The sequence below is a fragment of the Varroa destructor genome, unplaced genomic scaffold, assembly GCF_002443255.2.
Source record: "Varroa destructor unplaced genomic scaffold, Vdes_3.0 BEIS01000001.1, whole genome shotgun sequence".
NCBI lineage: Eukaryota > Metazoa > Arthropoda > Arachnida > Mesostigmata > Varroidae > Varroa > Varroa destructor.
Window position 1 is genome coordinate 23,854,483 of NW_019211454.1, and position 144,179 is coordinate 23,998,661.

General features: G+C 39.4%; 4 protein-coding genes and 2 long non-coding RNA genes across 36 annotated transcripts; 4 read left to right on the plus strand and 2 right to left on the minus strand.

The window, feature by feature from the left end:
- Positions 1-11,191: 11,191 nt before the first annotated feature.
- LOC111251360 (uncharacterized) lies at positions 11,192-45,407 on the minus strand. 8 transcript variants are annotated; one of them, XR_015328496.1, is made up of 6 exons: positions 44,657-45,407; positions 23,790-24,074; positions 22,513-22,693; positions 20,756-21,067; positions 18,259-18,395; positions 11,192-17,960 (listed from the first exon to the last, which is right to left on the minus strand). It is a non-coding gene; the product is annotated as an uncharacterized LOC111251360 (long non-coding RNA). The 8 variants fall into 8 exon arrangements; XR_002670185.2 differs by having other exon boundaries at positions 11,193-17,960; positions 24,036-24,074; XR_015329335.1 differs by lacking the exons at positions 20,756-21,067; positions 22,513-22,693 and having other exon boundaries at positions 24,036-24,074.
- Positions 27,178-70,811, plus strand: LOC111251327 (juvenile hormone esterase-like). Of its 15 annotated transcripts, none has more exons than XM_086982943.1 (21): positions 27,237-27,421; positions 27,694-27,851; positions 28,075-28,150; positions 28,788-29,427; positions 31,716-32,309; positions 32,544-32,814; positions 43,671-43,732; positions 44,299-44,454; positions 48,718-48,858; positions 49,205-49,433; positions 50,569-50,694; positions 55,224-55,387; positions 56,272-56,399; positions 56,847-57,017; positions 57,388-57,445; positions 58,854-58,990; positions 59,598-59,658; positions 59,921-60,015; positions 69,071-69,211; positions 69,571-69,616; positions 70,185-70,811. In XM_086982943.1, exons 6-21 carry the CDS (start codon positions 32,694-32,696, stop codon positions 70,392-70,394), a joined length of 2,046 nt encoding a protein of 681 aa, XP_086839069.1. In that variant the 5' UTR covers positions 27,237-27,421; positions 27,694-27,851; positions 28,075-28,150; positions 28,788-29,427; positions 31,716-32,309; positions 32,544-32,693; the 3' UTR covers positions 70,395-70,811. The 15 variants fall into 15 exon arrangements, with proteins under 15 accessions (XP_086841379.1, XP_086840618.1, XP_022663542.1 ...); XM_086982518.1 differs by lacking the exon at positions 28,075-28,150 and adding an exon at positions 28,232-28,314; XM_086981416.1 differs by having other exon boundaries at positions 27,694-29,003; positions 29,292-29,427.
- Positions 70,812-72,819: 2,008 nt separating this feature from the next.
- Positions 72,820-77,008, minus strand: PpV (Protein phosphatase V). 6 transcript variants are annotated; one of them, XM_022796979.2, is made up of 6 exons: positions 76,812-77,008; positions 76,296-76,409; positions 75,664-75,893; positions 75,020-75,239; positions 74,561-74,826; positions 72,820-74,373 (listed from the first exon to the last, which is right to left on the minus strand). In XM_022796979.2, exons 2-6 carry the CDS (start codon positions 76,374-76,376, stop codon positions 74,247-74,249), a joined length of 924 nt encoding a protein of 307 aa, XP_022652714.1. In that variant the 5' UTR covers positions 76,377-76,409; positions 76,812-77,008; the 3' UTR covers positions 72,820-74,246. The 6 variants fall into 6 exon arrangements, with proteins under 6 accessions (XP_022652714.1, XP_022652698.1, XP_086842683.1 ...); XM_022796963.2 differs by having other exon boundaries at positions 76,296-76,414; XM_086986557.1 differs by having other exon boundaries at positions 76,296-76,414; positions 76,734-76,812.
- A 333-nt stretch (positions 77,009-77,341) lies between these two features.
- On the plus strand, positions 77,342-82,960 carry LOC111246801 (uncharacterized). Of its 4 annotated transcripts, none has more exons than XM_086988807.1 (6): positions 77,342-77,793; positions 78,297-78,428; positions 78,829-78,963; positions 79,727-80,625; positions 81,311-81,828; positions 82,797-82,960. In XM_086988807.1, exons 1-4 carry the CDS (start codon positions 77,687-77,689, stop codon positions 80,202-80,204), a joined length of 852 nt encoding a protein of 283 aa, XP_086844933.1. In that variant the 5' UTR covers positions 77,342-77,686; the 3' UTR covers positions 80,205-80,625; positions 81,311-81,828; positions 82,797-82,960. The 4 variants fall into 4 exon arrangements, with proteins under 4 accessions (XP_086844933.1, XP_086845334.1, XP_022652758.1 ...); XM_086989208.1 differs by having other exon boundaries at positions 81,311-81,758; XM_022797023.2 differs by having other exon boundaries at positions 81,311-81,511.
- A 4,005-nt stretch (positions 82,961-86,965) lies between these two features.
- Positions 86,966-91,135, plus strand: LOC147758412 (uncharacterized). The gene is made up of 2 exons (XR_015329776.1): positions 86,966-88,838; positions 90,455-91,135. It is a non-coding gene; the product is annotated as an uncharacterized LOC147758412 (long non-coding RNA).
- A 43,746-nt stretch (positions 91,136-134,881) lies between these two features.
- On the plus strand, positions 134,882-143,170 carry LOC111243208 (uncharacterized). Of its 2 annotated transcripts, XM_022788427.2 has the most exons (5): positions 134,882-135,001; positions 135,098-135,222; positions 138,837-139,347; positions 140,143-140,381; positions 141,335-143,170. In XM_022788427.2, exons 3-5 carry the CDS (start codon positions 139,032-139,034, stop codon positions 142,787-142,789), a joined length of 2,010 nt encoding a protein of 669 aa, XP_022644162.1. In that variant the 5' UTR covers positions 134,882-135,001; positions 135,098-135,222; positions 138,837-139,031; the 3' UTR covers positions 142,790-143,170. The 2 variants fall into 2 exon arrangements, with proteins under 2 accessions (XP_022644162.1, XP_086833096.1); XM_086976970.1 differs by lacking the exons at positions 134,882-135,001; positions 135,098-135,222 and having other exon boundaries at positions 139,205-139,476.
- The last annotated feature ends 1,009 nt before the right edge of the window (positions 143,171-144,179 follow it).

Consider the following 144,179-nt stretch of genomic DNA (forward strand, 5'->3'; position numbering starts at 1 on the left):
GTTTTCGGACTCCCTTATCAAATAGTAATGGACAAAATAAAGAAACGATCACCACCAATGCTCCCAGACACAGCGATGAAAGCGGTCTGCTACCCCTGTTCATATTCATAGGCAGGAGATAGGGTCCGACGCACAACACCTAAAATTAACAGACGTACAGGGAGTACGGTCTCCCTCGAGACCTAGAGTTTCTGGTCAAGAGGAAAGCCAGAATGGAGGATGGACTGGAATGGCTCAAAGGGAAGGATGATGAAATGACCGTTCCTGCAAGTCATGGTTTCGAAGTGATATCAAACAGATCCCGAACCATGACCCAAGCTGATAAAGGGGTCCAGGGTTTAGTGGGTGAGAGTTCCACAGTAAGTCCCACAGTACCGGACAAAACACAATTCAGTGATGTCCGGTCTGCATAATGCATTTGCCCTTAACCTTAAAAAAAAGATGAAAAAAAAATTTAAAAAAAAGGTCACTAGTAGTAAGGGCTTAGACCACTGGACAGATACGGCGCCCTTTTGTAGGCACTTAGCGCCACCAAGAGGCTCGGATAAAGACGTTATTCAGGTGTTTGTTCTTTATCTGATCCAGGCCTGCTTCACTAAGAAGCCAGCCTCGACAATGTCTCTCTTTAACTGGTTATCTACTCCCAGGGGGCCAAGATCGCGCGGAAGCTTCTCGATATTGAATGGTCTAATTTAAGCATGGCACCAAAGTGTTAATTAGACTCGACGAGCTGATCAAACATAAGGGCGAGGTTCCCTGGGAAAGCCATTTGTATGGCCGACGCTCAGCTTCCCGAGCCAGATTTAACTTTTGGTGTTTAAGATGCGTTGTTGCGAGGTGTATTGTTAATGGCCACTAGCACAGTTCATATCGGCGGTGTCCTCGATGCTAACTTGATATACGGTTTCGTTCATCTGATCTCCGTCCTGAGTGGGGTGGCCCCATGCACCCCCGCCTCCAAATCAAACTTGTATTTTGTTTCAAAACACAATGAACAAGAGACGTTACGTAACCCATTATTTTACACTACAGAAAATTGGCATCAAAACATTTTACAGGACGCTTTAGGGGTTAGTCCTTCATTGAGACACTGTATCCGCGATACACCTATCTGGTAATAGGTTTGACAGTTGAGACCGTTTCATCGGCTAATTTACATGATAGATAACAGGTCTAGGCGCAATCGTCATACGGTAGATGAGGTCTCTGTAATGGTGCATTAAATCGGCCACAACAAGAATAACGTTTGCATTATTTCGGTCACGATGAGATCCGTGCAGGAAACTGCTGTAGCAGCTTTCGTCGACTTAGAACCTGGGGAGAGCTTTCCGTAGGCACCTATTATGCGCCATGGGTCTATGACAAGGTTTTCGGATCCGGAGCCCGCCATCCTTTGCACTTAGAGAACCTTAACCTACTGATTTTTGAGAACAATAATTTAAAGAGTATTTTTTCTGTACTCTCCACCTTTTAAACGTCTAATATACTACGGCTAGTGCTGCCAAAGGTGAACTCTTTGAGGGAAAATCGGAAGTTCGCATTTTAACCTTCTAATCGGGGTAATGAATGTTTTGTTTTACTGGGAGAGACGCGATCGTCTTGTGGAAAGCTCATCTCCGTCCAGCCAAACACTACATTTGTTCGTAACTGCTAGTAAGCAGCATCTAGCCGTTTTACGTACTTCCTTTTGGGTACTTCTAGATTAGAGATCAGTAGACTATTGACGTCAACCGAGATGCTTATATCAGGAAAACAGGGCTTAATGTTTTCGCTAGGCTTACTTGCAGACGACACACTTGTGCTTCAGACTATATTATTAAAAGCTTTCTCGACTACTACTATATATGGTAGTCAAAGTGCCGTAACTGTCAAATGAGGATGATATAAAATGCGTTGCTAAGGTACGCTGTATACCATTAGTAAATATCACAATATTCTGTGGATATCATTCCTTGGAACGAAGAAAAAATAAACGCGTTTTGTTCTGTTCTGTGTGTTTTTTTTACATTCTATTACTCTAATAACAAATAATTCTCGACTTAATCAGAAAAAGTCTTCTTTACACGAACAGACAAGATTGCAGAGTCCTTGTGGTACACGAAGTGAGCTCGAAGTTCAGATAAGATGCTTCCTGGACCTTTTGTTGAATTCAGCCCCTTGATCGCCTAGATTTATACAATAGCTTCAAAAAATATGCCCTCATCGTATTGTCTTACACATTAAACTGCGATAACGTATCAGTTTACAGGGTATCACACATCACGAAATTTAATTATGTATGGCCTGCTCTCGCTTAGCTGAATGTCATGAAAGCAGTTCCTAATCAGATCATCGAGTGAACCAAGGCCCACTCAACGGCAAACCTAGACACAACCTTCGCGTTGAAATCCTACTATGCACGTACGCGATTGAACTTTTGTAGACAAAACAGGAAGGCTCCTAAAATATATATTCTCAAATGACGTGGCGTGAAAGCTGGGAGATGGCCGCAGAACCTCCTTCTGGAACGGCAGTGATAGCTTTTGTGAGCGACACGACGTCTATGAGAAAAATATTTTCAGTCTTACATCGGGTACTACTGTTCAACATTATTGTAGAAGACGTAGAACAACCCTGTAGTTGGATTACGTGTCGAACCGAAGGTGATTTTCCGGACCGAAGGTGACATGGCCATAGGCAACAAGTACCGAATACTGCAACATCGATTAGTATAGCCAACCTTGTGTTGCAGAACTAGCTAGTTTTCGTAAACGTTTCCTTTGTTGATACATCATTCACTATGCATCAATTTTGGAGATTTTTTCTGGGTATTTCGGTTCTTCAAATATTTTTTATCGTGCATACTTCGCTTTAAATCATGGGAATTACATATGAGGTATGAACATCCAAAACTCAGCCATGGCCATGGTACACGCCTATCAGCGTTCGTATTCCGCATGGCGAGACATTTTGCAACTGTAGGCTATAACGACAGTACACAAAATGCTACCATGGTACTGAAAGCGGCTTATATAGAATAGCTTGCAGTGTATATCTTGATTATGGTGCATTAAATGTAGTAAAAAATTCCAGAAATCAACATTTTTCTCTACGTCTAGATAATTTGGCTCAATCAATAGGCAATACGTGCTCGCAATTTAGCCAATGACTACATAAAAATATATCTACAACTCGTAACATTGCTACAGATGTTGCTAGACAATATTAGGGGCGGAAGGTGGAGAAATAGTTTAACTAGAGAAAGCAATTTACGAAAAACATCTTTGAAATTTTTCCGTGCTTCATCTCCCTTGTCTTTTACTTCACGCTTGGTTTTTCTTGTTTGACACTTATTAATAATGAGTTCCCATCCATTACTGGAGTGTCGTCATCAGATACTTTGTAATTTTTGTTTCGTTAATTTTACTATCGAGACCAAGCATCAAAACGATCTATCGATAGACCCATAGTTTCCTGAACATTGGCTTGAAACTCTATAACAGTTTAGTAGACGTGACGCCTACCCACTTGGCGTCTCGCAGGAGGCCTGCTTTAGACCAACTCATTTCTATCTTGAACGAAAAGGACATGATATTTCTCTATAAGACACAAATTGATGTGCGGACGATTTTGAATTAAACGGTATTTCTTTTGCCCCCTGAGAAACAATCTACATTACGAATGGCGACGTAAAATGTATCTCTATAGTGTGAACAAAATGATATGACTATTATTATTTGTTTTGCTACGTTTCGTTGCTTCGACACTAAATATTTTGAGTTCTATATCGATCTTTTTAAAAGTTTAGCTATATCAAAATCTGCACACTACCCTGTAATCTGCGATTTTATCTGAAACGGCACGTCGAACGTGTAAAACCCACATCCATTGGGTGTTTAGCACGAGGATGTATTATCAATTCGGCGATCATAGCTTTTACTCTTATTTCATTGGTTCATCACTGACTACATCGGAAGGTCTAGTCGTGTTCTAAAGGGATTAATTCATTCAGAGACAAATCCCTGACAATAACAACTGTTGAAACAGCTGAAAACAAACACGAACAAATAGGTGGCAGGCCATTAACGAAGCTAGGCTGAATACATTTGCTGCAGAGACCATTAGGTCTTTTACGTTAAATTTGCGCATGATAATTGTCTCCCTTTCAACAGAATACAGGTACCCTAACTCGACTATATACAGAGGGCTTCGTTGCTTGATGCCTGTTAATTCGTACCGACAATCGCTTCCGCAAACGTTAGGATATTGGTAAGTTACGGATGCAGTGACTGAGCGAAACATCTATCTGAAAAAGGCAAGTTGTTCTCCCACCTCTCGGTGGGAAGGCGAAGTTAATAAATCATGTACGAGACCATCTTCACTTCGGTGTTTGCATTAACAGGATGTATCATCATGTATTTGGCGATATACCAAGTCGAAACGTTATCAAAAGATCGGGATCTATGCTTTGTATTTGTTCTCTTGAGGTAATTTGAAATTTGCTTAGAAATCGTGTAAGTCTGCATTCATTAATCCGTTATATTTTTTTTATTTATGAGTTCTATACGATGAAGATTTATGAGTAATATACGACCTTACGTTTCAATCGATCATTAAACGATTTCCGCTAACTCAAGTTTCAATTGGCAATGTGTGCCGAAGTTTAACTGCGGATACCCTTACCAACTTTTCTTATTTTTCTATAAAACATTTACATTCGCTAGCAATAGCTTTTTAACATTCGAGCATGAGAGTCGATTAAAATGGACTCAGGGATCGAACTATATGTTTTTGTGCCATCAGCTGAGAGCCCTAAATATGCCAAAGAGCTTCGACAATGTCACAGGTATAAAGAACGACAGCTTCCTGCAGCTGTGTTTCAGACTAGTTACGAACAATTACATTGCGGTAAAGTACCTAATGATCAAGTATATACTCGTATACCGATAATGGAGCTTTGCAATTAAAATCAATCATTTTAAAGCAACTGTTCTCGATGTTAACTTTATTGGAGTCTGCCGTATACTTGAATTAGAAGCTCTATTATAATTCCAACAATACAAAAAGGGCCTGATCTTTTTTAACTAGACTTTCAGTGCATGCTTATGTTAGTTCACCTGAGAACCCGTATTGGCCTTACAAACTTCACACGTCACTAAGCTAACACCTATGACAATGTTGATTTCGTAAAAGGCTACTTCCTCAAGAAGGTTCTATACTCAAGCTATTGGGTCGTGTTTAATAGTCAGTAGCATCTCGTTGCTTTCCGCTACCTTGTACGCCTCGAATCAGAACATCCAGTTGGACATTATCTCTATTCAGTACGCAAGCCGTCTAATGGAAAAAAAAAACGATACGACGCATAAATGCCCTCTGGCGGTGAGCGACTGTAAGCTGAAGCAACGACTGATTTAAACAGAAATCGACCGTTTACAACTTCGAAATTGATGTCATCGTTACTGCGTGTCCAGGACCTTAGCAAAAGCGAAGATGCATATGCCTCGTTGTTCCGTTTTGACTCTACTCAATACAATGGACCATCGTTTGAAATAGACCCACGTTGAAGTCGATGAGAAACGGAGTCTAAAACCTTGCACCGAGTGTGTACTATGAATGCTTCTAAGCAAAGGAGACACAACTCCACTCTGATCGCTCGCGTGCAAGTAGCGTAGGAGACACTTACTGATTAAGATTCGATACTCAACAACAAGGCTTTTACCTTGCCAGTATATATTAAGGAAATTTGTTTCGAGATCGATATAAGATGACAGAGACAATCATCGAATGGGTTTACCTATTTCTAATCTGGCAACTCTAGGTCCGGTACGACTGGCCTTTTCATAGCAATTGCCAAGCTTAATCAACTTGGCCTGAAATGCTTTCGTTTACCGACTCGCTTTATTTATCTTTTACTGGTTTGATGCTAATTAAGCTTAATGCAAAACCTGGACGATACCTGTTGCGTCCATTTGGTGCAGAAGATCTTCCGTATATTCTGTCATAGCTTAAAGCAACGACTTCCACACTTTAAGCGAGCCATCGGTATTGATTAGATAAGACCTGAATAGAATTCAAACAGAATTGATAATGTTCTTTTGTCAACAGTAAATCCGCACGAAAATAATTATTGTCGAGTCCGAAAATGCCGTTTATGTTGCGTTGAGATGCTTATTGACTTGCAATGAGCCTCTCGTTTCTTTATCTGTGTGAATAACTGGGTAATTTGCTGAAACTAGAGACCAGCCGCTGCCCACTTTTCTCTATCCGATTTTTCTCTTCGGCTGCAAAATTAAGTCGGGATTTCGTTAACACCGAGCAAATTCTCGAGTCATACAGATAAATATAATATATTTCCGTCTCGTAGCTTTGGTTTCATTTGATATTCATCGAATGTTTCATTCCCGGTCGTATACTCTTTAGTGTACACAGTGTATGACAAGTTCATTTCATTTGTCATTAGTGACTAATAGTTAATAACTTAATACGTACGGGTCGAAGATATGCTAACAGCCGAGTGAATATATAAAGTTATTAAAAACCATTTCAATTATACATGTCTCATTAGGTTTCTAAAACTAATTTAAAGCATTTGTCAGATGTCCTAGAAATGGTATCAGGGGGGCGACGAGCAGCTTGACATTTATCACAGTATTTCTAGCATATCAAACATCGATATGTACTACCGCCAAGTAGTTGAAATCCGGTATCCTGCGATGTCTGTGGTGAAACCATGCACTACAAAACGAATACGATTCGTTTGTTCAGCCTATTTGTTTTTTCGCGTTTGTTATTCCTCATTGCACTCGAAAAAAACAAAGTCCCATCGATCTCGTCTAAAATTTGCTCCCAGTTCCTGGAGTTGATCTTAAAAGCTTCCGCTGCTGACGGCTTAGGTTTTCGGACAGCAGTAACGAGTCGGCTAAAGGATTTTAGGTTGCTATGTATGTGCCAGTGCTCTTTTGAAAAAGGAGGTTTTGAGGCATTTCGATTGTTCGGATCTCTTCGGATTTCGGAAACGATCGGAGCTATCTTGATAGCTCGAGGTCGAATAGGCTGAAAGCGGCTATGAGGGACAAGCGATGACGCTACTCGACCGCTCATGCAGTTAACACTGCCCTCTTGCATGTTTTGGTGACGTGCGCAATGAAACTTCTGTGCCATTCGTGAAAAGGAAGTACGGAAACTGGTTAAAATAGGCTAGAGGCTGTCGGACGAGATGCAAGGTATCAGTCGTTACTGTGTTGTTTCGCCTTCTAAACTTCAACGCTTCCACTTTAGCTTAAACGCAGTCCTGTATCTAGCGCATGCAGCTGGGTCGCGGTTTGCTGCACTTGCGACTTGTTGGACCTGTATGTCACTGCGTCATTCAGAGACAAGACGGCTTTGGCTTGTTTCTTCGATCGCTTTTTTCATCAGAGAGGCCGTTTCGCAAACTAAAGAGCGATGGTGGGCCGAGATTGCCCCTTTGAGCCAAGCCAGTTGTTTAAGGTAATAATCAATAATTATTCGATTCTTCTATAGAATTGCAAGGGAATATTGAGCACCTCAATAGAGGCCTTTATCCTAAGCGTCGAGTCAAATACGGCCTTAAAGTTGATGAACACAGCGGATTTCGCAGCCTCTCTTGGCGTCAGACGCCAGCGCGCCACTTCCGTGGAGCGTTTTCTTCAAAAGCCATATTGCTGTTGTATTAAAATGGCGTGTATGCTTTTGAAGTGGCAGTTTGGTCTCTCAGTTAATAGACTGATTGTGTCGCGTAGGTTGAAAAATTTCACTGCAGTGAAGACGAGCATCGCGCGATGTGTCGTAGAGTCCTTTCCTTCGGCGCAAACATCTCCGAAACAGTATTAAAGCGTGTCATATTTAGAGGAAGAGAATGAATTACATAGCATGGAACTGCTAGGTACAGGTTACTTGCTATTACGATGAGATTTCGATGACCCTATCATCAGTTGATCACCAACGCTAGGTAGGTTGCAATATATGAACACAATCTTTAAGTTATAGAATGATGAGTCTGATTAGCCTTGTATTTACACGGTAGGCGTTTAAGTTAGCACAGGTACAACGATGCCATATGTTAAATAGTAAATCTTGTCGTCTTTTTCATAATCCAAAGAGTCGTAAATGAATTTTTGAAGAGATTAATGAATCTGAGGTACCTGCTACTATAATCATTGTGGATCCACTCCATTCAAGCTGGAAGTCCGAAGCAGTAAAAGCTCTTTTACAGATCTAGGTTTACAGAACAGGGCACTTAATAACCTAAAGACATTTAGATATAGAACTTCAGGAGATAGTGGAGACTGTACAAAATGATCCAACTGTGAGGAACGGATCTAAACTGGCATATACGTAAGCTCCACGTTATCTGACTGGAAAAAGAAGATAACAACTAACTCCTGTATCTGAATGCCCTCTAATTGGAAATGTTAAGTAGAAAAGTAAATAAGAGACGGCGAACAACATTTTCAAGAATTTACTCAAATGAAGTATTACACTGTCTTTTTTTTGCAAACTGATTTAGACAAAGACATGCCCAATTAGGGTTTGTTTCCCTTTATGTTATTCTTATCAAGCAAAGCTTTGATATTGTATTTGCAAATCGATAAAGCCGCATTGAATCTATCTATTGCAACCTTCACCATTTGCTACATAAAAGTACTAGTGACAGGTAGATATATATATCATGGCTACAAGCACAGCAGTTTTCAACAGATTCATTATACTGTCGCAAAAACGACGGAGAAAGAGCCTGAGGTCAGAAGGGTCCCAGTCGATATGTCTCCTGTACAACGTTTTGAAGTAAAGCATATTACATTGTTATCCTCTATGTAGCTCAGGATATATAGTTCCATTGACAGCTTACTTCGAAAAAGCTAGATATATTATCCTCAAAAATAACCAGATATAACACACGCGACACGAATGGTCACCAGGAAGAGTCTATCATAGTTTTTGGCTACAGCCAGAGGAATCAATATATTTTACAATGCCGCATTTAATGTTTGTATTTACTGGTACCGCTCCGTCATTTAGAAACCATAGATCGACCTGTACGTAGACTGGCTATGTTGAATGCAATGGCTCCACGAAGTGTGAAAAGCTGTTTTATGAAGAGATGCAGCGGCTCACGGAATATCAAAGAACTCTAAAGCTGGTGTTACAAAGACTTTAAGCACTTAGAACTCAGAAGGGACATACAGAATGTGGAATAGCGGTACAGTTCCGTTCTTAGTAGAAGCGAAAAAACAGTATACGATATGTTATTATAGGTTATTTAGAGGAGAAAATACCTTAACGCTTTCGTAAAGGTGTAAACGTATTCCGCATGTGTTATAAACAGGTTGGAGGGCACAAAAAACTACAGCGAAACAAAATACGAAGGACTATCAGTAAAAGGAGAATAGTCTAGTTTACAAAAAAAATTGTGTTATCGATGTAAACAAGTGAATTATTATATCGTTTCAAAAAAAGAAATGCCATCGAACGTAAATTGTGGTATTGTTGAAGAGTATATGTTATCTGACAATGGACAAATGTAGCCTTTACATATGACGTAGTAATTAATTATAAATTAGTTAAAAAATGTACTGTTAGGCTGTTACAAGCGAATCCGGCGGACTTTGAAATTAATTAAGTAACTTTTGGAACTAGTTAAATCAGAATGGTAGTTTTTTTAATTTGTATTAGAGCTTCTATCCTTCATTTTTACGCACTTATTCCAGCAGTCTGGTAATTTCTGAACCGCCATGTACCCGCCAATCGCGCTCCCATACAATGTAATTACTCCACCTAGGGCTTCTCGAAGAATGTCGGTAATGAAATATGCTTGCTCACCGGTGGTCCTTTTTAGGGTATGGAAAGCCCCGTAATTACATGGGCTCAGATCACGAGAATAAGCAGCTTAAAGCCAATATTGCATATTTCTTTGCTTAGTACGTGTTAGAGATTCTCTCATTTCTTTTTTATACGCTTGTCCTAGTCTTCCGAAAACTTTTAGACAGCCATTCGCGTACCTATCTGCAATTTCTCTGTCTGTTGCTTTCCGTGAATCGATGGTGGAATTTGCTTGTTTTCCAGTTACTCTTTTTGGAGAACGGAAAGGCCCGGAATCACACGGATTTAAATCGAGAAAATAAGCGGATTGAAGCTAACGTTGCATACTCCTTTGTTCAATCCAGAAAGTAATAGGAAAAAATTCGCAGTCTGGCGTCTTCGTGAAGTAACCAAAGTGCGCGTTCTCGATTGCCATGCCAACGGTCCGTGTGTCCCTCGAGGAATATGAGATAACAGGTTGCATTCGTTATTTCATTTTAAGTATCTCATAGTGGCCTTGTTGGCGTTCAACACTAATTTTTGTTTCTGAAACGTTTATACCATCCACGTTTTGTGCTTCTCTTAATCTTAGATGAATGCCTGCAGCTTTATAGCCTTCGAAGGATAAAAACTTGAAAACTGAGCATTGATTTTTGAGGCTAAAAAGTGATTTTCTTCCTGAACTCCTTTGTCCTGAAATGAGCTTTCATGCACAAGTTTCGCGAGGACTGGACTATTTATAAGACAGGTTTCGTTTTCTATATAATACGTTCATACGTTATTCAATTTCAGGACCCGCTAAATTCGCCTCAAACGACCTAGTAAATTAATGATGATATAGCCTAATTTACGGACTTGATGTAGATTTACGGCTCTCCCACGCTGTAGTACTAGCACTATTGCGTTGGATGATCTTTTTGTAATGTTTGATCATCTTCTGGGCGTGACGGCTACAAACTACTGGCAACCTGTGGAGTGATCAACTTTTATACATTAGAGCTAACTGGTTGATTTGCAGGTCTTATTTGGGAAGAGATTAGAAGCCAAACATATACCTATTCTCTTTTTCCTTTATTTAGAATTAGTGTCACATGCATTAACAGAGACTACATCATACGCATCTATACCCATCATATTAAGATAGTAGTTTTTACACATTTCTCTAAACTGTGCCTGTCCAAGAAACGAACGTATTACTTACATACAAATTACAGTAACAAAACAACACCCGGATGGCTCTGCTTTGCATTTATAGAGAAAACGTTGGTGTTTCTTTCATATATTACGTTGTCATCTCTCATATAGTGACCATCAATCCTGGAACCTCGAAGATGACACTTTTACGCGCCGAGGCGTATTTATATATGCGGCACGTCGCCTGCTCTGAAACCAAATATTAATGTAATAAATTCTTATTTTCGAGTTACTTTGCCCCTAAGAAACGTTGCAATCCAATCTGCGATTCCGAACATACTATCCAAACGATAGTGCCACTTCTGGTTCGATGACATACTCCTTCTGCCTTTTCGCACAAATCCACCCTATATTGATTAAGGCTATGGTTTTTACACCTTTTTCTTAATTACGTCGCTCCTATGTTACTCATACATAGATTACGGCTCACATATGGACTACACACATATACAAGGTCGCTTTCTCATGTAAAAATTAGAATTATGTGTGCAGTTTGGTTTATTAGTAAAACGGTGCTAGTAATAGTCGCAACTTGCTAATTTTACCAGGCATAATCTATATATAGCACCATACAACAAAAGACATCGGGATGCAGAAGGCTAGCTAAAAGAAATTTATAGTATCTACAATATTTTTTACGAAGAGTTAAAACAACTAGACCATCGAGTGTCAGCCGTCATAAGAGTACTGATATAACGGTACTCAATATGCATCCTCCACATACTTGTATTATGACTCGTTCTATAAGAAAAAAAGCTTTTAAGTGAAAGTGTTTTCTCAAGTAAGTATATTTTCCAGATTTAGGATTAAATATGGTAACTAGATCTTGTAGTTAGTGCTATTTGGCTGCTGTATTGTACCTTATATATAGACAGGAAGACAATGAAAATATTAGGCTCTATCAACGACCCTAGCGGACTTTGAAACTGAATAACTTTTGAATTAGTTGGGCTAGAATGATCATTCCTAATGTATATTAGAGGCTAGCTGCTTTATTTCTACACCTTATCCCAGCGGCCTGGCAACTTCTCCAGAGCCGTGTGCCTGGCATTCGTGTTCCTATATGTAATTACTCTACCTAAGGCTTCTCGAAGTAAGTACATAATGAAATATGGTTGCCAACCGGTGGCCCTTTGTCGAGTATGGAAAGCTCCGTAGCCACACGGACTTAAATCAGTAGAATAGGCAGCTTAAAGCCAACATTGGATATTCCTTTGCTCGATCCAGAAGGTAACTGAGATCTGATGATGAGGTTCGACATTGTCATCAACGCGACCAATGTATGTGCTTTCAATTATCGTGGTAGTGGTGGACGAGTCTCTTGAGAACTCGAGATAACGGCCGCATTCATTGGTTCATTTTCGGTCAGTATTGTAGCCAATAGCCCTAATGTCCGTTGCAAAAACTTTCCTTACTTTACTACTCGACAATTCCATCGGACTGAATTTCCTCCCCGGGACGGTGCCATTTTCTTGCCTGGCCCCTCTCCTCTAGCCGAAGAAATTGAACCGTTCTTTATGACGACCGTGTGCTCCAGGTGGGTTCTTTACTGAAGTCTCACAAATTGCACGTGGAGCACACTACACGTATTTCCCTGAAGTCAATTTACAAGGAACCAATATTTATTTAGCTTTTTCACTATTTGTGTTATGATCTTGTGCCAGTTTTGGTTGACATTACCCCCGATACCTGCGCATCTCTTCGCTGGTTTTCAACATTCCAGTCTGCCACCGTGAAATATCTGCATTATTTACGCTTAAGGACTTTCGTCTAATGTTTTCCACCAATCTTCGATAAGGTTTCTGCATCGCTATAGCCTTCGAAAGACAAAGAACTGACCACTAAGCGTTAATTTTCAAACCTAAGAAAAGTGATGCTTCTGAGTTCATTTCTTCTGGGTTAAACCAGTACCCATCTATGAGTTTCAATAATGAGACTGGAGTATTTGCCAGCCAACCTGTCTATTAGCGGCGCTTTGTTTAAAGGTTATTCTATTCCAAAATCCGTCGCGTTTGCCCATGACAGCCTAATAATATTATTTTTTATTAGTTTTAGATTTCAACCTAAAACCCGAAATGTGCATTTTAAGAAATACAGCCCCGATAAACGTCTCCTAGACTAGCCACAACGTGTCTAGCAGCGATGCACCACTTGTTCTGTTGCCCTTCTTCAAGATTAGGTTTGTGGGCTAAATGGGGGCCGCATGTAGCACATTTAGTCACTCAAGACTGTTCACTTGACGTTAGGACCATCATTGCCAAGTATGCATATATTTGTTTCCCTGTCCTTGCAGTACTTTGTCCTACAGCAACAACAATAACGTCGTCGTCTTTCTGGTGATGAGATCCATACGAAGAGCAATTAAGCGACGGGCTGAAACGTCTCAACGACCGCACTACCTTCTTCGTATAGCAGATGAACTGAATAATGGCCGCTGAATTTCCACAGTGCATAACGTTATAATGGGTTTCCCAGTCTCCTTCGACTTGAAACTTAGCTTATTCAATTTGAATGCGCCGTTTTCGTCCGTATTTACGTTCCTTTGCATCTTCCCTGATAAAATAATCCTTGCACTCTACTTTGGAAAGCTCCCATGCTCCACAGATAATAGAACCACAGAATAGCTTTAGGCTACGAGCCAACTTGGACAACGCACCGGGTCGCACCGGAACTTCAAACTATGATCTTATAGATCTTTAAAATATTTACTATACGGTTATTATTGAAGCATGTACAAATATTAGTTATCGAATTTTTAAACCAGCTTCGTAAAAAGATATTCTCCATTCTAATCACACTGGCGAAATCATTAAAAGATATGTACGAAGTGATATTCGGACCCATTTATTAAGTGACAAATAAAATCGGTCGTTCTGGATATTTGACGGAATTTAACTCATGTATTAACAGAACCGTCTGAGCTGTACCTTTATCGCTAGGTTTTTAAATCATACATCTGAGGTGCAATGTTCGCTTGCAATTAGGCTACGCGTATTGCGACATTTGTCCTTTGTATTTGAAGCTATCGCGTCTCAGCAATAAGATCCATAGGAAGATTTTGTACATGATACCATTGTCCTCGTAGCAATCTGCGATGTGAAAACTTCATTAGAACTTTAATTTTTATGTTGAATCCCTTCGAATTTATCAAAGCGCGTAACACTGTGAGTGGGAACGACATCAGTAAAAAGCGGGATTCTGCGAAAACTTAGAGCTACCAAACATTGTTTACGCTTCTACTGCAACATTGAATGGGTAATAGTTATCACCGGTAACATTATAGTATTGTTTTTGTCCTTTTGCGAGCGATCAGATAGCTCTCTCATCGTCTCTGGGTTATTATAAGGTGACAGATTTTTTTTTAGTCAGAAGCCCGTGGCAGTTATCGGTGAACTGGGAAGACAGCTGTTTATTTTTCAGTAATCGAAACCGAAATGGGCTAGGTGTAGAAAGTGGCACTTGTTCGACTTGCAAAATATAACTTGCAAAGTATAACTATGAGCATATTATATTATGACTAGCTTTTAGTATTTAGTAGGAAAGTTATTATAATATGATAAACATAACTTACGATGATCTGGTACTCAATATAACAGGGTAATGCGAAGAATATTGATATACGTAAGACCAGATCAAACGATCCTTTATTATTCCATATGTCCAATGGATTCGATTTGTACTCTGATGGCAAGACAGCAGAGAGCGATGGACTATATAGCAGGCGTTCTATGTGTGTGAGACAGGGCGGCGTCGCACTATTAATTACAATGATAACAATCACAGTGAGTTCACAGATGTTCCAAACTATCTATACATTCTGAACATTGTACGAACTATAATCGGTTATAACTACGTTGCATGACTTTAATGGGTCAACTTGCAGTAGCTTTATAAACTCGCTGACTCATTGACAGTGGGCTGTCATTGCAAAAACTGACAATGAATATGGATGGCGTCCTGTAGATTTCATCTGACGGTGCCATCAACAACGGCGACTTCTGCTACCGACCTTTTAAGTAGCAATAGTTGCATACATGTTGGATGGCAATTACAGAGCCTATATAAAGATGCACGCACAAGCTGTCAGTATTGCACTGGCCTAACTTTAGGATATCGGCTAAGGCTGTTCGGGCTTCTCTGGTCGGCTGATGTTGTACGACTCCGATTTACGTTCAATCGAAGTAACTATAAAATAAATTTAAAGGTGTACGATGTTCTATTGAATGCTTTTTTGGGACACCCACCTTTTCCCACAGAAGAGTATATTAGCTTTTCGCCTAAAAATATAATACAAAGAAACCAGGCCTAGGTTAGAAGAGGACATAAGTCTACAGCTGGAAAATACCGTTGTTTACGAGGAGGAAACAAATAAACATATGGTTGAAGCATGATAGCCGCGCTGTTCTTAATTGGAAGCCTATTTGTTACTAGTTTTTAATCTGCCGGATTACATATATATATATATATATTAGCCCATACCCAACTGTGGCCTGTGTTTCTCCTAAACTATATATGAAGAAAGTCAGGATAGGAATCGTTTTTCATCAATTATCATTAACTGTAAGCCCATTATATATGACCTTGAACCGGAAAAATATCTTTCAAGGATGTTTGAGGCAACACTGTACCTCGCTGACTAGCTATCTGTTCCTCATCCTTGCCCCCTGCCGAGTATTCAAAGGCAGATTGTAATTACACCTAGATACAAATGTAATAATATGGTGTGGTAAACTAATAACAGATTGGTGTTTCAACTTTAGAAGCAAGCCCAGTCCCGGTCTATGCAGGCTCTTTGTCATTTCCGTATCGCGTTTGAGATAGCGTGGAAGTGAGTATGAGGCGATAACTCGTAATACTCACAACGCTTATGCGTCTTACATATTCTATTCCTTGTTGTTGGTAGAAACTGTTCAGGCCAGCCAGGCCTTACCAGGGAGACTTTGTATTACAGATGCCTTTCTCGAAATAATGCTGTCCTGTTTTCGCATATTATTCTCATTTATTCGATAATTATTGCGTCAGTATTCCAATAATAAATATATACATTGGCGTCATTATTATAACCAACAAAGGTGGCAATTTTAGACTAATATAATCACTTAGCATTTTCCCGCTGCAGCTCCAGTGGGGAGGAAGCCGTATGGTAAGGCTTTACCGTAACCTGAAAAAATCTATTCCTTGCGAACTTAACTGCTCCTTTGCGAGATGAAACCGATTAATTACGAATGCAAATGTCGCTTAACACCAAGCCCCTGTTTATACGTTTGCTCATGGTACAAATACAATAGCATCCTAAATTTCAGGACACTTCTAAAAACCAGTCTTGAAATTTTAGAAAAAACAATATGCACTTGATTAATTCTATGACATGATTTCTTCTATGCATCATGATCTCCTTGTTGGAAATTAGTCACTCTAAAACGGCAGTATTTTCAGAAAATTTTTCCCCGAAGGAAGCCAAAAACAAGCGGCTTCTATAAAAGTGCCGCATGGACAGTTGCGCTTATAAAGCATGCTATCGCTAGGGCCTCCTCTCACGTTCTTTTTACTGAATGCGCTTAAGTGCGTCGTGACCGTTATCCTAGATGTAGTGAGCATAAAATCTTCCCCAGAACGAACGATTCCTAAGCCATCATAATTATTCGATTGTAGTTACAGCATGTATAAAAGTCGGCTTCAATTGGAGAAGTAACAGTAGCATATGAACTCGAACAATTAAGTATTTAATTAATTTCAGAATGCAGTCCTTCGGTCTGTGTCTCAGGTACAGGTATCTGTTCCAAAACACAAGCATTTTGTCCAGCCAAGCTAAACTATGTAAAAGATCTAATACGATGTATTCGTGTACCGATTTGTGTTGGTACGGTCGGTACCTTGAGAACAGTAACACGAACGGTAGTCCAGGTTCGGAACCAGATGTGATGCTCCCTCGTTGTCACGGAGCGGAAATTCAATAATCGTAGCAAAGCGTTATAGGGTATAATATTGAGGATACCGCTCGAAACGGTTGGTGAGCTAAGCCAAATTCCATATACACGATACCTTAATTCATTCCTTTAGGACACAAACAAGGCAGTATTGTTGCTTTTCGTGCCATACAGATGTATGCGTGCAGAGCATAAGCGTATTAATATTTACGTGTATAGGCCGTTCGTTAATTTCCTTTTTCCTAACTAGATCAGAACCAATCGGCACCTGACGCTGGCGGACTTACATTGCACAAGGCGGCCTAGACTTTACCGAGCGATAGAAACTCCATTAAACACCTATTCGTTTAATGCCGAATCATGTGGTACGTACCAACGGCCCAGACCTAATCTTTAACGCCAAATTTCAAAAGAACATTCTCTATTAAACATACGCTTGCTCACTCACTTATTATGAAATACCGTTATAATTGTCCGAGTTTTGTAATGTTAAGCTGTAAGATTTATTTTCCCGTTTTCATTGCTCTCACAGAGAAAAATAAGTACCTCTTCGTTTTCCTTGCTACCAGAGGCACACATTTTTGATTTTGCCTTCGCAAGGCAGTTAAGGCCATAATTCTTAGCCGAGATTACACTTAATTTCTAATCAATAGAATAGATCACTGATGCATTTTCGGGTGGATTCGCTCCTGATCCTCCAGACAACAGTATATACCATAAATCCGAATAGAAATGTGTTGGCATGTTAGGACACTATATTTAGAAAGAAACAATTTGTCCATCAGGATGAGGCTTGGCCTTCATGCTTTGGTACTTTTTGTTGAACACTCAAAAAAAAATATGGCGGCTAAATGCGTTTCATCCTGAATTGTCCAGACTGTCTCGAAGATTTTGAAGGAAAAACCATCATCCTAAGTTTTTCTTCTTCCTTCTAGTTCTCAAGTTCGTTTCGTCAACGTTTCTCTCAGCAACTATGACAAATAGTTTCTTATGCATTTGCTTTGCTTCACATGGAGTCCCGTTGATCGATTAAAGCTCACCCTGAAACAATTCGTAATGGTCATCCTGAACATAAATCTCAGAACATCCGTTTAGCTGACTGGAATAAGTTACATGTACTTGTGTTACAACAAAAAAAAAGACTATGTACCGATATTAAGCCATTATAACAGGGCACGTTTCCTTTCTGTGTTTGGCTTGAAACATTCGCCTGTTGGGCATTGGTTTGGTGGCTTAATTCGTTCGAAGTCTGACTCAACTCTCATTATGCATTCAGAATGGCTCGTTGTAAATAAAACTAAATTGTCGTATCCGTAATTAGCACGACAAAGTTACGTACCGTACGATGACCAGGTAATGATCGTGACAAAATTTCATTCAGCTGAAAGGTGGCGAACGCGCCTAATCGGCGTATTGAAGTACTGTTTCAGTTCGACTTCCATTGACGTTGCACGCTAAAGCGATAATTTTCTGCTTCTATATAAAATATACGATAGCGGATTTCAAACATGCAATAAAACAAAATCATGGAAAGCAAATTACTGACTTTTCTTGCAGATGCTGATCTTTTGGAACAGACCGTAAGTTGTTACGGTATTTTTTTAAATCGACAAAATATTTATTTCAGTCTGAAATTAATAACAAAATTTCGTTTAATCCGTTAATTTTAGGAGCTACGTGAGTCATTAGGCTATCGATAAAAACATATGATTGTGTTTGCAATTTACTCTTTTAGTGAAGTTAATTGTGCAGTTGTCACGCAGACAAAACAGTTAAGAAAAATACTTCTTTCTGTATTTGAAAGAAACAGCAATTCTGCCCGGTGCCTATTGTTATGCATTGTATATGAGCGTATGTCATAATCCAGCAGCTTTCAACGATACTGAATCAGTGGCCAATGGTGCGCTAATATAGGGACAACCTAAATTGTTTTTATAGCATTTGTGATTATAGATTATTCCCCTAGAAACAGCCGTGTGCCTACAGATTTACTATTTATTTTTATCGTACAGTTCGACATCTCACTTTAGTACGTTTCATGTCAAATAATGGATTTCTGACCTTCTTATTTAGCCTGTGATTTTGTGGACCTGACTACATCCTGATTTTTCGCGAATAACGTAAACAGCAAGCAGACGAAAATCGGCTACCACAGAACTAATGATGCTGGCAGAAGGCGGCACAAGTTCTTCTGTATAATATAAAAGTATTTCGCAATTGCATTTTTATTAAATAGAATCGTGTAAGTAGAAATTACTAATCCTGCTAAAAGAGAAATGATTGATAAGGAGAGGACAACTTTAAAACTTATAGCATAATATCATAGAGCGTTTTCTGCGAATACTTAAGCCCACCTACGGCAGGCAGAAGACCAAACCGGTTCAAAGCTGCGAAATCTACCAAGTAAGCTCTGAGAAACATAGAAAGATGGCTATGTCATCACATCTATGAAGCTACTAAAAAGCGGATGAAGCAGTACAGTAAACTAGAACCGGAATAAGCTCCTTTTAGGCAACCCCAATAGGACCTGTTAGCAATCACGCGAGAAAAATTGGGAAGACGTATTTTTGGAGATACGTGTTTCATATTCCTTCATTGCAACGCCGTGGCCGTACAAATCATTATAAACATAATTTTTTTTACCTGTATTTGTCGACATATTCCTAATTTGCGATCCACATTTGACAAGTGCGTACGGTCTGGTCAAACCGTTTCCAATGCCCGACAAAAATATATGTATAGACATATATATCAGGAGTGCGTTCTGCTATACTTATTATAACAACAGTCGAAAATATCGACTGCTTCTCGCAGCAGCAAACGGGGTTTTCTTTCTCTCTTGATATTCAACGCTTAATTTGGAGACGAAGTTTTCTTAGAAACCACAGCTAAACGTAAAAAAACAAGCTATATCGGTAATGCTTGCGCAGCTCTGAAGATAAATAGCGATGCACTTTGGCCCTTACTACAATGGTGTGTGAAAATCCCTTGTGTTGGTGAAAAGTTGTTGCAGTTCTTTTCGGTAGTTCGAAGCGCACGAAGGCGTTCGGGTTTGGCATCAAACGAACTCTATAAAAAAAAATGATAGGTGAGAACTTTCAACGGCACAAACTGCTAGGTGATAGCTATAACATATAGTACTGCGACATATAACCGTTAATTTTTCCGAATTTTCTGAATAGGTGCTATACATAGTTGTTTATGTTGGTGTCACAACGTATTGGTATGACTTCGTATGTTTGCTCTCCGTACCCCTAATAGGGATGTGTGCCCATGAAAAAGTTATTTTTTCCAGGACTTGAGCTTTATTTCAGGTTAATGCATGTCGCAAACACGTCAACAACCAAGCTGCTGGCGTACCCCTTAAACATCGATACCGAGTTTAGATTATGTCATTCAGCTGGACACCTTAATATTTTGTGTTATATATATTTATTGTAGCACAGACTCTGCAATAAACAATAATATGACTTTCACCGGACAATTTTAATTAGACACAGTACCACCCCGAAGTGGTTTGTGCTCGTAGTTGACTAAATCAGGATTGTGTAATACGCTGATTGATAAAATATTGTTTACAATGGAAAAACAAAAAGCAGTCGTTTGTAGATACGACGAGCAGTCACACTCCAAAAATATGGAGCGATCATTTGTTGTTTTAGAACACAAAAGCGACTCCAGTTGTGTGACTACTCTTTCGAATTAAGCAATTCACGACCGAAAAATCGTGAAGATCAGGTGAGCTAGTGGTCCATGTTTCGGCCAGCATAAATGTATCGACACCCTTAAACTGTAGGTGCGAGAAGCGCTAAGGTTTTAGAGCCCTATAGACCCACCTCGAGCGTTCCACTGGGGTTCGGTCCTGTAAGGTATTCTGCGATCGATCCGTGACGTAACTGTAACGCCCTTGATGTAAGCTGCCATCTCCCCGGGGGGGTCGTCGTAGCGGTCACCATTACGATTATTTGACTCACAAATACTTTGACGTTCGGAGCACGTAAAGAAGAAAACAACTATTCGGGGCCATTGACAAGTCGATGGGTCGCATGGATAGCATACCGAGTTAGGACATGCGCAGCCGCACGTCGCACATTCGAATGCTACATGGACGCATGGCTGATAACGATGGCTGAGTGTTACTCTCAGGCCTGTAAAAATAGACAACCGCTAGTTCGAGCGCGGCTAAGGCATATGCAATCAGTACTGTTCCTTGCAAAAAACAGTACTGATTATGCAGTATATAATAATAATAATAATGCAGTAAATCATATAACGACCATAGTACCGGGTTTACAAAAATGATGGTGGCTTGCATGAAGCTCGAAGGCTGACTCCCATCTCATGCCCCGCAAAAGGCATAATGATAGCTTCTAGTACACAACAAAGATTTGTTATACACGTATTATGAGTCCTCGCGCACAACCGATACAGTGCGGAAGCAAGCTACCCGAAATATTGGACACGTATTTTAAGTCGTCCTACTGCTGCCGTATGTCCTATGTGAAGCACGAGCTCATGCACCTAAGATAATACATATCTTCCAGGCTTCCATAAGGAGGTCATCTTTAGAGGTCAGTTTGCTGTGTTATGGGTACATAGACTCTTAGAAAATTGCTATCTAGATAAATAAAGTGTAAGTAAAATATCGCATCGTTTGCCCAAGAGCGTACTAGTCAATAAAGCCCAATGTATTTTGGAGAAGCAAGTGTTTTCGCGCGCTTTTCTATTTACCGATACGAGGTAAACACCTGGTAAGCTGCTAATTTGATCTCTTGGAAGTTCGAATCGCGATGTGGAAGATCTCTGATAATCCTAACCGTCGTAAACATGTTACCTCACAAAGGTAAACTATGTCACATTCTAGTAACATATATTCCATTGTTTGTGGTTGAATGTCGCGCTAGAAAAGGTATACTTGTATGGCAGTTTTAGAGCGACAGCAATCGCTTGTGTGTAACACCCCCACAGGTACCGGTGCCAGAATGCCAACAGTCAGCTTTTTCTGTCGTTGCTACAAATGCGCGCTGCACTCCTTGTCGGCTTTCCGTTATTGTCATATCTGGCCAAATTTTCTGTTTCTTCGTACTGTCTAACCATCTTCGATGTTTGCCGCTCGACGTTTATTCAGTACCGGTTTATACGTGGTTCTTTCTCAACAGCATTTGTATTGTTTTACGCTAATCCTCTTTAAAAGTCCACCTGGCTATTATTATTACTGTCACCTTATAAACTGCGCTTAATTGTTTCTTAATAATAACATAATGATGGTAAAAATTCAAATATTTCAGTAAACTTGACACTTAATGTACATTGTCGTATGATATAATAGCTGTTCCTAACCAAGTGTTTTGTCTTCTTTTAATTAGTTTTAAATATATGTATTTCTTCATTCAGTGTATCATTTGTATGTATTGACTTGAATATTATAGCGGAAAACCGACCGGTGTCTCTAGCTGGCCAGAAAGAAGCTTATTATTTGGGAACGCTTTGTTAAAGTGCAGCTTGATAACGACTGCCCAAACAGATGTCGAACAGAATTTCGATCAGGACATTATCATACACTGTGATTGAACCCTTTCTAAGAAAGACTCACGTCGAAACCAGTGTCCGTTTTAACGAAAGTGAACGGTTGAAGCTAGTATCAATGAGCACGGAAAAAAAGCTTCCTTCATCGGTCCTGGAAATCAGCGAAGTGTCGTCCTGTTTGTTAACATATCCAATCAAAAATGCCTAACCATTTTACCAGACGTGGGCGCCATCTTCATCCTGGTTATCTGTAGGGTGCACAGAAGTCGCATCTTGAAATTTTGTGCTTAAATGTCGGTTTTAGGCTTATATTCACAATGATTTGTTCACCAGATAGTAGTCAAGACTATTTTATACTTGAATGTTTACTATATTTGCTGTGTTTTCGAATTTCATTTAGGCAATTTATAGTTTGTTATCTAGACTGCGAACAGCTAACAAAACCTTCACAAATTAATTTTATATCGCTCATGTAAATAGTCCCGGTGAAATATAAACAGGAGTAATATATTCGATGTAACCAGACATAGCCGCTCAGTTGCTAAAATAGCCGGTAAGTGGCAATTATGGTTTAAAGGGCTGCTAAAAATCGTATTTTTTTCAATTTTACTGCCAAATTCTACTAATAGCCCAGTCTAGGTAATACGCGATATAGCTGTTCATTATCTTACTGCTATGCTGTGTAAAATAAGATTGTTAGCGAAGAGTGTTATTGAGCCGGCATGTAAAAAGTAAAAAAATCAAAGGTACAGAACGAGCAAACGCGGACAAAACGCGAAAGGTAGTGCAACAAAAGTCAACGTGTCTCAAGCTTAGAGTGACATTGGCTCAATTCGCTAGGAAGCCTCATCTCGATAGCGAGTCCAAAGATATTCCGACTCAAACGCTTGTATATATATAACGCTTGTATAGAACAAAAAAATACTTAGATTAAAATACTCGAACGAAGCAACCGAAAAAATCATTAGAATCACTAATGCAACCATTGTAGGCAAGTTTCTTCCCGGTAATAGTTCCGACCCGAAGAAACATTATCCTGACACTTTTTGGATCTTCATCTACTAGAGCAAAGCACGTATCAGAGACATTTCTAATTCACTGAGACAATCCACCATGTTGTATTAGATCCGACCAGATTTTCTGACAAGGTTGAATCAATATCTTCCTAAGGCATGTTTATCAATTTAATTACGTACCTAATACAAAATCAATTTCTTTTTATCTCAAAACGATTGCTTTTGTATTTACGGCAGCTACTCAGAGTAGAAGTATATTTTGTTGTTTTTTCATCTACGGTCGTTTTAAGTGTTATTGTATTGGGTACAAACAATGCCGTGCTATTACCTGTTTTTTTTTATTGCGAGAGGCCGCCGAAAAGCTCCATTGTCACCTTCGTTAAGTTATTTAGCTGCTATGCGATTGCCAGTTGCAGTTACGATTGGCATCGAGATACAGGGACATTCCTAAAGGGGCTTTCTGTGACGTACCCAATGCTAACATTTGTTCATTACTTACGTGATATAGCTCGAATTACGATACCGGCGAAGCTAAACGGCCGATAATTTATAAAATACAAGTATAATCCCATACCTGTTCACAGAGATAGTTTTTTTCCGTCCTTGTTAATTCCTAGAAAGACAAATGGAGTTACAGGTTAAAGTAGATCAAGTTGATCTACCAGACTGACAACGTAGCTTGCCTATAACAGTCTGCTCGTCGAAGTATTTTGTTAGCTTTGCAAATGTTAGTTCGAATATGGGCTTTCCTCATCATACCGAGCAACATTTGTTGGCATAACCCATTCTATACATTTTATATAAACCCAGTCTGTATAAGATGTGTTGGGCAGTACATATGACAAAGCTATGCGATCTGGCATTTCCATGGAAACAACTACCCTTAGACCTGATTTAGATTGTAATAGGCTGTATCCAGTAATTATACAAGAGCCACCATCGATCCGAACTACTATTATAATAATACAATATAAATAATTTAACAGCAATATTGTAAAATTTCACACTGTGCACGCTTTCTCCGTATCCAAAAGTCAATCGATAATGTAGCAAAATAATTCTCTGCATTTAAAGAGTTCACTTACGATAGATGCTCACATGATGATTCAGGGACAACAACAGCAAAGGCACCGATAAGAACAAATGTAGAAAACGATATAGATTTCGTCTACAACAGATGATACAAGCGCTATCTGTTGTAGACGAAACAAGCACGGTCTCTTTGTAAGGGGTTCGAGGATCGAGTGGAACGTGTGCTCGTCAATCGAAAACACCATCACATGCTCCTGGCATTGTGTATATATATAGCCGATATCGATCAAATACGTTGTTCATAAACAAAGGTCTCAAAACATACCATAAAAGGACAGCACCACGTTCAGGACAAGGAAAAATGGCAACAAGATCCTTGCCTTCTTTTACGAGTTTGTAATTGTTCCTACTTTATCCCAACTCTCCTATAAATAACGTTTGTCACAAGAGACGACAGCAAGCCTGATTACGAGTGGCATTTAACAATAGAAAAATAACAATCTGTGTTGTTTCGAAGTCAAAGAGGCGCATTTTTTACCTTATTTTGTATTTTGCATCGTCTTTCCTAACTTCCATAGTGTTAGCACATGCCCATATGGTAATGCCGTTCTGGACGTACACTTAACAGATGATAAGAACACATTACTCGACGTTACTATACAGCATTTTCCATTAATAGGTCTGATAAGTATAGCAAAACCTACGCCGGCCAGATCCTTTAGTGAAAACAGGTCTTTGATGTAATTTCACAGAAACGATTTTGCAGACCTGTTTGCACAGGAAAAAATAGCCAAAAGCATTGAAAAATTCGAACCTAAATGTAAATGATTTCGGCCTTGCTGTACTCGTCCTTTCTTTCGCTGAATCTATAGTTCTGAAGCTGAGACCTAGTGTAAGGCATTAGCGATACTGATTTACTCAGTAAAATACATTCAAGGATGCTGTTCTTTATCCCAAGGATCAGCTCATTCAACGAATGCATTATTCGGCACTTACTTTCTCGAGTCCATCTGCTTCTTGCCATTATCGTTTCATCAATGCTGTTTACCGAGAATTGACAAGACTTTGTAGTATGGGAAAAGAACGTCCCCGTATGTGTGGTGTTAAGAGATTTTTTCACTATGCCAATAGGTAACATTAAAGGTGAATGATCCTATCTGTGACCGCTCGGTTTCCTGTATCCAGTAAACTGCGGCTCTCGGAATCTGTATCTCGAATCTTCCCCTTTCTATCTTTCAAAAAACTACGAACCTATTGAACGGTGGTTCCAGCCGAAAAGGCTAAGGTTGGGCAAAGCTCAAGCAAATAAGTAAAGCTCGGTTTACGTCGTTGAAGTATACGCTATGTAGCTAGTTGTTTTGACCGTAAAAAACGGGACCGTTCAACCGAAGTCAACGACGATAACGCAGGTACACGAAATATTTTACTGTGGCGGATATTTTCTTATGTACCACATATTAAGATCACTTTCGTGCCTCCGATAAGGTGTCTCACAGCATCCTCCACGGGAAAATAGTTGCCTTCAGAATAGGGCATTGCGTCTGCGCCAGGTGCTGGGTCCATTTTTCCGATAGCACAGTTAGTGCTTAAGTTGGCGACGGTTTGTCCAGTCTGAGTCACCGCCCTTCTAAAGTCCCTTAATACTACTTGGGTCACTTAGTGCATTTCAAATCCAGCGCCAAACATCGGACTTCGATTACGTTAGCTAGAACACGGTCTATGTTTCATGCTATACAATGAGACAAGGAACCTTGAATGCACGAAACTCTTCTCTCATCTTAGAAGCAGGATAAACAGAAAATATTTACCTTCTAAGTACACCGCTCTATACCTGTTTTCAAAGATACAATCTCATGTATTAGATCGTTAAATAACTCCAGAAGTGACCTGGATGAGGAAGTCATCATTAGGCACGACTCACCTATATATTTCACTGAGTGAACCATCACTTATTTTCGGGTGACGACCGGTCTCAGTTCTATCAAAGATATGTATATTTTACTCCAATAACGCGCCCAAAGCCGTTTCATCAAGGTGTCCTACTGCGCTGTAATACTGTTAAAATATTCTCTCGTACTTATCAGTGCTGAGGTGTAGCAACGTAGAAATCATATCTCAGCATTTCGGCATATGACCGCAGATCCGATTTGCTGTGATTCGAGCACTGTAGAAGGTGACTGATTATGTCTGCGAGATTTACAGCAATTGTCCTTTATTCTGTATAATTTACTGCAAATAAGTTTCGCGTATGCATAGATTGCAATTACCTATTTCAATTATTTTTTAAACTAAACGAGATGTCATATCATGTACGAGTTGTAAACACTTCGGTAATTACATAGCCCCGAACGATCCGCATCAATACGACAGAGCGACACCTGGCGTAGTCGACTCTCGATATGCATGTAACGTTTCGTATTCGTATCACACGTCGTTCTTGTGCATGTCGTGAATGACGATTTATCAATACAGAGCATTATGCCGAAAATTATAGAAGAATAACAAGTAGCTTAACGTCTAAGCGTTTGCCATTGACTACTTAGCTCGTCACTTATGCTACGGAATTTGACATAGGAAAACGTGCACGTACGAGAAAATCTGACAGAGATTTATTTAAGTAGATCAAATTATGCGATCGGTAATATGCGATAAATGTAAACCTGTTTCCTACCACTTAGATCGACGAGGAATACTTTCGAATATTTACGTTCGACGTTCTTTGCTGGTATTTAAACGAACCTAGAAAGAAGCTGTTTGTGCTCTTGTGTGTCCCTGATCGAGTCAGGCGTGTCACCTCGCTGAACGTGCACCTGAACCACAATCTGATCTCGTAACAAACAAAGTTTGAAAATGTTCATGTTGATCGAGTTCCATTCCAGTGTGTTTTCATCGGCAAATGTAATGCAATTGTTAATAGTTATTTTTAAGGTTTGTCTGATTCTACTGATTGTATTTGCATAGGGAGCTTAATTAATCGAATCCCATATAAAATTTCCAAAAAAAACTAAGTCTGTATTAAGTCCGTGTTGGCAAGATATGATGAGCCCTGACCAAGTTGTATTACATTCTACTTTTTACGAATCATTTGTCACGTCCCTAATCCGTTGAACAATTGTAATCGACTGATAAAGCACCGATTTCGGCCATTTCGAATACAGCGTGATTCGTCTAATCGAACTTTACTCATTATCTCCCTTCAGGTTGCCCTCTGGAGGACTATCCCTGATCAACTTAAACAAAGGACGTATTGAATTTTATCGCTGGAAGTTGAGTTTCGTCACCTAGCAAAGACAACTTCGACGAACTTTTGCCTGTCTGGGGGGGGGGCATGGCCACAGTGCGAGAACTAACTTAAAAGGTTTGTTACCCTATGGTAGTTTCGCGATTTTATGTTATGTATTGAACACTTATTTTTTTCAAGTCATTTTTAGATTTATTATCGTACAGTGTGACACATAGGCAAATAAAGAGGTAATTATGCAGCATTGTTAAGTTTTGACGCAAATATAACCTGGAAGATCATAACATACTGGACTAAGTGTCATTTTGTCTATGTTGATTTTGTAAAACTGACGCTGAAGAAGCCTTTGAGGCTACGTACTCTAGTGTACATTCCCACAGTGTATAGCGTATGTCGGTCAGCCACTGCATATAAAGGTACGTAGAACGGATCCAATGTAACGTTATAGCATTTTGTTTTGATGATTGTTTGGCCGCTATCCTACACATTCTTGTCAGCCGAGGTTTATTGCTTACGATGAGTTGTGCATAGGCCTGACAGCTCATGATACATAGAAGATTGTCGAGTACAACTGATAAAGGTAAGCAAATGTCAAGCTAACTTTTACGAAGAGATCTTTTCGAGCGTGCATTTCTTATTCTAAAAAAATCTCTTTACAGTAGATACAGGCACGGATGCCTCCACAACGGTCGACATCTGTGCTACCGATTGCATAGCTAGCTGAATAGTGCTTAAATATGTATAACATGGAAAAATTAATCAAACAATTAAATATCAACAACTAATATATATGAAGAAAAGGAAAATATTCCAGTGCGAAAATAATTTTCATTTATATAACGCGAGTGCTGCACGACTTACAGTCGTCGATTTTATGAGGCCATGACTTGTGACGCTGTCATATTAAAATGCACATTACTAATTCAGTTCGATCTGTAATCTTATTGTCTTACATTTTACTAAGTTATTTCATATAATAAAAGGCCCAAAATTTTACCTTATTCTTTTTTAATTCAACTTGGTTTTGTTTAAATTAAATTTCTGTACTGACAGTCTAGCTGTAGTACCTAGAAGAACACGTCGAAACTGCTGGGAAGGTTCAGAGAACGATTTTACGTAGAATCGCACTGCGTAGTATAAGCTCGACACAGTAAAGCCCTCCAGGGGCTCTGATTGGCAAATGTGGGCAAATTTTAGCATGCGTAACCGACCAGACTAGACGCGACAGGTTCGTCGATGCCAAAGAACGACACGTAACTCAAGAGATAAGTGTATCTACGTTTCAATTACTAGCTAGACAATTTGGAGGGTATATTGGGTCTTCATATAAGTTTAACACTATTGGCATATCTTATTTATTTTAGCAATTCTATATACTTTGGACAAGCTAGCCTTCTAAGCTCCTTATCTAGAATTCTTTATGCGTTCATCTGCCACATATAATGTATATCAGCCGATTTTAGTCTACATTGCGATCACAGAATACCGTCAACAACGCACTGCATAACACTGTAACATCCTTATGTATTGTTAATATTCCTATAAATATAAACATAGGAATCAACACAGAGTGGCCCTTTTTGCGAACGGCACGAGTTTCACTGCGTATGGCATCCAAAGATGCAGGAAGGCAACGCAGGCCGCAAGGACGACCAAATCGTCTTATCACTCGCCCTTTCAACTTGCTCGACCTGTAAGTAGCTCTGGTAGCAATGTATGCGACACTCATCATTTAAGGAGGTTTTACAGGGGAGAACTTCGAAGAACTAAGTCGCGTTGAAACGTCTCAGCCTTAAAAGGATACTGAACTACACATAGTGATCCGAAATCGCCTTGCATATCTCCTAGCTGACTTGCCACTGTTGTCCTAGAACGCAAGTTATCGCTCTGAGCTTAGATACAATGAGGAGCAACGAGTGTAAAACCAAGTCAGCCAAATAGACATGTTGTCAGTCGCTGCGCCGTACATCGGTCTCATCATTGACTTTCCAAAAAACTAGAGCCCAACGATATATGATATGAAGAAAATTGTAATAGATATCATATCGCTCGTTACCTCCTAGTGCAACCTTTAGGACATCTGGCAAGTCTCTCAAATTCGTTATATAAATTAATGACTTACATGACTCTTGATGAACTTATATGACTCATGATTTTATATGCTCGGTCTGATATTGGTGTAGTATGATACTGATTTGCATATATTAGGCTCTTGACAACTATTGGTAAAGGTGAGCAAAATTTGATAATATTAATACGAAAACGTATGTGCACTCTTTTGGCAGAATAAAAATAAATATTTGATTTGAAGAGGCTTATTAGGCAAATTATATGGAGCAGTGACATATTTCGGAGATGACAAGTGTAACCAGAAAAATCATATCTTTCCTTAAGATAACTGAAATTAGACATTAAAATATCTAAATAGAAAACATTTGCGCACCTTACGGAATAACTATTTTCTTAATCGCAAAATCGTGCAGAAGTTGTTATTAAAAAAAGGACAAGCTTCCAAAGCTATCAGCTCTATTTCAGTTCGAGTTTCGTGCTTATATTGAAAAGGGTTTACAGTTCGCCTTCTAATGATTACGTATCGATGAAGAACCAAAATGCCAGCTCGCGAGTATGACTTACATTGGCTTTTTATGTTTTTAATTACCACATCATAAAAAAATATTTAAGAACAAATGTAGAAAACAAAGCCCTTGCAGGAAGTTTTGTCACTTTTCAGTGAAGATATATCTGATCGAAACGAACGTACTTCACAGTTCAAAAGCGAGGTTTTAACGTGAAACCCATGTCTCTGATCGTTTCCTGTTTTTCTGAACATGATGTCAGAAAGTGCACGCTGGCCGATATGGAAAACTGAGATCACGGTGGACAACTGTGGGTCTGATCCTTTTTTCATGGGCTGTTGCTTTTCCCGTTCAGCATCTTAAGGAAGCTAGAACCCATTTAATTTATAACGCGTTCAGTTTGTTTCTGAGCGGTCATTTATCGTCGATGACCTCAGTGATTATCGCACAAGCTGATATAATTAATTGAGCGATACGCATTGATGTTTTTCGTATATATATATATATATATATATATACTGTACAAGATAACAAAGTCAAAGATTAATTTAAAACATTAATGTATTTTATTATCTTAGAGCTACTGTACTGCCTTATACACACTTTGATTCGTGTTGCGTCTCGCGGATTGTTGAATCTTTAAGCGTACTGCGACGAGCTGAGGAATTAGAGTGGTATCTCGGTCGGTCATTCTGAAGGAATATGTTACAGGATCTATGACTAGTTTTGAGACGAGCTCTTTGTGACTCCTTTCTGACGTACACATAGCATCATATATGCTAGCCATCCGTGAATCATAAGTGGCTTGCATTGGAACCCACAGAACGATTGAAGGCTTGTTATAAAGCAAACTTAGGATACAGAGTATGTCCTGACCGTTTTAAACGGCAACTAACTCCATAAAGTTGCCTCTATTGTAAGTTAGACACGCCAAATAACATTGCCGCGAGCAGTTCGGCTAACGACTACAGCGTGTACGTTGTGATATTGTCGTACGTAAAAGCGCCTAACACGACCTTCAGAAGCTACAAACTCTCTCTATAGGAAACAGATATATATTTTCTACTAAGGTGCTTACGTGCCGGCAGGAAACCGTTGTTGCAACATAAGCATGTTTTAACGGAGTTACAAGATTATAGGTAGAATTTTGAACACAACATGATACCGATACATCATATACATTTGCACATTAAAAAGAGGCGGTAAATATATAACGACTAATAGTAGTATCGTTCGTAATAGCAGTTACTATAGTAGGAAAGTTCGTCTCTTCGCGGACAAATGACACACCCATAATGAGATTAGCTGCTATTAGGATTACTACCATTGTAGTAATCGCAAATAAACAGATTCGTAATCTATTCATATAGTGGGACAATCATCCACCTGCTCTCTGTTGAATTAGGCATCTTTTACCGAGCGTTGTGACAGCAGCCGTATGAAGCAAAGGGCTCCGTTAGTTTTGGCAAGGCACTGTGCCATCAGCATGGTGCAGAAGGCTTACCGTTTCTATGGCCCATGGCAGCTCTCGGTTGTTACTACCGTCCACGCCTACGTCGTCGTCGAGGAGAGCAAGCGATCCACGCAGAGAGCTGGCGCTATGAACATCGGCGCAGCAGAAGGTTTGAACAAAGCAGACCGGAAGGAAAGGGAAGTTTCGACCAGAGCTCCCCCGTATCCGCGCGTCACCAGCAGCCAACGTTGGAGTGTCCTGCCGTAACGCTGGAACGACAGCTATGACGACAAATTACATCGGTACCACTGTAAGAGCTTGAAAAGTAAGCCCGCGCGCCTGCTTGCATTAATTTGTCGTTGGCAGTGCTTACGAACAAACGAACGACTGGTGCTGCAACTGTTTTAAATCATAGCTTCGCTCCCAATTCAGCACCTCTAGGTCATGCAAGCCACAATGCAAGGATGCCCGCATTTATAAACAGAATGTGTATTTGTAGGCAAGAGAAGAAAGCAGACTGAATAACGTGAACTGATACGCATTTCGGTAATTTTAACCTGAATAATTAGTATTGTTTATTTCTGGGTTCATGTATGGACGCCGTTCAAAAACTCAGAATGTAGCACATAGCCTATGATTTGAGAACTAGTAGACTGACAATGCAAAAAAAATTAAGACACAACGTAACCTACGTATAATGATGGACAGTGCTACGTAGAAATTTTCACAGGTAGAAAACTGTTTGTAACTGGGCACATTCATTGTGATTTATACCCACAGGCGAAATTTATTCATGTTGATGAATACGTGCGTAAAAAACATGGAAACTGACACAGGTGTACTAATGGATAGAGTTGTCGTTGTGCCCTAACTCTACGGAAAAATTGTAAACTTTTCTATGTTTAACGTGTTCGTTTCCCTGTTACCAATATGCCTAGAGAAATCCCACTGAGGCTGTGTTCGGCAAGCATTCTTTCCTTATGGACAGTAGTGCTATGGTCGGTGCAAGTGTGCGCCCAGTTATCGCCCCAACCCAGCTCCATCCTATTTAGTAAGTGTTAAGTAATTATATTACATATTTGTCTAACTTTAGTTGCTTTATACAACATCCACTTACATGTAAGGTATCATATGAAAACTTGCAGTATCATTTTAGCTATCGTATTCTAATCGGTAGACGGATCGAGTTCCAGGTAGAAGTTTTTGGATGTTCACAGTTTCAGACACTGACATTTTGCAAAGTTCCATCAGGTTTGAGTGCTAGAGCGGTACTCGACAATATATGGTGACAGGGTGCAAACAAGTGCCTTACGGATGTACATTAAGAACAACTAGATAATAGAAATGTTTTCTTTTAGATTCAATGTCATACAGATTGACAGGAATCAACTGATCAATAAAGGAGAATGAAAAACAAGAAACAAAGTAAACACTTTAACACGTATTTTTTTTTCCTTTTCGCTTCGAGATATTCACCAATTGGTAATTCAGCTGAATTCGTGAATAATCTGTTCTGATTTGTTTGGCTAAAGCAAGACATTCCGTGTTTACTCTTGTACAGCATCAAATAAATATAATAAGTGACGTATCAGACTCATTGATAAGAAAGTCCAAAGGCTTCGTCGCTAGAAAATTGAATCAGTTGGACGTTTCAATATGCTTAGCTCTATCAAATGCTAATTGAGGCATGACGACTTTGCTCGTAACAGTTTAAGACATCAAATTTTTGGTTCATATCACAATTTTCACAAAAAAAAATGTGTATTTTTAAACGAAAATTGGGGACAAAAACCATGATAAAAAAAAAAAAAAAAAAAAGGTAACATATGTCTAAAGTTCAACTAGCAGTTCGAGATTCTAACGATAGTTTGATGATTTCTACACGCTAGATCATCTAAATGTGCACAAAATATAACATATATGAAGGTATTAGATCCTGATCAACCTATTAGAGGATTCTTTTAGCTTATGAATACTCTGTACTGCACTTTGGATACAAAGTACTAGATGCCATTATTGTAAACTCGATAGATCGATCTTTTCCAGTAAAGAGAGCTTTAAAACTTTCTTATCTTAAAAAGAACTGCAATAGACTTAGTAGGTTTTTTAGGTTGCCCTCTAAAGTAGTGCGAGTTATTGATCAACTTGCGCTACGACTTTGTCTTTTCCAAAGCTGTTGAAGACGACATTGCTATATAATTGCAAAACTGGCGCAATAGGGGGATGGCTACATCCATCTGCATCCAGATTCGATTGCCGCCTCAGGATTCTAAAGATATTTATGCCATCCGTATAAGTTCACTGTGTACATGTTTTAACAGTGTAAGTATCATCGTATTCTTCTTTCGTGATAAGCCGATGAGATGACCAAATCACACATTAAAAAGAAAAAAAAAAACGTGACCTACCTGCTTTAAAAAGGTAACTTACTATCGCTCTTTCAAGCTAAGGGCCGTTTGTCGTGCTTGTCTGTCACTTAAGGCTTATCAGACCCATAGCTAAAAGGGCGTAGATGCTTAATAATTACATCTTATAGAAACAATACTGTTTCATCTACTGTTGGTCGATCAAAATGGAACATACTTATTAATATTAAAGAAAAGCGGCTTCCAAGGGTAATTACTGAACCCCGTTGAGGCCAAAAGCATTTCGTGAATGAAGTCGATATTTCTACTAGCTTTAAAATATTATCTATATGTTTAAAAGCGTTTTTGATCGTATAGATGAAAAATATTATTGCTACAAAGGTGGACGATTTTTAGTAAACGTAACTATTGTTCATGGGGCCTGCAAAGGTCGATCATTGAGCAATTGTACTATTTCTAAAAAGTGGTTATTTGCAAGGCGTAGATGTTAGGTCTAGAAGAGGTTTAAAACGCTGCAGCACAAAGGTTGTTCATAGCAGTATGGAAATGAATTAACAAAGTCCCATAAATTATACCAAACTAGAACCAATTCAACTCGAACAGAATGCATAGAAAGTAACGCATATCATAATAGCAGTTTTAAACGCGGGACGGCTATTGTACTGAAATGGAAATTCAGTTAATTTTAGCTTTGGCATTGCAGTATCTATTACGGTTAATATGGGTACCTTGTACGTCGCGCCATATTTCTTCTGGCCGTGCCCAATACTCCAACGTTGTAGTTCATATCTTTACTACTAGAATTTTGTAGTATTGCATGACTTTTCGAGTACAGCGTAAATCTCTGAAAACTATTTAAATTATTCTCCAAATTATATAAAAAGTGCCAAAAATACAATTCATCCCATCGACGGATCCACAAATACAAAGCTGCCAGGCTGTAGCTTATCGTCAGTTGCCTGATGCAACCCTGCGAGACATGGAAAATTCTATTTACCTGAATTATAAGGTAAATCTGTTAAGCTATAATTTCAGGACACGTTACTCCGTATTTTCAGTGAATAGTGTGCATTTCTTATTGTATTGCTATAATATTGTCAACGTCGTTCTACATTGTGCGCCTTATCATGTACAGATACTTATCTATAACTTTCGTTGGTGAAAAAATCCCTTCGAGCCGAACGCATGTTCGGCTCAAAGGTTTGTACTAGTTTATATAATAACGATATGTCGGCAACAGTTACGTAGTAACGAGGATGACAGACGCAGGTGACGCTGAAGACATGATCAGGTCTGCTCCAGCTGGAAGATTCAGTTCTGTGTTGTGACGACCAACATATTGCTTTACGTAGTCGCTCTGTTAGCCTTGGCAACTCGGCTAGCGTTATTTGTGTCCCAGACCATATATCTATTGTATAGATTGCCTTTAGCATTTCAAACCTCAGAAGCGTAATCATGCTAGATTCAGGCGACCGTGATTCACCTACATCGATATATTTGTATATCTTTACTGTTTGCCTAATACCGGTTTGAGAAATGTCATTCAGAGTGCGTGCAAGGCACGCAACACTGGTTGTACATTCTCACAACGTGCATTTGATCTTGTGCCTTCATCATGTGGCGCAGTAACGAAGAGGTAAAATGCACATGTAAATCATAATATTAATAATGTATGTAAACTTAAACAATGAATACCAATTAAGTGAGATTTCTTCAACAAGGTTTACATGATAATCACTCTAACTTGTATGAGTATAATTACTGCCACAGTGAGATCCTATGCATTAATTAAGCAGTTCACTTGATGACTCAGAATTTTATAAACACTCCCAGTTGCAAACCTTTGACTTTAGACACCAGACATACTCAGACTGTTCACATACAACTACTTCTGTAAAGTTTCTTTCTCTATATAACCTTTCTATATAATCTTTCTATAACCGTATTTAAGCTAGTTTAAAAACAAAATCTTGGCAATCTAACTAATTTAAGGATTCCGTCCATCCAAGCGTCATCAACAGCTAAAATTACTAAGAGCGCAACGTATGAAACTTTGAGAAAACGTTGAAGCCTTACTCAAAACTAATGTGGGCATGAGCAATTCAGTCAATGTGTGGATTATCACTTGCATGGGTCTTTATGTAAGGAAGACTTTTCAACTTTCTGCCAACCTCAACTTTTTACTTTAATATCTTAAAAAAAAAAAAAGCAGAAACCGTAAGAAGTACGTTTGCTGAGCCTTCGATAGTCAGAGATCGTTTGTTGCAATATCTGTGAATTTACATTGAACTGTTTTATTCGCCTAACTCGAAGAATCTTTAAGGACTACAATAATGGCCATCATATAATGAAAGGATAAACAGTTGCGTGTTTTTACAATTTCAATAAACGTGTTACGTATCAAGTGATAAAAAAAAATTGGGCTTTACTTTTTAAATCAAGCACAAACGTGATTATCATTGCCAAAAAAAGTAAATTAATTTTCCAGATGGTAAGGTTTATCGTCTCGATCACTGCTCGATAGATTTGATTCTTATCAATAGATTCAAGCAGTTCTTGCCTGCACTGATAATGACAAGACACCTCTAGAAACTTCCCCATTAATCATACCATAGCAGTTTTTGCCGATACCGAAAAATGGATCGTTTCTAGCGTTATGGCTGATAGTCGTCATTTTTGTGCCTGAAAACATGGGACAATTTGTAATCGCTATTGTTGACGTTTTTTTGGGTATCATCAACATCGTGAGTATAAGCTGTTTCGCCAACTTTACTTTTTTCTTAAATCATAAGTCTGTAACACTGGAAAGCGCTTTGATGACCTGCCTCTAGCCATGCACTACTAACTACGACAACGAAACAAAGTTTTTTCAGTCTGATTTTTTAGGATTATATTTTGGACAAAAATATAATCATAGCTTTAATGTAACGTAATTCGTTCGTAAACGAAATATCAGCGTTGTCCGATAGGTGGCTCCATAGTGATTTTTTTTTTTTATAAAGCATTTCTTCTATGTGGTCGCTTCCATTGCCAATGTCACTGGAATCATTTCTCTAGAGAATCGTGCAGCTCACAGGCCTCAACTTGATCAGCGCACGCAGTTGGTAGACCGCTATTGTATTGCCTCATTGTGTTAACTACAATTACGCAGCTATTCGATCCTAGTTTATATTTCCATTTGCTCGTATTTATGTATTTTATGGGACGATGAGCCGCATCACCCAGAATCATCAAGAGAGCGATTTAAAAAATCGATATGAAAATCCACGAACCCATCATCTGTTTCCAATATTCTCTATCTTAGCATTCTTCGTCATGTGTTTTTGCAGAATAATAGGCACACACGAGAAGCTAGAAACGTTTTTGAGATACTCCATTGCCTAGGAGATGTGATAAAGCTTCCTTATTTCTAAATAACGATCCCATAGTTTACTTTATTAGTTGTCAAGCTGCACGTTGCTTAAGAAAAACATTTAAATCTACACGTGCTAGATATAAGGGACAATTATCTAGCAAGGGATGCGGCTAAAAAGATGCCGCATACGAACTTTCGATACTTTTCCCTCTCATGCGTTAAGTCGCTTGCAATAAACATATATAGCCAGAAAATGTAATGGCACGGTGAATGTACTCATCGCTATATGTATATATAACTATTACTACAGAACGTGACAAACTATGCTTTGGGCAAATCAGATTTTGATTTCTCAGATTTTTCATACTGACGCGTGTGCACCCAACGTTGAGCGCAAAACATATCTACCACTTGGCCTTCGTTAAGTGAGTTTTGCTATTAAGCTACATTTAAAGCTTAGGACTTCATTCAAACTGAATAAGTTTTGCTCAGCACGCCGCTTGATGAAAATGTTGAAAGGAATTTTGTTCCCCAGGAAGACATTTAGAATCTTCTGCCAGCCGAAACTTGTTCTTTCAAAAAGAAATTGATACGCGCTGCCCTATTTACAATGGTATGGAATCATCTTGCTCTCTTGCCTTTCAGTTTGCTAAATACACTGCTAAGCGCTTGCCCACAGCTCTCCTGGTCTGTACAATATGGGAATTTGCACTGGATTTTCTTCTCGATGTTGCAAGTCTCGTGCTCGGCTCTCTTTCGTATTGACCTTGAACACTAACGTGCTTCGTTATATTATTATTAGGCTTAATATATAATATTAACATTCTAAAACCGTTAGTCTCGTTTTTTAGTCTTTGACTATAAGAGGCAGTGACGGTACGCCATGTAGGCTTACTACCGTACCGGCAAAACCACGTCCTATATTGAACCTTATGAAAACCCTAAACAGCAGGAGTTTAATTCTTTCGTCTGGCGCTTGCTACACTTGACCAACAACTCTCAGTATCGATAACCTTTTTAAAAATGCTTGAATGACTGATTTCAACTTATAGAACATAAAAAGTCCCCGATTGCCCTAGGCTTACATTTGTGAACTACACACAAATTGCTCAGTATTGAAACCCAATACTTCTTTTGCTTGCCTATATAGCATGCCTCGATGTTCTGCCATCATGTCTGCGGCAATCTTCAACAACATTTTCATGAAAGACTTCCGTTCTGCTTTCATAGACAGAACTGCGACCTATGTATCTATTTACTAAGCCATACAATTAGCTTATTCGTATTTTTCAGATTCTAGAACTCACTTCGCTCCTAACAGTTTTCTTCTAAAATTTAGTTTATAAAAAATATTCTATCGTTTCCGATGTACTGTAACTCGGTGATATATTTTTACAGAGAAGAATCTCCTAGCCTCTGAATTTGACAATCCCCGATAGGCAGTTGGTCGCTGTGCCTATTACGTAGCTCAACTGCCCTGATTGACACCACTATGTGCTAAAGCCGGTGCATTTCTTAATGAAACGTTTTCTTTGTCGTTCTTGTCTAGTTTCGTATTGTAACTAGAACACATGAGGGGTTCTCAGCAAACTGACATGCCGCGTTGTAACGTCCATTAGACTTTGACACTACGCCAGCTTGCATGGTGCTACGGTTTTCACGAGAAAAGTCGATAGATAATAGATATAGTTCTTTAGCATTGGCACCGACAACTCTGTTCTGTTCGAAGCAGTGCCTAATATCATGTATCCTTGTGCTACAGACCCTTCGTTTCATCCCTATCTTGGAATTTCCTCGGAGCGTGTTACCGAGTGTAAAGAGATAGCGTTTTTCGTATAGCTCAATTTATAATTATAGCCCTTTCTGAACAGTATGTTGAATTTAGAAAAGCTACCTTATCTGACTCTGTCACTGATATAAATGATTACTACAATTGACGACCTTTATGGGGGACTACGACCTCCTTTGTTTTAAATAATAAACATCACCCTCAATGCGGACACTAACGATTCACTCATACTAACAAGCAAATCCTTGATGCTAAAATTTATTTAGTACCTTCATTTTAGCAAGGCCCAAAATTTTTCCGCAGGACTTCCTGAGTTCAGCATTTGGCTGCTGTGCCTTAGGTGTATAAATTGCTGTCTCTCCTATTTACTCACTAACGTTTGTTAGAAAGTAACTAACTAACGTTTGTTAAAAAGATTTTGTTTCGAACAAAAAATGCCACACGATTTAATCGGTTTTTGAAGATATTGAAGAGTAGAGTAGCACCAGTTTCAGCATCAGCTAAATAATACGGCGGTCTGATATTAGGACAGTGGTGCATGGATATGTGTTTGTGTAGCGAGCTTTTACAGCATATTACAGAACAAGAGGTACCGAGGGCATGAACGTCGTCCTGACATCAACAAAACGACCCAATTCGACCTGTGAATTAAGATTAAAGCAAAAAAAAAAAATGGTAAAATGAATTTTCAATAGCTTAAGATCTATCGAGAAACTCTCTATAGGAAGAAATGTTTGCATCCTTAAAAATAGAATATTTTGAAACATGTAAACAAAACCCGAAATCCGTTTGGGCATTATGCAACGACGTCCTCAACGTGTGAACGAGATGCTTTGAACAACGAAACTTTTCATTGAAAAAGCTTAAAGCTAAGCGTTAAGCGTTCCTTTAGACGTATGGTTTTTTGCTCGAAACCTAATGTGTCTAAGCTAGCATGAGCCTTTAAGTAGACAAACACGCTACAGAAGTTGTTGACAGAGTCTAGAAGTACTTGGTTGCCATCGACAGCGCGGAACTGCTAATGTAATAAATTACTAATAACGTAATCTAGGAACCTACGTACTGTTAACTGGTTATTTACGTCCTTTCATTTCGTAGTACAATATTAAAAATAAGTAAGTGTTAGAAAAATAAAATAATTAGAAACGAATCTTGTGAATTGAAATCAATTATGCATATTTATCAGGTATCTAAGCAAGTTACATCGCCATCTTCCAATCAACGGGGTACAGCAGATCTTCAGCGCACAGAATAACAAACCTTACAAGATTGGAATGATAGTAGCTATGGTTATTATCAATGTATAATAGTTACCCTAACTTGATGTACTGATCTCTGGTGGTTCTACTAATTAAATGTTCCCAAAACGAGACTATCAAAAAAGCTGGCTTCGTGCTTTCAGAGACGAAAGTTAAAATATACTTGGCGTCCGTTCGTAGAAGGCCTCCACCGCCTGTTAGAGTCGTTCGAAATAGCCTTCCTTGTTAGAATTGTCAAGCCACGCTATGTGTCAAGTCGTTGACTGAAACCGATTGTGAGCTGAAAAGGACGATAATATATATTTTTTGCAAAGTAGTATTATTTTGCTAGTAGGAGAGTCGGCAGATATCCACTAAAAAGACACACAGCTATCAGATAAAAAGAACAGCTTACAAAAAATATAACGGCAACAGATTTCGTCCGATTCGCCTTGGAAGTCTATGACGGAAGAGTGAACCGTGTTCACATTGTTATCTTATCCTTTTTTCTAAATGGGACAAAATGATACCGAACAGATAATCGTTAAGCTCTACGAATGGATGCCAGCACACAGGTGATTGGAGTCCAAAGCGACAATCATATAGACCCTTCTTCCGACCAAACCAAGGAGTCATTATCTCTGCCTTACTTAGCCTATTAGGGAATTTCTTGGCTGGAGATGTACTGAGCCTACCGCAAAAACTGCCGAGTCTGCTCCTTCGTAGTTTATGATTTCGTTGTTGTTACATGACATCTTTGCTGTTTAACTGTTACGTTGCTGAATATACATTTTTTTAGAAGTACAGGAATCAAATCTGTGATACTGCCGGATATTTACAAGTTGATGATGTACGATGCCACTTCGTAAGTTGGACGTTCACGTTTTTCCTGAAGGAGAACTACAATCCTACGGAGATAATGCAAACTCTAGTAATAGGTTCTTTTCAATACCGCGGCAAAATTTTCTCCACATTTGAAAAGTCCAATGATTTTCTCTGAAAAGCCAGCAAACTGACTTTACATATATTATTGACATCTTGCTGTCGAATGTTCGTGAGACGGTTTTGCTTCACTAAAGGTAAGGGCGGACCTAAAAGGGTAAGAGCAAATCTGACCACACAGAAAGGCCAAAGATCATCGTAACGTCAGTGTGTAGCAGTTATTGCAACGTAGCAACGCTAAACTTAAACTTAAGTTTTATTTAGCTGGGGGTTTATGAACATGTTCGGTTCCGGAAGATGATGTGTACTTTTACAAGGTACATGGAATCAGCATGTAAAATCAATGCAATAGTCAGATGTGTGCAGTACAAAGCTTGAGGGATTGGAAGTGGGATCATAGCGTGTGCTTAAAATGGTTAAGCTTAATAGCCAACGATGCCCTGTCTCTACGGCTTCGTTAAACAAGCTAAGCGTAAAAATAAAGGTTTTCACGGTTTTGGCTCATATGTAAGCAACACAAAAGCACAACATGTAGCATGCAACCGAGTGGGTTTCTAGGGAAAATACGCTTGCTGTGATAAGCTTACGGTACGTCCGCTTCCCCTACGACGTACGTTTTGAGACACAAGGTAGTTTCTCTACTAGAAGAGGTATACGAACACTGGGATCCATACAGCTGCGCTAAAAATAATATCTAGTAAATCAGACAAGCCTGTACTGTGTACAGGGAAAAGGGAGGATAAAAGAACTTGATAATACAGATCTAAATAAGTCAAGCAAGTCTTTATCACGAGGAAAATAAAACCAACAATCGTTTTATGAAGCATTATCTCAATGTCCTCGGTTCTCAACACTTTTATCTAATAGCGTCTATTATAGTAGTAGATTGTAGCGGTTCATTTGTGGAGATAGGAATTCATGGATCAAAATATATAAAAAAAAAAAAAACGAAGAATAACTGTAAGAGCCGCGACACGCGCTAAACTGGGCAACCTGTAGTGAGGGTCCTCTTCCCCCCTGTTCTGCAGACTTTGCGCACAGTCAGGTAGACAGATTGCTTTCGGTAAGACGTCGATATAAATAAACCCTTTGATCCAAAAATTGGGTATAAATGGACAGCTAAAAGTACGACAATGAACGGTATTATAAATCATAGCCATATATAAATATTATTTGTTGTGCCAGTGAGCAACAACGCAATAGACATACCTTTAAGCCCTAGGTTGATTGCAGGCCTAAAGTTTGGTAACTTGTCTAGATTTAACCAACGTGGTACTTAAACATTAGCAACAACGTAGCACACGTTGGTATTATATTAACCTAACAAAATTCGTTGCGGGAAACGATGTGCTGCGGTAGATTTTCGATAATGTCATTCTGAAACAGAAACCTATTTCTAAATATAAGACATTTTTATCGTTAGTCAGTGTCCTGAATAGGTCAAATTAACACGTGTGCACAAAAGTAACGCGATGCTTTTGAATGAAAGTGCTTAGATTAAAAAAACAGACATATTTCTACTGTAACATATTCACTTGCCTTTAAGTTTACTTACTGATTTACTCTCAGTAAATTGCCTACACATTAAACATTTTTCCCAAATACGAAACGTATTCACGTAGGCCTTACTGTATAATTGAGAACTTACTACTTAGAAGTTACTCCAGACGACTCAACATACGCAAAAAAGGCTTTGCCTTGATGGTGACTAGGCCCTTTAAAAATATGCTATGTGTTTTATCGCAAAGCGAATATCGAGGTATGTGACGGCTGTGGTCGCTTTAATTTTTATTTTGGGTTTTAAAAAACTTCGGGTATCATTGTTTAGACGGAAAATACTATTGTGATTGCGTCCATGATTTAGAGATTGCTCGTGTTCCACAGTCATGCTAGTGGTCCTCAGAAATTACCTTGCGCCCATACGATAGTTTTCTTACAACTTTTTGATTAATTATTCAGAAATGAGGAGGAGTGACAAGTGGTATTAGAATAAAGGGCAACTGGAGTGAACGAAGATGCATCCGGTAACAATTAAATTTCCGGGCGCTTTTCGAGGCTTCCAAACTTGCCTAATGACATACATTAGCATCGATTTATGATGGTATAAAACAAAACTTGAGATGATGGATTGGCGTCGTGATGCATCGAGGGTACAGGACATTACAAAAGCAAGAAAACATATACATATACTGATTAGTGTATCATTTCTTTTTATAGGACTGCAAGATATACCACGGATTCCATTTCCTCCACCGGGTAACGCAGCCCAGTCTATACAGGTACATTAGTGTCCATAAGCCGTCTTGTAGAATAAGTGTTAGGCATACTTTACATTGACGCAAATTCTAAAAGTAGCCGATTCTATGTTAACGTTATCATATTAAACAGAACTGATTGATAAAATGGTTCTTTAAGGCTTCCACTAATGACGGTATGTTACAACCATAGAGGTTAAGCGTTTGTATTTGTCTGCCAAGCTCTTCTGTATTTAAAAGCAGAGTAGTCGTTTAATTAGCGTATATATTTATGTATGAACTCGTAAATAAAACGCATTGTATTTTATACGTGAGAAAACCGCATATTATTCGCTTGATTAATAGGCCACCTATCCAGTGATTCGTTTGCTGGTCTTTTAAGTGACGCTTCATTTTCTTGTATATTTCACGCAACGTTGGCGTTTGCTTTCAAACGACGTAATTTCTTACTACCTTCTTTATTACGCTACAGGTACAGCCAGGGTAAGTACCATCGTATTTAACTTAATATTTCTATTTTAGGCGCGGCGAGCTTCTCTCGTCACTTCGACGAAGATCAGCTTTCCAGTTGTAATATAATTGCATTACAGGTATCTCCGGATATTGCCCGTACGTCAACTACCCGTGTTGTCCTTGACCAGGGAGCTATTAGAGGAAAACTGGTCGAAACTCCGTCGCAACGGGGCCTGATTGCCTTTCTCGGAATACCTTACGCAGCCCCGCCGGTCGCCAGTATGAGATTTAAGGTGTGATAAGTCCATTCGTGTACTGCACAAATAGTATCACCATGCAACATGTTGTATTATAAACATCTAATCAGTATCTTGTATAGTAGTACTAACATGTCGAATACGAAAAATTCTTGGTAGTTGCAGTATATCAGGTTTGTAGGATTTATAATATAATTTGCTATATATTTGAGTAATTGAATATTTTAATGCTTCTTACCTCGAGTATAAGAAAATTTTTCTATTCGGCTTGGTCATAGCGGACAACCGCAGTTGATCTTATAAGAGAAGCTGTGTAGACACCGCACAAGATGAACTGTAACGTCTGCCACAACGTCCGAGTAAACAGTCTCGCTGTAAGCTATTAAATAGAATAATAGACCATGTATAGACCGTATTGTTTTTTGAAAACGACCAACATTTTCAGTAGCACCACTCTGGTAATAATGCCTAGCTTCACTACATAAGATCCATGCATGCATCAAACATCGAATTATCATCGATCTACTACCGAAACATTCGTTAAGTTAAAAAGGCTACGGGGCCTTTGTCACGGCTAACATACACGTCATCAAAAACTACCCTCGTACTCAACAAATTTTTTTGCTCGTTTTCAGTTGAAAGCAATATTGTTGAGGAAAACGCCGTCGGGAGTCCGCTAGCTGTTTAATTAAGACAGAAAAGCCGAATCTTGAACGAATGCATTCATTCGATTGAAAATGTTGATTTTGATCTATTCCACCACACTTAAGAAGCGCCACATCAAGCGTTGACTTGTTTTTATATACTGTGACGCTGCAGGAAATGTCTTCCGTCCTCATCTGTCACAGTCTCACAGGCGATAGTAACTAACATAAGAAAGGTTTTATGTGTTGACAAAACAATGATAATTATAGTACGACTACTAATGATGATGATGACTACAGGCGAGAGCAGCTCCTGTGTTGGTCACATAGTACTGCTGTGCAAAGCCAATCACGACGCTGCGTATTTCGTCAGCAGGATACCTGGTATATAGGACACGAATGCAATATTTTCGACTATAGCTATTTAAGTCTTAGAGGCTTAGAAGTCTTAATTGGCTTAAGTGTTCCCTAAACTCAGCTCGTTCGTCATACGATGAGGGCATTTCCTAAATAGGGTCAGGCACCATTATGTTTATGATACAGGTAATCGAGTTTCAAACATTTATGAAACGAAACAAATCATGAGTAAACAGTTAGGTACCTTATGCATGCGCATGGCCATATCAAGAGATTGTTGTGTTATTAGGTTGTGTTAATAGGGATGAATACTTTTTTAACGAAGTTCGGAATCATTTCTTCTTAAATCTACTTTCTCCTAATACAAATCAAGTACCGGATAGCACTAAGCTCACCGCTACCAGTCAATTTGATTGGTCCGGGACTTTTTGCAACGTCTCGTCGTGTACCTCACTTAAGCAGTATTTTCATCTACGATTTGAAACGAAATCAAAATTAATGTGTTTCCTATTTTGTGGAAATTGTTTGTCTACTAATTTATTTAACAATAATTTGGCTGAGAGCGATGCTTAATTATGAAAACCAAACAAAAATTTTTTAGGGATTCATCATCGTGATCCTTATCATTATGATATCTAGTAGGAATAGACATGCACAGGGTGTCGGTAGACTAGACTTGATAAATAAATCAATTACAATTTTCTTTATTTGGCGTCCAAATGTTATAGGCAAAATGCTGCTCTGATGAGCGGAATACAATTTCAATGCGAAAAATCATCTAGAAAGTAACTTTTTAACTGGTGGCAGCAGAATTCGAAAAGATAGTGCCATCTAATTTGATTTTATTGGAATCATAAAAAAAGTTTCAGAATACCGTTCGCTTAAGATCCGACTTGAAAGAGGAAAGATGCTACAGTAAAAAGCTAGTACGAAAAACGTATTTCCCAATGGAAAAAAGACCATGTCCTCAGAAGACGTCCACCAGTGCAATGAAGTTGTCTAGAGATGGATGAAACCTCTATGTTTCGACATTTGAAAAAACAACCCATCTATTAGCAATTTGTCTTGGATATCTTATAATGCCATAGTCAAAAGCCCACAATGCGCGCCTTAATATCGATTACCAAATATAGTACTTATTACTATAAACATTTCCTCTATTCTGTTAAGCTAATCCCTGTAACGATCCGCGTAGTCTTTCCGAGCAGCAGTGTATATCCGCGTCCACCACAAAGCTAAACAGAAAGCATGGTCATTAGTGCGACGGTACGTTTACGCTACAGTATACGCTCCGCGTATAGATGACGCTTCTGAGAGTCCTATATCTCTAACTGTTGAATGAATTATGTTCTATACGGATAAGGATGCAAATTTTGCTTGAAGATCGCTTTTTGTCTTGGCACGACGTCGTATCGAGGCCATTGGGTCGGCACCTACACGACTTGGTACTGCAGGGGTGTTAAAACCTGTTCGTCCGCTTTGTTATTCCCCTAACCACACCTTACACGCGAGCGAACCAGTCTCCCCAAAGCTCTTGATCAATCGCCTCCGTCAACAAGAAATGTCGCCCGTGTTCTGTGCGGCAGTTGTCAAGTGTCGTCGTAATCGATTCCCTATTTCAATAGTAGGTTCTTGCAAAAAAAAAGCGGACGCTACACCAAATCATAGCGCTTTACCCTTGTTATCCGCAAGCATTGCTGTGTTGTCCGAGCGATAGTTCATTAGCAATTGCTTGCTCACAAATACACCCTACGTACATTAACAGATTACATATTCACGGTAACCCTTTTTTTTGGCTCTTTTCTTCACAATACCTAGGTCGTCCAGTAAATGAGCAAGAGTAATTGCTATCATGAGAAAATCTGCATTAAATTTTTGCTGCAGGTAACCCATATATAAAGCATATTTCCATATGTATTTAGGGGTTGACATAGAACGTATTATATAGCGACATTTCAAAACGTTTTCATGTCTAACTTAGATTTCGTCATGCATTTACGCATTTTCTTCTGGCAAAAATTTAGTCATCAAAGGAGCACGATATAAAGTAACGCCCGGGTGACGGAAGTGAGGTACCGTCATATCAATAACAGTAACAGACGTCTTTGTTTTCCGCTAGCAAAATGACTGTTTTTCCTTTTAGCTTCTGGTTCCCCATCTCTCCTGATTGACGTCTCGTACCTCCCTCAGACTCTTCCACTGAATCAACAGTCAATTACTTCTCGCGACTTCGCCCATCAAATAAGATGTGTACATTGTGTTTGAGAAAGAGATGACGCCGCAAAACCATTCGTGCTGTTGGCAATTCCGATATTTCCTAGGCCATACGAAAATGCCAAGAAGTGATAGAAAAGCACGACTGTATTATCCGGGAGGTCCTCATTTCCGGTATTAACCTCAATTTCTTCGTCTGCTATGCTGTCCGCAGTAAACAAACGGGTGAATGAGGAACGCATAATCAAGCAGGTACTCCGACGCATTCATGAATATTGGAAGCGACATTTTTGGCGAATAAAAGATATTGCTAAAGCAGTCGAGCAACAACTCAATCGAAGTGCTCTAAAATATTATATTTCTTTTAACTATACGAAACTGTATGCAAAATGTCTTGGCCATAATTGGTGGTCATATCACTAAAATTACGTTGATTAGAAACGCAGTCTGATTTTTTTAAAAATATATTATTAAATACAACAGGATAAACATTTCTATTTAAAAAAAGATTGAGGCGGCAGAAGAAAGTTAAACGGGACCGTTTCGCTTTCGGCTGAAATGACGCATATTTGCACATCTTCGGGGTGAAACCTATTTCATTTGGGAGCATCCTAATAATTTTCGAACACCCTGTTGAAATGGCGGTTCCCCTCTAGAAGAGTTTTAGGGGTTATCTGAGGGTCATCCGAATCACCAGTAGTTCACAAGATTGTCTAACAATCATCTGAAAGTCATTGTAGTAAATTATAATTTTAGGTGAGCAAAAATTGTCAGGAAAAAATTAATAGTTACCTGCCAGACAATAGAAACCGCTACATGAATGCGTAGAATAGCGGATAAGGGCCGTTGCGTCCTTAAGAAATCCTGAAAATTGTCTTTGCTGACAAACAGCACATTACAACCGCAGATTTTGAGAAAGTTTATGTCGGTATTTACCACGCAGTCAAAGATTGCAGTTTCATTGCTTTAACAATGTATGCGACTAGTACAATATAGATACGCGTATCAATTTACTATTTACTTTTTATGAATTAAAATTAGTAAATAGTAACTGAGACCCAGGATGGGGTGTTCTGCATTTTAGCCTCCACTAGCTCATCTTGGCTGGAGTTCGGTATGGGACGCCACTGACTGGCGGGAAGTTTGCCCGCAGCTCGATTATCGTGGCAGACCTATAGGCTCTGAGGACTGCCTGTTCCTTAACGTCTTCACCCCCGGAATTAAGGTAGCAGTCTCAGCGAGTTGTATTCCTGATATATATAATAACACGTGACAATGTACGGGTTATACATTATCACATGGTATTTGTCATTTTATTTTCATATTAAAAGTCTCTGTTATTTACATTTGTTCTGCCGTTAAAGATATCTCGTTATAATTTGGGTATAGCTTTTGAAAGGGAATGGCTAGAACGATATTTGCACTATCGGCGTTCATTAAAAAATAATGTTTTAATTGAATAAGTGCGATTACGCCTGTGTTTCAGAACATTTTTCATAATTTATACTGTGATTAATATGACAGAAAAATTTCTTTTCTTTCGTTTTCTCATTGGACGGTCCGGAGAGCAGAAAGGAAATACTTTTCCCGTAGTAGTCTTTGTGCACGGGGGTAATTTCGACTCGGGAAGTGGTAACTTGTTTGGACCTCAAGCGTTGGTTGACCAAAACTTAGTTGTCGTGACGCTTAACTACCGTCTCGGAATGCTTGGTTTCGCTTCTACTGAGGATGACGCCCTCCCAGGAAATCTTGGACTTCGAGATCAGCTGTTAGCCCTGCAATGGGTTCGTGATAATATCGGTAAGAAACAATATACATCCATGAACAAATAATACTTATCCTGCCTCTCCGACCACCAATAGTAATTATTATCTCGCAATTACGCACACCTTAGCGTAGAATATCTCGATATTCCAGCATATTGTTCAGTTTTTATCTAAATCAGTCCATGAGGTCAATAAGATAATCGTCCCGTACTATTGCACATAGTCTCGTCGTGAATAAATATATAGTTTGTTAATCATTGGGTCATATCATAAATAGAAGTATTACCTATGTACCCAGACATTTGTATTCGTAAAACCAGCTCTGATGCAAACATTCGTCGCGATTTACATGAAATAAAACTTCGAAATGGGGACGCGATATCGGGGCAAAGAATCAGAAAATTCAGAACGTAACCAATGAAATAGACGGAAACTCGAGCGTTCGAGGAAGTAAGCTATGATAATGAATAGGCAGGTACAGGGTTGCTGCTCCCTTTCCCGTTCATGATCTGTGCTTTTCTCTGCGTGGTCAAATTTGGAGCCACACTTGCGCTCATCTTTAGCTGTCAGTGATTCTATTACACCGAATACAGTTACGCATTCGGCCTTTACATTCGGCCATGTTTTGCCTTAACGAACAACATTAGACTCATGTTATCGTTAGTTATGATGATTTCGACTGAACTTAACACTGGTGACGCCGTTTTAAACACAACAACGTTTGCACGAGAATGGTTCTCTAAAACCAAATCACCTGGTTGGATTACTAATGTTTTAATGAATCAGTTACGGAAACCGATCGTTGAATGTTCTATAATTGGTTCCAGTTCAAGACATGTTGAATAGGAAAAAGTGTCGTTACTGATCGTTTTCATAGGTGGCAAGAATTAAATCACCCGAAAATGAAGAAAAAATCTCAAAGCAATTTTCTTGCGATTGCAGTGGAACGGGTGTCATTTGCTAAAAAAAGACGTTTTATAAGAAAGTATGATGTAATCTTAATATTATTAACATATACGTAAATGATTTTATATAGAAAGGTTCAGTGTGAATAGAACACAGAATTCTAGAAATTTCGAAATAGACGAGAGAACTGACCTGGAGCGCACTAGGAAGGTACAAGTGTTATTTCGAATTTTTGTGACTCTATTTAACGATTTTACTTTCAGCTGTATTTGGCGGGCAGCCGGATCGAGTTACTCTTCAGGGTCAGGGTTCAGGAGCCGTCTGTGTCCTTCTCCATGTCGTATCTCCGCAAAGCAAGGGACTTTTTCATCGTGCAATGGTACAATCGGGTGAGTGTCGATTGGGTTTTGCACGAGACAGATCATTATACAAATATAGCACGACCGAGAAATTCATTCTACTATAATCTTTCCGAGTGTCTACAGAGTAAGTAAGAATCAACTGATCCAGCCGATGGCATCAACGAAATTTTGCCAATCGACAGGAAACTCGAAGTTTTCCCCTTTGAAAAATAGAAAAAACATTTTATTGTAGAATATTTCATGCTAAGATGCCTAGCTCAAGTGAGTTTCACATTATATACATATATGTATATATAAAACATTAGCTTTATACATTACGACAAGGTAATTCGTGCTCAAGCTTAAAGGCAGTGTAACAACTGTAATCAACATTACATTGTTTCTTGTTTAGTTTCTATGCATCGCCTGGCAGCAAATATTTAAACGTACCTCCTACTATGCTAAGTGTGAAAAAGATGTAGCTGCTTTCTATATTTTTCGTGAAAACGTATTAAGGTAAGGAAATGGTAATAATAAGAGATAATTAATGCATGTAAAACGAATGCCCTTAGAAACAAGTACCACCTGGGTATGTCAAAGCTATATACGTAACTTTATCCTGCAACGTAATTATCTCTCGATATATTTAGCAGCCTTGTGGATGGATGACCTAACAGAAATATTAGACGGGAAGGAAATACAAACTTGCGCTTTGTGTGCAACGGAGTAGCCAGAACGGACTCGGTCGTATGGAGTGCTGAGTGCTCTCTGCCCTACCTATACTCATTGCTTGAGGAAAACCTCTACCCCTGTTTCCGCTGTGCTACAACTCAAAGGCTAGCGATGCTTACCAGATATTTACATATGTCGCCTTATTTATGTTACGATGTCAGTCATTAAACTGCTAGCCTATGTAACCTCTATCAGAAATCCACACGTATCTACTCCCATTATATCATGGAAAAACACTAAAACGTCTCTTTTTGTACTAAATTATATGCAGATCATTAGAGGAACATAGGTATTCGCGCCGAAAATCTGACTAAGGTTACTTTGTTCATAATAGCTATTGTGCTTGACTCGTATTCGGTGGCCACTAAGCGATAATATAGCTTGCCGGCACGCTAAAATCTATCTGACTGCAAGAACGAATACTTATACTGCAAGACAATACTAAAATTTCCTTTCCATCCAATTTCCGTAGACCCACGTGAGTAAATAATCATCCTTTTACCATATCTCTTACAGTGTATCCACACCAAACAGGTAAACGTCTCCTATTAAATCACGTTGGCCCAGTAACTAATAGCCAGCAATAATTTAACAGGGGCCCAAGTTATTCGTAATTGAAGTTTAATTTACTTTACTTTACTTTACTCTCGTGGCTTAAGTACATCAATTTGATCGTATATGAATAACGGCCAATGCAGCTTCTGTTTCCCCTTTGGCTTCCTGGGTCGTTTCTTTCTATTGCATTTTGGTTAATAATATGACAGTTTTATAATTTGTTTTTGTTGTTGGCCCAGTCGATCAACCTCTGACCTTCGTGTGATCGAACCATACGCCTTGCGCACAAGTTTGTTTTCAACAGTATCTAGATTAGGAACAAGCTATGGAACATATTTTATTTCTCAAAATAAACCCCTTTACCGGCACTCTCCTTGCTAGCGCTCAGCATTATTAAATCGTATCAGTAACGAACGTATTTCAATATCACCTTATTGGCTATAAAAAACGTTTCGGTGTGTGTATATATGTATTTGTGTCGTCTTGTTTGGTGTTATCGCTTGTCGAAAATCTGGCAAATCAAATGACACAGTTATTTTTTTATCGCTCTCAAGTTATTACTCGAAACAGATATTTCTGGATGACGAACCAAAAGACAGTGCGTTCACAGGATGTTAGCGGACGGGCAGCACAGCGGCGGAAATTCCCGCTGCTCAGACACCCCCGGTTACAGAAATTGTCTGAACAATGCTAGCAATTAGCATCGGCATGTTCATATCACGTTGGTTTGCCGTAGCCATTTCCGGATATGGTCGATGGTCTCCTGTATGCGTTTGACCATCCGTGAATTCGTGCTTACGGAAGCTGTTACTCCGTAATGATAGCCTTGACTACCTCCGTCTACAACAAAAAGCGAGAAGTCGATTTTGACGAATCCGCCTTTCGTGTTCTCTCATCAAGCTAATCAAGGTTCTCTTTCTAGTACAAGATAAGGTAAACGAGACGCCAACGACAAAGTATTATTCTGGAAAGCAAGGCCCTTTGAATAATGGAAGCTCTTGCAACGTTCAATATAGCGACGACTACGTTCACGATAGCATTTCAACGCTTTCTAGCTTACCTCGTTAGCAGATGTACGGCATCGGCACTTAGACAGCGGGTAAAACGTGTGAAAACACTAACGTTCGATACGTCAAAACAAAGCCCCATTTCTAACATAGACTCCATTTCTGATAAGTTATTTGAATAGAAGAAAAATTGATTTACACGTTACCGCCTACAAGCCGCCGTGCCGTCTGGAAAAACGGCATTTCTTTTCAAGGCTGGTAACGGCGAAACCTTTCAAAGGCACTTGTTTGCGTCGGTTTCGGCTATTTTTTTAGCTTAGTTATGTCCTAACGAGAAAAGCACTGGTCATCAAAATGCTTTTTCATCGAGACAGAGCGAAAAATATTACTAGGAAAAATATGTTCTATACTAGAAAAATACGAAAACCTTTTCTATGGACTGGAATGACTCCCCCTTCAAATTTTTATATCGTTTTCAAAGTTTAAGTCAACTTCACTAATCAAAAAAGAATTACGGGTCAACGTTAACGTGCCGACTAAATCACATTGCGAGCGCGGGCTATTTTGGACGAGCGTTTTTTGACACCTTCTTCAGGGTAATAGGATAACTAAGACACCATATTGAAATATCTGAATCAGGGTAGCTGAACCTTTGAAGTTGGATAAGCTACTCACGGGCACAATGTTGTCAGATTGTGTAACAGAATAAGGCAGCATACGGAGTTTACAAAATAGAGGGGTCAGAGAACGACGTAGGTAAAATTAAAATGGAAAAGTAAAGCTAACAAGATAATTACAAGCGTAGTCAGATTATAGATTGAACTATAAAAAGCGATAGGGTATAGTATTGTGCGATAACTATTGCGCAAATGAGATCCGCTCAGTAGTTAACACACTGCTTTTGTATGACCGCTCGCCAGCTTTACTAGCGTCACCCTTCTTAGAATGCTTATTTACCATTCTCGGATACGTGTGGTTTATACAAATTTAATGATTCCTTTAGATAGATTCTATAATATTTAGATGTACCGCCGGCTCTAAATTGCAATCGATTTCGACAACTTTTTCTCCTAAAGTTGTTCTTATATACGTTTTTATGTTTGTGCCATTCAAATAACATACTGATAGGTATGCTCTCATCGTACAGCACAATAAGTACAAACAGTCCATCTGTGTATTACATTTATGACCAGACTCGCCCAATATTGATGCATACTTACGAAGACTGAAGGATTCGCAGAGTTTTTTAAAATTCATTTTACATCTAACCCTTTATTCATTATTTGACCTTTAGCTTTTTCAAATTCGCATATAAGAATTTTTGGTTTATCTAGAAAACTTTTGAAAATTGAATGGATATTATTATCCGGGAACATTCAATCGGAAAGTTTCTCACTGGAAACATAGCCGTGGTAAAAGAGGCAACATTTTTTTTTAAATAAAGCCCACGTTCATATTGACTTGTCGGACAAATTGTGTGTTCCTGACGGTACACTAACATAGTTTTTACTTTCTAACGTCCTTGCCGCGATTTCTAAAAATTTAAGAGGACAATGAATTTTTGTCTAAAATTCAAATATCTTGGAACTCTGGTTTGGCCAGTCAAGTTCAATAATATTTCGATCCCTACGCCAGATACTGCCATAAACAACTGGCTTAAACGGCTGACTCTTTTCCCTAATGCGAAACAAAGTATATTTTTGATCTCTTATCGTATAAGAATATTAATCGTACCACATTGGAAGGTACAAAAGGACACCTAATAGCGTAAATAGCCACGCACATATATGGAAATCGGGATTCGGCTACTTAATATAACACTTATAAAATTCAACAGCAGACTCAAACAGGTTTCAACGTACTATCGTCAACTTGTCAGCTTGGATAATCATTTCAATAATAATTGATAATTGATTTTTTAGCATTTTTGTTTTAGATTTCTAATAGTTATTGTTTGACACAGATATTTATAAAGTGCTATTTTTTTTTGAAATACTCGATCTAAAACGGTCCGTTATCGGAACGTATATACAAACTATAATTATTATGTTCATTACGTCAAATGGGCCATTAGACTTCTAATAGACGGCGTTCTCTATGCAGATTCCATTTTAGCCAGGAACAACATCCGTGGATGTCATAAGAGACAATTACTGATCATTTCACGTTAAACTTTTTTATTTAAACATTCATATAAATACGGCGATAGAAAAGAGATGAGATGCCTTCGATGCACTCCTGCGTGAGACAACATCAATAGCAGTGCATTATCTATCCTTACAGGTACTCCCCTTTCGGAGGGGTCGCTTCACATGTCTGTCCGAGAAGCAACCCAATCGGCGGCCCTAAGCCTGGGATGTTCGTCAGTGATTTCGAGCCATGACGTGCGGGACTGTTTATACAATATACCAGTTCACGAATTGCTACGTACACAGCAGGAAGGCAAGGTAGACAGAAACATTAAGATTTTTCCAAATAGGTCCTTAAAGAAACTTATAGCTGCTTAAAATGGCATGGTACTTTAAAAAAGTTGTTTTTTTTTTGTAACAAATTGACATCAAGCATTTCTGAATGGGCACATATTTAATAAAAGAATAAAGCCATTGTCAGTCATTAATTACGTAGTTCTTTCGGAAAACTGTTCTACACGCAGCTATGTGAACCCGTGATTTTCCGTTATATATATATAACGGTATATTTGCCATCTGCCGCAAAGAGCTCAATGGCTATATTTTCCGCGTCAATCAAATTATGCCGAGCATAAATTATTAGATTATTACTAATTAAAAGAAATTATGGTAAATTATTTTACAATTTTAAATCTAGGGCAAAGAAATGCATTTTCAAGCTAAGCCTTGTTCATTGTACATTGTACCTAATATTTACAGTGAGACTACTGTGTTGACCTTAACAAACATTCTCAACTAACTGACATCAGCGAAGGCTACGCGTCCTGCCGACGCACAAGTTTAGCCAGCAAACTAACGCGGGGTACGCTTGTTTAATAGAGCATACGACAATGGCCGCGAAAAAGTAGTTGCCAAGAAGACTTTCTTATGTATTAGTAAATATATTATATAGGATGAGGACACAAGAGGATTACTGACTTATGATGTTTTGTAAAACGTACCGCATTCTCCGAATTTTTAAAAACCCATTATTTTTCATATTTTTTAATTGCGCTCAGCATTTGACTGTGCATACATAGTATTAAACTTTTCTTTGTCTCCATCGGGTACATGTAGGCGGATTCGTGTGCGTTCTACTGAGTGGAAAATGCGTTACCTGATGTTATTGAGAAATACTGATTTCGTGCCCCTCTACTCCACAGATACTTGGCGACTACCCGTTGAAATTTACTCCGCGCATCGACCCCGACTCTCATGAGCCCATGCTCCCCACCAGCCCAACAGCGCTTCTTGCTTCGGGAAACTTTGCCAAGGTGCCCATAATAATTGGGTACGTTCCTTATATACTTGGACTATGTCTCACGTCTACGGGGAATCATCATAGAAATCCAATTGATGGAAAAGCAATGAACCCTAACGTTTTTCTACAAGCCGTTCTCAATAGCACACACGTTTCTGAAACACGCAGTGCTGCAAACGACGCTTGCCGTCGCAAATAAACCGAAGTGTCCGCTCCGACAGTTTAGTCAACTCAGAGATCATATATGCAGGCATCGAAGCAATTGATACGGGCATGCCTGGAAAAAATAAAGAAGAAATTTTGCATACAAAAATGTCTTCAAGAAACTATCTATCGTTAAACTAGGGAACCGTAATGCATTAAACCGTTGACAGTCATGATCTTTGAGGGTTTAGAAAGAAAGACGGAAATTATGATTGTTATGTAGTTGTATATAAAGTGATCATACCATCTGTTCTGCTATCTATGTGTTTATAGTTATAACAGAGATGAGACAGCGGTATTGTATCCTGAACTTCTAGCTTTACTTCGAAGTGAACTCGGGGATGACCAAGATTATGTAAGAAATATCCTCCTGCCAAAATTTTTCCGGACAGCGCTCAATATTCGCGATTTCTCTAAGGAGACACTCGATGACGTTTATGAAAAGTGAGTATGATGAAAACACTTTGTTATACTGTCATAGAAGTGAAGCGATGCTGGTTAATCTCTTAAACGAGTTGATAGTAGTTGCAAGAAAAGCGTCCATTGACTAGCATTTGATATATAAAACAAATATTACCGCTACAAATACATAGATGTATGTAGTTACGCACAGGTCGCCGCACTAATGTGAAATAATTCATACTTCCAACGACATAAACCGAAAAAAGCCTGTGTTAGCGTGTAACAAAGAACAGCTCATAGTGAATCAGCTACTAGTAGTAACAACTGTTGCGTGACTCCATTTTTACATTGTTAATAAATACAAACACGATTTCATGTAACTGAAATATATTTTCGTAAATATTTGTTTCAGCTACTTTTCTGGGACCAACTATAAGGATCATGATGGTATCATTCAGGCGTTTGTGAATGTAAGCTTTGTGCCTGCAGATGGCCATTTAGGTATTGAATCTAACTTAAAATAACAATAAAAATCGCTTTTCTATTTGTTTATTAATGCTATGATTTGTTTTGGGAAGGGAAATCTTTAGCAGTGAGGAAATCGACTTAAGTTTAGGTTTCGGTCAAACAACGAGGGAATGACTACAGGTCTGTCAATCGGCACGCCATCAGGCACCCTCTAGACACACTGAGGATATTTGCTTAAAATCAAATTCCACTAATTTTGCTAGTTTCGCTCTCCCGAGGTTTCGGTTTCTTGTCAGCCGTCGTAAAATCATAGTACTACACCTACAGTCTACCAAAATCGATATTATTCGGACTATGGATATTACCAGTGGTAAGGGAAATCGATGAGGTAATGCCTCCATCAATAGGAAATACTGCTCTGATTTATCTTATATTAAGGCTTCAAGCTATCTAATCTAATAAGCGCGATGTCGATCTGAAACTTATTGGCATAAAAAATTAATATATATCTGAATGGTTCCCTTTGTTCCGTCTACAGCGTCCCTTGCAGCATTTGGTGACGCAGGTTTTATAGATAAACTACGGTAGCGCACCTCGCGAATGTGCAAGTTCTACTGTAGTTCTGGGTGAAAAGAACATCTCATGAGACCCCTGGCATGAAGCATGTTTAAACGAATAACGTATTTCCCGTAAAGAAAACATTTTCCACACAACAATGTTTTCTCTATCGGATGTATGCCCTTTCGAAGTAACCACTGCCGACTGTAGGTACTTGGTTTTGTACAGCTTTGTACAGCGGGGTCACGATACGCCAGATGAAGAACGGCGCAAAGTTCAGCGCTGAAATAGAGGGGTAACAACGTCATAGCTACAGTTACTGGTCCCGATCGTTTTAAGCACCCAAGTTGTTTACTAGTTACCGTGAAGCCTGAGATGCTGCGTGGGAATAGCCACATAAATTCTCTCCTGGTCTCATTATTGACCTATAGCTGTTTGCCAAGCAAATCTTCCAGAACAGTGGGATTAAGGGACAAGCCTTAGGAATGTGTTGTATTCATCTAAGAGGCCCTATTATACGGTCCACTGGCGTGATTGTCTGTAACGCTAATCCCGTAATGATTAGCGAGATATCTAGTGTCTAAATTTCTAAAGTGCCCTAGTGCTAGGCCTGCGTTGGTTCTGGATACCGAGAACTCGACATATTGAGATAAGAGAACTCCGCACCGAAAATTAGGTTCCCCCCTTAGAACTTTGTCATACAAATAACGATGACTCATATATGACAACGGGCAAGATATAGTTACATAATGGGAAAATACAAAATAAAACTTCGGCTAAAGGCATGTGATACAGAAATATGAACCATATTTGGCAGAATTATACAGTTTCCAAGCATTTTCATATTTGCAGATGTCAACATCAGCGCTCTTTGTTGTTCCCATCCTTGAGACGGTTGTGCTGCTGGCCAGATCATCTCCTTCGACATTTGTCTACTCCTTTTCGTATCGTGGCGACATCAGTATGCTTGACTCAAAGCTAGGCCAAAGGTGGACAAACACGTTTTCTTTACTAAGTTGTTTTGCTACATAAATATGTAGTATGTAGTGGTATAGCACATAGGAATAACTTTGTCATGTCGTTATGCTGATTCGTAAAGTACTCGCTAAGGATAACATGTTAATTTTAGGCCGAAATATATCATTGAAACTATCTACTGGATAGCACCACACAGACTCGCACATTTGCGTCAGATTCCAGTAATCATTATCGGGTACAGTCCAGACCGCATTAGTGATGAAGAATATTTATGAAAAAAAAAAAAGAACCAGTATAAAAAAACATCTATTGCGTTTCTTCTTTGGCTGTTTCAGCATAGCAAATGCGGAGTCTCCATTCTTTTTGGGCACAACACAAACTAAATATCTTCTCCTTTCTACTGACAATCTCATAAAAATTCCATCTTACTATCTATCTATACTGCAATGGCCGGGCTCTCAACATGCATTCACGTATATATCAAGTTCAGACGGTCGTTGAGGGCAACGGCAATGAAGGGAAAAGAGGTGAAACAACAGTTGCGAATGAAATAATAAATTTTTACAAAACTGATTAGTATATTACTTATACTATAATATTTTTTTACAAATTTTGCAGTGCTTCCCGTCGAGTAAATTTAGGGCCCGCTCATGGAGACGAGCTCCTCTATCTGTTCCAGGTACGTCTGAGTCCTTATAGTAGCTCTTATAGCAAAGAAACTTCTGTTCCCCAATGGCGAAGCAGTTTTTTTTCTATCTGATTCGGATTCTTCAAATAATTTATTTCAGTACATTTTTCTGAAACGTGTTTTCCTATCCATTTATAATCTTGCTGTTTTCCTCGAGGCGCTGACGTTTAGCTCTTCCAAATACGTATGTTTACGTTAACTCGTATAGTGTAGCACTCGCGTTTGTTGGCTTCACTTAAATATTCCTCATTAGGTGATCGGAAGCGGTCTTCGGCCCTCGACGAACCTTGTTGATGAAATGGTTTCACGACGGATGATAAAAATGTGGAGTGATTTTTCCCGAGTGGGGTGAGTTGAGAATAAATTTTTAAGCAAAATTAAAAATTGGCAGTTGCTGATTCCTGTTGTAATGAATGTATTTCTAGGCTCACCACATTAACCAGTCTCTGTGAAATGATCCAAAGTGAATACTGCTTCACGCTGTTACTAGATCGACTATATAGTTAAGAAAACAACATTATCGTGTTTCTATAATTATATGTCGGCAATGACATAGGAAATAAGTGAGTTAACAATAAAAGTGAGCATATTAAGTTTGCGGAGCTATATAAAGATGGAACGGATGATGTAGCTCTAACACGATTCAGCCGAAGTATATGCATACTGCGTATTTACATGTATAATTTTTTATGCTACACTTTTTTTGCTTTGGATTACTATGTGGTGACGATATTACCAAGTTTCATAATGCTGTACACAAGCTGAGCTAAGTTCCAATGCAAACTAACGCTTGTCTTAAATATGTTCACGCACCTTTCAACGCTGTGACAATGGCAGTGGCTGCATGCCATCTTCGCGTATAGTGATTACAGCGCAACAACAATAACAATCGGATAGGACTGCCGTTATTAGCAATGACAATGATAATAAACGACACAAAAACAATGACGCTGTCATAATTTTCTAGTCTGTGATTTTCCTGTTACATTGGGGAGCTGCAGGAGATCCTGCATGGGCAATGGAATACTTTAGTCAAGAGATGCATCTTACTGTGCTAGAAATAATCGTCTTCATCGGGATGCGCGTTGAGCGAGACCACCTGTGTTTAACTCTCCTTATGTCTGTAATTTCGGTTATAGATGATTTTAGCAGTGTCTAGGAGATTTTTTTCAAGATCAAACAAAAGTCTTCCTCAATTTGAACTTAAACGAAGCGTGACCTTACTTAGTTCCAAGACCTATACTGTTTTTACATATTTAGCTGAGAGGAAATGCTGCGAGACGAAGAAATAAAAAGAATCATGCGTACTATTTGTACGGATCACCAACAGTGTGCGATCTAATGCAATATCTGTGCCCTCTGACAGGTAGGGTTATGGCGTCGATGCATATTTCAATTTCAGTAGTTGTTACTCTACCAAACACTGTTAATGCCCTGAAGCTTGTCTGTGTGCAGTGCAAGTATTTCAAATGGTGTCACAAATAGTCTCAGACGAGCGTACCTTTGCTGTTCATCAGAGTATGTAGGATTGTTCCTAGTACTTTACCACTGCCCATAAGGAAGTCGCAATCCTAAAATTAAAACAGCAGTACTTACTTTCGTAATGCTTGATTATCCTGATCTAACTGCCGACCTACCGGCCTCGCTGCTAATTAAATTACCTAATTAAATTAATTATTCGCACGTACACGGAAAATTATCGGGTAAATTCCCGATAACTAAAATTTTATTGTATATATTCATACTGTATACAAGATTGGCGCAGCAAAGTAAATGTATACGCCTGAAACATTTTCTTAATATTATCAACCACAATAGCTATCTAACCGTACGATAGTACATATGTAAACATGGAAGACGATAACGATTCAGCTCTAAAAGTATACATTGATTGAAAAGCCCAGGCCCCGGCTACTCACTCAAGTGGTAATAATAATAATAATGTTGCCTATAACACCTAACCTTGTCGCTTAACAAGTGCGCTCACAAGAATCTGCCATTATAAACTAATAGCCCCTTGCACTCTTAGCGTCAGATTCGTCAGAGAAAAGAAAGCTAGAACAGAAACGACCTGTAATAAACTATCTGCCTGTATAGCAATGAAAATAACCTACATTCGCGGAATATACAGTGTTTTCTTCAAATTGTGTTCTATCCATATGGTTTACTTTCATGCGATGCTAAGTCGACATCTTATCTCAGTTTGAAACCCCCTTAAAAGTACATACGAATAGAAAATTAAATAAATTCACACCAATCAAGAGAAAGTGCAGTCTGCGAGCAAATATTCTGTAAACATCTGTATAAAGGGCCACTGCAGTGACAATGAAAAGACGCCTCATTTTTCCCCATAGTAACATCTAAACATGATAAAATAGATGCGGCAAACGCTATATATAAATCTCTATTAGAAGTTCATAGAAATCATAAGGACAGCATACGCCCAGTATGCCTATCTTAAAATAAGCATATCGAGGACTTCCATGTAGCGAGGACTTCGAAGCTACGAGCGTCCCAGCGCATGATCACATCCCTTCGCACTGCTACCGCATATACACACCAAAATTCAATTAAAGGCCTAATAAGGTCAACTAAAGATAGAATAAGTATCCCTTGTTTTCACTGACGTGTGAAAAATCTGGCTGACTATTTATTAGGTGACATAAAGTCTGATATATAGATGAAATATAGTGAATTTTACGATCATCGTTTATCACCAACGTATAAAACCTCGAAAACTTAGTGACTAGAAGGTAACAGAATTTCAAGCATGTAGCGGTACCAACTAGACATACGTACGTATGTCAGGTCCCGTTGCAATTCATGCAGCTCTAATTTATCAGATCATAATTATATCGGGTCAACGAATAAGGCTGGAATGCTTGTTGTAATTGTCAGTGGTGTAGCCTAAAGCTAGGTCGATTTTTGCGGGGGTAGCTCTTCCTAGTTGGATCGCGTTCCACCGTTATACATCAGCTTATACAACGGAACCGAATTCAATCGGTGATTAAATTATATTTTGATTTTACAATCGAAATGCTTCATTCTATTTTGGAAGTGACCGCATTCACTTAAGCGGATAACGTGCAGAAAAATTTTCGATCGGAAGACTAACAGAAACGATTGATACGCCTTAGCACTACTGCAGATGTAGTACTAGTCGGCCTTTAAAGCAGAAAACCGAGATTAGTCGATCTTGTACTTTGTGCTTGCAGTGCAGCAATAAACTTTAATTTCTGTCCAAGCAATGAATATACGCACCATACATAAAAGTAGAAGAAGAACTGTACCATATAGATTTTTTCCCCCATGAGGCTATCCATATTCCCAGCTAGTTGGTCCATCAATGAGAGCTCCATCTCAGCCTAAAGATAGTTAAAACTCATAAAAGTAAGATAAACGAGTATCCCCGGTTGCCGAACTCATAAAAATCTACGTCTTCATCACAAAGCTATTCTCGGTGCGGCGAGCAGACCGCGTGTCAGGTCAGAACCCACGTATCATCGTGTAGAGCATCTTTTCGCATATATGATGCAAGCAGACGTACTGCCCAGTTTTTAATTCAGTTGCAGTTACACGATGGCTTTAATTATATTCATGTATATTTTGGGAACATTGTAAAAGACGACATCATGCCGCTACACTAAACTTTCGCAACATAATCGATCAAACATATCATATTTATATTTTCATTAGCATAACACCATTAAGAAGATATCATCGTTGTCAACCCTGCCAGACGATAAGCCGGAAGGGGAATATAGAAGAAAAAAATTGGTTACGTAAACCAATTTCATTTAATAACAGTCAGCTTAATTCCTCTTTCAATCAGTAACGTGTTCATCGTTTGTTTTCGCTCTTGTCTCAGAGTTTTCCATATTCACCTATTTGCCCTTTTTTTCCTTTCTTCCGTTTTCTCTCCACTTTTTTTCAATGTGCAAACGCGTCAATGGCAAGCGTTTGTGCAGCCTCCGTCGAATTCGTCTCGGTGACCCTTTCAAGGTTTCTTTAACGGTTACCTGGAAGGATCCATCGGCTGCTTCGTCGGTTCGTCCCCGGCGTCGTATATGTTCAACCCGATCCCCTTTTGCTGCGCCTTCAATAACCCCACTGTTGCCGGCCTTGCCGCTTCAGCCGTTGTATTTTATTACCAGTTGTGCATTTCTCGTCCAGTAGCCACCGTTCTGCATTCACTTCTCTGTCCTTCCGTACCTATGGCTTCTACTACTATTATAATACGCTTGTTACCGTTAAGACTCGTTTCTCTTGCAGACACAAATATTGCCAGATAGCGTAACACTCTGAGGGCTCAGATAGGTCTGCGTAATTCATCCATTTCAACCTCCATGAAGGCCTATCCGATGTCGATGGAATATGTACGAAACATATAAAAGCGCCACATGTATGTCGGCAAACAGTATTATACCATACACAGGGGATGATTAATTCGAAGTACTTCAAAGTTTCCGTGTAATTTTGAAAACACTGGACGTTTGCATAAGTCTGCAGTACATCGAGTAAATATGCTAGCTTTTATGAGTTGCTTTCGATTCTTGTTAAATACATATACAACTGATAAACACATCGATGAATAAGCCAAAATCAGTACGATTATTTTTAGCCTATCCTATTTAAAAACGAACTCTCTATTTTCCTTTGGCCTAGAATACATAGGCTATTTTCACTTATAACATGATGTCCATTGAACAAGAGCTAAACACTTTCACTGGATTACTAGAAAAAATGCGGAAAGAGCGTTTGCTATTCTAGAAACGCATTCACAATAAGCCCTTTCCATAACGATTGCTTTATGAGCTTAACAATAAAGTTATAGACAACTTATGTTCTAATGTATTATTATCTTTCACATTGTATTTTTCATTGGATTTTCATTGTTGTTCACAAATCAGCTTTTTTTTTTAAATTTTATCCTATCAATTTGTCATGTTCAGTTAAGCATGCCAAGCTGAGCTGAGCTATGTAAACCAAAAGATGCTTTTTTACGTCTGGTACTTTAGGGGTTTTGTCTTGATAGCTGACTCTGATTAGGAACCATTCGAACATGGACCACCAAATGTTTTTAAATTAACACACTAGATACTGCGTTCTCATAAGAACAGCACGCCACAGATCAAAAATTATTTAACGTGCATGTTAAGGACTACTGTCGCTAAAAGAAAGATGTACGTATTTTCTTTGCCCAATGTTTTCCGACCCTGTAACCCTAAGGTAGCAAAAGTAAAAAAATCTGGGTTTAGGCCGTATCGCCCTACCGTCGACAAGTCACATAGGCCAACAGTGATTCACGAGCCACTAACAATTTTGTGCAAATAAGTCTATAAATTGCAGGAAAAATTCTTGTTTTTGACCCTGGTTAGGGAAAGCGGTGTTTTAATTACTTTATCCATGCTAGCAAAGCACCATGATTCGTCTATTTTAGGTATTCGTGGTAATATAGTGGCCATAAGTTACCTACATTGTGCACAAGTTAGCGTACGTAAGGTAGGTAAGGATACAGTGCTGGAGTATTGTGGATCCTTATAAACATTTAAGAGGCAATGTCTGGTTTTAAATTGCTCTCCATAAAAATACTAGCATCTCCACAGGTTGTATTTTGTACGAAAAGTACAGGCACATCGAAGTAATGCGTGCGCCACTTTCCAAAGCCATTTCAATCCTACGCTGCGTTACAAAGCCGCAGACTGAAGCCCGCGCAGCCGAGTCTTAGTTAATCCTCATTATGGTATTATACAATTGCCCATAATTAAATATGGTTCATAATAAAGATCGCCTCAAACGTAGGGTGTTTGTCAGCAATACCGGTTAGTCTTGACAATATAGCCGAAGTCTTCATAGTTTGTTTCAAAAACCAACGTAGACATGGGCAGAGCAGGCACGAGTACACGATTAATTAATATAGAAAGCGGCCCCAAAGTCCTTACAGGACTTTGTCCCTCTTTTCGGTGTTTGCAATACACCTTGGAACACCGTTCGGTTTTCGTAAAAATTACGTATAGAATTGAGAAATCCATTACTCTACACAGTGCAATGCAGAGCACTCCTTTATTGATGGGGTAACACTGAGGCGAGCGATCAAAGGATATGAAAAGGGTAGTATAGCTAAACTGAGGCCAGGCAAATGAAATCTGTCGTGGATACCGATCCAAGGACTTCAATGCGACCTCGTGCTCCTCATATAGTCCATCGAAGGGGAAACGCATTTAAGGCAAAACTTGCATCTCCATCCTCAAAGGATACAATGGATTCAACAATTACAGACTCAAGACCGTCCTGTGTGTGTAGTTTGTGAAGCGGACGCGTTATTAGGCTTTTTTCGTTCGAATATGACGATGGAATGGCCGTGGTGACACATGGATGGCAAGAGCCATGGTGGAATGTTGCGAACTTTCCTACGGATCGTAGTTATCGGTCCTTTGGTATCGAAAAACTAGGGCAATTTGTCGCACCGAGAGGAAATAAGCAATCTCCTTGGAATTACGTTTCCAAATCGGCTAGCCTAGGAGCGAAATAATAACACAGAACGACCACTCCGCGCCAATAATCTAATTCCTTTCCATTTTTTGTGTCGAAAGTAATTCAGGATCTGAGAGACTCCTTATCCTGGATAAAAACATAGTCGTATCCCCCAATAAAAATCCTAGTAATAGTAAAGACGATAATCTGCAATATTGCGTTCATGAAGTACTCGATAAAATCGGTTGCAAAATATGCAAAGCCATGTTGCGTGAAACAAATGAGGTCATGCCAACGGTCCCTAGGGGGAGGTTTGGCTGACGTTGCTTTCCGTGCGTAGTGAAGATCAAAGGTGCGGGTTGAGATGAAACGAGAATAAGGACACGCACAAACATTCGCTTTTGCCTTGTATTCCGAGGCATTGAATTTCTGACGCAGACTTTTGGACCAATAAAGTGTTCATGTGTATGCGCTAACTAGGTTGCATTGTTTTTGAGGCAGGTTTGTTGTTTAATGTTTCGATCAAATAAGCAACCTACGACATCCTGTTTTATACAATGGCCTATATAATTTTATCTCACCCTTATATATATTGCTTCCAGGATAGTCAAGCAATATATTGCAGTAACTTACATACCCCTTCAGTGTGGAATAGACAAGACTGTGGAAATTAGCCAGTTTACTTTTTTTGTAGTTTCATAGAAGATGATACCTAGTTGAGGTAAGTGGTCCCATTTTTTGAAACTTAGTCACAGATAACCTCAGCTGCATCAGCTTTTTAAACCATACATATTTCAAGAATGGTGATAACTTGATAATACCTATTTTTGAAACCACGATCTTTTAGTCGGAGAAATGTAGTGATTCATTAGATTTTTTCCTCTGTTTTTCATGTCGGAAAAAACAATAAACAAGTGTCACAAACTAAAAGTTCAAATAAACTAAAGTGTCAAATAAACTAAAAGTTATTGATTTTTAACGACAGGAATATAAGTATCAACCTCATGTGAGTAATCAGGATACGTACGGCGATCACACGTAAAATAGTCAATGCCAAATAAGTTATAAAAGCTTCGGTATAAAAGTTAAAGTATATATATTCGGTATAAAAGGTGCACAACATACAGTATTATGAAATACAGTAAGACGTATTAGTTTTATTGTTCTCGTACTGTCTCTGAGTTTCGTTTACGTCGTATTCTCAGACTCGTTTCATTATAATCTATTTATAAACATAATGCAGAGATATAAAGTTGTCAGTGAAATAACAAATAATGATTATAGGCTACTTTTTTGCATGAAATTAGATTAGCACAAAAGTATCGGCGGTGATAAATCTATATAAGAGGCACACTCTCTGTAATCCATGTCGATTATAACAGAGAAGCCTTCGTTTCAATTGAAACTTAAAGCTTTCAAAAAGTGGTAGGAAACTACTAAATCCAGATTTTTCACTCATTAGATTGTTCATGTATGCCCTACGCAGTTAACTGAATATTTTCATAAATCTCTAACAACTTGCCCCTGTATCAACAGGACAGGGTTTATGCATCCATCATCTATTTACAAAAAAAGCGATACATTAAACGCTGCTACTAGTCCTTTTGGGTGGAGTAGACAACAAAAATCGGTGAAACGGTAAAAGTTAAGAAAACTAAGCGAAAGTGACCGATACAACCTGAAGGAAGCATCTATGGGAATTACGCAGACTTTTGATATAGACAGGTCGGAAGCTCATCCAAGAGTGTAATACTGGTTTACTAATAAAAGGCAAGGGCGACAGCGAATGACATTGTGGGCGACCGTGTAATGTAACGCGTCGTATTGGAGAAATCAGTGCTTGTGCTGAAGTACGTAGCTATTACGATTGATCCGTCTTAATATTGTGAGCCTTATAGATTTTTATTATCGATACTCTGGAAAATTGTAATGATGCTTCTATTAATTGTGACTCGATACGGTCATATGTATTACCTGGACTCGATAACCGGCAATATTCAGTTGTTTTTGTGATGAATCATCCGAAGAGACTACTTCTCAAAGCTTTTCCTTAAACGAATAACAAGTAAACCATTACAGACATTACCCATCTTACAGTTTAGCGAGCAACAGACACCAGGCCAGTTCATCCGCCAAAGATGAGAGCCCATACACAACCTGTGTAATGGTTTGTGCACAAGTATTCACACGGAGCTGTATCGACATGTATGAAAACGTTTTTATAAGTAAGACTGTAAATTTCGCACGTCCTCCGAAGTGCGATGTGGCGATACGTTTGCTTTCGAGCTTGAGAACAGAGCACGCCGCGTATCTTTTGTATTCTGAGGGTAACTACTTTTTGGAACATTGTTTACCCTGCATCTCATATGCTATAGTAGACGCTGGCGAATATTGTCTCGGATTAGACATGAATATAGGTGGATACACAGATTTTCAACTGATCAGAAGACAGCTTAATGACAGATTCTATGTGATGTACATATTGCTGTAAGTAATGCTATGTTATTATCTCTCACGGGCGTACACGTCTACTCTAAAGCAGTCCTTAATGAGCAGTTAACATTTTAACGAATTTTCTATTATTGTTTTTTCAAATATTGAATTTGTCACTCGCAACGCTCGAGTGTCGCTCATAAAACCTAATGTGAATGAGTCATTTGAATTTATTTCTCACGCGCAAAAACAGTTTACTTAGATGAGATGATTTTTCTAAATGTGGCGTAAAGGCATCGTGTGATTACCTGTATGCTCAGCCTTTCATAACACCACTTATAAACATGTTTTAAATGTAAATTGTTTTAAATGTTTTAAATGTTAAAGCTGCCTGTTAAAGCTTACACTGATTTAAAAAATACCGAATAGACTAAATATTTTAAACAGCTCTTACCTAATCTGCGACTAACCTTGTATGAATCTTTGGCAATAATAGGGCTCCAGTACCGTCCCCCGACCGGGAATACTTACCCTGGTCACCTTCCAGCCCTTCAAATATTACCATTTATCAACTGGGCCGATCTCTTCGACCTCACTTTATCGAACCCCAGGAGGCCGACACAGTAGCTTTGTGGAGGTTGGTTAAACAACACATAGGAAAGTATGGTGTCCTAGGTTGGGCTTTCTGAATGACATTCTCATTAATTACGCTCATGTTATGCAACACGATTGTTTGCTATGTATGCGTAATCACTGAATTTGTGCTTCAAAGTTAAAGCTTTTAAACCAAATAGTATTTAATCTTATATTTTTCTCAAAAAGAATAGTATCAAAAATTGTTTAGTTCATTCGTATCATTCGTGTAACCGTATTTTGTGTCATTCCTCTGGTTTATCTTGTTGCTACACCTATGCGTTACAAAAACGATAAATCTCTAATTTAGATTCTTTGCCTATAAATCTCTAAAGCGAATAAAACACCTTACGCTGTCTTCAGGTCAGTGCTTCCCCAGATGACGGACAACACTAAACAAGTTGAACAGGTGAGTTGGAATCAAACGTAGAGTGATTCTTCATGTCTGTTTATTTGCTGTATGTCCCACTAACATTCTGTTCGTCTATGTTACTAGGTACACACGTTCTTCCTCAGCTTCCAGCGTATTGCGCTTATGTACACCTTTTTTTTAAGTTGAATAGTTAGTTTCGAATATAGAAAAAATAATAGTCAAATGTCATATTTATTATATGTGCAACCATACCGTTGTATTGAATCAACGTATACAGAAAATGACATGCAAACGACCCAGAAATAATGATAATTATTCGAAGATTATTACTATTACAGATATACTTCGGTGTGCATTTTATACAAATATAAATCCTCATTGTTGTTTCCATCTGCTATTGTTATGCAAATTTTTCATACAAAACATCTGATCTCTTTGAAAGACCGCAGATCAAGCGCCCTCCAGCGTGATTTCTATATTTTCCCTTGCTAAGGAATGACTAGATATAACACCATTTAATTAGATGAATTGGGTTTATAGTTTTCAATAAACTTCGTTAAAGTGGTGAAATAAACTATAGAAATGCTAACTGTGTGCGTCTTAGGTGGCCCTTTCAGGCCATACATCGGTTGATCCGGTGTACCGAACACTGGCCTACTCCATGTTAACCGTCGCGTTAGCCTTACTTGTCGCTGTAACTGTGCTACTTGCTATCCTCTACCGACAAACTCGAAGTAATAGTTTTATGTGTGGAGGAGCTACGCCGGAGACCAATTCGAGAAGCTCCCCTGACAATACTTACGATATATACTGACTAAACCAGACACAGCCGGCGCGGATGGAGGGTCGTGCGAAAGCTCTACGTATACGTGGCGGAAACATAGCTTCGCTGAGTAATACGGTGACTAAACAAACGGCCTGGAACAGAACTGGACTGAGACAAGCGGAAGCAAATGACGAAGAAAATATTAGCGACAACTCTAATAAACAGTTCTATGACCAATTTCAACGGCCGAAGCGAAACCGATCCGAAGAAAGCCACCAAAAAATGACCTCTGATATAACTAGATTATGACAGCATTAACAAGTACGAGCTAACCAGTTACTTAAGTCAAAAACCTTTAAATGACAACGGGGTTCATAGTCATCCATAGTTAATTTAAACAAATATACTAGGTAATATTTTATGATATTTTTTGAAATTAATAAATTCGTGTGTACTGGAAATAAACTTAAGTGTTCTATTTGTGAAGCGTGGTAACATAACAAATTCATATACTCGCCAGAGGTGTTTGCCTACTGTGCTAATAATTTGAGATTTTTTAATCCAAATGCTAAAATTTTAATCCGCTAAGGAACCGAAACTTTTTCTATTATGCCATCGGTACAAAAGGCTCACTGAAGCATGGTTTCCGGCATCCTCATACAAAAAACTTTGAATCGTAAAGAGCCGTAGAACAAATAACCTACATACTTAAATTGAATTTAATTTTGAAAAGACTTAATGCGATGTAGCAAGATTTAGTTGTGTCGTAATATAAAAATCCGAATTAAAAGACACACACTATTATTCAAAACGTATTTGATGCTACCAAGTCTAATTCTAGGAAAATATTTGTGATGAAATTACCAATGCGGGGCCAATGCGAAAACGCTATCGATGGTCATTGTTTGGTAAACTTTTTTTGCACACCCTTGAATCAGGTGTGGATATCTTCTTAGCTAAGTTGAAATATTAATATTTTAGTTGAAGACGTTGTCTCTGAGCTCTACAGATAATGGAAAGCCTTTTTTTTAGATTTAAAATGCAATAATCAGCCTGTATGCAAAATGCACAAATAATATAGGCAATTGTTCAGAGCAAAATTAGAAGAAAGAAAGAAATTTAAGTCCTTAATTTCCGTACAAATGCAGGAAGTTAGATAGATAAATTTCTGTTTGTTATGGTTACGATTTTTGCTATTATTTCTTTTGTTACTTCACGGCAGAAACAAAGTAGATATAAGTGTATTTATAGAAATAAGCCGTACATATGAAAACAGAAGATATCCACAGCAATATATTCAATATTTTTTTTTATATAAGAAAGTTCAAATGGTACGTTTTTTTACACAAAAACTGAATGATTTGTATACAACGTTGTCTGATTATTGATGATTGTTAATTATCTGATATCGTGAATCATGCAGAAATTATATATATATAAGAATTATATCAATCCTACATAGGTACTTATTTATTTATATTGATACGTTTCGTTACCCTTTGAAAATAAATTGTCGTTTGAACCTAGCGAAAGTTTGTTTTTTTTTCTCATTTAGTAATTTGACGGTGAAAAACGCACAATGAAACCCAGATTACGAGGGCGTAACAGACGAGTAATCCATGAGACTTGACAAGACTTAACCTATAGAACACCTATCAGTTACTTTTTAAAGCGCTTTCTTACAGCTGCTTAATTTGTTATTCAACTAAAAAAATCCCCTCTTTCTACTAACAGATTGTATTAATTTCCACTATTTGCGAGCTCCTAGCATAAAATTTACTTTTTTGTCTTTTTGCCTTCTACTTTTTTATTTTGACTTATTGACTGATGTAATTTTCTAATTGCTGCTAAAATTGTACATTTTTAAACAATTTGTTTGATTTCTTATAATTGCAAGGGCGTGTTTTTCTGATTATAACCGACCGTCGTTACTTGAAGCCATTGCGAAAAATTGGCTAATAGCAGAAGAGTTTCTTTTGTTCTCCTTTGTCATGTCACTATTATAAATAGATGCCAATATTGAAACGTCTAGGACTGCTATGGGTAAGTTTGACAAGACAAAATCGTTTTCTAGCAGTTCAGTACTGCTCAATTGTTACCTTTCCAGCTTTTAACAACTCAACGACTTTTGATGCTCTACGCTCATCACTGTAGGCAAACAACCCTCCCGTGGGGCCTTGGAGCATATACCAATATAAAATTTTTTCACTAACATCGTAACTACCTTTTCCAAACCACTGAAAACACATTTCACACAAAATGGGTTCAGTTCACTGTTATGCGGGATGTAAGAAGAGCCATTTTTCTACTTACATATGAATCGAAAGGTTAATACAGACTCTTGTTAGTCGAAGAACTATTAACTTAATTTAGTCCTGTGTAGTACAATTTTGCCTACGGAACGGCGAGTAAAAACCGTGTAATTTGTGTAGAGGAATAGTAGTCGAATCTAGATAAATCGAATTCCACAAAGTTATCTCATTATTCTCTTTATTTATAACCATAATGTTATTAATTAATTTCTAAATTATCACAATATTCACGTTCAAACTCAAACGATAGCACATTGTGTTTTTTCTACAGATTTACGGCCATTGCTGCTAATAACATTAATTTAATGCAATATAATAATATGCTACTCAAAATTTATATACGCTTGTACGTCGCCATTGTAAAACACATACACGCAGATCAGACTTCAGTTCAGCTCCTTTGAAGGCTGCCTTTGAACACCACTAATATTATAATCATTATTAATATTTAACAGATTGGAGAATAATCTACACACGTGACCAGCCTTCCTGATGAGCTTTCGCGCTATTCTGTGAACCTTTTGATACCATTCTGACTCCATCACCCACCCTTTGCTTATCCACATGGATATCTGCTAAGCTTTGTACCCCCTGTTTGTTTTTCGTGTTATGTATCTGCATTCCAGATCTAATCAGCACCTATTTCTTCACCCTATAGTACTACTCTACATTAACGAAATGTGTCTATAGATAGTATGCGGCTTTGTATTGTTTGCTGAGAGTTAGTACGATACTGTTTAATACTTCCGTCTGTCTATAATTGTGCTTTGAATAGGGTACATCTTCGATTAGAGTACTTCCTTTTGTCGATTAGAGGCTTCTTGGCGCTCATTTTCTATTTTTTTTGCGTACCAGCGCTTATTATTATAACTATCATGCATATATTTCTTTTTCAAAATTCATTTTTGGCTTATCTGCAATAACGACACCAACACTAATACAAAGTAAAAGCAAAGCTAAGATTTCTACAGGGTTTGTAAAGGGAACTGTCGTCTGCTAGCGCCGAGTCAATATTACTTTATGTCAATTTCTGCTTGAGTAAATATTGTTAACATAGCATTTATTTTTCAATAGTTTAAATCAATATAAAAAATTTCATTCTCTGCAAAATTGCGTCCCTCTCTATCTAATCACACTATTTGTATGGGGACAGGTGTGTACCCCTGCGAGGACACCTATTAACATCGTTTATCATTTAGACATGAGCAACAACATCGCCCGCATTCGAACTCAATAAAGTCGTCTGTTCTTTGGCTAGATCTGGAACCGCTGCGTGTGCTGGGGATCATGCTTTTTACAAGACCTACTCTAATGGAACACACGAGTGAATCTGCATCCCTCTTACAGTGTTAGCGACTGCAACGACTCAGCTCCTTCTGTCGACTCTCTACTAAATGTTAATTTTGGTCTAAATACAAATTAGAGCTCAATAATTATAGCAGGTATATGGTGCGCAATAATTACTTTCCCACTATACGTACTATAGGAGTGTATAAGCTTCATCAGTTTTCATCGTTTCATTTTCTTGTCAGCTTCCTGATCCCCTCCGTCGCCGTAATTTCTTAAATTTCTTTTTATACCTATCTATCTACAAAAAATATGGCGCAATATGACGTTCTGGAATTACCCGTTCGTGATCGGGAACCGCATTAAAGATCTTTGGGTTTTTCTTCTGATCGTTCGAGATCTCCAGCACGGCGGCCACATTGCCACATCTGTAGTACAAAATAGAATGAACGGAACACAGTAAATAGCAAACTATAAACATTAAACGAATACTTTCATTGATGTTGTACAGAAGCGTTAGCTTCTGCTTAAGCATCGAATCTCATTGCAACTCTACCGTACTTATGTATTGGTTATTGGCAAACTTTAGACGGGTGTCTGCATAAAGCTTATTACCTATAACAGTAGTTAGGTGCCGACCAGACAGTAACGAGTTTATCTTCGAACATATATTTGTACCCTTCGTGGACAAGTTGGTGAGCTCGACAAATGAGACTAAGAGAATTGTAAGTCATGAATTCATGAGTTGCTTTTGCTCCGAATAACCATCCGGCTCCCCGCGGAGAGCAGCTCCACGTCTCCACTTCATCGGGATCCGACCACACCAAATCACAAAACGCGCCTTTATGTGGGATTTCCTGGTTCCGTTGAATTGTGCGGATCTGTAAAAGGAAAACAAAGTGGACGCAGGAATAAACATATTGATGTAATTATATGACAGTTGTCTTACTGAATGTCTCCAACATAACCAAGAATGATGAGGAATCACGATAGTTGTTGACTCCGTTCTAGATTGCATGCTTTTACTGTACTAACGGATGCAAAAATTGTTGCCATTTTTCAGGATGTACAAACCTGATCAAGCGCCTTAATTTCTGGGCTAAGTCCCCCATGAACGCAAAATATTTCTCCGTCGATGATCGCCGCTAGTGTCAGTAAGTCGAAAACCTTACAGCAGTATTTCCACGCATTGGCGTTTCCATACTTTTGCTGGCACTCATCGTAAAATCCATAAACTTGCGTGATCTGACGAGATTCGTGATTTCCACGAAGCAATGTCATCTTTTTTGGATACCTAGATATTTCAGATTAGTATAGAAATATATTTAACATCATCTACTGGACCACATTTACGTATACTGTGTGTGGTTTTTGGGATGGGCTTCTAATTTCGGACGAAAAGTTTCCAGTTTTGTGTTTTACGAAGCGCCACCTATGAACTTCAAATGCTAATGGGTTACGGCTCCTAAAGAATAACCAATGGCAAGGTTCTGCTAAAGCTAGGTTTAGTGAATGAAAAGTTCAAACAGTTCCAATAACATTTATTCAGTATCATCAGTAAATGATAGCGGTAGATGTTTAAGAGAGAGGAGAATTCGCTTAAAGTTTTCTGGACTTGGCTGCGCACGTTTGCACACGCATTGCTATCTAACGTCGAGAGAAAGCATAGAAAAACAATTTGGTACGCTGTCCTTTTTTAATCAAATCGCAGCACTCACTTCGCTTTAAGAGTCAGAAGCCGGGTGAAGGTTTCCAGCGAGTAATATCCTCGATCAACAAAATCGCCCATAAATACATAATTGGTGTCCGGAACATGTCCTCCACATCGGAATAGCTCTTCAAGATCGTAGAACTGGCCATGAATATCCCCGCAAACCGTAACCGGCGATGATACTGGCTGTACATTGTTCTCTTCAATCAGAATCTGACAGACCATATTGCAAAGTTTCTAAAAAATAGCAGCAAAACGCGTTAGATAAAACATTTTGATGTGTATATTTCGGCAAATATCATATGGTTCACATTTTCACGCTAATAAATTTTCTCGTTTTATTTGTGAAGACTATGTGATTGAATTCAACTCAAAAATTAAACCAAATTGTTTATTTACAGGAATATATGTAAAAACAACGATTCTTGGATAATTAATGGGAACACATATAATTGAATAATTGCTACTGAAGACGAGCAGTTACAGTGTGGCGCCGTCCATCTGTCCACTATTATTGTGGATCGATGTTTTTTTTAAGTGTAACGCTTTAAATAGTGTTTGACCAAATATGCCAAGTTGACCATACAAGCAAAACACCTGAACACTCAAATCACGGGTAACCTGAACCAGTTTTTTTACCTTTAGGTCTGCCTCGGGTAGATATTTGCACTGTTTGGCAAGTTCTATCCAGTTGTCAATGTCTGCATTTATCTCAACCATTTTGAACTATCCTGATTATGACGCTTGTAGGTTCTAAGCTAAAAAAAAAATATAAATAATGTTACTATACAATTTTTGAAAAAAGTTGTAATCATGCAAAATTTCTATCTTATTATCAATGTAGGCACATTCATTAGCGACAAAAATATTTTAATCAATTGAACAACAGCACAACGACCATAACATTAGCAAGCAGCGGCAACAATAGAGAAATGGAAAACATTTATATACTTAACACATTGATTTATTTGTAGAGCGGATAAAGGTTACCGCCGACCGCACTTCTTGTACGTGGACGGGTAAAAATAGATGAAGTATTGCGAAAAACTTAATTCGCAATTTTTAATTTCTACTTGCCACATTTAAATGTATGGACTTGCTGAAAGCACACATTTATAAACATCCCGACCCAAACAAGCCTTAACATACACGAACCTGAGAAGAAAGAATTATTTTGTTCAGCTTGATGGCCATTTCCCATACATGACACTTCAGCTATTGCTTATGTTTCGCGACTCATGCTAATAAAGCGGGCATCATGAACACTCGTAAAAGCTTGCTAGCTAGACGGTTGATGAGGCTTCGTGGGCAGGGTCCACCACACGAAATGTAGCAACACGTTTTAAAGTAACAACCTCCGTAAGAAAAACTAGAAACATGCTTGAATTGTACATTTCGAAGACAAGCTTGATGAACATCGAGCACTGCAATGCAAATATGATTCCGTTTTTCAAATCAATTACCAACTTATATGATGTATGCATGCACATACTACGATGCATTTCTATACAGCTTCACGAGTATATATCTGTAGACAAATGCGTTAAGGATCTTGAGGATTCGTATCATTTTATTACAATAGGCTCGCTTGCTAGAGGCTCTCGGTTTAAGCGCGCCCACCCGGGCGTGCGAGCTGTTCGTCTGCTTGCAATCCCAGACAAGCGAACTTTTGATGCGTCGCGCTTTTGAATTAGTTATGCACACTTACCCATCTCGCAAACAGACTCGCCGTCGCGTGCCCGCCGGGTCAATCAATTCTCCGCGTTTATGTTGTGGTCGTAGTGGCGTTGGTCTTCTCCAAGTGCGTTGCCGCTACGCAAGACTGCGTCCTTTACATTAGAAAAGCTAGCCATAGTCAGACTTCACCAGACTCGTATACTGCTGACTCTCTGATTCTTGGCGCATTTCGTGTAGTACGGCAAAGCAGTGAATACTTCATTGATAACAAATTCGGCAATAGACTGAGTGAGTTCCTGCTGACCATATACGGGTCGAAGATCTTCGTATTCAAAATACGATAGAAGCAAAGTATGTCACGAGGAGGTCGAGGTCCCCCTGACATCCATGGAATGGTGTCCCTTAAAGTGGATAACCTAACTTATCGGACAACGATCGAAGACCTTAAACGTGTATTTAGGTTCGTGTCGGGAATTTAATGCTTTGTGTGCGTACCTGAAAAACTAAATATCTATACAGCGAGTCGCTCAACTAATTAGTGTGCTAACGAACCAATAACATTTTTAAATAGGCTTTTATTCAATGTAGTTGAATAAATATTGTCATTGTCTGCATGTGCATATAGAAAAAAACGATGCTGCCACGAATTTGCCGCAGTTAATTGTGCCGAATTTGCCCGGAGCGCATCTTACCTACGATGATTAAAAAAGCTGATGAAAATGAAAAACATAATTGTTTACCAACAATAATGGTGGATTTGATTTTTTTAAGCCTGTACATGCCCCATAAGTCCTTGGAAACGTGTGCGATGATTTAACTTGGATTAACATTTAAAGGTTTCGGACAAAATCATGCTATAGATAATTAATACACTGCTATACAACCTAACAGGTTTCTAGGAATATATATACATAGTGTTATCTGATAAATAACCATTTGCTATACACGTTGCTGCGGATACAGAAAATATGGCGATGTAGGAGACGTTTATATCCCACGAAATCCGCGCAATAATGAGTCGCGAGGCTTTGCCTTCGTAAGGTTTTACGACCGGCGAGATGCCGAAGAGGCGATGGATTGTCTGGATGGATACAGGTACGTTTCTTCGTAAGGACTGCTTTATTGGGTTTGTTGCAGTGCTAATGTGTAGTTTATCGAGACTAATTCTTTGCGTATCTAAGTCTCTGCTGTATATTTACTGTTCCGGCAGCTAGTTCCAACTACTGGCCGTTCTGTTCCATGTGCGCGATTATTGGTCTTGCTCAGCTATAAATGGCCACAAACGAAGTGCTTTTGTTTGATTCAGAGATTTAGATAGATGTAAAGAGATGTTTTTAGCCGCTCATTCCCTAGACTTAAAAAAACGTTGTCTAATATGTTCTTGAAACGCGCTTTTATTTGATTTAATGAGTATTGCACTTATTTAGTTCCATTCCTCTGATTTTTTAGTAAGCTTTATTACCATTATTGTATATGTTCATGATCCTTTTTTCAGATTGGACGGTCGCGAGCTCCGTATCGCTATGGCCAAGTACGCACGGCCGGGTGGTCGCGGCGGCCGCGAGAGGTCTCGTTCAAGGGATCGCCGCAGTCGGCGGCGAAGCCGAACACGTTCCCGCTCTCGCGACAGGTAAGCTGAAATATTATATGTACGTCGGCAGTTTGAAGAGTTTTCAATGACACAGAACGGTCTTTTTTTTTCCTTTGTTAAATGTTGTTTTACTTCTCTACTGTTTTCTGTTTGACGGAGTCTACTCGTAGGTATATTCACCCTTTTCAATGATGCACAGTTCTCTCTAGTTCATTCAAATAGTAAATAGTATCGTAGTCTGTAAAAATATGCTTTTACGAACGTATTTTCCTGTTCCGAAACAAAAAAATCGCCGAGAGCCAGATCAAACAAGTAAAATCGTTAGTCAATTAGCTCAAACCGCAATTTTTTGCCATGGCTATCATTAAGGTGTGAGAGGTGCGTTGTGTAAGTTGAACATTTTTTTCTTTGCTGGGTGAGAACATGTTCTCTTCTGGCAAAGTTCTACCAAAATTAAACGTTGAGCAAATCGATATTGTTACATTATTTTTCCAGTTTTACAGGCTTTTTAACTTAATGCGCTGTTGATTTCTATTTGCTTATATATATATATATATATATATATATAAAATTCCTACGATTCCATTCTTAGTATTCCATTTATATTTGGATACAGTTCCAAAAGTTGGGTAAAAAAGCGTTCTATTGCAATGTCAAAGTTCAATGTTCAAATCAAACATGAGTCGTGCTTTGGAATAATAAACCCTTGTATGAATTCTTAAAATTGAATAAACACCAGCTTAGTAATCAGCTATCTTCATTAAAATACTCACTCTTTCAATTCCTACTCGCTGTTTTCTAGACGTTCCCGCTCGCGTTCGCACCGGCGCCGATCGCGTTCGGATTCTCGTAAGCGTTCCACGTCAAAGGACGATGATCGTAACGACCGCAGATCGCGATCGAAAGAAAGAGACCGTTCATCTCGAGACAAGTCCCGCGATCGTTCAAGGTCAGGCGACAGAGATCGAAACAGGTCACGATCAAAGGATCGAGACGCCTCCGCCGACAGGGAGCGCGATGATCGGTCACACTCTCGAGAAGCGTCAAGGGATCGGGATGACACATCGCCCACCCGTGACACGGACCGGGATAATCGATCTAGGGACCGCGATGATGAATCACGGGAAAGAGATCGGGACGATTCCAGAGAAAGAAGCAGGTCACCCATTGATAGACAGGGACAGCGGGATTCGGAGGAGCGTAATGGTGACGCTGGCGACGATGACGACGAAGACCATAGCCGATCTCCTGAGGGCTCTCGTGACGACAGAGACGATTGAAATCCGCGAAGAAGTCCAAAGCATTCGAATATATTATATTCTGATGACGACCAAAAAATGAGGGCAAAACCCGGACATCCGTAAGACGGAAAAGGAAAATTTAAGGAGGGCTGTAATGAACGGGTGTGAATTGAAATGAGATAATATCAAGCTGACACGTTGCGAAATCAAAGAAAAAGCGGCCAGCACGGTATGGTATTCAAAAGAAAGCAAGAAGCTGGTGCTGACGCGTTGTCGACAGCATGGCAGAGTAATGGAAAGAGACAGCGGGAGACGTGTCAGTGAATGAAAACGGAACGACCGATTTGAAGATGAGATCAGTTTGCCTCACAGTGATCTCAAAATGTGCAGATTTCTCGACCGTAATCGTTCACTGATAGTTTCAAGCATACAAGCTTCTTGGACAGAAGTGCCGTAAATGGTAAGCTTATTAAGATGCTTGTTAGATGGACACGGCAGTTCATTTTTTGAGAATACGTCGTAGACAACCATAAGCGATTCAAAATACTTATTGCTTGAACGAGTTAAGCTAATGGTTCACTTTATCTTCTCTACTAACCCTAAAGGTTGCAGTGGCAGCTGACGACCTTTTGTAGCAATAAAGATAGCAATAGTCGAACTACGACTTTTCAAAGATGGGTTCCGGTGGCGTATTGAATTGGTTTTTAAGATTGGGTGCACAAGTCGGTACTTTTGTATGATATTCGTTGAGTGCTATGAAGTTCAGTATTAACTGATAAAAGTAATCTCTAGGAGATATTATTATGCCTTTCTTCCGCTTTTTGTGAACAAGATCGACATTTTCTCTCAGCTGTGCTACTCTAGTGACTAATTACCCAAACTGCAGACAGAGAGCCTTTGTGATATATAACTGTCATGTACCACCTGCCTATTGCAAAACCTAGTTTAGACTTAGTCTGCACTGTTATGCCTTTTCTGTATACGTATAAACAGAAACGTCGAAAATACTAAATACCAAAATAGACAAACTTTTCAATGTTGTGCTACTACTACAACCTACTTTTCAGAACAGGTTTTGGTAGTAGCACAACATTTTTGACAACTTTGGTTTGACTATGGCATTAAGATGAAATGCTGTATTGTAGGCATTGCCGTGGTGTTTCGGTGGTGTTGGTGGTGCAAGCGTACGCGGCGCCGAGGTGCGTGACGTGGTGAAGCCTACGAAAAAGCGCGGAGAGAGGCCAGCTCAGCCTGAAAATTATATGGTGGCGATTGTGGTCGTGGTATCGTGGTGGTGATGAAAGCGCGGTGTGCTTGCTGCTTGGCGAAAAAGAAAGCTGATCTTGGTGAGCTGTTTGCGCACAGCCTGCGCCTGGCACAGCTGGCCCTGTTGAGTTCTGCCGTGATAAGCGTGGACGCCCGCCACTGCAATTTACGGCGTCCTGTTGACCTGACCAGCTGACTGAATGAGCTGCTGCCGAACCGCGGACGTAGTACTGCGGGTTCACAGTGTTCGAAAGCGAAGAAACCTGCGACTTCACTACGGCGTGTGAAGCTGCCGATACTGCTGTTGCTGTGTTCGCGTCTGCGAAGGTGGCTAGGGCGTAGTGGCGTCGTCCACCAGTTTATCCATCGCTGGTGCCAGTTAGTTCCAGAGGGATGGGTCTGTAATCATCCTTGCCGATAAGACAACGTGCCGTTCACTTGCCAAATTTGGCTTGGCGGGGATTAAACGATGGGAGATATCTTACCTTTTTTGAGAAAAAGGTCAACAGTACAGGCGGATGTCCATCTTTAATATGCATAGAATTGTTACTCTCTGTGCTTTTAAGACAGTCCGCTTCCGTGGTTAACTTAAAGCATGAGAATTTCGGAGACAAATAGATCTAGACGTAAACACATTTTGTTGACGCGGTGGACAATCCAGTATAAGTCGAAGCTCATTAGGAAGACGTATTCAGCAAATAGCAAGGAATTCACAGGTAGCTGAGTGAAGAATATGTTGCAATCGCCTAGTTTTTCGAGATCGAGATGGCGAAGATGCTGCGGCTGTTAGTCTTGTCAGGTGGTATCTATCTACCTGCCATCCTGTGTGTTCGAGAAGGTGCACCGCCACACCGAAACGCGCGCAGTTTGTGATTTTTAACTCAGTAATTCTAGCTGCCAGCATCGTTCCTGTCTGTACCCGTTGGAACCGACTCGGATTTGAGCGACTGTCACAGTTGTTCTGGTTTGTTCATCAGTGAACTCGATAAGCGAAAAATCGAGAGCGGGAGTATTTATAGATGAAAAAGGCCTTATTCTCTCTCTAGAAACTTTGATCGCGCCAGCATTATAAACGAAGTAGTGTTTTTTGTGATTTTGCACGGGTTAACGTTATAGCGGTATTTGACTACGAGATTTGTGCATTTGTTCTAGCTTTTTTTTCTGTCCCACGGTATTCCTGCCTTTGAAATGAAAAAAAAAGCTTTGGCCATTTCAAAGGCCTGCAATGACTTGTCTTTTGTGTTTCTTATTATTCTAGTACGACATTTTGTAGTCCATTAGAGCCTAAAAAACGTTGCGTACGTTGGCCTGACCTTGACAGGCGAGAACGTCTTGATTGAATTTCTCACGCTTTTTTATTTCCAGGTTTCGCGGACGTGGCCATTAAAAACATCGGTATGTATTCTTCATTTGGGAAGCCATCTCAGACAGGTAAATTATAATTTATTTACCGAAAGCAACATCTTTAAAGCGGTATTATCATGTATTTGAATAGTCATCTTCAAATATAATTACGTTTTCTTCCAACATTCTCGCGTGTTCTTATTTTAATCATGAGCATCTTATTCCCACTAAAGACTTACGTCATTACGAGAAAAACACAACGTTCCTCAAATCAGTAACCTTCTAATAGTACAACCGATTTTAGTCTAATAAAAATATATAATAGGTAGAAAAGTTTGGCCCTTTATTTAATTCAATCCAAAAACTTTTTGATACTGGGTCTACATCCTATATAAAAATAATGCAATCCTATATAAAAAAAATTCTTTGTTGAATAATACACATCGGTAATCAACGACACTGTAAGATTACAAATGTGACAGAAAATTGTAGGAACAAATTGCAAAACAGTCAGAAAAAATCTTGTAAATATATTACTTATCTTTAAATATTGCAAACGAGTGTAGCGCCACAGGCCAACTCGAAAAGACTGCTTACAGAAAAGACTGATACATATACATAGGAAGGCATGAACAATCACGCAACAGGCAGAGGAGTTTTGCACTAACTCAGTGAGCAAAGCTTCAAACCAACTATATAAGAAAAATGCATGAAGTAGTCTTGGCAAATATTATGTATCTCATCAATAGTGAAAAATTCAAATTCGGAATAAAATTTTTCATTTTAATTTAATACCTAAATTTTGAATTAAACAAATTACAATTGTCTGGTTTACAGGTTTAGCTTTACTCACATTTAATAACTATTTTTTTTGGTTTCGCTGGCATATTACGTTTTTTTTAAGAAAATTCGAATCTCGGTTTGTCATAGTTGTGGCGAAATTTCAGTGACTCAACGTCTTATCCCTTCGTTAAGGCTTGAGTGGTTCTGGGCTCGTCGTCATGAATTTTGTACCTAAAAAAAATAACTGAAAAGTGTGAAAGCATTATATCGCACAATCTAGATAGGCAATTCGATTGCTTAATTGGAGCATCGCATGCTCACAATATATTTCAGGAAATGGTGACATTGTTTGATGCAACACATGATTCACCCTATTCATTTAAGGCATATTTAAACTGGGTTATCTTGTCACAGTACCGTTCATTATTGACTGTTTGTACATTTCCAGAAGAATGGTAAAATGATAGAAAAATGGTTCCATGGTGCCTTGAACCGAAATTTCGCATAAAACAGAATTTTTTTTCCCATAGAGAGTACGTAGATTCTCGTCACTCCAATGATAGAATTCCGCTCTGCTTACGAAGCAATGCGTACTTTATTTATAAAGGTGATTTGATTTGGAAGATTCATCATGTAGTTCACTTTGTTGTTGTCCAATTACCCAGCTGACTATGTGTCTTCACTGTACATGATCTCTTGACTTGCGTCTAGCAAGCTAAAAATTTTTAGGTAAGAAGGCGTAAACTTTTCGTGAGACTATGTTGCATATTGCTTTCTTGGACACGGTACCAAAACCCGCGGCGATAGTCTGATAAACAGGGCTGATATGTTTTTTTGAACGAGCTGAACGGCTTGGCATCAATCTACTTAGTCTCTTAAAATTATTTAAGAGGTTTATTCATTTTTAACGTTCTGAGTATTAAATTTGCGAATCGTGGTAGTCACATTGTGTTGAAACTGTTAGTTAATGAGTATTTAGCAGTAAGAATGCGTTGTGCCGAGCAACCCATTTTTAATAATGCGGACTGTTTATAATCGAATTGCGATAATGATGTAATCGTCAAAGCATAACAGCAGAAACGGTAAATTTAAATTTTGCGATTTTGGTGGGACGTATTGTCTTCCGCGATTACTGCAAGCAGATGTACATACGTCCTGGCGAAATCAAAAAACCAACGTCTGTATCGATAGGACGATGAGTGATACTGTAGTAGCGACATTTAGTTTTTATGGCTCACAAATATTGCTGCGCAAGGACAGACCGATGGCGGTATTCTATATTATGACTGTTTTTTGGCCAGAGCACGGATTATCTTTTTGTTTTTGGTAATGTTGCTTACGAATAGGATTAACTTATTAACGAGTTATGCTGATACACATACCGAACAAACAATTAAAATAAATTATTATGAATTATATACTTGAGCTCGTTAAAGAAGGCATAGGAACAATCTGGAGTACGGTATAAACTTCTCAAATAACTTCAAAACAACAAATAGTACAATTGTTATTTTATAGCATACCGCAGTGATTTCGATGATGAGGATGCGGTATTAAAACTTCTATAACGAGCCAGCTTTAAGTCGCAGTACATTGATGCAAACTGTTTTTTATGGATATCTTTCTGCGCGGAATTCGTATGAATGTTGTGAATTTTACGACATGCGATGTTACTGGAGTTAGAGGTCCTAAAGAGTTATCTGAACCCATTGAAGATACAGGCGAGAAAAATCCGAGTGATTTGAACTTGCATACGAGAGAGTATCTTTACGGTGAGAAATTTGCGTGCCAGTGACAAATTTGATGACGTGCAAAGGTGCCCATTTTGGTGCAGAAGTATGCCAGCAAAATATGAACAATGCGGGTTATGCTATTTTGTATAGCATTTGTCGAAATAGTGATTTCTGTTGTAATCGAGTACAACACCTTGCTCAGTGAACTTGAAGGTATGTGAATCGCTGACTACACAGTGGGGGTCAATTATCTGAAACAAATTTGTCAGCTGTTTACCTGTTACTATGCTTTTGTCCCATTTTATGATTTGAATACCTATCGTGCAAACAAGAATCCACCAAGCCATCATGGAGACACTTATCGATTTTGATTTGAATTATTGAAACTGATTGATGTTTATTTATTATTGGATATCTGAAGTCATGTGCGATGCTTAATAATCTTGCGTACAGTACAGGATTACCAAACAATCACGGTAATAAGCGGAAGCTGGTGAGGCTGACAACAGCACAGCAGACTCTAAAGGAATCATAAGAGTTTGTTCTTCGCATGGACTGTACTGTTGATAACGTATCCAGCCGACAGTGTAATAATGATCTGTACTGTGGTACTGGGGGCAAAAAACGAACACTTACAGGCTTCCAAGAACAATAAGAATTAGGAAAATATCGGACGACTATTAAATTAATTTTTAACCAAGCATCTTTTAGGAAATCCTATCATTTACCTGAATAGTAAGTAACGCCACATAAAATTTGCGTAGATGTGATATCTTGAGAGAACCAAACTAAGATGAGACAAAGATTTAATGAGATTTCATAAAAGGATAGGAATAGACGAAATTACGAATTTCATCCATTTTTATGAAAAAGAACAAATTGCTGGTATTACACCACAGCGCCAAACTAAAAATACGAGTAGTGATACGAGTAGTCAGGATAAAGTGAACCATCACGTTACACGAAGAAAAGCTTATGTTTTGCCGGGACGGTGTCTCGAATTAAAGTCTAAGTTAAATGCTAAATAAAACAGATAGTTAACGTGCAAGATAAATACAATGAATAGCATTTGGTTAGTTTAGATAAAAATCAGTTGAATAAAATAGCAAAAAAATAAGTATTTGATTTTTTCGAGAGACACTGATTCTTGTTTTTTTGCTATTCAAACTGTGATATACCCTCTCATTCCCAGATACATCTATAAACCTATTCATTCATTAAAAAGTTTATCCCAATTCCCGGTTCTTGAGCAATTCGTTACAGGCTATTGCATACTATGTATCTGTAGTATTTTCAACATTGTATCATCATTCATGCAGTTCAGTTATATACACTTAACTTTACTCACTTGCAGAAACTGCAAGGGCACACTATTCTTAACGAAATATGAGAGAGGCGTCCTTTGTGGAGATGACTGGCCTATTAGGTTGCTGCGTTGCTTAGTGTCTGTGGATTTTTTGGCCGTGACGTATTTCGTGTTGTATGGCGTCGAAACTCCCTTTGGGTACATCGAAGAACTCGATGGCGGAAACTTTTGACACGTGAAGTTTACGTGTGTTGACCGATGGTATGCATACGCTAAGTGGTTCGTATTTATAAGGAACGCCTGTTCGAGTGGTTTCCTGAAAAAGGAGCGCTGATGTGGCCATCTGCTTAATCCACCAGGTGAACTACCCAGACACAAAAACCAACGAGAGCAAAAGTTCCATGAGAAAGAAAATAAATTGGCTTACGTTGGAGTAATGATGCTAGAAAATTGCGAAAGGGTCATTCATTTGGATTAGTACCATCACTGGTGCTTAACTAAATGTGATAAAATAATAGTGTTAATTACTAAAATGTAATTGGAGTGACATTGGAGTTAGTATGTTGAGTTAAATAAAAGTCGACAGACAAAACGGCCTGAAGTACCTTTTTTGCAAGAAAGATAGGCCCGTAGCTCGTTTGCTTGTTCTGCCTGTGTTCACTATTTATTTATTCTGTACTCTGCCTAGAACGTTCTTTGGCTACTACACCAGCCGGGCCTAAGGCAGGAGTATCATCATTTGGTCCGCTCCTTGTGAGGTGGCCCTATCCAGCATCAGATAACTTAATTTCTTATGTTTCTAATAACTTTACAATATCTTGAGGAATATCTGATACATGGCGAGCAGAATACCACTTGGTAATTGGCTGTAGTATTGCAGTGTTCTGTCCTATTTAACAATTGCTTAATTATATCGACATTTACGAGTTCGCAGATTTGTTAAAGAACTTCATTTCGCTGTAACTCGTCAGAGATATATTTCTAGTAACGTTTTAATTGGTACCTTTGTTTTGACATACGTACTACAAAACTGAAATAATGTGTTCTACGTTTTCAACTTGTGAAAAATGCTAACGGTACGTGGGTAACAATTCAGCTGCTACAGGGTGACAGCAAGGAGCAAGTATTTTTGAACGTGTCCCCTGTAGCATGTAAGTGACGCATATAGCCTCCTATACCAAATATACTGTATAGTGGCTCCATGTTGGCCATATCTAGAAAAATGGTATTCATTCGTGGATCCTAATGGATAAGGTTCTACAAAGTGAATTTCTTAATAGATATGTGTATGCTTTGTGTAGTGCTCTCTCGCTACGGGCCGCGAGCCTTAGCACAAGCTAGCAAGCGAAATCGTCGATTCTCTGAGGCTATATTATGTTGTTACAGGGTACGCTGCCTTTATAGATGCAGCACAACAAGCAGTATTAATTGTAGCAATTTGCTAAATTATTTCAATATAAATGTTCAGTACTTCGCGTTGAAAAGGGCGCCAAATGTGTAGATTTGCGATATCTCTAGACAATTAAGCTTGAGACTTACGTATGTCATAGTTATTCTACTTTCAATTATAAGCAAAATGGACAAAATCACAGCATTCTTATGTCTGGCCTGGGTTTAAGTAATATCTATTGAAGTTATTTATCTGTTATTCAAAAATCACATCTGTCGTCAGAGATATTCATAATACGGCTCTTTGTTCGGCTTCAAACTCTGACCTCATTAACCTATGACTGGATTTAACATTGAGAACTATAGATCAATAAATGAGCTCCCTTCAAAATATCAAATATTTTAAGAACTTGGTTTGAAACTGCGGCAGTTTTCAGTCATTTCTTTTCCGTCACCCTCAAGTTTCTTAGGCTTCGGTAGGAGCTAATCCTTACCTTTTATAGCATTGCATCAGCGCGATTTTTTGATAATCTTTATTACGCCGCATTATTCGTTATTCTGTCTCTTTTCTGGATTTCTCGGACTTTTCATGAACATCTCAGGATTGTCTCCCAACGTAATATTATAGTAAATAGATGTCTTTCGTAGGCGTTTTAACTTTTTTGTTACTTTCTAGAACAGAATGAAATAACACATATTTATCAGGAATAAAGAAAATCGTAATAATATATATGTGGATAAATGAAAACATTTCAGTGCGATGCAATGTAGAATACAACCGTTGTGTACATGCACATGGCATTCATTCCAAAGGGAATTTCGTGCGCTTTACCTGTACAATAGCTACGATTTGTAAGTATTTATATGACTAGCGCTAGAATAAGCTCATACCGCTACTTCGAGCTACTTAGATTTCGTTCTTCACCTTCAAATGAATTTATAAAACGCAAAAATTACGCCAAATTGTTGTTTTTTTTTTTAGTTACGTTCTAACGCCAAATGCACAGTCGCCGTTAGTTCGTTTATCCTATTATCCGGAATATTGTAAAATAGCGAAAGCGTACATCGGCAGAGGAAATAAATATAACTTACCGCGCGATGAGCGGAAATACACATTATTCTGTTTGGGACACGCTCTTCAAGCAGGACATTACGTTATGAATTGTAGACCGAAATATTTACTCCAAATTGAATAAATTGAAGTTATGTTTACAAATACAACGAGTTGTTTTCGTAGTGATGCCGTATCACGTCGGATTATGTACATGCTTGTACGCAGATTGGAAGATATATGTATATCGCAAATATATGGGTAAATACCTGCATTTTGCTACCGACTGAGGTATCGTGTACAATTACAAAGCACTGGTTAAACTCATACATAAATCTGGACACTAGTTATATCTGTAAAAATGACTTTAGACTATAATATGCATTTTTTAGAATGCATTTGGTAACAAATTGGAAGACATTTGGTGTATGTCAATCTCATCACCTTCAAGCAAATAAAAAGATAAATAGGAACTTCAGATGGTTCTGCACTGGTATCTTACAACATTTACTCTATGCCTATGCTGCTATTGGTGATTTCTGTTTTTAAATTAAATAAAATTCGCCATGCATATGCTTCTATAGTTCTGAAATCCTCACATTCGGTTGCCAGTCTGACGAACCAGCTCTTCTTCTAATAGCCTGGCCATGTCGCATTCCCAGAATGTACGGTTAACGAACCCAGATCTTTTCTGTTCGAGATTGTACAGATGTCACGCTCTAGTAAATCGATTTAGTGCTGGTACATTTTGACAAGACCATGTCCACTCAGCATATAGGCCAAACACAAAATCGTCTTCTCGTCTTTCCTATCATACAGAAAGATGATGTCTTTAGTGAATGTTTTGGACACCGCAATTGTCGTGTTTTGGGGGTTACTTAGGTTCTTGCCATCTATTAGGTGCGCCTGAACAGCTTTTTTGATCCTTTATTCTTGTAGCTGGTCGTTTTGTCTTCAATCTGCGAATCCCAGAACATAGATCTGGCAATAAAGGTCGCTGCTTCGGACGAAGCTGTTCTTGTTGCTCTTATCTCTCTTTGCTTTTGCGAAAACTTGAGATTACGCACACTGTTTATTTTCAAATGGCCGTGTCGCAAACTTGTGTAGTCATGGAGTTAGCAACCGTTGTTAGAGCTCTTCTTACTTTTCGTCAGAGACATGTAATAATGGTATGAAATGTCTCAGGCTCTGAATTAATTTTGGCTGACTTTTCAGTTGACGTGACGGCCATCTTTAATGACTCCTCAGTATTTTAGTTTCTTTTGCGGGCGGGTTGCGTGACCAGTAATGCGAGTTTTTGTGTTACTGCTTTTTTCCTGCCAGTTTCGTTCTCTCGGTAGTTGATTCAAGTCCACGTTACTTTATGCAGATTTTTATTAATTTATCGTGTCGTCTTCCACTTTCATTTGAATTTCAGATCTGGCTTTTGCTTATCACCACATTATCTACAAAAATTGCAAAAGTCATTACGCCGTAATACGTCTAGTTCAGTATATCATCATAGCCCACGTCCTACAGCGGGATGGGAACGGACTAATAATAGGTGCTGTCTTTTATCATTAAATAAATGTTAAAAGGAAAATCTTAGCTCGAGCAATTACTTGACATACGTTAAAGCAGAGTGAAGATAGTCAGGAATAGTCGTAATGATGAAATGATGTATATATATTTCCAGCTGCTGAATTATCTGCAGTCCTATTGAACTTTGTTGACTCGTTTCATGCCCCAGATAATGTTGAATGAGCCAGGTACATTTCGAGGCTACAATTGAGTTTTTTCATACTAGCATTATTGGTTAATTTTTCATTTGTGAGATGCTTTGCATCGCTAACCAATAAATATAACTTATTTTACTAAGTACGAGGTATGTCCTATTAGGCTTCTCGTTAATGTGTTTTATAATATTATCTCGACCCGTAGTATATTTGGAGTTGATCTTGGTCATCCTTAGAGAAAATAACACGTGCAATGGATGGTTATAGATCTTATGTCTGGCAGGGCTTTCAATACGGACACAACGATCGAACAGAGAGGGCGGCGAAGCTAAATTTGAGGATGCTGAAATGTCTACCTTGAAATAAACGAGAATCAAAACGTCTTCGTTACCAAATTTTAATACTAAAGTAAGAAATAAGCAAATTACATTTATCATCGGAGAGCTTACATTCACAATGTTAGATTACGCAATTGCTAATCATAATTCCCGATTCCCAATGTAAATGGGCTTTGTTAGCCCATTGTTTTCCCGCTCCTAATCTTATTCTTTGATTTCACGGCGCGAGAGTATCGAGTAAGTATCGAATATTAGGATAGAGATAAGCATCGAGTGCGGTTTATATGGCAGAGATTAGACGCGTTCCTCTAACTGTCGAGAGAAACACGCGGGAATACTAGATCTACTAACGCGTCTATATTTTATGTACGTTATACAAAAACATTTATTCACACTTGATCGTATATATTGAACACTACGTTTATATAAAAATACACAATAGCAATCACAATGTGGACAGTCATGTCTCCACGCTTTGCCTACGCTCTGCCGATTGTGGAACAGCTGTACAAGTCAATATAGATTGAACTTAAATAGATTTAGCAAAACATCCATTTAATCACCTATGTTCGTTAATGAATTGCGATGGCTATTTATTATATAGCGACATGCAAATGATTGTACCATGGCGAGTGCTTCTTTTTTATCACCGTGTCAGCCAAAGCTAGTAAATCTAGCTTTTGCGCCGGTAATAGCCCGCACTTAATTTATTAGTCGACACTTACTGTACTGCATTTTTTAATATCATTAAATGGAATGAAATTACGATCATTATAACGAAAGCACACACCTGGTCTATAGGCCTGATCGGAATAAGTATTTATAATTTAGACGTATTGTTTTTAGGTGCGCGTTTCGGATATAGCTTTACGTATCAGCAATGTATACTTCGAATATTTTGGAGATTTTCAATGCAGTGGTTAACTTGATAGTTGACCGTGTCTCCTTGGGGGAGAATAGCTCGTGGAGCTCATTAAAAGATAAGGACGGTAGATATCAATGAATACAGAATGCAAGTAACAGCAAGACTGCGGCCCACGAGAATTTTACACTGTTCAGCGGATGGTGCACCTTCGCACCTTTAACAGGGAGTATAGGTTTACTCCTACGCCCCGAGATGATACGTAGTTACGACGAGTATGTTTCCTTTTTGTAGTAACGACGTAGATATTTTGTTGCATGTAAATACTTGTTCAAACAGTTTATGATTTTGTCCCTCTCATCTATGCTACATAGCACTAGCCGGTAAACGAATTTTCAACGAATGCAAACTATAAAAAAGTAGTAAAGCCAAATAGAATATTATCATGAAACGGACGGTGTTTTTCAGTAACCTTAAACAACGGCATTTTTTCAAAACAGAAGCGTCGCGTTTACGCAGGATGATGAATGACGCAGCCGGTGTGCTTTTCCTTTGACAGCATCATTTACGTAAAAGTGAATTTACAATGCACAGAATCTGTTTTATATACTATAAGGGCCAGTGAAAGATATAAGAAATAACTGCAGGGTTCAACGCGGTAAGCATATGAGAACTTTAGTCGTTAGTCGTTTTGTTGTTAATCTTCGACAGACGGGCAGGTTTTACGTAACATGATGGCAGCTGAGAGCCCACGATGGCCAAACATATGGAAGCAACGTATCACGGGACCTCAAAACCTTACGTGTCCATTCCTGGTTTGATCATTCGTCGCTTTGAATTGTACAGAACAATATGTCAAACCAGGAACGCAGGGGTTACCGGCCATATCGTTGCAAGATATTGGCCGGTTAGCGGTCGGATATCCACTAAGTGCAGGCCATCCCTTTGCAACCATAAGTACTCGTAGCAGGGTCAAGTCATGGTCTGTGCAGAGGCTGACGGGTAAATAAGGAACGAAAGGGACCCTGCTGCGAGAGTATAATATCCACAGAGAGATCCGACGTAAACGAAAGAGCAGATGAATGCCGTACGGAAAGCAAACGGCAATTGTTTCCAGTACATTTCTTTCCTCAGGTTATTAGAAGTCTTTACGTAAAAATCTGGCGATCTTGTACTGTTAAACATAGCAAATATACAAAAGCTAAAGAAGAAAGAATAACGGTTTCGTCACGTATAATGTCCTATGTTCGTAAATCGCGAACCAACGAAAGGTGGTAGTAGTAATATTGAACACGAATATATTCATTTGTTGTGTCCGATCTGTGAAAATCTGACTCTTTTTTATTTTAGTCAGTGTTACTGTTGAGTAGTTTTGGAATGAGCAAACAAACTGAAATCAACTACAGGTCAGATATACGTAGAAAGAAATACGTATCGCATTACTAGGCATATATGTATTAAATTGCTTGGGCAGTAATTACACAATGTGTTAGTCCTTCACGATTTAAAGCTTTGCTTCAAAGTAGGCTACACGTTGAACTTGCGCGTCCTCCAAACGTACTGCTTTCTAGTACTGAGTAAACTGGCGAGGTTCTGGAGTGACTGATAGCTCTTGAGGTTTCCGTTCTGCCGAGAAATGCCGCATTACCTACACCAGATGCACAATTTCCAGTTTCAGATAACCTGGCTGGACCGAGTTGTCTAATGATCGTACAGTTTAAGCCTTGAACAATTCAATGATAAATATATTTCTTTGTTTTTTAAATGTTCCTTACTTTTTCTTAACTGTAGATCCTTGTCTAACCAGAGTTTATGTTAAAGGGGAACCATCAGGTTTACTGCTTGATATACGTAGTGTATTGCCAATTATACCTAGTAAAGGTCACCCATCGTGGACACTTTCTTTGGAGGTTCACGAGTTTTTTTTAAAGAAATTTCGTCCCCGTGGCCTATTTAGGTCAGCTAAGGGCGTTCCCTTTGGCCACATTATTCTAGCGTCGTCCGAAAAATGCACAACTGAATGCGGGCATTTACATGTGCTGTTGCCTATTCCATAGTAATTCATTGAATGAAATACGAGTAGAAAAGCTAACGTCACTTTCAAATGAGATTTAGCTTGCAATTCGTAGTTATTCTATGCTTCTTTATATTCAGATCAAAATATGAATCTGTTAGGATAAATCTGTCGTAGCAAATATCAATAAGCTGACCGGCTTAATATTTCGATGAGAGCTACTACCGTTACGCAATAATACTGGAAATAAAATTCCAAATTTAAGACATTACATTACAGTCAATAATTGTAAAAGCTATTTATCGCGTATGTATGCCTATTCTGCATAACCTTCTAGGCTTAAAAGTGAACTCTTAAGTGTTATGGAAATTTACAGTGCTCGCCAAGCACCTATTTGTAAATTACTTGCTTAATTATATGTCCTGATATTTTGATGTACGTTAATCTTTCACTAAATCTCAGGCCCTCAGCAACTAAGTTACTGGCGGATAAGGTGTAATTATAATACATTTCACTTTTTTTTTTGGACCCAGGCAAGCACATTTAGCCGAAATAAACCTGTAGCAATAACATTCCAATTTCGGCGTCGATTTCACAAGTTGCATGTTACATTCATCCGACTTGCACATGTCAAAGGATTATTTCGAATTCATGTACATCCATTTAAGATAATCAGGTTCTTCGAATTTAGCTTCCTACAAATCAGCAAACGTCTGCCTGGTACTTGTAGTAGCAAGTTGTTTTCTGGGCTAGGGAAGACTGCTATATACATATTGAGTGGTCAATAGAACTTGGCTATTATAGGTACTTATATAATGTAAAGAATAGAACATAATGAGGACTATCTTTATGCAACTGCCCCGTGCGTACATACCTTTTAGCTGGCCCAAGCACCCCCCGTTCCCCTCCACTCCGCGGCCCATCCCCATAACCAGCGTCTCTAGGAATGGAAGAATTGTAAGATTTATCTGGCACTTGCGCATCTTTTTTACATTACGTTGTCGTCGCCTCTTGGCCCCACCGCGAACCAAAAGATCATTATCAAGTATCTAGGTTTAGCAAAGGACTCTTAGGCCTGTGCGGGCGGTCCTATCGCGCTTATGATATACAATACCATCGCCGCCACTCTTGTAACTACCACCGTCACCATCGTGGCCCTGCCACAAGTAAGGCCATAATATCTCATTGTGTCGCGCCCTCTAGTGCTTTCCACCACTGCCCGCCATTGCCGCTGCCGTCTTGAGATGAAGCTGGGAATCTGTCGCCTTGAAGAGGAGGAAAAAAGACCGTTGTGCAGCTTCCTGGATGCGGCTTTCTGAAAAAGATAAAGAGTTCTCAATGTAAAGCAACGACGACGACAATCACAACTACGGTTGAAGAAAACTAAAACATTACATGCAATGGTAACCTGGCGCATATAATTTTCGAGTAATGCTGCTAAGGTAGAGTGCAGTCGTCATTGTTTCTACGTGAGTGACTACCATTATACACACCGAGAATGCAGTGTATTGTAGACAAATGGTATATGTTATTATTATTACTCTTATTACTATACAAATAGTCGATTTCAAGATCAACAAATGGAAACGAAACGATGACTGCATGAGGTATACCTTTGCACAAACCCTCGATGAGCCATAACTAAGCATATTTGTAAGGAAATCGCCTTCGGTTTTAGAACAACAGGAAGAAGCTGCTTATCGCTTGTATCATAAATAAATAAAACTAACAAACAACTTATTCTTCCATATACTAATGATTTGTCTTATTTTTTTTTTCTTACAAAGATGAGCCACTTTACAAAAGGTTCGTTGCCTCACACAGGTGTGGAGTTCCTTTGCATACGGATAATAATACCATAGTAAGAATCAACAGCATCGCTTTTACGCTAAAACCGTGTAAAAGTGATTCGGGCAAGAAACTTTTGGCGGGTTAAAAGCTTCTATAGCAATATGTTTATTTAATTTTTTTTGATTGGGAAAGCTGTGAGTTAAAGGGTGTACGAGCAGTTGTCCTGAATGGGCCAGATCACTGAGAATGGCCACCTGCAGTAGCAATTTTGCTACTCTTCCCGTTTCCGTAAGTTGTCAACACGGATATTTCTCTTTTGATGCGTATTATTCTCTATTTATTGCCAGCCATAGAAAAATCAGAGTTGGAAAGCGTGAATCAACTACTGTGTACACTGAAGACAGTTGTATTATTTTAAGCTGCTCTAAATTCAGTATCGAAATGGAAAATTAGAGGGATCCATTTCCATCTGTTTTTTTACGTTAAACAGAAGCGGAGGAACAGACAAACGCCAAGAAAAAATGAAGTTGTCCAGGCTTTGGGTGTATCGTACTCATCATAAATATTCCACTGGAACGCGGCTGTTAGCCTTTGCCGGATCAGGATTATATGTTGAAATGAAACCAATGGGACCCTTGCGAGATGATGAGAAGCTTTGTATCGATAGCGCAAGTTGTCTAGATTCCGAGACGGTTATTTTTACAAACATTGTCCATTATATTAGGATAAAATGGGTGAGCATGAAAGATTTGCAATAATGCAGAGCGAAACCCGAGCTACCGATTGTGGTAGCTACTGTGTCATAGTTTGAACAAACATTAGTTCTAGGATAAGGCCATTATTTTCTAAATCACTCTATTGAGAAACGCTTGTCTGTATCATGGCACACAAAAGAATGCTTCTACTTGGAATCCAATTTAATCAGAATTCTGTGATTCTTAGAAGTATTCCGTGAAGCTGTAGAGCAAATGATCGGTTTGAAGCAAATAAAAACGCTATGAGGTATGAAATGGAAATCCTTGGCTAAGTCCGAGCTCATCTTACGTGCGGTCCTGACATGGGTAATTTTTTCATGGCGTTTCTTTGAGCTACTGTGCACGCATGATGTCTCGGGCCCCGATGCCTGTATCAAATAGCCCGTCGAAACCCCTTCTTAGTCAACATACACATTCTCCGTAACCTATTGCTCTGGGTTACTGATGCGCTAGCTTAAGTGGCAGTTGCGCTAACTCAAGTTCTGAAGTTAAAGGTGGAAATTAATGGAAGACTTGTTCCAGTCGTCCTTTTTTTGCACACTGACGCTTAGTAAGTTACTTGCTTTCTTGTGTCTTTCAAACTTGGAAATTGTCCCTAAATGTACTAAACAGTTATAGACGTATTTTATATATATGAGAAGGTCTCAAATGGAAAATAAAAGCTGGGCCAGTAATGACTTTACGTGAGTAACAGGTAATTGTATGAGATTATTTATTTGATGAGGATAGAACTTATAGCATTATCTTATAAAGCGCATTACAAAGAAATCGTCGGTGTGCATATCGAATGATGCACTTATAGATAGCAGCAGGTATCATCAACGTTATAAAATCACCTATATTATATATGTGTAAAACAGTATTTGACTTTATCTTAATGGAAAAGTATTTGTGATGATTTAGCAGCATCGAGGTTTTGGTATCTAAACCTAAAAGATTAGTTCGCATTGTTTATCTGTTTTGTTCACGTGTTATACTTACAGAATGGTAACTGAGTTTTTTTTTTTACTTCGTTCGCCTATTATCTAGGCAAAGCTATTTAGCATTTAATGATTTGTTAAATCTATAAGTATTTCAAAATATATGTAAGGTTCCCATGAATTTATTACTGTGTATGTGAGCGTACATGCTCTGCTTCATGCGCTCTATATCCTGCTGTCCAGCTAACTGAAGTAGAATGGCGCTACTGCAAACCGTGACCTGCGAGGGAACGCTAGATGGGCTTTCCGAGGACGCTGAGGACCCGCTTGTGCAATAAATAGCCTGTATAACTCGAATCTGCAGGGCTGCAGGTAGAAACGATATGTTTTTAGTGCTGTTTTTAACGAAAGAATAACGGCTTAGTAGGAAACTAATCAAGAATATGTTTTTGGCTTGAACTTGAAACGATTTAGATACTTCATTCATTGCAAACTGTACCATAAATCAAAAGCGGTTTGGTTATGAATCAATACGTTTTTTATTGCTCTAATAAATCAATTATTCTAAGATCTTTGGTAGGACACAACGGAGTATTCTTGCAATTTCTCTAACATGATTTACCCTGGTACATAAGCAACTTAAACCGTACCTCTAAATTAAGCTTTTTCGGCTCGTAAGAATCACCAGTGACCGATTGATTGACGAAAAGGGACCTGGAAAAGCTTGTCCTAATTTCGTTTAGGCCAGCTATTTAAGTAGCAGTGTGTTTCAATACTGTCAGAGCTTCCGTTTATGCTTAGTATTCGGTAAAGTTATACGGTATGGCATAATGCATTTTTGCTTGCCGTTAGTCATTTGCATAGAGCACATCTAAACGAACTTTTTGGTTTAATCATTAATATTTAACATTATTAAAAATATACATAAATGTTTTTGATTTACTATAATATATTTTCTGTTATGCACTTAGGGCCCGTTACGATATGCGGCTTCGTTCATCTGCTTTGCCGAAGTATTTTTAAACCAGATAAAAACCCTAGCTACATAAGAGAATAGTACTCATCATTTGGGTTCCTTATTGAGGCGGGTCCTTTTTACTAGGCTCGGCAAGATGCTGGTAAGGCCTCGACGTCGAAAAACGTGGTGTGTGAACTTTTTCGCAAGGCCTAAGCACTCGGTCCTCTTACGTGGCAGTGGCTTCTTCCTATGCCAACCTCGTAACGTACAATATGGCTGGCTGGCTGGCTGACATGTTGCATCCTTACATTCCAAAGAACACTCGTCTTCGGAGCGTATTACAGTGACATTATCAGCTTGCTTACCAACAGTGTACAACAGATGAGCAGAGTCAGCCAGGTTCGGAATGCCTGCAGCTCTGAGGTCTTTAAACTTTCCCTCGTTAAACATGGAATGTCGTCAGCGCCATCCAACGTTAAAACAAGTAACTAAGCCACGTGACTTAAATGAGTCTACTTGGAAATTTCATTTGCTGCTGAAACAACGGCTGGTGTGCTACAAAGCTGACAAGAATAATTTGATTAAACATAGATGATCGTAATTTGTATGCTATTGCACAATTTGAGGTTATAAGCTGCTCGAACCCTCCGATGTAGCAGTCTTCTTTCTACCAGTTCTATAGATCAACAGTGCTTAGTGATTTTGTATGTGTTTATGTACGTGTTTTAAAACTGTGTCATATTTAGCGATCTAACGACTCATCTGATCATGCCGCATAACTCAAAAATACTCCATCTTAGGCACGGTTCAAACACTGCGAAAGCAGTACGTTAAGAAATACATATAAATTTTCAATAAATATATATATATATACATCTATATTTGCCACAGGAGTCAATATGTATTTATATACGAAACGAAGCCAATGTATTATTGGATGTAGAGTAATAATAGTATTTTCAAAACAGGTTTTCGACAGTTAGTCAAAGTGAAAAATAGGCATTGCATTGTAAAGGACGAAATTCACGGAGTTCAGCGGAAAAGTCGTGAAATACAAACATCAAATTGCGACCGTTTTAGGTAGAAAAATGGAACGGAGTAAATCTATTTTGACTGCTCTTCTTTTTTTGCACAGACACGCGACCGTAAGACACTCGGCAATCTTTCAAATGACTTTTCAATATACACATACCCAAAAAGATGTTCATGCACGCTCACATACATACCTGGCGCCGGCTGGTAGGCGGTTAAAGTCAATTGCCGTCCTGGGCCCGTCTTCGTGCGGCACCGGAAACGAATTTATTTCCCGTCATTCTCGAACCGTTTTGAAAAGAACGTCGACTGAAAGAGGTGAGTAAGCAAGCCGTACGCACACAGCAGTGCAGACGCAGAACTCAGAGACACACTTGCTGATATAGACCACGTACACATCCCTACGCACGAACGCTGTTGGTTGTGAGCGTATGCGAAACCCAAATTGTTTATATTTCAAAGAGAAAAGCCAATTTTTTTTTCATCGAAACTGAACTGTTCGTACGTTTAGTGATATTGGATCTGGAATTGGCCTCTGCAGCCATGTTGGTGAAGCTGTTGTTCTGTGTTTGATGCGCTCGTCACATTTGAATTTGATCTCCAAATAAAGTGGGACACATTTGTGATCGCTACTGAATTTTTCTATAAACTGAAAACATCCCCTTTAAAGGCCAAGCGGGACGGATGGTAACTCACGGGTGGCATGAACTGGTACGCTAGCAACGCAGCGGCCGGTGAAGCTGCCGCCGCTAGGCGAAACAACCCTTGTTGGGATGGACGGGAATGGTAAGGCTTTCAAATTTTAAAAACGATCCAATTTCTTTTCTACGCTTATCCGCTTTTATGTCCTCTCCTTGTTTCAATGTGTAGTATCTCGTTTTTTCTATGTGGCCACAGTGGCTGCTTATCCTTTTTTTTTTTTCTACTTTATAAAATGTGTCTTTTTTTGTATACAGCTTTGCCATGCTGTTTCTCTTCGGTGCTCTATCTGCCTTGTGTTCCACAGCCCATTTCTCCATAGAGCCATAGGAACAGTCATACTCGAAACATACGCCAATCTAGGCGATGTTTCCGGCTCGCTGGTGGGCCATCTAGACGGTATCCAGCCTTCAGCCGGAGGCTGTCTTTAGCTGCCATGCGAGTAAAAAGGGGCACGGGGAGAGATTGTGGGTGACTAAAGAAAGTGGACGGACGGCAGTGGTGATGGTGGAGTCGCCTTACCTACTTGATGGGCTCTGGACTTTGGGGTTAGTAAAGGTCCGGGGCGGGATGACCTTCACAATTGCACTTCTACTAGTCGCGTGCTCACTAGCGCCGACAGCAGCTGCGGTGGAAGCAGCAGCAACATCAGTAGCGGTTGTCGGGCGATAGTGAAAGCAAACAGAGTTTTTAACCGAGAGACAGGACGAGAGTTGGAAGACGGCGGGACGTCGACATTCCGAATGCGCAAAGTGCTCGCGCGTCGCCAGTCAACAGCTCCCTGACAAGGCCAGAGTCAACCAAGAAGAGGCTACGTCGGCTCCGTAGTAGATAACACAAGAGAGGACTGATGGAGACCACGACGATGGCGGCGGTGGCGGCAATGGGGCTCATTAGAGCCAACAGCTCTCACTTTGTTTCCCCGAGCGGACTGCATGGCTCGCCCAAGAATAAGGACACGCAGAAACAGCCAAGATAATGGAAGAGACGGAGCCTGTGTGGCTGGTGCCTCTTGTGTTGGAGTGTCTATGCTCGTAAGAAAAATCTGCACTTGTTTGTGTGTGTTTGTTTGCGGGCTTGTATATATCTTTATGCTGTGCGTGACATGTTTTACGAGACCGCCACCAAAAACACCGTACGAGAACAAAACGAAGAAGAAGTAAAAGAATGGAAAAGCTAGAGAATGAAAGAGAGGATTAAGGCAAGGACGCGCACATGAGCCTCTTGCTGCGGCATAACTCTTGTAAAGCGATGAAAGAACAACAGCAGAAAAACGGCCTTCTCAAAACTAGCAGGACACAGACAGTGAATGAGCGCGCAGCAGACCCTACAGCTCGCTCCAACACCAGCCATTGCCCAGTAATCTCTGGCTAAAGCTAAGTGCAGACCTTAGAAAACTTACCCTTGTGTCCAAGATGGTAGCTGACATAGCGCACAGCATTTATTGAAATAGGTGTCCTAAGGAACTGGTGGGGAACAAACCGCCCCAATAGCGGAGAAGATCCTAGCCGTAATAACTATAGCTGCAGAAGCGGCAGCAGGGAAGGAAGAGCAAAGTTGTTGCTGTTTCGCTTGAGCAAGCTGAAACCTTTTTCTGTTCAGGCCGCCTTCCTCGACGAATGGCCTGCCGACGGTCCCCAGCTTTCTTCATCCCAAATGCCAATACACTCGCAACGATTCAACACCACCATGTCCGTCTTTACCTTCTTCTGCCCTACGAAACTCGAATCCGTGCGTTCTCTCCTTTCCGCAACGGCCTACCATCAGCAGGCCACAGGTCAGGTTGGTGGGTTAGTCTGACATGACCTATCTGTCTGTCCCTCCGGCCACTCGCAAAGGGATGTTTACTAAGTTCACCTCGAAAGCACGTTTCTGCAAAAGATTTGCTGCCACGAAAGAAGCACTGCCTTCCTTCTCCATGAAAGCAAACGCCTCTCGCACGCCTCTTCTCACTTGCTTTTCAGACCGGCATTCGCCACTTTTGTACAGCATACGGTGATGATGGAAAATGACAACGTTGGCACAAAGACGCAAAAGGTAGGCAGAGCGTAGGACAAGCGGTAAAGCTTCCTTCTTTACGCACACGAGACAATAAACGCACAGCATCAGCGGCACACGTCCGCCCATCCACTTTTGACAAAGGTATTTGTGCTTGTATGCGAACAACGCATGAATAGGCGAAGAAACGACGCCGACGATTCGAAGATCGCGTCTAATGGAAAGAACTGTTCAAACATGCTGCTTATATGCCTTTCTCTCAGTCTGACCTGCTCTGCCGCCGACAGCAAGTAGAATACTAAAATGCATTGAGAAATCAGAGTCTATGTCGTGTGTGCTACACTGGTCCTACAGCTGGTTTGGTAAGTGTTGATGCTGTCAATACTCTTTCTTTTAATCCTTGGGCGTTTCTCCTTGCCGCGGTACTTAATTGGCTGCCGCCCAATCCTTGCATTAACCCCCTACTCAGCAGCGAGGGCTCAACTAAACCTTACGCGGCGGGGGTAGCCTGCTACATGACTCCACAGCATTACGTATCGTTCTACTGCAACCAAAGGTAACATTCATAGTTTAAAACGGACCGAGACCCAAATGCAGATCATTTGTTAGTCTCTTCGCGTTGAGCTCCATTTCTTTATGAGTGTGCCTTTGACGACACATCGGTGATGTCAAGATGAAGATAGAGGAACGAGGTAAAATGCCTTCAACGCTGAAACTATTTTGACTGTGAACTGTCTCAAGTCCAATTCCCAACGGATTTCGGCGGTTCCTAATTACCTAGATTCTCCAAAATTACAGATTTGAAGCAGTTCCAAAAATTGGTATCAGCACTTCACAAGGGTCACACAATTTAACATTCGCATTTGGAGCATATTTTGCAGATTCAAATACTACTTTTAACTAGCATATATGAATATGCTTATGGGTAAGCCACCACTTGGTTAACTGAAATTTTAGTATTTCAACTCAGTTCAGATACATTAAGCTTTTTTACATTCTATCCAAATAAAAAAATAAAGGCTTAGCCTTGAATTCGTTAAGGAAAACGAAGTGACCTTACGAAAACGTACGCACCTGAATGTTTTAATAGTTCAGTTGGATATATGGGTACCTTAAATTCAGTGCTATCTATTTGAATTAATTATGGCAAATACTGATTTCTTGTTAAACATTTCTTTAAAACGTCTGTGTTTATAACACTATGCTTGTAGGAAAGGTAGTTATAGAAAGTACGGTCATATCGAAATAGGACGAGTATAATAACATCTTTAAAATGAAAAAAACATCACTGTGTCAATTCGATAATAAGTGTGGATACGCAATGAAACCGTTGAAAGCTATATATTGATTTTGCCGAGTCGTTTTGGCTACCACTTTCGTAAAATTCTCCTCGAACAGAATCATATCCTGCTCAGGTATATATTTATCCATAGTATAGAACGAACGTTTTGCTATATATATATATATGTTTTAGTTAAGGATTATGATACAAAATAAATAAGTTAGCTGTGTGCGATTCGCGTCCTAAGACTAGCAGAAAATTATTTTGAAGAGAAGCATTAATATCCTATACGTTACTAAAGACATTGTGAGAGATATCATTTTTTTCATCATATTGGATTTAGAGAGTATATTTTTGGTCATTTAGGGTAAAATTTGGAAAGTTCATATTCATCTCGGTCAATTTTAACGCGGTTAAAAAATAGAACAAATGAGTATAGTAGGATTTGGGCGAACATCGTAACGAAGAGATGGAGACGCTTGAACTTGAACTTGTGATTCATTCTTGCATCGAATTTTTACTCGTGACGAAAAATTGGCCTTCCACGAAAATCGTAGGCGGTCGTATCAGTGAATAGATGGGACTAAATCAATGGGGTATTAGCCCAAATCGAATACACAGCCACAATTTTTCATGGTGTCTATTTAATATTCTAGTACAGATGTTATTTACTACAACTGATTCGTCCATTGCGGTTAGATGATTGGAGGAGATGATGAACAAGTTAACATCAAGTAGCCAAGATTAGATAACAGGGCCAAGCTGATTCTACTGTACGACCACACCACGTGCGACCTCACACACCGTGGATGATGCTTACAAAAAGTTATGGAAAATGGAAACTTCCCGTCATCACCGTACTCACTAGACTGCTTATCCCTAAATTACATCTTTCCAAATGCTGGACTTTTAACTTCCTTGTAAACTGAATCGTTCGACTCTTGTTAGGACATTGAAGGTACATTATAGAATCATGCACCCCATAATTCCACAGCAGCAGCAAAATAAGTAAGTTACTATGCAAAGGCCTAAGAAAAATGGCACATACTCTGCCTGAAGTATGCCTGTGAATGTTTAAATTAGGATTCTGTCTACCTAACACTAAGCTGCGGGACCTAATAGAAGGTCTAGTTCTTACGCTCTTGCGGCTTGGCTGTGAGCTGTCACTAAAAAAGTAAGAAAAGAATATTAAAGCTTACAATGGAGGTCAAGCAAACTTGTGAAAGCCAATAGCGAATCTTGAACTCGAATAACGGATGCTTTTTTTGTTTATATTGAATTATATGAAATTTACCCGCAGTTCACAATCCCGCATAACCGCGTACGGACCTTTCGGTATAGACTGATTTGCCTTCATGTGGACGCCTTCATGTCAACAGCGTTCTTTAATATTATAATTAATATTTTATTATTATGTAATATTTGGCACAGTGCATAATATTAAAATTATATTGCCGTTTTTATTGATGATCTTCTACCATTTTCCTGGCAACATTATAACTGCTGAATTGAGAAAAATTGTGATAGGTAACTTTTGCATCCTTCCATTGAACCAAACACAATTAACTTATATGACAGACGCATTTAGATTTACCATTCAAGTTTTGCCGGCAGCTAAGACATTGCTGTGGTGGAAGAAGTCGTCTCTTCCGTTCACTAATCCCAGTTGTTTTTCTTCAATAACTTGCCACAATGTCTTTAGTCATTGACAGTACAAGTCAGTGTGCGTTTTATCACTGATATTTTTTAATTTATTTGTACAGTATTATCATATGTGATTTATTTTTCATTAGCCGTGATCTTAGAAATGGCTGGCTTTCGTTGCGTCAGATAGAACTACGATTCTTTTGCGTTGATTCGTGTGGCACTTAGATATAAGCCTTTTTGTAACTAACCTTTCCCAGTAGTTTAGAACCGTCTAATAACGGATATTTAACTTTTTGACGATATCATGCGAATTCATTACCGTTCATAATACTTTTATGAACTTTTTTCATAACTGGTCGAACCATCTTTGGATTTTCTACGATGATCCGCACCATTTCTACGGATGATGCATCTCGACCATAAAGAGCACACGTTTTTGATAGACCCGGGTAGCATTTATGCATCTTAATAACGACAATATAGGACATGGTGAATTTTTGCTGAGATTTTACTTATCGTTAAGGTGCTATATCTTAATTCTGAATAGAATTCATCAATCGAGTAACATCAATCAGCACATCTACTACTGCCAAAGCCCAACTTTCAGACGACACCAACGCCGATTCATATTCTCAGTTATCGACGCAAGTCGTATTGCCTGAGATTTGTGACTGGGAGACCATTTATCTAGGAAGACTGTCAATACCTTTGCGGAAGTCCAATACTAGGCTGTTACAAACGGTTCCGGCGGATTTTGAAATTGATTAACTTTTTTGAGCTGTGCGCTGCTAGCAGACAAGTTGCCTGGTGAATATTCCGATCTTCTAGATACTTACGAGTGAAGACTTGTTGAGTTTATCCCAGAAGAAAAACACATTTCAATATCGAAAATCAACGCTTAGTAATCAAGTTTTTGTGTCTGCGCTGCGGAAATTCATAGAAGATTGGTGAACTTATTAGACAAGGAGATCTTACGTGAAAGTCCGATACGAGAATATTGCAAACGTTTCAAGAAGGAAAACTGGAGTGTTGAAGGCCGGCAAGGAGGTGATCAGATGTCTATACAAAAAAAACAAGGATGCATTGCCACAATTTAGGAAATTTTTCACGGAAACTAATTTTGGAGTCTAAAGGCTACGTCGGCCCGCTGAAGTATATGGCTGCTATACTCGAGGTATAGTTCAATCCCTACCGCTAGCCAGAAAGGAATCAGACGAGAGAACTACTTCGGCCTGAAGTGTGAAATAAGTCTGGACGTCAGGTGATGGTAGCACTTGTAATGAACATAAGGAGCATATGTTACTATGAGATAGTCGCTGTAAATGAAACAATGAATACGATCTGCTATTTTAGTCCCTCAAGAGATCCATAGGCCGTTGGTACTTTGTGGATTAGACAAAGGAATATCCAACCTTGGTCCCGACCTGTTTATTCTCTCGATCCATATCAGTGTGATCGCAAGGTTTTCCATATCCCAAGAAGGAGAACTAAGACGCAAACATATCCCACTGTCGGAGCCATAAATAAAGAAATGACACATGGGAAGACGAATAATAGGTATAGAGTTGTCCAGAAGCTAGACCGAGCGTGTGAAAGAAAAAACATATATTAAAAAAATGATCGTCCTGGTCCAATTAGTTTGAACGTTACTGAATTTCTGAAATCGACCGGATTCGCTTGTAATATCTGTAGTTCTCCAATAGAATTATATAATGTCTTATGCGGTAACCTCACATCATATCACTCTGCACAATTGAGGAGAATTCTTGATTTTCCAGAGACATATATGGCCTTTTTTATCTTTTTGAACGCGAATTATAGCACTGTTCAAATAAACTTGAAAGTGACATTATTTTCCGCCGGCTCCGCGTAACATATTTCAATGCACTCTCGCAAATTCTATAGGCTGATGGTACGGGGATTATGTCAGCAGGGGCGGGAGGCGGGGGGCGTTAAGTAGGTGCGGAACATGCTCGTGTTTGTATCCTCTACGGAGACTGCAGTCGACTACTCAAAGGTAAATCACCCGACTTGCCCCGTGTCCGCATTTAGATTGGCGCTATAATAACTGCAAAGTTTTAACAACGTTAAGAAATGTCAGGTTTTCACTTAGAAAGCTGTTGAAGGAGTACATCTTCCTATGCTTTAACAAACTTAATTCTCTGAGAACAGCTCGACTGCTTACATTGACTGCCATCTCGTTCTAATCATCAGCAGCATTATTGAGCGATAAAAACTATCGTATATTAGAACCGTGTATTCTTACCTAAATTGCGTTATATTGAACGCTCTAGTAACAGTTACGGGTTCTCATAGCCCTGAGTTTTAAGACTCGATATGGGCTATGACTTGAAACAAATCATAATTATTTATTAGCACAGATAAGTATCTTCTTCTATCGTACAGCCGAGATGTACGTTTTATGACCCGACTGATACCGTATGAAAATGTACATCTTCTGGGCAGATCAATAGCTTTTTTGAGCGATTGTTCTAATCCGATTTTGTTTACCAAATAGCGAGTCGAAAGAACATATTGTCTCTGTTTATCGGGGCCTAGACATTTGAGGTAATAGGGAAACATTAGCAAACCGAGCGCTTTATGTGAGCGGCCGTATGCCTGCTAATATTAAATACGTAGGCCTCACCTAGTTTAGCGATATCAATGCCGCTGATTTTATTCGCCGACATGTCATCCAGGCCAACGTAAGCTATGATAGCTCTAGTACGCGCCTGTTATACCGTAGCAGTTATTTTGTCAACCTGTCGTAATATGGTTTACGTTACGTTTATGTAAACATAAAGTGTAGTTTGTGTGTACAAATCCGTTGCCGCTGTACCAAGATTAAGGACTACCGATTCTGATGTCCCGTTCTTTTCCCTTGATTTAACTAATTTAATAGCAACGTTCACGTTGTCGCAGTTATCCATCTTCCCATTAGAATGTTCTAACAATCCTATTGGCACGTTATGGTTGTCTCATCCAACGTAACGTAAACTGTCGCTTCTAGTTTTCTTGAGACCCTGTTATATTACTTCTGCTACCCTGCCGCGAGCTCGCGGGCACGGTACTTATTTTCTCTGACTCAGTAAGCCTGTTACTTTGCTTTAGCCGCCCAGTTAATTACTGCAATTGCCATATGACCGTCTTTCAACTCTGACTAATTGCTCTGCTGGAATGATTCTGCTTTTCTCTTTAAATGCAATCGATCCGTTGCAGAGTTGCACGTATCTGTCTGCTTGAAGATACATCTGAATTCGAATGAAATTGCCCATCTAAGTTCCACCTTTATATCTAAGGTAAAACTAGACCTTACATAACCCAGGTCCCGCCTCCCTGCTTCCCGATATCCTGTTGTAATTCTATTGCTGTCCCGATACATGTTTTGTATATGTCATTTCCTTATTTCAATAAACCTTACCACATAGAACAAAAGTGTTTATCGAATCAGTGGTGGATCGTGGTTTATCGAATGGTGGATACTTCATCAACCACGAACGAATATGACTCGGGCTATGTTAGCCTATAGTTTGCTACACTTTGCAATATTAGTTCCATTGTGCCTTCTATAGTAAGTCTACTTCCTTAGTTGAGTGAATCCTTTCGTCTATGTGATGTTTGCCGGACCGTCGATTGGTGTTCTAGCCGACCTGACATTTTGTCCTATTTGTTTTGCAGCTACCTTGTAGTACCTTGTTTGTCGTACTTAGTCAATTCTTTATTTTGTGTGGGTAGCCCCGTCTTCTTGGCGTCGTTCAGAATCGCCATCAGTGCCCTCGTTACCAGGTTACAATTAATCTATTAATGCACCGAATGTTTCCTGTTGTTCGAAAAAATAACTGATTTCAAAATATATATCTATATATTTCTTATTAATTATATTCCGACTGAGATATTACCGTTATTCGTTGCACGTATCCCGTTTCCCGATCTCGATTAATTCTACACTCGGAAAGGATCATGAACGAAAAGGATATCAGTCATGAGATGATTCATATTTTTCAACCAGTTCTTAAATGTATCCGCACGCTCCCGTATAGCACAGAGAAACTTGCTTCCTAAAAGAACAATCCAAAAATCCTATATATATATATATATATATATAGGGGTTTAGATGACAATGTTACATCGGAAAACGGATATAAACATTTCACAAAGGCTCAACGGTTACGAAATAAGTTGCCAAAAATCTGTCGGCTTGCACCACGCTCTATGGGAGAAAAAAGTGTTTACCCAATTAAGTACGTGTGTCAAGGTAGTTCGGATTTCATCAGCTGTTTCGTACATTAACTAAATTAGAATCATGTTCCTCTAAGAAGGAACACCTTGTCTTATGTCATTTATTATGAACCAAAAAGCTGCTCATTCAGTGTTGGTAGTGAAAAGTGGCAGAGTAACTTTTAGTAACTAGTAGAAATTAAAAAATACGCATCTTTCCAATATGAACCTTCAACAAATTCTAAACGGCTGTCAAGCAAATCTAAAACAAATAGCCTAAACTGGCATTTCGCTCTATGAGAGGAAAACACTTCGAGGGAAGGCGTACTTCTAATTGGCTCCATTTTATGTTGAGTTCTTTCTAAGATTAAACTTTAATGACCCGCAAAAAATCCGCCAAATTCGTCTCCCTTGAGAGATCGCGTTTGTACTCAGAGACTTAGATTTTTAAGCAGAGCAGATGGGGTAGAAGTTTCGTCCTGCGTTTATTTCGCTAATAGACGCTTTTTGCTTTATTTGTATAGGAGTAACAACGATTATTTGCAGTAGATGTAATGTCGAATGAACAATCCCCGTTTCATTTTCAGGTACTTTTGGCTATCATGCTTAAAATTCCTTTGATCTGTTAGTTTTGAAGGGCATAAGAGAGACAGTTTGGTTTTCTTTGAATATTATTCTGTCGTGTTTTCTTGCAAAATTAGATATTTTTGTCTCTATTCATGTACGGATAACGCCGCCAAGCATCGGAGCATCAGTTCCAGTTCCTTCAGTTCTAGGCCGTGTATTTGTAAGTTAAAGCAGCTGCCTTTAATACTAATTAAAGTAGCATTATGGGGTCCTGTCGAAGTTCTGTTGTTTATCTTGGTCCGCCTTTAAATGTTTACGACAGGATGAAACGTTCGCATCGTATGCGCACCTAGTACCTCTATATGCAATGAATCTTCGATATTTAATAAGTTGATGTTCGACAGATTTTCTGAGTTCTTTTTCGCAGCCATATTGAGCAGATATTGTTAAAAAGAGGGCCTGCTTACGAGAGATGATTAGACTGACTTTCACCATACGTGATTTTTTGTTCTGCCCTACGCGTAATTCACGATGCGAACGATCTTTATCCAATGGGATCAGTAAAACGTACTTTAAAGGGTCACAAGATCGATGTGATTTGAAAATGAGCCGCTTGTTATGGTAGTCCTGTTCGTTCAGGTGATCTCGGTACCTTAGGACAATGTGTTTCGATATTATATTTGACTCATTTTAAGCGTTCCCATTCCCATTCCCATTTCGTCCAGGGCTGTACATTCTCCCACACTTATTTGGTGCTTTTCAATCAGCGTTAATGCCTTAAATCAGCGTTAAATAAATATTTACTATCTTTTTTTTGTTGTTCCTAGGTATCAAGTAGACGTAAGGGTTTTTTCTTCGAGGTACGCCCTTCTAAGCTTAAAAAGGGCGCGGCATTCTAGAAAAATTTAAAGTTTGTAGACGGAGTCTAATGCTGTATTGCGGTGAGCCATGAAATAGATTTGAAGAAATTGGAATTGCTCGTCGTTTCGTGGCACCAGCGATCGATTCCATCATAAACAGCGCCCTATCACCATCTAGGATGCTGTTTGTCGACGAAGGATTGTACGTTTTCCCAGGAGGGTGCCACTTCCCGATGACATCAAAAGACGTTATCTGAAATCGACAACTGGATTTTTTTGAAAACCCTCAACTGCTGGCTTATTACTTGCATATAATTCGCTTAATTCTTAATAAAATAATTTGAATTACATGTATGCATACAACAGAAATTTGTCACTTTGCTTTTACCAAAGAATTTTTTAGTAGCGTAAAAGTTTGTCCATTTTACTGACATCTACTGAAATGTTTTTGCGCTACTTAGTTTTATTCTACTTTCTTTACGCTATTCAGTATTAGCTCAACTTTGATTATTTACGTCTTCTGCTGCTTCTGTTTGTTTGAGACTCTGCTGCCTTTCACGATCTGTTCTACGTCGACCATTTGTTTTTTCTGTTGTTTCGCTGACTCTCCTCACGACTCAGTCTTTCTCGATCGCGCTTTTTGACCATGGTTACTTCGGCATAATACTGCTGATTATTAGATCATAATAGTGGTGGACAAAAAATTCGATCGTTTCCTCTATAATATAGTTTGAACGCAGTCTACCTTGGAACACAATCTTCACATTGATGAAATACTAGCGTAGATAATGTTGGACGCTACTTTGATGTTTATAAACGCTGGTGCGGCGTTGTTTTCAAATGTGAAAAGTAATGAAAATTAATAATAATAAAGCAAAATCCTTGGTTAATCGGCTTCACCTACCACGCAGATCTTTTTAGGATGGCACCCTATGGACCACTATCAGGAATTATTTTGAATGGGAAAACCTCTACTTAAGACTTAGTAAGTTAGATAGTAATGTAGAGTTATAGAGAAACAAGATAAGGTTTAAAAAGGACATTTATGCTTTTCCTCTAAGACTGCATGTAAACAAAACAAGGTAGATGAACTCCATTTTTTTGTGTGTGCATGTGTGTATCACTTCTGGTGGTCATATTTTTTCAATATGGCCGCTATTTAACACAATTGCATCCTCAATTCAAAATTTACACCATTCACTAGTTATATTTATGTAAGTATTTTTTATTCGTTATTTTGTAAACCAATTTTTCATACTAACTGTGCGTCAAGTGATGTTAGTAGCCGGAAACGTGTTTTAACTTCAGAGAATTTCTTCTTACGCTACTAGCAGGCTAAACCTCACAAAAACGCAAGAGCTCAAAACGGCTAGGAAGTTCAAAAGTTACAAATAGTGCGGAAAATGCATGAAAAGGAATAAATCTAACCGTCTGAGCTTACTTGGACGACTAAGTTAGAAGTTGAGATTACTTTCTCTAAAAAGGCTATTAACCTCCGAAATACAGGCATATCAAAATTGACCTTTTGATGCATTTTGGTTAATTCCTTTGTTCGTAAATTCGGTAAATTCGATATATATATATATATATATATATATGAGTATATATGAGTATATATATATATATATATATATATATATGAGTATGCCGCGATGAATTACAATTATGTGAACGGGCACGGCTTAAACGGAAACCCCTCATTTTTGAATAGGGAGCCATAGTACCATAACGATGCCCATTGAGCGGGTCGGCATATGTTTGTGCGTATGCGAATTCTATAACAACCTGGTATGACAACGGCTTTGAACTACCCTACGATCTGTTTAGCGTCCTGATCTTTAGACAGGTCCAATCGGTTAGTTAATGTACAGCTCATCTATTATAAGTAGTTGTGGTGGTCGTAGTAGTTGTGCGATGCGATGGTGAAGATGTCTCAACTTAATACAAGTTACTACAGTAGAATTGTATCTGCCAGATCCTCAAAATGCAGAACGTCCTTCCAGACATATCATATTTCCAGCTTCGTCGGTAATCCGTGGGGGAATCTGCCGTTTTTTTTCAGAAGAAACGGAATGCCATCAGTGAAAATTGTCTTGCCAATATTATCACGAAAAGCGAAGTTACCACGCTGGTTCAATCGGAATTAAAACGGCTACAAGCTTTAAGATTCCAAGCGAAGCGTATATTTACAATTTAAAGCATTACTTTTGTACAGAAGTAGCGGCACCTATGCTACCTAACGCTCTATATAAGCTCCTCATCAATATCTAAGTTGAAAACATTAATGTGTCCACCTTTTACTCGAAGTTTTTCGTTAAACGCTGTCATCGAAAGGATTATGGGTGGTAGTCATTTTATTTAAGTTTGGTAGCATAACGATGAACACATTGACGCTCCACAGTACGGATCCTAAATCATACGTGTCTTTCATTCCCATATTTTTACCAGCGTCTTTGTGATGGCGTTACGTCTGCTGAAATGATTATCAAATTAATGTCAGGCCCGAGGTCTCTACGAGTAAACATCCCTTAGTAATATACGCCAGCGCTGGACGTTTGTTACTAATTCGAAACCAGAAAAGAAACTCTTACCTTTATTAGACATTCTGTGCTAGTAAGTAGTCTCATTTAAATTTTATCGCGGTAATTCCGTATTGTATGTAACTTTGAGCTTGATACACGTACACCCAATTTTGAGATCACTACAGCGTTTCTGTTCACAACAGGCTAACATTTATAAGTTATCCACGCAACTTTTAGGTAAGGATGCTGTAGCTAGTTCCGTTACAATTTGAACATTTAGATAAATCCAAAAGGGAGAGCGGCTCACTGTTTGTGCAGTGAATGGATGGCCACCCTTACCCTCCTATGAGGGCAGTCACGCTTGCTAAAATTCTAGCTAAAGTCTAGAAACAATTAAGGAGAGGAAAATAGTATGCGGCGTTTAGGTATTTCTGTTATTATTGACCAGCATATTAAATAAATTTGGTATAATAAGTAAACAAAAAAAAATAATGACCTGTCCTAATTTTGGCTAAGTATCCTCAACGAGTAAGTATCGAGAATCAATCTGTATGCTGATAGAAACTAACCATTATATTACCTGATCTTTTGTTTACCGTTTTATTTGTCCTATCAACATCCAACCATTGCACGTACTACTGAACGTATCTAACACAAAAACAGATATAATTTAAGGTGATGTTTTTACAGCAGGAAATCTGGATGGCTGAATGATTCTCATTTGCTTTACAGTAATAGGTCGCGTCATTTAATTTGATTTCTATTTTCCATCCTAGTACCTACATTCAGTTAAAAGAATGTTATTGTGAACCTAGAAGGCTCCTTAGGCTAAAATTACTATTCAATCTATTTCATGTAAATCAGCCCGTTCATGACGCTTATCGGTATTAAAAGCTTTTAGCTTCAGTTAGCAAACTTTTAATGCCCTACTCAGAATTATTAGACCCGTTTATCTCCTCTGGGCACAAAATACACTTGCAGCTTACATTGCTTATCATGATGCTTGTCGGCAAACTGTGACGTCTATCGTGAACTTCGGCAACGCGAGAAACGTATGTGTGACAGGGGTCCGAAATATTACCATATATGGGAAAATGTTTGTGCTTCAATGCATGTGACTACAGCTAAAGTACCTCGCTGTCTCCTTCAGTTTTCCATCAGTCTCAATATAATGTGTCGTCAGAATTCATAAGGTCCATGTGCTTTGTCAGAGATCTGCCAAAGAGGATGTCATTGCTGTGCTGATATGCGCTGGCGAGGCCGCTTTCCGAAATCAGAGGCAGATCATGAGGTTGCAGTCGTAAGTTCGTAGCGGTGGAATATAATCACTCTCTGCAGACATGACGTCGCCCTTGTTTCCTTAGTAGGGGGTCGGCTTATTCGAATGCCCAAGCCAGAAAACGAGAGGCAAACAAATCTTAGACGTTTCACCCGGACGTTAGAAAAGAACTTTTTGCAGATTGTTACTGTCTATTTATTCCAGTAGCCTATTTCAGGTTAGGTTTTCGTGCATAAGCTTACTACTTTACACCTTTTGAGGGAGCACGACACCACTTTCACCCTTGAACGGTCTTCCTACGCCAGTCTTTTTTACTCTAGAGAGGCTTGGAAACAAAAAGTCCACCTTTATTAAATAATGTTCTTTAGCGAACACCGAAAGCCAATTGAAAAAAAAAGGACAGGGATACGGTACAAGCCAATGCCACTTTTCTGCGCCAGTTAAACTATCGCCATATATAAAGCCTATCTAGCCTATATAGTAGTATCTCAAGAAAACTATTTGCAAAGGTCATGTCAATAATTGTCAATCAAATCGTTTACTATATCCAACTTACTAAACGTTTATACTCGCACAACATTTATATTTATATGCCCTCTATGTTTCGAACTTGACGTCCGGTATTACCGTTATGCATTCCGTCACCGGTTCCCGATATTTCCTAATGTGTGCTAGGCTTACCTGTACATCCGGCACAATATAAAAAACGCCTGTTTATAAAAGATGCGGCATATTAACATTTTAAAAGTTGTAGATAATTTATTTGTATATAAAAGAGGCTCACATAACTTCAGCTCGATCTGAAACTGCGCGGGGTAGGTGAAATTCGCGTCACTTTTAAATCACTGAGCAAAGGCCTGCTCACTCTACAAGAATCACTTAGTTAAACGACGCTGAATAAGTAAACAGTTATTTTATTCATAAGGCTACAAATTAAAGATCGTCATAACTGGCATTTTTATAGCGTGAGAATTGCAAATTCTATAGATCCTAGCATTCGATTGTAGCCTTATCTCAATGACAAAAAGTTGCAGTATTCAGAAAGCTTCTGCACCCTATCTGACAATTTAACTTGGAAACAAATTGCATTCTTCACAGACACTAAAAACAAAAAAATTTAAATCTATTAAAACAGGTAACTGATATTACTATCTGATATACTTTTTCCGACACGGAAACACAGCGGACTAGATACATTAGGAGAACAGATCTTGTAACACAAGTAGTATGACCTCTAAGAACAGAGTATTATTAGTAGGATGAAGCTTTGTACTGCAACAGCACATAAAGTGTTAGCTTAATATTCACTATGAACAGCTACGAGCAGGAAGGCGTGGCAGAATTCAGCTCTGAACAGCTGCATGCCGTAGATAAGTATTGATAAGCTTGATACTTCGTTCGGAATCTCTCATTGGGGATTTCCAATTGAAAAGACCATGCGTAAAATTTCTTACTGGTCAGTTCTAGATTGACTATGCTATAAATTATGCATACAAAAATATCCAATTGATAGGAAACCTTAAAATAAACATCCCCTTCCTTGTAGCCACGGGCTTGCCGTGTTGGTGTTAACGGCGACATGTCCTTTTTCTACCGTAAGGAAATTTCAACGTTGGAATAACGTGTCGCGAGCGACGGGACGCTCAACCTCTACTGCTACTGAAGTGACACAGTTTTACAACTGTATTCAAGTAGGAGTACCATATAGAAAAAAACCTGAAAGAAAATTACTTTCCAATTTCTTCTTCTTTTCCTGATAAAGACAACCAGCAGACAGTTTGGCGGAGTGACGAAGTAACAGACTAAAGGACGGACTGGATTGCTTGCCTGCACTTGTGCCTGGACAAAAGCTCCAGACATAGAGAACATACGCGCGCACTCACCAGCAGTCTTTATATGCACGTAGTATGCTTCGGGGCCGTTGACCCGTTAGAGGAAATCAGTTCTTCCGGCTCCCGTCCACAGCTTTCCTCCGCCTCTCCTATAGCTCTCTTGCCCTGTCTGTGTCTGTTTGTGCCTCAAAGTGAAGTAAACGTACCCCAGCGAGCGACACCAGGGAGATGGGTCGGAGGCGGCTGAAAGGCAGTACTACTTGCTGGGGAGCCGTTCGGAAGACAGACAAGCTGGGAGGAACAGGACGCCGAAAATCCGAGAGCGATAGAGACGGAGAGGCTGCCAAGATGTGGGAGGCTGCGTAGTAGCTCCTGTAAGCTGTTTGCCTATGAGAGAAAAACCTCTGATGGGAAGCAGAGTTTTGCCTCAATGCAAGTTGTGAAAAAAAGAGGAGGAAGACGCTTCACTTGGCGGATGCGGCAGCAGTAGCTGGAACAGCAGCGAATATAGGACGAAAGGGAATTGTCTGTGGCGAGCAGAAAGGAGAGACTTCCTCTCGGGAATACTGAAACGTGTGTGTGTCGACTCCCTTGCACGAGCGTGAATGTGGGCCTGTATATACCGTGACTCTGTGTGTGTGTGTGTTGACTTTAAAATAGACACTAAGAGTAAACGGCATCTTCTGTTTCTTTATGACCTCGTCCTGACGGGAGACGACGAAGCAACGAGACAACAATAGAACAGGGCAAATATGCAGGATTGGGGGCCTAGAGCTTGGTTGGGGAGTGTGAGTTGCAGATTATAACATCATGCGCGTGTAGAATTCAACGATACAACGCTTCTCACCAAGACTACGACAACAACAACAATAACTAAGTGCTCGTGACAGTAGCTGCAACGGCGTACTACGATGGACCACCGCTGCACTCAATTTTTCTTCAACTACAAGACATTCTTTAGTTACTACCTAATTTTGTCTCCACCCTCCACCCTCTACCTTTGACCACGACCGACAAGCTTGAACCAGAAATAGAATGAAACGGTTCATGTGGCTTTACTAAAAAAAGCGAGCTGGCCGCTGTAGGGGCTTGTCGACGAGAAACCGCAGAAAATTCATCTAGGTGTTGTTTCAATAATGCGCCTTACTACGTTATAATGCAGTTGCGGGCATTTATACATTAACGTCTATAGGCTATCGAGCATATGAGCTTGGCTGCCTTCACGAAAGTGCGTCAGCTGACTTATATATATGTGTTTGTACGTATGTGCGTACAATGTACTGATGAGCGAAACTGAATAAAGAGAAATAGAATTTATCAAGAGTCAATCAATCAAACCACAGCGGACACGTCTACAAGCAGCGTAGGAGTAAGGACGAAATGTCGGGCTAGCGTCCATGGAGAACGTGCTCTATTCGGTTACACAGGTAGATTTTTGTGCTTCGAGGAAAACAGGGAAAAAAAGGGTAAACGACTCAAAGCGGCTCTTTTGGCCGCATTGTTAACTGCGCCAAATTTAGCGTAATAGATAGCGCATAGCAGGCCCATCAAGCATCTGTCTGGACTGGGCCACCTAGCCAACGTCAGCCTGTAGGCTGTATAGGTCTAAAAGTATTTTAAGTAATCTTAGTCAGCCTGAGTTTATCGCCGAAATCAATGTAGCAATGTCTGAAGTAGTTTCCATAGCAGGAAAACGAAAAAAAATCTATCCCTGATTTCGATTCAGCTGTCAGAGTATAGCAACAGATTCATTACAACAGTACCGTTTATTCGTCCACCGTTCCAAGCGCCCCTGGCCACTAGACCATATTCTGACTAAGTAGTTGTTTTTCTTCTCCAGTAGCTGCAGATGTTTCCAGTTTCTTCTGTCTCTCTCTCTCTCTCTCTCTCTCTTTCTCTCGTGCCTTTTTTTTCTTTATCTTCTCGGAACTTTGCTGTTAGGCCGAAACGTGGCGTTGTCGATCTAGTACCGCACAAAAGCAGCGATCTGATCTGTGGGGTTGAATCAACGGTGTATTTGGCTAGACTGGTTGCTGAGGAAACTAGCGCAAGCTGCCGCACTGCTGTTTCTGCTTCTCCTACGACCATTCCCACTACAACTAGCAGTGTACTCTACGAGGTAAAAGCGGGAAAAAAACGGAGGCCATTGGCACCCTCCGAAGGCAAACGGCAAGCGAAAAGAAGTAAAGGTATGCCGACGTAACACTACCTAAAAACCCGGAAAGTGCCTTCAACCCATGTCGAGGCTATGGAGCCACCGAGCGTCGTCAACGGTAGCATCAAGAAACGAGGAAGGACGAAGGCAAGAAAAATAGACAAACAATCACCTGTTAAAGCTTTTTGCATCGTTATGACCTGTCTGACACTCCTTGGGTAGCGCTGGTACCGCCTACTATAATAAACAGAGCTAGCTATTCCGCTCAATAGATATGGAAAACGACTTAACGCAGAAGATATATATGTATATACAGATGAACCGCCCACATGATCATCCTAGGACAACGAACTGACGCGACTTGTTTGAGAGAGCGATGAGTGAAAAAAAAAAAAACGCTAATATCAGCCAACTCTACAGTTAGGTTTGCTTGTTTGAAACCAAAACGATTTTCGATTATAGATACGATAAGCCACATGGGGGATTCTATCTTAGTCACATCACTGTAACCTTTTCTGCGGAGTTTTCTAAAGTTACGTTACGGACAGACTGAAGTTAGTAGAGTTCACGGTAAAGCAAGCTATGATGCTGCGTTTGCCGAACGTGTATTTGAGATAGTAAAACGTACGAAGGTCACAATATAGTGCAAATGAATCTGTCCTAGAAGTCAGCGGTTTCTTGATCTGGCCGAAGAACGAAGGGAGAAATAACGATTTACGTGTTTATGAACGCCGCATTAGGCTGTCCCTACTATGAATTTTTTTAGAGATCTTCCACTTTTTCGTCATTTGCGCAGCAGCCAATCCTTTATGCTGGCCTGTCGTATAAAATCCCTACGCATATCCCCAGTCAGGACAATAGTCACGGGCACGATCGACCTTCAATTGGTACAAGCTAGCTTTGGCAGTATAAGATCCTTGAAGCGTTCAACCATCTTCAGCATAGACCGATAGATTGGCTCGTTATCGACATCCTTGCTACCGTCGCCATAGCCTCGTTGTCCGCGCATTCGGAATTCGGGTACGACTCTGCAACTTCCAACTGCTTTTGACCACTTCAGTTCTCTCTCGTCGGCACCTATTATCCGTCGCAAACACAGCTACGCAAACACACACTCGAAGTTGTTCTCTAGGACAACTTCGAGTATGTGATTTCACCGATCCAAGTGGAAATGAGACTCAATTTCATCGATTTTACTACTTCAGCAACGGCTGTCACGATAGCCGCCGTAACAGTCGCCCGTCACATGCATCTGTGAAGTAGGCAAGCTAAACGATACAACGATAGTGTACCATCATTGCCTTCTCTCCTTCTCCTTTCAAGGAGTGCTTGCCGGTCGTGGCCGCTAGTTTCGCAAGCCATCGATTCGTATGCTTGCTTGTCAGTGGTGGCGGTACCGGGAATGCAGGCCAGTAGCATATAGGACGCATTTCACCATACCGCCCAAAGGTTGCGCTGTTGCTGGCTTTAGGACAGGCTATAATGGAAGCCGTTATAGCCTTTGCCGCAATCATCTCTCTAGGCACGAGACCACTCACACTACACAGCGCAGAGAGTGTAGGGGTCTGTGCAGTGCCGCAATCACCATCATCGTCGTCCCTACCGCCTGCCTCCCTCGGGGCTTAGTTGCGCCAAGTCATGCTAAGCCAGAGCAGGCCGGGCCGCACGAGACTGTGCTGAACAAAGGGAATGCCGCCAAGCTCTTCCATCAACGCAGCTCCTGGAGGTGGCAGAGAACAGCAAGCAGATACGTCGTGAAGTGGAATTAATGGACTACGAGGGAGCGTATCGACCCTTGCGTCTCTCTCGCACTTCTTATCCTACTATCGAGCCTTTCACTGACGGCAGAGGGATCCAATCACCCCCGTCACGCCTTTCGTCCCACGCCACTAGGCGAGAGGTCTTTTAGACTGCAACAACAACAACGAGAACAAGCTAGTATAGTCCTAATCACTACGTTTGCTATTGCTAGTACTGCCACAAACGTGTATTTGCCATCCTAAAAGCAGATGTCATTGCATACAATATATAATCTACTGTTTTATCTCCTTGTAATATCGTCCATGATGATGGTGATGATATATTGATGATAACCTTTATCTTTGACCATCCAAAATATTTTATTGCCAATGTGTAAAAAGCCACTTATGAAAACTCTATAGCAGTCCAAAGGCTGAACGGGATCATGAGAGCAAATGAGACGAGAAGCGGCTGACTTGTTTGCATTAGAGACTACTTCTATTCGTTTTTGGGTGGGGAGCGTCATTGTCGTTCATCAGTTCCAACGAGGAAGGTTAACTACGGAAAAAGACGGAAAGATATCTCGGGAGTCTAGCCTAGCTCGATAGCCTCGCCTGATGCCCTGGCGCGTTAAACCCTAGGGGCAGATTATTATTAATGATTATCTAATTTTATCGAACTAAAAAACTTGAGGCGGCTTTCCCGTCTGCCATCGATGTTCTTTCTCCCTGCGTCCGGAACAACACCCAGCCTTCAGGGGAAGCATTACCTAGAAGTACGCACAAATAAGGTAACGGACTACTACGACGCTTCGATGGCACCAGAAACAGTATACAACTTGAACGTCCGCGGTTAGACGAGCGGAAGACTTAGTAGGAAATTTACTTTTTTGTGTTCTTGCTAAACTAACGTAAACGGGCTTCTGAAAACAAATAAGATTCACACATGCTTCTACTACGTGTAGCCTAATTTGAACGATAATATCTAGGTTGTCCGCTTCATTTTGTTAAACTAAAGAAGTGATTATACACCTAATGCATAATACTAGAACAACAACAATTCATCTTTTTCGTATCGACGACGTATTTTATTGAATGTATGGGGAACAATTATCTTCATTTGTATCTTAGAATCATTGATCATCCTGAAAAATTCACGTTTGAACTTTATACAACCAAACTGTATTCTGTATCCGATGCTAAAATTTATTAACATATAAGTTGCTAACTGCCTATGCTTGTAGTTTCGAGATAACTAGCAATGTAAACATCTTGAGAGTAACGGCAATAAACGACGAGAGGAAAAATCGTAACTTCCTACAACCCGGAAGACGCGACGCGCATTTATACATAAAATTCATATATCAGCACTAATGATAAAGTGACGATTGTAACGGAACAAGGTTATATATACGATCATCATACAGATCATCGGTGACTGAGCTTTTGACAATTTGATTTCTTTTGCTATCATGACCTGTAGTACTTCCACTAAACTCTAGTCAGTTACCAAAACAATATAAAAGCATAACTGTATAATAGGTGTCCTACACATTCTGGTGCAACTAATAATATATATATAGTAGTTTGACTGCAATCAAAGTCGAGAAGCAGAAACGTCCGTTCTGCTGTCGTCTAAAGCTACTAAAGGGTAGTTCTACGGCTAAAGGGTAGTTCTTATAAAAACAGTGCTATGATAACATGAATATACATTGGAAGTGAATGAAGTGTACATGTGGGCCAAAACTAGCGGGTAACCAGTTTACCTATAACAAACAGCGGTCATAATAATTTCACAATTAGGGACCATTCGGGCAGTTTTGGTGATCCTGTTAGCGATGTCAACCTACCATTTCGATTGCACATATATTAACAACGATAAGACAGTTACAAGCCACTGCAAAGTGCGAGTTCGCAGGGTCACTGATGCATGCCGCTGGCGAAAGACCCGTTTTCGTTATATGCCTGTCGAAAAACGGCAGCGATAAAGACACCAGCTCTGCATCATGTCCTGCCGCTGTACAGGCATGGTTTTTCGGCCGTTTCTATCGCCTGAGGCTCTGTGCGCCTGCAGAGATTGATATTGGATTGCAACATGGTCGGGACTTTTCGGGAGTCCTCTCTCGTCGCCAAACTTGCAGCCTGTAGGGCTTCAGTTACTCGATCTAGCTATTGAGTATATGTTGCTTGCTACCTTTGCCTTACTATTGGTTAGATTGCTACAGTATGGTCATGTAGCGATGGCTAAAGAGGACCCGTTACCGGGTGGCTGTACTGACATTGTACGTGCTAGCAGTGTCAGAAAAAGTCACTTCTCAGTTTCATATATATATATACATGGGACTAAGGGGCCGCGTTTATCTATTCCTTCCAGCCAATCCCGGCTTATCTGCGCTAAATTACTAAACGAAGCATTTCAGGTAAGGATGAGCCTTTTCTGTCCGAAACACATATGTGTGCATTCATTACGGTCCTTATGATACCCTTCGTAAAGACCCTCGCAGCGTTCTCCTTAGTAGGTTATTAAAGTGCTGTCAATCAGATAGCCTCGATAACTGTAAGTGACATTACTCGATTAAGACCTGATTAGAGACCCATACAAGCGGCCCCTAAAAACATACTTGCCACGTACACAATGTTACCACAGTGCTAGCCTTTCGCTGTAGATTCCTGCCGCGATCATTCTGCAACTCACTTAATTCATATTGAAACTGTCCAATGTTGAATTCCGGAAGAAGGCATAACATGGTTGTGACTATTTGCAACCATAACCAAGGTCATGAGAGATATTGAAATTTTACGAAAGCGACAAGAGTACGCTCAAAACGGCTAGCGAAGCGATGTGCTGGCTTCGTTAGTGCATGACCAGGCCACCTGGGCTCCGTTCTACCTTATTTTTCTCATTCTTATTTTTTAGGTCCAGTATAGTGAGCCTGATCCAGCTAAAGTCGATCCTGATAAATATTAATAAGCAGCAGATGCCAACATTTTATCTTATGTACTCGATCCGCCCACAACCGGCTAAGTAGAGTCGGTCGATGACGTAAATCGTAAAATCAAATAAAATTAGGTCATTTGAAAAAACAATGAAATACTTTGGTCTCAATCACGATTAATATCATTGATGCTCGTTTGTAGAATTTGTACGGTCAGGTAATTGCAGTTTGCGTGCGCGTCACCACCTCAACGATAATTACCCGACTCTACCTTGGCCGTCACCGCAAATCGAATGACGTATTGAGATTATGACACCGCTAAATCAGGGGTTTCAACATTTCGTCACCCTTCTGGGTAATACCTCAATCGTTTGTCCAGTTGGTTATACGTTGTTTCTAAGACTGTATCTATATATAAACAGTTAGTTCAACGATTCTTTCTGCATTGGCTGGAATTGTTATGCCTAATATCTAACAATCATGTCTATTTAACACAACGACCATTCACTGCGATCATGGTGCCGAAAACCGATTCGCAAAGTATTTTTTCCTTTAATTTTTACAGTAATAATAAATAATTATTTTATAGTAACCGTACATCGAACGATATGTAAAAAAAGGTAGGTGAACGCAGATAGTGTATATGAAGAGTTTTAACTTAAGTGATAACTTCAGGGCTGTAACAAGCACGACATTTTAGAACCACAAAAAAGTTCTAAAAAGCTAATCTAGATAAATTGTAACTCGATATCTTCCCTTTTAGGATAGCAATTCATTTTTGCATCGAAGCTTTCTTTGCTGTCTTAAAATTGGCCTTTGAAGCCATTTGGTCCACTTTTGAGTCTCTTAAATCTGGATTCTATTGAAGATTTTCCGGTTCGGAATTCAAGGAAGCCTCAAAAAAGGCTTCCTTGGATTTTCTGAAGGGCCGCATGAAAAGGGGCATCAACGTAGATCGTCGACTTTGGTTAAACGAGGTTTTTAATCTCGGGGGTTCGTTTAGCGCGAAGAAGATTGGATAATAGCCGACCTTTGCTAGTGAATGTAGGTTTGTTACTATTATTTTCCAAAAAAACTGGCTTTCTTTTGATACCAGGTGTAGCGTATAAGTTGATGCTCATTATGCAAAAGTTTCTTCACTCAAACGCAGCACCCTGTGTATGCTATGTATTTCGTATCTTGGAGGCCTGTGCGTAACCCAATGTAAAACAGAATTGAGTTATATAATTCGCGTAGAGCGTTTGGTATATCGTTTGAAAGACGGAGTCCTACGCACTCAGCTATATATACACCTTGCTCGTGCAGTGTAAATATGAATGAGTCGTAAATATTGTATGTGCTATATTGTGGTTCTACTTCTTGCCGTAAGTAGAAAGAAAGCAGTCACCGGACCCAGAAATTTCTAGGTGATCATGATATTGATGCTACTACCTGTCTGGGGTGACATGACGCATCGATCACTAAATCTATGCACTATTGTGATAAACTTCATAAGTATATCCATGTAAAATATATTGCATTTATGCAGCCTCTATAGACTTCAGTTATGGTGAATACAGGGTATGCCTGTCGCAACAGCCTACATACAGGAGCACTATAACAGAACAGAAATATCAAATTTTAACTTATACATGCACATTTCATAGACTATGTAATGTACGTTACGGAATGTAAACAACTGTCCTGAATCACATAAGGTATTCATTCGAAGTAGGCTTACAGTTAAGCCTACTCTTTTAAATTGTAGGTCCCAAAAACAAGAAAAAGTAGGTCCGTATTTAGTGCAAAGGCGACAAAGAACTAGTCTAATAGTCATTTATGTGCAGCGAAGATAGACTGATACATTACTAAAAGATATTAAATTAAAAAGATGTTAAAAAAAAAAAAGCCATTGTTGTAGAATATCTCATATATTCTACAACAATGGCTTACGGTTTTCATGACTCAAGTGAGTTATGCAAATGTTTAAAGATGCTCGTCAATTATGAAAACAGCTTTGATCTAAGCAATAATTGATTTAAAGACATCAATAGTCAATCGATGATGATATTCGGTAATGCTAAAGATAGGTACATCCTCTTGCCTTTCCCCCATTGCTCATTATAGCTTCTTCCCATTGCTTCTTCCCATGGTTAAAAACAGATACTTCATATTTTTCTATCTATGCTTTGATTTAGACTCACATCTTACGGTCCAATGTTCAGTCATTAGGACCACTCCTGAAACTTGCATGCCTAACACTTCGATGCACGATACAAGTTGTGGCGTTCGGCTTTCCATGACGATTTTATGATTCGCTCAATTTAACTTACTTATCTTCTTTTTCAGTGTAATCTAATTGTTTCTATCCAATTGTTATTGGAGTGACATGTCAAACGAGAAACTGGATTTGCTACGAATCAAAATAGAACCTAAGTGGCTGTATATTCAAACGATGTTAATAGGGTATGGCCTTCAATAAGGAACAGAAGGCAAACTACGGGACACTGGTCATTATTCATAGCACTGTGTATTGCGTAAATAAACGCATTTTACACATCTAGCTATATATGAATAACTATAAGCCTTTTATATGTATATTACATTAGTGTGAGTAAAATTACAACTTCAAAAAATAAAACCAATATACTTTTGGGTAATGTCTGAGGTGCGATGAACGTTCTCAATTTTCCGCAATAACAAAAAGTAAATCATTAAAAGTGCTGTTGAACGGCCTGTTCATATAGTGAAAAAAGTGGAAGGCTTGAATAAGGTTACTGGAAGCTTGATAGTTAACCTAAAAATTTTTTTTTCTTTTGCCTCAAGAGAGTGTAGGTTAATCTGCGGCAAGGGAATCGTTACATATTCTAGTAACTTAATTACCATCTTTCATATATATTCTTGCATAGAAATGCAATTTCGATCAACAACAATGCAGTTGTTAAAGCCCGAGGGGTTCTCTAACGATGCGCATATATGATAATATACGCATCGTTACCAACGACTGCGGTTCTAATTTGATCGAGGAGAATAAGTAGTATTTCCGTTTAGTCAGGAGCGCCGCAAGGGTCGACCCCCAGGTGGACACCGGGAAAGATAAGCTTCAAACGTTGAGGAATTCGAGGTTCGGGTGTGTTTTTGTGCTGCGTCGAGGGTTTACACGATGACAGAGCTAGAATGGCCAACCGATTAGATATATTCCTCTGATGGAATGCCTGACGGCGATACCTGACGTAAAGCTCAGAGGCTGTATCTATTCTAACGATGACGAGCATCACAAGGTTGAGTTGGTGCTGGCATGCCCCCAGATAGCATTTTCGTTGTATTCGAGAAATATAATCAGCAATGATTAATTTTGGCTTAAATATTCGTTTTGTTTTCAACTACAAAAAAATTAGTAGGTTACTCATTGTAGCTCTATTATTAGCAATATCTTTCCGATCACAGTAAGAATATTATCGAGATATTATAGTAATTATATATTATTATAGTAAGAATATAGAGCTTTTATGATATTCTTTTCTGATATATTTTCCGTAATCCCCCCTCCCCAATTTTTCATTTAATTAGTCCTAAACGTGGGTATATAGAGGTTATATCATATGAAAATAATAGGCCAAAACATAGCCATAGTTATAGTCTAATATATGAAACAGATGCTAGTTGTTTCATATATTAGAGTATAACAGAATACGGATGGTGCTCTTTCTAAACGCGTCAAAATTCATACTTAAATTTGATATTTAGATGCGTTCGAACTCGACATTGTGTATCAATTAGATTGCTTTTTTTTTTTCTCAAATCTTTTCACAAACGCTGCTATTTTACTACCTCGGCGGCATGTAATCTCGATTGAACAAAAGAAAATAGTTTTATTCGTGTATGTCTGTATGATCTTGGAGCACAGTACAGGGACTGAGGGCATATGGGGTAGATCTGAGCACGATGCCCCTGAAGTACGGCGTGTAGGACAGGGTAGAAATGACCAATCAGCGTGATAACGGCTACTGTAGTATAGACATATAAGATGACGGTACGCCGCAGCGAAGTAAAGCCCTCTGCTGCTTTCGCCCGCTGCTGCCATAGTTTACCAAGTGGCCGAATCCGGCGACAGGCTCCCGTCGGTAGGATTTATCTGACCCGACATGCGAAACGCGTAGCGAGGACACTAACAAGCGAACTAAGCAGGAGGTGAAAATGTTCAGGATTAGAGATTTCTGAATGAGAGAGAGAATAAGAAGAATATAGATATCGTGGAAAGTGACGTTTGACGATCTGATTTTGGCTAGCATTAGCTTGTTTGTGCAATATATGCGTTTTCTATATGCGTTGTTAATTTTATTCATGTTATTACGCTCCGTTGAAGCACAGCTATGCGCCGTGAATACAAATAGCGGTTTTGTTAATACAAATAGATCTTATATTTGTTTGTCGTAAAAATTAAGTGCAAGCTGGCTGCTTAATTGCTCAGGCATGTGCAAGATGCAATCTTTAGGGATTAAATCACAGTGCAAACCCCACATCTAGAACAGAAGCATCACTTTTCCGAACCTGGGGTTTCTACAACCCAAGACTCGTACTTGAGACTTTTTAAGTTTACAATGTTTAGCTTTTTAAGTTACAATGTTCTCGCGCAATCTCGCAGAAGCATCAAGTGGTTTAAATGCAAGATAAGGCTATACACAAAAATATAGAAAAACAAACGTAGAAATTAGACAACATATGGATTATTTAGGACATTAAAAAATCATTAACTATGTTTCTAATATGGCTAAAGTAAATCAAATAGAATTATGAATCTTTTGTCGTGTCTAAATAAACATATTGCAACCATATTTAAGCGCCGTTTTACAAAAAGAACAATGTTGCAACTAATGCAAACAGATTTCTAAAAAGGATGGCTTGACATTACCATGTAGCACGCAACTCTCAAGTACGAAAAGCTTCTAGAAATGCGCCAGTCTACGGATCTTCAAATAAACTGTAATACGCAATTACGTTTCTGATGGGCCAGAACGATTTACGAAGCGACATAGGGGGTAATTTTCGCAAATATTGCTCCTGCCAGTTGGCCACGTAGTATTTGAGATGTCCCATTATTTGTGAATATTTAATGCCCCTTTTTCAGGTAATTATATTAGACAAAGGGCAAATGGAAATATTGTGCATTATGGAGTATCAAAACGATCAGCGATTTGCAATATGTTTAGCTTTGTAATGAGCATTATACTGCTTGTCAAGTATGCATCTGCGTTTGATACATAGTCATAAAGCGCGCCGTAGTGCTTTTTCTACAGTGTGCATGACGGAAGTATAGCAAGTAAATCTATATAGACACCGAACAATATCATTCCACTCTTTCGGTTTCGACCAGAGATACGGTGGCTAGCTTTCGAAGACTATAGAGATAAGCTTAACTAGAGGAAGCCAAACATTTTTCCATGAGTGCGCCACCTTTCTAGTATCAATGAAGTATGATACAATACCGTCAAGTTCCGTCCATGAATCTACATGGAAGAAAACACGCGTTTGCTTAAATTGCTGAGTCCTATTTCATCGAGATCGACGAAAAAGCATCTAGATTCTTCACGGCAGCCAGCATTGTTTCTTCTGACTGGGTCAATCATTTTCGCTCTACGCGTTCGTGGATGTATCCCCTGGGGGGGGGGGGGGGGATGTCTTTTGATTTGCTTAAGAACAGATAAATACTAGCTTTTTACACGAGCAAACCCTTGTATAGCCTGTTGTTTATTATAGGTTGCTAATTGAAGATTTGCTATTTTCTAATTATACTGAACCTTGAAGCTAATGGTCGTTATCACTTACCTTGTAATACATATTTGGAAATTAGAGTTTTTATTAGTTATTAATTAGGAAAAACGAAAAACTTACTCGAAGGTCCTTATAGTTAAAGGTTACTTTTCTAATCTTTTGATTTGTGGCATCAGCTTTGCCTTGCAGTAAACTAAAAGGCCGCAATACGTACCTTTGGCGTAACAGGCTGCAGCCTGTAATTTACTAAAAAATATTTTTTAAGAGAACTAACGGCCATAACCTACAATCAGTGTACCTAAATTTCAATTTTTCAAAAAGTTAGGTCATTTTGGAAATAGTGGCGGCTTACAAAATGGCAAAAAGTCTTGTCATTTAGAGATTTTTCTTCAATCGCTAGGTCCAATGTGCCTAGTAGCATGAATCTGGCGTTGTTTAGCGGGAAAAATTACAGAAGCGTTACTTCCGTGTTGCCAAGGTTTGTTTTACTTGCAAAATCGTTTATGTAATAAACTAGTAAAAAGATTAGCCTCATAATACATACAGTCAACGACATCTCGTTCAAGTCACTGTATATAGTGACATCTGGTAAGTTTTGCCCTACACTATCACGTACTTTAGGAATGACTCAGACGGCTAGTAGGTAGTGCCTTGGGTAACTATTGCTATTACTTGGTTTGTCCAAAGTTGCGACGTCATGTTTCACTGCGTTCTGATCGCTGATTCTGTGTCAACATGGTACAGTTGCTAAGTACGCCGTAGTTAGTTGTATGCGTGACCGATTGTGCACGATTACCCTAAGCGGTAGCAAGTAGGGGATGTTCGAAAGGGTTTCTTCGTAGTCATCGTAGCGGTTGATTGCCTTCGTGTATTTGTACGTACATGCAAATTAGCTCTTACTGATGCTGTTATAGTAGATGGTGTTGTGGTGATTGCTCTAGTTGCAGATACTTTCTTGTATCCCGCAAATCTCCGTGTAGTTGTTAACAGGTACCGTATAGTGCGGTAATGTGTCAACGGCAAGGACATTTGTCGGTCGATAACATTACCGACTTTTCGAGACGATGCGCATACATCGTCCTCCTTCTTCGTAGCGTGTATCTATACGACAATATTCACTAAGTCGTTTCCGCTCTTCCACTATCTCCACATGTTTCTCGTCTGGTTCCTTCCGTGAAATGCTATTGACTACTTTCATACTTGACTGAGTGACTTTCGATGCATCTTCTGTCCTTCGTGTACGGCTTCATAGCAGTGACTGATCTTTATTGGTAGCTAGCTGCTTCACCATCTGGAACGGCGCTATCGAATAATGTTCATTACTCTTTAGGCAACGAGCAAATGACGCTTGCTTGCATCTTGGCAGCTCAACGACGTATATGTTCACAGGCGACATCATCATACCAAAAAGATTTCAACATACATCACCAGTACGCACCGGACACCCGAGCCACACCCCCCAACAACGATCACTAACCCTCCGAAATGCCTATCCCCGCGGCACACGTTGTCTCATAGACAGCTTGAGACAAGCGACGGTAAAAAGAGCACGTAAACAACAAATCAGATATAGTTAGAAAAACACAACTCAAGAAAACAAAATTGAAGCAGAATTATTATGATAAAAAAATTGTTAGCCATTTATATGTAGGTAGTAATCATTGGGATGTGTTTATTATATTACAGTGATTTTTTCAAAAAACTGATCTCGCACACGACAATGAGTAATGGCAAAGGGTCTGTCATTCGTTCTTTATTATTGTTAACCTGTTCTGTTGCGTCTGCGTTTATTTCGACACTTGACCGTACTCAACTTATTGACACATATTCATGCACGATATACAGAGGAAAGGGTGCGTTAAGCTGAAAAGGTGCGCAGCAGTAAAAAAATATGTATATGTTGTTGAAAAACGATAGGCTTCAAATTCTATTGGACCAGCAGATAACACCTTCTTATCTTATTAGGAGCTTACTTACCCCTGCATTATGTTGTTAATTATCATAACCACTATGATCATCGTCAGTGATGGATAAAAGCTGGCTTGCCGTCAGAGTATGTAGTTATGCCATATAACAGCATACATACTAAGTTCCTCCCATAGTTAAGTTGTAGTAATGACTACAAAGAAGAACGGATGCTTCCAAGCTAGCTCTGAGGCCTAACTTGAAATAGAAGTCGTACTGAAGACTTCAGTAGAAAAACAGCATTAGAAATCAGAGAATGACCAATTCGAGCGCATCTAAAAATCAATCATTTAATTGCCAGCGGTTCGGAAAAGCGTTGTCAGATGCACGAAGTGTTATCCACTGCAATTGATCCAACGCTTGACAAAGTCGGAAGCAATTTAGCTCTTTGCAGCTATCTTCATAGCACTACGAGCCGCAGAAGAGGTAAATTTTTCTATCCGATTAAAAGCATGCTATAAAGTCCTCGTCTGGCTTTCTTCATCTTCATGTAATACGCGATAGCTAGATGGGATTGATAAAATCAACACTGGCGGAAATTAGTTGTCTGCCTGCTAACGGTGCGCTCGTTTAAGCCCACGTGCACAGCCTGAGATTTTTTTCCTGAATAAAACATGACTTTCACATGATCTTCGCAATCGCGTGATCAAATTAACTTCCAACGGCCTTTATTGCGTAATTAAACCTACCTTGTTGAAATAAAATTTTAAAAAATTGCTTTATTATAACCGTATTATGGTAACATTTATTTTCAGAACAGCATGGAATAGCTGTTATTATGCAAAGTGTGCAAGCACTGGACAACGCTGTTAGGTCTCGTTTTTCAAACGCCAAAGACATAAACGATCAGTGAGAACAGGTACCCTCTGATTAGGGCTATTGAACCTATTTGGCCTTTTAAAAGTTAGAGCCGATAATTATACACAACAGCGACTAGCGACACCATATCTGTAGTTGTGGAATATACTGATTACACTAAACATTACCACGTACCAGTATTTCGTATAATTGTGAGGAAAAGGTTATCGAGTCTTCGGTATTTTCGTTATTGCCACATCGACAGTCGCTGCAGGCTCTTTTCAGCAGGAAAATAAAAACCTGATGTCTCACATATGTGTTCCAATTGTAAACCGTTTCTGTTATTTAGGCCCAAGAAATACCACTTTTAGTCCGGAACATAATCATTTTCATCAGTGTTCCATCTTCAACAGAACAAATGCATGTTACGTATTCTGGTCTATTTTGACTGATACAAAAAAAAACGTCAGTTCCGTGGAAATTTAAAGGTCGATAGATGATCATAGACAGCGTTCAGACGCGGATTGGATTGAAGCTTATCACTATCTATTTACCTCAGTTTAAGGGTAAAAAGCGGTGCTGTTAAGAGGGCTGCTCTTCGGTCAAACTCGGCCAGTAGATGAATCAATGACTTATTCGTCTTATCTAGTATCTACAAATCTTGATTGGATAACCTTTGAATCGAAATATACACTCGAACCATCCATTGGCACTCAGACAGGTCATTAAGATATGGCGCTTCTTGATTGGTACGCTAATAAACCGGAGTTGCTATCTAACCTGCATAATTTTAAAATCTTTATTGGGAGTTAGCTCATGTTTTGCGTACATATCGCTGTCGTGAAAGGTAACAGACATTCTGCCCAACCGTGTTACAGGTTTAACCTGAGCAGGCCACTTGAATTTGTGCCGAGAACAGACATAGGACAGTAGGACGAAGATGAGAGCGTACATGAATTGCTCCCAGTCCCACACGAAATATTCGCTAGTAATACTTGTCTGGAGTTAACTATATATATATATATATATATATATATATATATATATATATATATATATATATATAAATTTCTTATTAGCCTTCAAACAAAACGTGAAACCAATTAACACTCGTTGGACATAAGCTGGAACTAAATTTTTTGTTCCCGTATTATTTATTGGTCACGGCAACCTCGTCACAATGGTCGAAAAGGTAGAAATCTGATATAGCCGGTATTTCTGATTTTGTGACAGCATGCATAAAAAATATAAGTAATTCAACTATTGATCAACAGTAATAATAAAATATTTTTAATGTAGTAAGAAAGCGCATTTCTTTAAATGCTCGCTTTCCCCTAGCCTTCTATTGTTAGCTGTTTTCAATGGCTGAACGTGCAACGTTCAAGCTGAGATTTAGAAAAACAGGATATTTTTCAAAGACAAACAATTTTTCAACACAAAATCACCAGTACGCATGCACAACCTGAAGAACAGAATTTTGTTTCTGAGCAGCGAGAGTGTAGCTATGAATTAGTTATAGCTGATTGACTGGAATGAGTGTTATTAGAATTATCAATTCAATACGTATTAATTATGTCGGTTATATCGCTTTATAACGTAGGATTAGTAAATTAGACATGCCTTCTGTTTTTGCTAAACCAGAGCTTACGCAATTCGATCTTTTGGATCAAAAAAGGATTCTGACTAGGTTAGCACTGATAAAACATGCCATTTTTGAAAACGGAAATTATAGTACGAATGGTTTCTAGCTGAACGAGCAATAACTTCAACTATATGTGTTGTTTAAGCCAAGTTCTAAGCTGTAGCGTAGCTTATTAGGCAAATAAGCAACATGTTATTTTAACATGTTAACCTAGAATTGATCCATGATCATCCTTCGGACAAAACCTGCATGTTTTTCATCTTGAATTTATAGTAAACCTAAAGTAAAGGTTAAGGTGGAACATGTATAAAGGTACGAATCTTATGTCGTAAAATGTGTTTCTATATCTGTCGCCGTCGCCTGACAATGAAGTTTGCGTCAGGGCTATGCGTGTGCGAAACTTTCTTTTAGCTGCCTATTCGATAGCCTTGTTTGCAATTTTCAGAGTCTCCTTAACATTCATAAACAAATATGGCCTGCAAGCTTTAGCCTTGGAACGAGTTTGTTAACCCTGATACGCTCTATGAGTCTACCCCTTCATCACTCCCTGTTTTTTTCAAGACTCAGTGCCAGCCACAACTGGTTGTGGTGGTGGAACCTCGATGGTGACGTGTACGATGAAAAGTGTGCAATTGTAAGGAGCGTAATGAAAACATTTGCTGCGTACGTCTGTTGTGCGGATACGTATCTGCTGTATTTCTAGGCGGACTGGACGTATTGAGTGAGCTTCGTTTAGCAAATGACCGAACAAAGACCAACGGTTCTGTGGCCTGTTTTCGCAGGCTCGTTGTAGGACCTTTTGTTACGCTCGTGGCTTCCATCTGGTCAGTCCCCACCCCAGTTCCTTCCCGGCTCTTCAATCTGCACTCGTTGTCCATCGCGATCTGTGTTTTTTCGACCGCGTTTCATTTAGGATTCCAGCCTAACCCAACGCCGCTTTCACTTCATTCTTACAACGACTAGCCACTTCGGTTCCCATCAGATAGCTTTTCCGCTTGCGGTGCTGCAGCGAAGGCGACGGCAGCAATGGCCGCGTTTGCGGTCGAAAACGAACGATACTGCTAATAGTACGGCAGAGAGGAATTCGTATATGGTGGTGTAACTACTAGCACATCGGGGCAGATTTACTGGTACCACGAAGAAATGGTCGGAGAGCAGGGAGAGCGATGGGAAAGTCGGAGGAATATGGCCTCTGTGTTTGGGGCGAAGATTGGGCGAACGAAGCGGCCGAGACCCTATTTCTCTAAGGTTCTGTTGGTTCGGTTGGCATTGTTGCTGTATGCGTGATATCATATTGAAACCAGATCTGTCCGCTCATTTCGTGACTGTATCATCTAGTAGTATTGTACTCACAGTGGATCGTGATATTCCGTTTCGGAACGCGAATGAGTTTCAGATATTACCAAACCACCTGCACGCTTTCTTCCCCACTCTTCTGGGAACTTCTCCTCTCATATTTGCTTTCGCTCGCTTTAGGTGAGGATGGATTGGCGAGGGCATGCCGTTGCACGTATTCTCAAGAAATGGCGAGTAACGACTAACCAGCCGACAACCATCAGAACATACGATAGGGAGATCAGTTACAGTAGGAGTTCTTAGTGAAAGAATAGTTTGTCCATCGTAATACCGCCGTTAAGGCGATGCAGGAACTCGAAACAGGGAACGGCTGCTGTCGCCAACGCTACCACTGTGAGTCCCGGGATGTTCATAAATGGCCCCCTTCAAGCAGTAAAGCATTCTCTTCCCATTCGTTACCGTGCATCTTTTTCCTTTTGTACATGACAGGACGGCTGTGTGGGACGCATTAATGAAAGCACGCAGCTCCGGTCAAGCCAGTAACGGCAAAAAAGCTGAGCTAGTGCTACGGCCCCGTTTGGTCCCTGCCCATTGCGATACGGGCGTCCCTAAAAGTGAGTAGGAAAAAAGAAAAAAATCATAAAACAGAACGCTTTTTTGTCACTTTGTGTCATACCAGCCCCTTTTCTTCTCTTCGGCCATTTCATCGTATTTGGCCGTAAGCGAGAAGGGTAAAACATCGCTTACTAATTGTTTTGCTAACGTACGATTTATGTCTGTTTCATCCAAAACAAAAAGGCAAACGGTGGCTGAAATAATATTGAAGATTTACCACCAGAACGTCTTTTGCACGCAATAACTAGTAGCTTGAATTGGAAGTATTTATTTGCGGCTCGCAACATGTCATATGCTTAATGTGGCTTACAGAGTATGACTAGTCAAAGATTTCTCCTACCTGAAGTAAATGTTTCGAGTTTTACGTCGAGGTAAAAATTGCTTTAGAAAACTGAATGCCAACACGACACCAGGTACGTCTGAGGCCGGGTGTCCCTAAGGTAGCTAAGTACACGCGTTACCACTACGGAAGTAGGTTTCTACTGTCCTAAAAGAACCGAAAATCAGTAACTATCTTCTTCTCGGGTTAGACCCTCAGCAGATTCCTATATAGGGCCCATAGAGGCAACTTTGTTGACAACAGAGCCAAACGAAGTGTCGACAGTTGATAACAGAATATTTTGTCCAAAAAAACCAAAGAGCCAGAAAATTGGAGTAGCTTTTGTCATTGCCATGAACCATTTTAGAATTATGGCAGGTTAAGCTCCTCAATTCAATTGACTAACATAAATCGCCTGATGAAGATGATTGATCTTTATTTCACATATGCGTTTCGTATACAGGATTAATCATGGTGATCTTCTTGGACACCTTTACCGTTAATTGAAAACCTTAATCGCGATGAATCTTCTGCTAAATATCACTTCAGTCAAGGCGAATATGTGAGCGAGCGCGTGCGTTGTGCAGATCTCATACACCTAACTTTTAGAGAATATTTAAAATACTAGCTTGTAGCTTGCCAAATTTGTGGTCAATTACATGATTTTACATATGATGTTAAATAGGGAGCTGAAAATATGCAGTTACACTTATTCATTGAAAAGAAAGGTAGACCATGCATTATTTGAGTACATAATGGTATGTTTTGTTCAGCTGTTGAATTGTATGTATGTCAGAGATTTAGGACCGCAGAATTCCAAGTTCTAATCCTGCAAAGCACATTTCTGCAAGTGGTCATACTATTTTTATATCGAATATCAAAATCAGATGCTTTAGAGTTACCGGATGATATGGTTATAAGGTCCGAGAAAGGTAAGCATAGTTCTAAATTGGGCTGTTTTAGCTGATGGAAAGTTACGTATGTATTTTTCGTATGTTTAAATTGATCAGCCAAGTATCAATAAACGCGCATTTATTTTTGCATGTTTACTGCATGCAAAAAAAAAAAAAAAAAGAAAACAACTAGCTATCTTTATCATCATTCGTGTATCCTGAGATGTGCGCTGGAACAGAGGGACGATTTAGCTAATTCCCTCAAAATTTGACATTCTCATAGCTCCAGTCGCTCGTATGCGAGGAAACGTTCTCAACAAGGGATGATTGACCTTTTTGGGGAGGGATTGACAAAATGGCGCGAGTAGAGATAAAGATTTTTGGCGTTGCATTCAATTGAACTGAAACAATAATAGAAATAAGATCAGGATGCTTGCTCGTTTCGATCATGAGTAACGCACGAGTTACTCTAAAAAGATCTGCTTGAATCATTCCACATTTTGGATAAGGAGCTGCTTTAGAACGCTCGCTTGGAATATTAGTGGCCATTAATTATTCCTTCCTGTTTGTTGCGTCTCGCCTGGAAGGCCTCTCGTTAATGTTTAGCCATAATTTTCTTTTAAATAGACGATAGCATATACCTTATTATATGATTTGAATCATTATGGAGAAGCGGTGCTTTATTGTGTAGGTTTGAAAAGGACTAATATAGAAGCTTATTATAGCCAGATAAGACATGTTCTATTTTATCTTTTGCTTTTAAGATAACTAGGCTCGAATCGGGCATGTTATTTATCGATACAGGCTATGTGAGATCGAGCTGCGTACGGAAACGTAAAAACGCTTAAAATGTAAAGCTTGAAACACTTAGGCCATGAATCGGCCATTTGGTGATTGTATGCCTTAAATACAACATTTCACTTGTGTATATGTTGCATTCGAAAAGTGAAGATCGTCTAGCTTTTGCAAAAATCAGAATATGGAATTGTAGACGTACGAATACTGCTGTTAGTAGCTGTTGAAAGGCCTAAACGATTGTTGCCAAGTTCAGTACCCTAGGTCTAATGTCCTGTTAGCCGCTACTGCAAAAGGTGTATGTTAAAAGAGTACCCCTATTTGCGCTAAATAATTCGAAGCTTGAGTTTCACAGATTAGTTTGGAGCAAATTTGAAAACGGTGATAGAATCTCTTAACGGTTATATATAGCGGTGAATCTAAGCACTGTTGGCTGACCTAGCATCTCGGGCATAGTAACTCGATGTCCTTGCTTATTAATGTTTATTTAATTATTATATTTGTAGGTAATTCAGTTGCAGAAACGCAGCCTTACTGCTCTTATTTTATACATCTTTGCGCTCTAAATAATAACCAGATCACGCTATTGGTTTCTTAAATTTTGTATGGGCATAGAAAAAATAGAAAGAAAAATAGAAAAAACACACAGGTTACGTTTGAAGCAAGGGCTAGGCAGCGAGACCATGACCTAGATTCTTCTTCTTCGGTCTTGAACAGTCTGCGAATAATGGTAACAGGTGTGTCTATGAGAGGTATCGCCCTTCAAGGTATGGTTTAAGCGAATGCCTTCATGGTGCTTTCGTTTGCGCAACGAAATATTCATTATTATCGTTTCTTTTATCCCCGTGTTTCCGTTCCGAAGTTCTCAAATAAGAAGAAAAACAAACAATTTTTCAATTTACTTTGTTCATAAGGAGCTATTTCAGAATCTAACAAATAGTTCTGTCACAGGTAGGTGACGGTGTAATAAATCTGTTGTTGATAGGTACGAATATATGAATGTGATATATCTCGTTTTACCGAAAAGGAGTGACGTAATTAGTTAAAAAGAGACATGTGGTTACGTAATTTTTTTCGTCTGCTCTAAGCGTGGAGACGGTCGGGCTTTCTGCTTCATTCATTCGGAAAACCAATGAAATCCTTTATTAGCCCTCAACAAGCAAAATGTTCCACCCAAGCGTAGAACATCATATAAATAGATATGCATCGCAAACACAAATGTTCAAGCAGCGTATAAGTTTATGATAATAAGGAGTTAAATAATTACAAAACTGACATTTGTAAGTTGATGTAAATTAATCTTTTTTTTTTTTTAATGTACGCACTTGCGATGGCGCTATTACGCAAAGACAAATACTACAGAATTCAATATTGCTGCCGCATATCGATAGGAATCAAGACGTTTTGCCGTAGCAGCGCCACCATAAGCAAGCTGATAATCATCATTATATATTAGTTCATGTGAGCGTACAATGTTTTCGCGTCTTTATATGTGATCCGTTAGAAACATTAGTGAGGTTCCCCATGAAAAAAGCAGACAATGAGTAGCATTGTCAAATTTGAAACGGTGATAGATTAGATAAACTGATGTGTACGATTTTTGCAGCCCGTAGCCTAAGGAACCCGCATCCTTCTCATTATGTGCAAAACATTGTGAACTATGCACATTGCTACGCACTGCATTTGTTTCACTCGTTATTACATCGAAAGGCTGCCGAGGTAGGACCACGAATTTGGCATCACTCCCCTTGCCCGAATTTTAGAATTTTATAGGGGGGTATGCCCGAATGACAACGAGCTGATGGGAAACTACGACTGGAATAATGAAAGCCAGGCCAATGTGAATCAGGAACTACGACATATATGGAATAACCGCCAAATAACGATCGACGTCAAGGGCGTCGGCGACCCACTTCTGGAACACCCAGTAAGGATTCATGACGCGCTGAGGGGATCGTCTTTTAATGCTGCAAAAGACCAGACGCCATCGTTTCCACTAAACGATTTCCTCATTCAAGGGGATCTGGCATGCATCCTTATCGTAATTTTTTTGGCTTTCGGGGTGGTTACCGTCATCATTGCAGTGACGTCACAAATGACCGTCCTCTTAATACCTGGTGGGCATCATTTAACTGCACATGTTCTTCGCTTTTTCCCGAGTCTACTAAACTCGACTGTATCCGATCGATGAAAAGAGGAAATGTTTTTGTTCACCTTAGTGAAAACGTTTTTGTGTTACTTTCAAGGTAGTTTACCCCAAAAGTCAAACCTACGTAAAATTTCTACATAGGACTGCGATTTTGAAAATTGAATAATGACAGTAGATATCCATGGTACATAATGAAATATTTCAAAATATATACGTGATAATACCTTGATTGGTTGTTGAATTTTACGCGGAATGTAGATAGACCTAAAATCGCCTATCTCGTCCGGCTGTTGTCTATGTTGGCTGAAACATACAGATATGATCAGTTTAGGTAGGGTCTGAAGAGCAGTTTCTTTTTACCAATATAATACTACAATATACTAGCTTTAGCCGACCAAGCAATCGTTTAGATAAATCATAATAGTAAGCTCACCCGCTATATAATTGTTAGATATATCTACTGCGTTTGACCTGCTAGACAGCGCAGGGCACATAGTTTGTTAATTGCCATCGTGTGTTAATCGATTTGGGAATTTAGGTGCACCTAACTGCCATGACAAAAGGACCTGCAAAAAGTTGCCACATTTAAATCTGCGTATCGCCGTTTTCTCAAAGAGCAACTTGAATAACGAACAGTGACGAATCCTTAAATTGAAAACAAAAAAAAAAAAAAATGTTTTAGGGTCTTCACTGCATTCAGGCATGAGCTGGTTGCTAGTTATCGACTGAACGCGTATTTTATTTACAATATTGTGTATTTTAGGATTTGGCATCATATTCACTGCTGTGCTTTACAAGTGGATAAAAATTTCCAAGAGTCAGGATAAAGCTTTGGGAAGTAAGTTAAGGAGCAAACAGCAAAGACATTCATATTCTCCACTACCCACCACCACTACTAACGATAAAGCTAAGAACAACTTCATGGCTTCCCGCCAATTCGAGATTGCTGGCTTCGATGATACTGCTAAGCCGTCTTTGCAGCCCGCCATAGGAAACAAAAATGTAAGTGCTACAGCATTATAATTGGGCTGAATTTTTATATTCTGTCATGATCTCGTGTGCCCGCTTTTACCCAACTTTTGGTTCCATCGTCACGTTGGTACGCTCGTAGGACACACTATACACCATGAACCGTTGCAATTGTGCTATCCTCTTCTACTCATCTAACAAGAGAACAAGAAGATAAAACGACTGAGATATTATCTCATAGGAACTAAATCGGTAGACAGAACCGTCTCGTCGTTTTACCCTGCGCCAAATTTTTGAAGATAGAGATCACAAACGCATCAGAAGGAAGACTGTCAATTGCTGTTAGTAATTATAGTGCTGCCATTTATTCTACTAACGCAATAATGGATATCACCTGATTTGTTATCACGTTAGGCTGACATATCCAAATTTTATCTTTGCTAACGATGAACCGCCTTTGAACTCGTGACATGAAGTCAAGTAGTCATAGGACATGGACATTCTCGAGTGAGGACTTTAAAAACAATGATTATTGCACGTACTGGGTCATTAAAACCGACTAAAATGTTCTAAACTAATAATATTCATTTATTTATTGAGCTATGGTTGTTTTAGTTATTGTGGTGGCTAGTTTAACAGAACAGACTAGTACATAAAAGTTCCTACGGATGTCATGCCATTCGTCCGCTAAGTTTATGCAAGCGTACCCAGTTTGGTCCGTCTATGCCGGGGCTTCTGCTGTTCCATCTCAAGTTAATTGAAACCAAACTTTACTAAAGCCCAAGTCGTACGTGCGCCATATTATACTATTCATATAGAAGCCTTTCAATAACATATCTATTTATGCAGGTATTGCATTCGGGTACAGTATGATCTTTTTATTAGTAACGCTTTAGTTATAACGTACATGTAGCATATCCGAGCTTTAATAACTTGCTTGCAATATGCAAACGGACTTAATACTCACTTTCTGGAAATTCATGTAGGTAAAGAAGATGGCGAACTTGGTTACCCCCGACCCACATTCGGACGAAGATGCCCATGTATTTACAAACAGCACTCAGCAATTTAATTCGTCTCGTCAAGAAGGATACTTTAGGCATAGATATGAGGACCCGACGAATCCCTATCCAGTCCCGAAGGATTCGCTAGTAAGATCCGTGAAGAGGTTCCTTGATCAAACTGACAAACTTAAAGGAGTAACCCCAAAAGCTAAACGCACAGTTAAAGAATGGCCGGCTGAAACTCATTTTGACAAGCCTAAAGAAAGAACGAGCGGTCTTGTTGAACCCATCATTGGTCGTGCATTCAGCCAATGGCAATCTGTTGAACCACTGCTCACAGGGATGGCGAAGGCGTTAGTGCCAAAAATTTCTGGCTCGGTAACTAAGGAAGAGTGTGAGGAGCCGGAAAGTGCTCGCGACGAGCGGCCAGTAGGTTCTGAGATATCAGTGAATATTCCGGTTTCCCCTGCTTCAAGTGCTACTGCATTTTCTGGCACGTCTATCCAGAAACCTCAATATGTTCCTGTTCGAACGAGTATTTCACCAAACATACCGTTGCATCGCACGAAGCAGAAATATCCGTCTCCGTATCCAGACATCCACCCTTCTGCTTCATTTGATAAGGCTCCTTCCCTGGCACCCCCACTTTCTCCCCAGGCACCTCCATCTTTTCTCCACGCACCCCCACCTCCTCCCCATACACCCTCACCTTCTTCCCAGGCATTCCCACCTCCTCCGCAGGTACCCCCATCTCTTCCTAAGCCACCCCAACCTCTTTTGAAATCACCTCCGCGTCTTCCTAGGTCATTTTTACCTCCTCCTGAATCGGCTTCACCTCCTGAATCGATTTCACCTCCTGGATCGGCTTCACCTCCTGGATCGGCTTCACCTCCTGAATCGGCTTCACCTCCTGAATCGGCCTCACCTCCAGAGTCAGTTCCATCTCCTCCGTTATCTGCACCCCGAATCTCACCACCAGTTCGGTCTCCTCAATCTCCATTTCCTACTGGTAAAACGGTGGTCTTAAAGTCTCCAGTGAGGCGCGCGAAATATCCAAAAAAATCTTTCATGGATAACGCTAAACCTCTCGTAGAGCCTAGAGATAAAGCAAAAAAAAAACCGCGAAAAACAGAAAAAGCGAGAAAACGTGATCTAAAAAAAAAAAAAAATCAAAAGCCTAGAAAGAAGGGCAAAGGTGGAGCTGTCGGTGCAGCAAAAATCCGACGAAGTAGCGGGTTACCGACATCGAATGTACGCACTTCGTCTGACGGCCAAAATTCTGCCGCCTTTCGAAGTCCCATCACTTCGGCGAGCAGTGCAGATCTTACAGACTTTGAGGACTCCGGAGATGACAAAAATACTCAGAGAAGAAGAGGTGTTCATCTTGAGTCTAAAAAAAGACAGTCCTGTCATTCTAGAAACTCGTTCAAAAAATAGAACGCAATAAAAAAACCGAAGGATGAATTGATATGGCGTCAATCAGACAAAATTGTACCGAACTAATCAGTAGCCTTCGAAAAATTGATGGTTCTTCCGTCCTTATTGTACGGCACTTTGCCATTGTCTGATATTAACTTTAACATGTGGTCCTTAGCAAGCACACCGGTGAGAATGTCTGTCTTTCCTATCCCAGCTGCGCCACATGCCGTTCAGTAGGACGCGCAGGACGCCACCTTTTCACCTACACTTACGATTCGCGTTTTGAATGTCACAAGCAAATTGAGCGAACTGTCGGGAAACGACGTTCTTCAGTTTAAAACTGTCTTTAAAAACCAATATTTAATAAAGTGATAGGACTTTATTGGACGAACCAGTCGATCAGCACGGAATAAGAAGTTTCATTGTGCCTGATTGAAATCAAGATGCAGCACACTTATTACCTCATTTCTTTTTTTGCCTAATTTGGTATTTATAAGAATTAAATAATTTTCAGACGGTGGCGATAGGTTAGAGATGGCAATGGCCTCATTTAGCCCCTATTACCTAATCCAAAAATCAGCATGCAACTCTAACGTGTCTATTTCTCATGTCCTGTGGTAAGCAAAGTATACAATGTCACCTGATGACTGTGGTTTTCGGATAAACTAGTGGAGGCAGTATAAAGTGCGCAGTCGAACAGACCCCCCATAGATGTGTATCATAAACCGCTCCATATTCTACAGATACTTAGCGATTACTGAGATGATTTCGAATAAAAGCTTTATTCAAGCTTTGCACTTATAGCTTAAGTCTGGCGCCAACCCAAAAAATGGCGCGCTTTGAGTAGTCGACGAGCTCGCTAACCAACAGAGCCCAAGCCCGCATTCCCATATCGCTTCGCAAAATCATGGGGACAAAAGACGAGGACGCAACATGCAGAGTATGCCCAAACTCCACTAGCGTAACATCGATTGCCAAAAATTTTTGTATCAAGCGTTCTACCAGAGTCTGCCATCTACGCCGGTTATACGGCAGACCTCTCGCATGATGCAATAAATACTTGAGCAGCTGGCACTTCTTTTTGTCATGCTCTTTCATTGCGGCCATCGATTGGAAGAAGTGTTCTTCGAAAGAATTATACTGGCAGGCCACCAAAATGGGTTGAGAAAGCTCTGCCAACCTGACACGACAAATCACAATGGTCTCTCTACTCATCCGTCACGGCTATTGCATTTGTAGAAGCCGAAAGCTTACCGTGAACTTAACCCAGTGTCAAACGTTAACATTCGATTCGAATTGTGTATTTGCAAAAGCCCACTTATTATCTCAAGCATTGACGAGGAAAAGAACGATAAATAAGTTAGCCGTAAAATTCACATTAAGCATAACTTGTATGGCCGATCCTCAA

What these genes read in the sequence shown, in the direction of transcription:
- PpV (XM_022796979.2), bottom strand. Translation starts at nt 76,376, where the DNA reads ATGGTTGAGATAAATGCAGACATTGACAACTGGATAGAACTTGCCAAA. An exon ending in TACCCGAGGCAGACCTAAAG is followed by an intron (nt 75,894 to 76,295) that starts GTAAAAAAACTG and finishes GCTATTTTTTAG; the next exon opens with AAACTTTGCAATATGGTCTG. An exon ending in AAATTAAGGCGCTTGATCAG is followed by an intron (nt 74,827 to 75,019) that starts GTTTGTACATCC and finishes TTCCTTTTACAG; the next exon opens with ATCCGCACAATTCAACGGAA.
- LOC111246801 (XM_086988807.1), top strand. Translation starts at nt 77,687, where the DNA reads ATGTCACGAGGAGGTCGAGGTCCCCCTGACATCCATGGAATGGTGTCC. An exon ending in GATTGTCTGGATGGATACAG is followed by an intron (nt 78,429 to 78,828) that starts GTACGTTTCTTC and finishes TCCTTTTTTCAG; the next exon opens with ATTGGACGGTCGCGAGCTCC. An exon ending in CGTTCCCGCTCTCGCGACAG is followed by an intron (nt 78,964 to 79,726) that starts GTAAGCTGAAAT and finishes GCTGTTTTCTAG; the next exon opens with ACGTTCCCGCTCGCGTTCGC.
- LOC111251327 (XM_022807807.2), top strand. Translation starts at nt 32,694, where the DNA reads ATGCCTAGAGAAATCCCACTGAGGCTGTGTTCGGCAAGCATTCTTTCC. An exon ending in TCATTCAGGCGTTTGTGAAT is followed by an intron (nt 57,446 to 58,853) that starts GTAAGCTTTGTG and finishes TCATATTTGCAG; the next exon opens with ATGTCAACATCAGCGCTCTT. An exon ending in GACACAGTAGCTTTGTGGAG is followed by an intron (nt 69,212 to 69,570) that starts GTTGGTTAAACA and finishes CGCTGTCTTCAG; the next exon opens with GTCAGTGCTTCCCCAGATGA.
- LOC111243208 (XM_022788427.2), top strand. Translation starts at nt 139,032, where the DNA reads ATGGGAAACTACGACTGGAATAATGAAAGCCAGGCCAATGTGAATCAG. An exon ending in GACCGTCCTCTTAATACCTG is followed by an intron (nt 139,348 to 140,142) that starts GTGGGCATCATT and finishes TGTGTATTTTAG; the next exon opens with GATTTGGCATCATATTCACT. An exon ending in CCGCCATAGGAAACAAAAAT is followed by an intron (nt 140,382 to 141,334) that starts GTAAGTGCTACA and finishes AAATTCATGTAG; the next exon opens with GTAAAGAAGATGGCGAACTT.